Genomic DNA, 121,896 nt, shown 5'->3' on the forward strand with positions numbered 1-121,896 from the left:
TTTTGTTCAGCAATTCCTGTATCTCATGGATAAATAATGGTTTTAACTATTCCTAACTCATTGACACTGTAGTCTATGCAAACGTGAAACTTTGTGACACTGATGGGGTCAATACAATTTGTGACTTTTATGTTTATTACTGCTGGAAATGTCAGTTGTTTCATTTCACTCTGAAGACTTAAATTATAACATGGTGAGGTTCTGATACTCTGCAAATCCATTAGGACTATATTATGAATAAAAACAATCAAAGTAAGGTTGAAGAGAACAAAGTGAAGGTGGTGTGTTTAATACAACAAAGATCAAAGATGTTTTGGAAGGCATTTCTGTGCAATATGTCATGTATAAAATTCAGCCAGCCTCACAAGAAATTAATTGAAACCAAGGGTTACAACACTGACTTCCCTTTTAATAAGGAAAGGCTCTTGACATGTTTCACTTCAATATAATTTTGCCACTTACAATTAAACTATAGGAACTATTCTGACTAAAAGAACATATTTCACCTGTTTCAGTACATAGGATAGAAGAACTAGGAGTAGGACCTGGCAATTCAGCCCCTCAAGCCTATTCAGCCTTTTGATGCAATCATGACTGATCTCATCACAGCCACAACTCCACATTCCTACCTGCTCTCCATAACCCGTTGACACATTACCAGTTTAAAACCTGTCAACTTTCTCCTTAAATTTACTCAATGCCCCAGCAGTTGCCACAATCTGGGGTATAAAATTCCACAAATACATGATCCTCTTAAGAGAAGTAATTTCTCCTTATCTCTGTTTTAAATCTACTACCCCTTATCTTCAAAATTTATCCTTTTGTTCTGGATTGCCCCACATGAGGAAACATCCTTTCTATGTGCCTTTTGTCAATCCCCTTTGCCATCTTATTGACTCCAATTAGATTTCCTCTCATTCTTCTAAACTCCTGGCAGTATAGGCCTAAATTGCTCAATCTCTCTTCACAAGATCAACACGTCATCTCTGGAATCAATCTAGTGAACCTCCTCTGAACTTCTACCAATGTTCAGTATTCCAATTCAGTAACATCATTATTGGCAGTCCCTTGCAAATGAGGATGACTCTTTTCCACTCTCAGGGTGAGTCTATGGGTGACTGTACAGCCCAATACAGCTACTGCAGGCCTTGTCACACTTGGCACACATGGTGGTCATGAGAAGCAGTGGTTGGGGCATCAGTGTGTGAGTGCGGTCCTTTTGCTGTTTACACCTGGCTTCCAATTTTTCCAAATGGCAAAACTCGAGATGCTCGACACTTTCCCAGATGCTCCTCCTCCACTTTGGGCTAATCATTCCTCGGTGTCTGTGGGACTGTTGCACTTTGCTAGTGAGGCCTTGAGAGTGTAACAAAAGTATTTCCTCTGTTCACCTGGGGTTTGCCTGCCATTTCGAAGCTGGGAGTATAGCACCTGCTTGGGAAGTCTCGTGTCAGTCATGTGGCTGATGTGCCTAGCCCATTGCAGCCGATCAAGGATGGTCACTGCCTTGATGTTGGGGATGTTGGCCTGGTTGAAGACGCCTTGTGATGATGCATCTTTCTTCCCAGCAGATTTGCAGGGCCTTGCACAGGTAGTATTGGTGATACTGCTCCAGTGCCTTGAGCTGTCTGCTGTAGATGCTCCACATCTCAGAGCCGTATAGGAGGGCTGGAACCACAACAGCTCTGTAACCGATGATCTTGGTGTCAGATCTGATGTTGTTGTTCTTGCACACTCTTTTCCTCAAAAGGCCTAAAATTGCGCTAGCACTTTGGATGCTGCGTTGGATCTCTTCATCAATAGCTTCTTTGGCCAACAGGAAACTTCTGAAGTATTGTAAATCGTTAACATTCTCTAAGGCCTCCCCAAGGACTTTGATGATCAGGAGTTAGCTCCACAACGCCAGACCAGGCTGATGAAAAATCTTTGTCTTGCTGATGTTCAGGATGACACCGGTGCTCTCATATGCCTCTGTAAAGGTATTGATGATGGTCTGGAATACATCCTCGGAGATTCCATATACACCAGCATCATCTGCGTACTGCAGCTCAATGATTCTGGTTAGGGTGACTTTGGTCTTGGCTTGAGGGTGACAGAGGGTAAATTATTTCCCACAGATTCTGTAAGTTAGCTCCACTTCAGTGGGAAACTTGTCGGCAGTGAGGTGAAGCATTGCAGAGAGGTAGATCGAGAGCTGTGTTGGGGCGTTGACACAGCCCTGCTTGACACCGATCTGAACAGGGAAATAGGTCAGTGGCAGAACCATTTGTTATTACTACAGCTTCCATGTGCTTGTGGAGCAGGTGAAGAATGGTGACAAACTCCATACTGCAAAACTATATATTGTGACAGCTAGGGAAACGTAACTGACAGGATGACTAATGATGTGCTTCAAATTGCATCAAAGAATCATTCTTTAAGCTTCTTGTCAGTTCTCTGTGATTTTGTTAAATGCGATAACATTTACAATAGCTTTGGATCATGCTGCACATCTTTGTTAAATGAATAAATTGTCTCTCTTCTATAAATTATTCCCACACTTCCTAAGACAGATCAACAGTACCCTGGCTTCCATTTATATATGGATGTTACTGCACATTATATAATATTTTTAAATGGTTAATTCATTTGAAGAAATGGTTCATTCATTCCCAATTTTCCGAGCGGAGAACTCAGACCAGGAAGTGACAACTTGCCATTTAAGGCTTATCGCCTGACCTTACAATCTTCCCAACATCCAAGCTGAGGGCTGAGTTTCAAAAAAAGACCAGGAATTGCAAACAAACCTGAAACCTCTGTTCTGAACTACAGAATGCATGTACACTTCAGCTCATGGTCATACATGCTGAAGACTCATCTCAGGAACTGTACCCTATAAAGACCATAATCTTGGAGCTATACAGTACATTTCAAGGACAACTGTTTCCTGAATTGTGTCTTTTATTCTGCTAATGTCTCAGTAAAGCCAATGATGTGAGGTTTTGTTTTCTATATGCGGTTATGTGCTGTTGGTTTCAAATGCACAATGCCATGAAAACTGTCCAAGATGCTGACCAGAAAGAAATTTCAGTCCCACGACTTTTAGTTCTCTCTTCCCATGGACATTATGTCTGATAATCATTCAATTTTCTGCTTTATGGGAACAAACCCACAATATAAAAATAATATAAATATCTCTGCACTTCTAATCAACTACCCAGATTCCTATTTTGTTGCTGTGAAATGACAGTTAATATTCACTGTCATTACCTCTCTGAAACTGACAGTGGATTCTGGAGACTGCACATGTGCAGTTATTCCCGAAATTCCAGAAGCTACTGTCAGTTATTTTATACTTCTCCATGAGTTCAGCTAATAAAGGTCCTCAGTCTATAAACAAGTAATAATTGCTGAGCAGACAAACAAAAACTGCCTTTTTTCATTTTCAGGAATAAATATTGTGGAGGCACTGGGAGTAGGATCCGAACTGTGAGCTAGACAGCCAGTGAGATAGCTCTGTTAGCTCATTTGGGAAGGACTTCTGCTCTTCTGCCTCAAAGGCACTTGTCAAGCCAGTGGCAAGTCTTCCACTGGGTTCAAGAAGCCCTGGGGCAGATATCCCACTCGCTGAGATTCCAACCATTCAGAGGCTTAGTCGCAAGAGCTTAAAGACACTGCACCTCCTATTTCCATTAATGTGTCCCTTATTTGGATACTTACTGCTTTTAAACAAGGGAGTCACTTGGGAGTCTGTAAGCCAGCATGCCAGAGTTTCCTTGCAATTCTTTCCACATGGAGACCCCTCATTGACCCCTGGGTTATAACCAGCAGCAACAAAATAGGCCCTTGGCGGGCCAACAAATTCACTGTGGGGGTGGACTCTAGACCCCGCCCCTTTCCTCGCTGTAAAATCCTAGAAGATGTTACACTTTGTTGAAAGAGGTGTAACTAGATTTTTAATGCGCACATCATCTATGCAAAAAACATTTATTGTCCCTGAAAATCTAATTTTATATTTATGGATTGTCAAATTTCTCCATTGTGATTAAAATAAAAGTGTGCATTCTTTAATAATATATTTAACACTTTATTTACAAAGTATCAACTTTTACCATATTACTGTATGTATAATCCAATCATTTATTTCCCTCTTAGTAAAATTTTAATCAGAGTGAAAAATTCAGTGCATTTTGCTTCTGGGTTTGCTATCTCTGAGAATACTTTAAAATAATTGATTGCTTACCCTACTGTTGTCACTACTATTGCTGGATACCTACCAGCCTATTTTATTTTGTGGCAGATTCAAACAAATGTTGGGAAAGGTGACATCCATGCCAATAAGATCATTAGATCTTTGTAGATAACCTCTTTGAATCTGCAGCAAGTACCACTGCTGTGCCACTGACTATGAAATCAGAAACAGACTCTCAACACATAATGACAGCCATCAGTTCGATTGGGATGAAGTGACCATACTAGGACAAGTGAACACCAGACATGCAAGGGAATTTCTGGAAGCCTAGTTCTCAACACAGGACTCCATTAACAAGCATATAGAAATAGACCCTGTACACAGACCGCTGCTAAAACAACAGAATCAGAAGCAACAAGGCCATCGCACCAGAGGATCATATAAATCCAGAAGGAAGCAGAATACCAACACTTCAATTGAAGGTCGCACTGAGGACGTTGCCTGGAAGAGTAATGAAACATCTGTACACTACAGAACAACCGGCTCGGCAAGCTAACAAACAACTGCAGAAACTGACTTACATTTTTCACTTCAAAGACACTTTTCGCTGCAAATGCAGAGGATGCTGGAGAAACTTAGCAGGTCAGGCAGCATAGGCAGCATCTGCTTAGCGAAAATAATGAGTTAAAGCTTTGAGTCTGGAGGAACATAACAGGCCTGGCAGCATCAGAGGAGCAGAAAAGTTAACACTTCTGGTTGGGACCCTTTTTCAGAATCTTCAGCATCAACAGTTCTAACTATTTCAACGCTTTGAGTCTGCTATGACTTGACTTCTGGTCTGCTGAGTTTCATCAGCATGTTCTGGTGTATTCCAAATTTCCAGCATCTGCAGTGTTTTGCTTTTACCTTTTGTTACTATTTGATCAAAGTCAAATTTATGTATCTGCAAGCAGGGACCATGAAAATTGTTGGACAAATATTCAGTAATTTGTGCATTGTTTAAACTGTATGTCTACAGATGATTTCGGAATGAGTTAAAATCTTAACCATTGTCACATTTTATGCAGAGCATGAGTATTAAGTTTGAATGATATCCAATCATAATAGCATGAAAATGATTTTAGAAAGTCTTCCCCTTTTACATTTAATTGTATGAAAAGTAGAGGTACTGTGCACAAAGAAATCATATGCAGATAGATAATGAATTCAGTCCACTAGCTTATTATCATGCTTTAGATCATGATAGACACTAACAAAATACTAAACAAACTATGATCATTTTTAGCAGATGAGCTTCTCAAAATTCTCATTTAATTGCCCTTGGAGGAAAGCTAGTGTTAGATGAATAAATTTCACATGGGGAGAGGACCATTACATAACTTCTTGAATTATTTGGCTCATGTCCATTGTCACTGAAGAGGCAGATGCAAAGTGCCTCTTTCACTTCTGCTTGATTAACTTTTGAATCGAGATGTCACGTCACTGTCAGTGGCAGGTTTGTGTGCAATTACTGTGCAGTTTGACAAGAAAGTGATGTGCTGTGCAACTGTTTTGCACTGCTCAGACTTGAAACTCTATGGAGTATTGTTGCATTGTGAGTCTACCTACAGTAGATGGACTGCCATGGTTCAAGAAGGCAGCTCACCACCACCTTCTCAATGGCAACTAGGGATGGGCAATATGCTGGCCAGCCAGTGATACCCATGTCCCATCAGTAAGTAAAAACAAATTATGCAGTGCGATGTGAAATCATGCCTAAAATGTTGTCAGTCTGAGCTTTGTCAGACTTAAACTTCCTTGAGAACATTTCTAATGTTATGAGAAAGTAAATATTGTCACCTTGTATCATACATATTAACATGTATACTGGATGAGAAATGGAACTATGCTAATATAACTAAACACGGCTCATGGTAGTGATAATAAAGTGTGAAGCTGGATGAACACAGCAGGCCAAGCAGCATCTCAGGAGCACAACATGGTAGTGATGCGCAGCTCATCATATAGCATAGTGTGGTGATCACGTGCCATGCTCTACAATTACTACAATGTCATTACAGTGTCAGATTCTACTTATTTGCATTCATAGCAAGACTGGTGAGGTGAGGCCTGCGAATTAGAGGGTTAAGGGCATTGTATAACTATCTAATATATTGCATTCTTATAGATGCTATTATTGTGATGAAACATAAAATGTTGTTTCTGATAGTTCAAGTCTATATCACAGGGTACCTTTCAAAGCAACCAGGGAGTTCCCCAAATATCCATGCAAGCCAACACAATAAACATGGATTTACTCGCTAGCCTGTTTGCCTGAGTACTTTCATCCTGGTATCACAAATTTATTTTAACCGTCTCTTCAGAGGATCCAAACAAGATGCCATTTCAGTGCGGTACAGAAGGAGTGCTGCACGGTTGGAACTGCTGCCATTCGGCTGAGATTCTCTGGTGTCCGGACTAATACTTCTCTATCCACCAGAAAACAAATTACCTGACTTTCATCAAGTTGTTGTTTGTGGGATCATATCACATGTAGCTAACACTGCTGTGCTAACCTCATCACATCTGTGAAGTGTTCCAGAGACATTTTTGTCTTTGCCTTTAGCAGCATATTACATATTGACAATAACTGCAGTTCAAAGGAATTAATTTTATTTGATGTACACCACTTCAGTTTATCTCTAAGACACTCGTGGATGTACAACGCATTCCCTCTCTTTAAAAAAAAACTCCAGGTAAGAAAATCACCCAATTTCCTCAGTCGAGTTGGAAAAATCCACAGTTTAAACTAATTAGCCAAAATGTTCAGTGTGGAGTGCAGACATAAAGTTGCCAGGCAGTTCCGGGTAAGATGCAAGAAATGTATCAAGCGTATTGTGTAAAATTGTACAAACCGAGTCGTTCTTCAGTCAAGATTGAGGCACCCTGCAATTTTCCCGCATTTGCTTTTAGCAACTAACTATCTGAACAGACATTTCATTTTAATGGCTGAGGTGCCCAGATGATTACTCCCACACCGTTAACAAACATGTGTGGCGGTGCGGGGATTCAGCGTTTACATCCGTTCGATAGTGTATCTGACCATAAAACCAAAAGCATAAAAGGAAGACATCCTGGTGCCAAAACAGAAGCTGCTTAAGGTTCTGTTCCCCCACGGTGCCCCCTCATGGTGTAGTAGTAGGTATTGATTGAAGGGAGCAGTGTTATTGACACTACACAACCCAGCACCCAGTGTTTGCATCGAAAGCTCTTCATCAACAGCGGCATTTTTTTTGCAACATTGCAGCCTGGTTAAGAATCCAACAACATGTAGCGGGGCGGGGAAGCAGCAGGCGGGCTGGAGACAATGCCAGCTCTGAAAGACTAGAGGGGAACCTCTACCACCTGAACACAGAGGTGCAAGTTCTTGAGCGGGTCTGTGCCTGAAATCGGAGCATCTGCAGCAAAGTCGCCCCCCCTACTGACTGACTGTGTGTTGTGGATTTCTCACACCCGGTGTGGGTTGCTCGCGGCTTAAACTGAGATCCGCCGGCTCAACATAATTCAGGTAAGCATAACTATTTTATTTCGGATCGCTGATCGAATCACTATTTCTACCTCAAGTAACTTCTAAAAGAAAATCCATCCATTTGGTTTTAAGCACCAATACATCCAAATAAGAGGCAGCGTTCAAAGATGTTCCAGCTTACCTTGCGGCGTTGGCTTTCGCACTCGCCTATCTCTAGCTTCTTGAATTTGTGTTGTCATCGCTGCAAGTCCAAAGATCGCCAGCGCCCATGACCTGATTCACCATTATTTTCGAAAGAAAGTACTGTGCTTTTATTCGCTTTGTGAAGGTGTCAGTCCATGTAACGAAGCAGAAAAAGATTGGAAGAATTTCGGGATGTTGAGGTCAGAGATGTTCCGCAGTAAGCTGCAGTGAGGATTGGAAAGTATCAGTCTCCCTTCCCCTGGTGTTTCTGCACCTGTTTGTAGTTTGGCCAGAGTTCATTCAGTCAACTTCTGATATTGGCGAGGAATTATCTAGTATCCCTGTATAATTGATGTCACTTACGTGCCAATGGGGAAGGAATTCCATATCTTAAGCTCTCCCAAGGAGGTAGAATTACTTTATTTTGCTTCAGTTATGGTCCCTTCAGAATAGTTTGTTTTACGTGTCAGTATTCTTTCAGACAGGAACACACAGTGTACAACCTCTCCCCGAAATCTCAGTTGTGCAGGCAACAAAGTCCCAATTTTTTAAAAATGAGAGTTAGCTGGGTATATTACCGCAAACCAGCCTCTTAAACCTGCCTGGTTTTAAAAACCTCACTGGCTTTAAAAGCTTTTCCAGCTCTACCCTTCGTACATCGAAAGCTTGGGTTCAAGCGGCAAATCGATCAGAACATTGGCTCTAATGTAACTGATGTAACACCAGTTTTTGCGCGATCATTAGACAGTTGGGTTAGAAATGCCTTAATACTTGATGAGCTGCATGTTATAGCTGCTGGCGACATTGATAGTTAATGGAGCAGAAGCTGAAGAGATTATGAAAAAAAACTATGCGCGAAAAAAAGAAACAAAAATTTAGAAACGCCATATCGGTCAGTCAGCGTCCGCAGTGGAATAAGGTTGGTAATGCTCCATCTGACTGACTGGTTTGGACTGCTGTGGTACTCTGTTTCTGAAGTTGGTTCAGATAAGCTGACAACCCAAAGTAACAATAATCAGTCCTAGGGCAATACATACCTTCTAAGCAACCCGTTGAGAGATGTTACACTCTTATGAGACAGGTGGGACTTGAACCCAGGCTTTCTAAATTAGAGGTAGGTTCATAATCACCACAGCAGAGAGCCCTTAGCTGCAGGCTGTAGATATTCTCCAGTCAACCAGTTCAGGCGTGTTAGGGCACAGCTCTGGAGCAGGTGGGACTTGAACCTGGCTCTTCTGGCCTAGAGGTAGGGACACTACCACTACACCACAGGAGACCCTTTGGCGGGGCCATAAATGAAGTAGCCCCAGCTGTGGCCTGCTTAGATCTTTCAGCTCATCCATTACTTTCTAGAGAAGGACAAAGGCATATCAAGTAGAAAATTGCACTTCTGCTAAATAGGGAATTAAGGAAGGTCCCAATCATCAATTCACAAAGCAAAGGTGGAAAAGTAAGAATAACCTATGAGTGTAAAACTCAATGGGATTCGGGGAAAGCAAGACATGCCTGTTTGTCAGTATGGGGAAACATATGTAAAGGACCAGCAGGATAGGAATTTGGTAGTACAGAAATTAAAGAAAGAAAAACTGTGTCCAAGATTTTCATCTGGCACTCACCAGAACAATTCTCAAGAGAAAAGACCATTTAGACTAATGACGGAAATACAGGGGAATCTCAGCAGGTTTGGCAGCATCTATGGACAGAAATAGAGTTAAAATTTCAAGCCTGGTATGACCCTTCATCAGAAAGTTTATTCCATATGAGGTGAATTGGTTGCCAAGATTGTTAGAGGCATTTGCATGGAGAATGTCCTACTTGATGAAGACTGACAGTTAACTGTCATTGTTTAAATGTGGTTTGGAATTGAATCAAATACAAAACTGTCCAGAATTGAAGACATCTATTGAAGGGTCATATTTGACTTGAAGACTTAATTCTGTTTCTCTCTTCACAGACGCTACTTGACCTGCTGAGTATTTCCAGGACTTTCTGTTATTATTCTCATATATTGTATTGCAAAACATCTCAGATGTGTTTCCTTTCTGCCATTTCTTGCTTGGGTCAGTTGCCAATCTTTGACTATGTGTGAACAAAAGCAAAGACTCCAAGTTTAGTTGTCAATCACTAATGGAAAGATGAGGAAAAGAGACAGAGGCAGAGAGAGGAGCACCATGACAGAAAGACAAACATCAATGGGCACAATTACAGGAAGACACTTATGTTTGAGAAATATATAAATAAAATAATACAACTTTCTTCTGGCGTGATATAGAGTAAGCTACTTTTGCACGAAAATGATTGGTTGTTCTTTGTACCATCTGTGAAAATGACAATCCTGCTGTTGCTGCTATTTCTAACAATAATCAAAATGGAATGAAAATGACTCGCATCTGATGTACACAAAACCAAACTTTCTTTCTCTCAATTTTTGAATAGCTTTAATTTCTGAAAGACACAATAATGCAGAATTCTCCGCAATGACAAACTCAACACATTGCATAAGTCTCTGTGAGGTCCCCCCTTATTTGTCTGAACTCTAACCTAGTCAATCTCTCCTCATACATCAGACTCACCATCCCAGGAATCAGCCTGGTAAAACTTTGTTTCACTCTCTCGAGAGCAAGAGCATCCTTCCTCAGAAAAGGAGTCCAAAACTGCACACAATATACTCGGTATGGTTTCACCAAGGCCCTGTATAACGGCCCTGTCCTCGAAACCTCTTGCAATATACCAATTGCCTTCTTTACTGCTTGCTTACCTTCAGCAACCGATGCAAAAGGACACCCAGGTCCTGCTGCACATTCCCCTCTCCCAATTTACAGCCATTCAGGTAGTAATCTGCTTTCTTGTTTTTGCTTCCAAAGTGAATAGCTTCACATTTATTCAAATTACACCGCATCTGCCATTGTTTTGCCCACTCACTCAACCCGTCAAGATCATGCTGAAGGATCCCTGCATTCTTGTCACAGTTCACCCTCCCACCCGATTTAGTATCATTTGCAAACTTTGATATGTTACATTTTGTTACCTCATCCAAATCATTAATATATGTAGTAAAAAGTTGGGATCCCAGCACTGATCCCTGTGTCCCGGCACTAGTTACTGCCTGCCAATTTGAAAAGGTACCATTAATTCCTGCTCTTTGTTTCCTATGGACTGAGTGGCCTGCTGCTATATTTGCATTTTACAGAATCGAATCCTCACAGCATGGAAATGGGCTAATTGGCCTAATAAGTCCACAATAACCCTCTGAAAACCATCCCACCTAGACCCATTCCCCTACCCTATCCCTGCCTTCCGCATGGCTAACACACCTAACCTACACATCCCTGAACATGATGGGTAATTTAACGTGGCCAATCCACCGAACTGAAACACCCAGCAGACGCCCACACAGACACAGGGAGAATGTGCAAAGTCCATACAGACAGTCACCAGAGGCTGGGATTGAACCCAGCTGCTGTGAGGCAGCAGTGCTAACCGTTGAGCCACTGTGCCACCCAACAGAACACAATGCAGAGCTAACTGGCCTGTAGATTCCCGCTTTCTGTCGCCATCCCTTTTCAAGTTTTTTTTTCCAATTTGACAGAATCTGCTGCGAATCTAGGAAATTTTGCAAAATTAAAACCAATACTTAGTTATCTCACTAGCTACTTCTTTCAAGATGCTGGTATAATGTCCATCAGGACTTGAAGACTTGTCAGCCCGAAACTCCAAAAATTCACAAAGTACAACTTTCCTAGCGATTGTAATTTTATTAAGTTCCTCCTCAGTTTCCACTTCCTCATTACAGCTAATTCTGTGCTGCTGCTTCCATCCTCTAAAGTGAAAACTGATACAAAACACTAGTTTAATTCTTCAGTCATTTCTGTATTTTTATTACTAATTCCTCAGGCTCACTTTCTATGAGGCCTACACTCACTTTGTTAATATAATTTTAAAAAACCAAAGAAATTCATCATCTGTTTTCATATTGTCACATGATTTTCTCTCATGATCTTAATTTTTCCATTATTATTAATCTATCCATTGCTCTTTGTTTTACTCTAACAATCTTCTCACATGTCACCCATTGCTGTGTAACTAAAAGCTTTTTTCTTTTCGTGTGATAATACCTTTAGCTTCTTTAGTTAACTCCGGATAGTAGATTCTCCTCTTGGAATTATTCTTTTTTTTTGGAAATTCATGATTAACATTTTTTTAGAAAATCACACAGCATGAGTTTTTTTTCAATGATATTCAAGTTCTGTAATACCAACAACTACTTGATTCACAATTATTACTGTCACATACTTTACTGTATGACTCATCCAGTGGATGTTACTTTGACTGTTATTTGGTTCATCATCTCAAGCTAACATTTCAAAAAATAGTTCAAATCCATCCTTTCAACGTTTATATCAATCTAGTTCAGGGCATGAAATTTAAATGCTGCTGATTTTGCTACTGGACTTAAATGGCCATGCTTCAAAGCAAAACTTAAAAAAACACTAGAACTAAACTTTAAAAAAAGCGAAAGAAAATTTCTTCAATCAAGAAATTGAAGTTTAGTACAATTCTATATACTCTCCGCTGCCTCTTCATGGAAGACCCACATTCATCCTCATTTCAGAACAGTCCTAATACAAACAGGTTTTACATAACAGTTGTTTCTCATACATTTACATGGCTTAGTGAACTAAAACTCACTACACTGGTCATCAGCGAAACATTGTCATAAATTTTATTATTTCAAGTCTACCGATTCACTCACTGGCATGGAAATGGCCCAGAGTTTCCTGGCAACTTGCACTATTTAACTCCTCATGGCAGCATACGTTTTACAGAATGAAAGAGGCAGTTATAACTTAAGTGACTTGCTCTATAACCCAACGCTAAAGTTCACTGTAACTTTACCATTAACACCAGTGAGTCACTGTAATGACTCTAGTAGTATTGTTGCTGGGCTAGTTAGTAATCTAGAGCCCCAGGTAATGTTCTGGGGACCGGGGTTTGAATGGTAGGTAGGGAAATTTGAATTAAATAACACAAAATTCTGGAACTGAAAGACCAATGATGACCATGATACCATTGTTGTTTGTCATAAAAATGCGTTAGGTTCACTAATGTCCTTTAGGGAATGAAACTTCTTTCCTTACTTGGTCTGGCCTACATGTGACTCCAGACCCACAGCAATGTGGTTTTCTCTTCACTGCCCTGTGAAAGGGCCCTTGTAAGCCATTCAGTTGTATCAACTGCTGAAAAGGAGAAAAGAAATGACGCAAGATGGACCACTGCATTAACCTAAGCACCGGAAACAATAGCAGCACACACAACGTTGCTAACACTGCTGAGTCCTCCATACCTTCATCTGGGGGCGAGTACCAAAATAGGGAGAGCAACAGCCTGACACAGACATATTCACAGAATTGTACCTTACAATGTTCCAGTCAAAACAATCGCCCCACTGGGCATGTCCTGTCCTAAGGGCAAGAGTGGTGCAGAAGGTCTGATGGAAGTGGGGTGTATAGTTGGGAGGGAGGTGCTTTGGAAGTCCTCAACATTGACACCATACACTAGGAAGCCTGATGATCCACCTCACCTTCCAACAGTGGTCCCCAGCATCACAGATGTAAGTCTTCAGCCAATTTGAGTTACTCCACATGATATCAAGAAATGGCTGGAGGCACAGGCCTTGACAACATTCCGGCAATAGTACTGAAGACTTGTACTGCAGACCTTGCATGTCCCTAGCCAAGTTGCTCCAGTAAAGCTACAAAATTAGCACCTGCCCAACCGATGGAATAATTGCACCAGTATATCCTGTCAAAAGGCAGGACAAATCTAACACAGCTAATTACTGCTCCTTCAGTTTACTCTAAGTCATTAGCAAAGTGATGGGAAGATGGCATCAACAGTGCTATGACCCATCATTTGTTTAGTAATTATATGCTCGGTTTGAGTTCCTCCAGGGCTGCCCATCTCCTGGTCTCATTATAGCCTTGGGTCAGACATGGATAAAAGAACTGAATTTCAGAGGTGAGGTGAGAGTAATGACCCTTGACATCAAGGCCATATGCAATCAAGTGTAACATCAAGTAACTCTAATAAAATGGAACTAACGGAATCAGGCAAAAATAACCACCAGTTACAGTCATACCTGGCACAAAGGAAGATGATTGTGGTTGTTAGAGGTCAATCATCTCAGCTCCAGGAAGTTTCTTCAGGAGTTCCTCAACATAGTGGCCTTGGTCCAACAACCTTCAGTTGTTATATCACTGTCTTTCCCTCTATCATAAGGTCAGAAGTGGGGATATTAACTGATGACTGCAAATGATCAGTGCCACTTGCAACTCCTTAGAAACTGAAGTGATCCATACCCAAATACAACAAGACCTGGACAATATCCAACTGGCAAGTAACAGTCATGTCACACAAGTGCCAGGCAATGACCATCTCTAACAAGAGAATCTAATCATCACTCCTTGGCATTCAAGAGCATTGCCATCACTGAATCCCCCACTATCAATATCCCCTTTATTCCTCCACAATATGAGGGCATTGCTGGCCTGACAGCATTTATTGCTCATCCCTAATTGCCCAGAGGGCAGTTAAGAGTCAGCCACATCACTGTAGGTCTAGAGTCACATGTAGGCCATACCGGGTAAGGACAGAAGATTTCTTTCCCTAAAGAACGTTAGTGACATGTTTTTCAACAATCAACAAATGGATTAATGATCATCTTTAGCCTCTTAGGTCCAGATATTTATTGAATTCAAATTCCACCATCTACTGTGGTGGGATTAAAACTGGATCCCCAGGACATTGTTAGGTTTCTGGGTTAACAGTTCAGCAATAATACAATGATAAAACACCCTGTATCAACATCCAGGGTTTACCTCTGACCAGAAATTCAACTTGGTTAACCACATAAATAGCCTGGCTACAAGGGCAAGTCAGAGGCTAGGAATCTTGCAGTGAGTTACTCAACTCTTAACTCCCCTAAAGCCTGTCCACCATCTACAAGACACAAGTCAGGATTGTGATGGAATAATCCCCACTCTCCTGGAAGATTGCAGCTCCAACAACACTCATGGAGCTTGGCACCATCCAGGGCAAAGCAGTTCACATGACTGGCAGCACATTCACAAATGCTCACTTCATGCACCACTGACATTCAGTAACAACAGTATACAGAATTTATAAAATCCACTCCAGAAATTCACCAACACTCTTTAGAAAGTACCTTCCAAACCCACAACCATTCCCATCTGAAGGACAAGAGTAGCAGGACACCAAGTTCCCCTTCCAAGCCACTCAACATTCTGACTTGGAAATATATGACTGTTCCTTCCGTGTCATTGGATCAAAATCCTGGAACTCCCTCTAATGGTATTGTCAGTCGACCTACAGCAAATGGACTGCAGTGATTCAAAAAGGTAGCTCACTATCTTCTCAAAGGCAACTAGGGACAGCTAATAAATCTGTGTGTGATTTTCTAAAAAAATGTTAATCATGAATTTCCAAAAAGAAAGAATAATTCCAAGAGGAGAATCTTTTCCACTTGCAAGAATGGCACCTTTTTATGGAAACAATAATGTATACTGCATGAGAAAAGAGTGCTGTTTGGTTGGTAAAGTTAGACAAAGGAGACCCAGTGGACATGATCTACTTAGATTTCCAGAAGGCCTTTGACAAGGTGCCACACAGGAAGCTACAAATAAAATAAGAGCCCAGGGTGTTAGGGGCAGGTACTGGCATGGATTGAGGATTGGCCGACTGGCAGATGGTAGAGAGTAGGGATAAAGTGGTCTTTTTCAGAATGGCAGCTGGTGACCAGTGACTAGGGTTCAGTGTTGGGACTACAACTACTCACATTATATATTAATGATCTGGACAAAGGAACTGAGGACATTGTTGTAGATGAGTTTGCAGATGACATAAAGATGGAGGGATGGGTAGTGTTGAGGAGGCAGGAGGACTTGGACAGTCTAGGAGAGTGGGCAAAGAAGTGGCAGATAGAATAAGTGTTTGAACATGTGAGGTCACGCACTTTGGTAAGAAGAATAGAAGGTTGGAATATTTTCTAAATGAAGAAAAATTTTGGCAATCTGAGGCACAAAGGGACTTAGGAGGCCTGGTTCAAACTCCTCAAAAGGTTAACATTCAGGGTTCAGATGGCAGTTAGGAAGGCAAACACTATGTTCATTTCAAGAAGATTAGAATACTAAAGCAGGGGTGTACTGCTGAGGCTGTCTGAGTCTCTAGTCCGACTGCATCTGGAATGTTATGGGCAGTTTTGGGGCCCATATCTAAGGAAGGATGTGCTGGCATTGGAGGAGGTCCGCAAGAACTTCACAAGATTGATTCGGTGGATAAAGGGCTTGTCATATGAGGATCGGTTGAGGAGGCTGGATCTGTACTCATTGGAGTTTAGAAGAGCGAGGGGGGATATGTTTGAAACTTACAAAATACTGAGACACATGGATAAAGTGGATATGGAGAAAATGCTTCCATTTGTAGGATGGACTGGGATACAAGGGCACAGCCTCGGAGTGAAGGGAATGACTCTTAAGGGGTTAAAGAGAGAAGGCATTGAGAGACACATCAACCATGATCGAAGGATAGAGCATACTCCATGGGCCAAATTGCCTAATTCAACTCTATACCTTAAGGTCTTTTGTTTTATGGCAAATTGACCGTGATTGATCAAGATATAACCATGGAGAATGCGTAGGAGTTACTGCCGAACTTCCTCCAACCCCTCCACTCCCTCTTCCCAGATCCTCCCACCTTTTAACCTGTACAGCACTGATCCCAAGCCCAGTCCCAATCTCTTCATCACACCCAGTCCTGATCTCCCCCCCTCTCCCACACCACCACCACCCTTCACCCTGGCTGCCATTCCCTACAGTCTGCGCATGCATGGCTAAAGCAGCACATAGCACGCATGTGTTGGTCTCAGCAAATGCATCCATTGCTTAATTCCAAAAGTTCAGTGCCTCAAATATGTTCCCTTTTCCCTGCAGAGGATTGGTCCCTGCTTTGGAATATGTGTAACATATGTGTAGCGATTTGATTCATTTCCAAAAGCTACACTGACACTATATATATATAATATATTATAAATATATGAAATCCAGTATTAGTAAATGTGCTAATTTAATTGTTATTTATTTGCTTATTTTACCTTTGTTTAGTCAAATTCACTTCATAGTTGAATCTAAAATGGACATCAGATTGTGATGCTCCCTTGCTTGTCAATGTTGGTGGCAAAAGTTTGTGTAGAAAACATGTAAGTAGTCGAGTTTTCTGGGACAGAAAGAGGTTCTCAGGCCCATCTTGTCTGAACTGGTCGTGCATGGACGTACATGGAATAGTGTAGGTTAGATGGGCTTCAGATCGGTATGACAGGTCGGCACCACATCGAGGGCCGAAGGGCCTGTACTGTGCTATAATGTTCTATGTTCTATGTTCTATGGTCATCAAGTATCTACCTACTGGAATCCCATTTCATAGCACTTCAGTTGGAGGCCAATGCTAACAGGATCTGCTGCTGAATCCTCTCCCTCCCCACGCCTCTCACCCCCATTCCATCAGGAGGATGGCAGCACCTTGGGGCAGGCGGGAAAGCTGCCCAGATGTTCAAGTATCAACCAGATTTCAAAGGGCCCTTGTGCTCCCCTACCTGCCTCAGCAAATTCCAGCAGTGCTTCTACCTCACTGATGTTGTGGAGTCTCCTTTAAGGCCTGCGGCCTTGGGGATGCGTAATACGTGGTGAATGCCGAGACCACTTTCTGGAAGATTCTGACTGTGTGGTTCATTCCAACCCTTGTGGGCTTGGGGCCCAGAAATGCCCGGATATTTTCAACGGGCTTGACATTCCACTGGTGATCCCTGGTTCTCCCTTGATGGATGCCAAATGACCCGCTGAGTATTCCCAGCATTTTACATTTTTATTCTAGATTTCTAGAATCTCCGTTATTTTAGATTTGCCATTGGTGGAAGGTTTTTCTTTGTCCGATATACTGCAAAGCATAAACTGGTGATGTAACCCTTATAGTTATGGAGAGTTAAGAAGTTTCTCCTGAAGATAACAAAATATGGAAGCCATAAATTTCTGAATAAAATTGGTAGAGAAAGATCAACAAAAGTAACCCTCAACATTGATTCAGATGCAAGAATACTATCATTTATTAAAAGCTTTTAATCTAACATTTTGATGCATTAATTTGAAATCTGCACTAGCTACAATGTTAACCAAAATTCTTAAATTGTTTCCAATTCAGAGGTGGCCTGGGCAAGAGAAAGATTGAAATAATGTCTGCTGGTGTGGAAAAAGCTTGCCATCGATGTATTTCAAAAATTGCCAGCAATGGTGAGCAACAAGGCTTACTTTAAATGATTAATTTTATCATTCTGTTCATTGCACTAACTGAAGAAAGCCTCTTACTGATAATCACAGTACTTTACATTTCTTAAAGTTATCAAACCTAAAATCAGGGCTATCTGGCATTTAGACAGTCCACTGTTATAGTGTTGCTCACATTGGAGTGCTGAACAAAAATGATCATATTTAAACGCAGGAGCCCAGTACACAGAACTAATTACACTGTTTGAAGACACTATTATGATCCTTTAAAACTCCTAATAGACTTGCAAGTGGATGATCAAGCATTGGTTCATTTAGATTCAGCTGTAATTTCCTCTGTGAAAGGCAGTGTTAATTTTCATCTGAATATATGGGCGCTGGGATTAATTTTGAGTCCATGCTGGCAGTGGGCACAACTCTGCACTGAGAGTAAAGCTTTAAATTACTGCTTTCTGCACAATATGCTTTCAGTTGAGGGGTATTGTCCTGTGAGCCCCTTGAAAGTTGATTAGGGGAAGGAAGATCCACACAGATATTTACATTAATGTTTCTATAACGGGCGATTTTAGCATGACTACCTGGACAAAACTGGGTGGACAGATAGTAGTATTGGAAAGGTGATACACTCACCAATGCCTTAGACTAACTCTTCTGTCTTCTATTTTAACCTGTTCTGTTGAGTAGGTGGCTAAGAACCCTCCAGAGCTGATGCGATCTTTCTTTAAATACACAGACACCACATTTCCATCATTAATCCATCAAGCCTGCATATCCAGGGACACAATGAGCAATTTAGCACGGCCAATCCACCCAACCTGCACATCTTTGGACTGTGGGAGGAAACCGGAGCCCCTGGGTGAAACACACACAGACATAGGGAGAATGTACAAACTCCACACAGTCGCCCAAGACTGGAAACAAACCCAGGTCCCTGGGCTGTGAGGCAGCAGTGCTAACCACAGAACCATGCATTTGGAAGTTTAATACTGGATGATCGATGTCTGACTGATGCACAAGGATGTCAGCATATGAAGATCCATGCAGGTCCGATCCTTGAGGTGATCAATAATTTTAAAAATGGAGATGAATTCATCAATAAACAATAGCAATAAGTAAAGTGCAAGATTTTAATGTAACAAACAAACTCAAATCAATGTAGATTAAACACTCTTAACTGTAACCACGACTCCAAATTAAAGCTAATTCCACATCAACCAAACAACCAATACTATCAAAATACTTTATGGCATGGTTTACCTTTGCTGTGCTTTCAACAGAAAGATGATCTTGAAGCTTAAACTCCATGCTCCTTCCACAGGGTCTCTTCTGCTGCCCACACCCAGGTGGGTCTTCCATCGTCTTTAGAAAATCATTTTAAACAGTTTTCAGGGTTTCGCTAAATCAAATGCTAGCAGCAAGTCTATTCTGATGACTCCATATCCTTGGAATCTCCCAAGTCCCATCACATCACATAGAGAAGTGATTCTCACCAGTAAGCTGCTTAATTACTAGCACAAACCAGTCTTCATGTCTGCTTTTCACAGCACAGCTGTTTCTGATCCCTCTCCATGTTCCTGTGTCTCTGTGCCTCTCTTTTATATCAAACTGTGAAAGCAGTCATTCATTTTCAAAAGGCTTTGGTTTGGATCACATTGGCTTGTCTCCTTGCAGTTTTACTACAATAACCATTCTCCCCTCAAGGATATTCTCTTTTACGCAAAAGGAGACAGTTTATAACATAACTGTCTTATAAAGTCTCTTAATTATAGCAATACCACGCTGGTTGCCTTTCACAAATGTGGACCATTGCTTCCAGCACACATGAGAAAAGATAAAGTTAAAAAAATGATACTTCACAATAACTGCAGTTCCCATTATCACTTCACAATAACAGTCCTTGTATGCATAGCAATTGGATAGCTGAGAGATATTTTCATTGGAGAACAGTTTGTTTTTTTCCAGAAATTTATCACATATTGAAGACTTCTGGTCACCATGCAATTTTCAAATATTTTAGTTGTAGATTTGATGAGACATGCTTGGAAAACTCAGGCATTCCTTGAAAACAAATGGAAATTTTGGAATTTCCTGGCTTGCCGAAATGGTTTTTGTGATCAGAAACATGTCTGACAATGCATCCTGTTTTACATGAAGGTTACGCATGGTTGGAGTATGTGAGCTTTTTGTATTTTGCCCTTGTGGGGCCCAGTCAAGCCCGACTGTGATTGCAGTCCATTGGTATTCACAGTGGATATTAAAGAGTTAACACCTGACCTGTATGCAGCTCTATTCGGGATAAAGTGTGACATATTTACTGACACCAGGCAATGGTAATGCACAACATAAGGGATGGAATCACCTGCAATAAAACAGTGGATACATTAAAAAGGTTGTTTTGTGTCTGGTGGCATGTGGTTAAAGTATTTGTTTTGTCTAATTTTCATTGAAATATGTTCAAAAGTGAACTAAAATCAACTGCGATAGCAAGAACTGCAGATGCTGGAGTCAGAGAGAGCAAAGTGTGGAGCTGGAGGAACAGGGCTAGGTGTAGATCTGGGTTGGAGCTTGGAGCTGGGTGTGGGGGCTGAGCTAGTGACATCATCAGCGTCAGCAACATCAGCAGTGGGTGGGACAACATTGATGTTGGTTCTGCCATTGGCAAAAGTGTCCAGATCTACAGCCAACCCCAGGCCCGAGGCCTGCAGGTATTCACCATTCCCGCCAGAGCTCCCCCTCACTGAGGACAAATGGTCAGTCCTCAGTAAAGGACTCACCTTTATTCCCCTCTGCCCACGCAGCAATAAATTCCTTTCACGTTTGGATGTCGAACACATGTTGCATCTCCGCACCTATTTCTTTAACTGGGCGTCTCACCCACCATCTACGGACCCTTTCTCCTGCCTCTAACAAATCTCATCCTGCTGGACACCACCCCACAGCCTCTTACCCTCCCTTGACCTCATCATCTCCAACTGCCATCGTGTCATCGATCGCCTCAATCTCTCCACCCCTCTCACTCATTCCAAACTCTCCGCCACAGAATGTGCAGCCCTCTGCTCCCTCTGTTCCAACCCTAACCCCACCAAACCCGCAGATAAGGGAGGCGCAGTCGTGGTATGGCACCAAGGTCAGGTGCCAACTCTGTGACACCTCCTCCTACTGCCTCCTTGATTATGACCCCACCCCTGGTCACCAAACCATCATCTCTCAAATCATTCACAACCTCATCACCTCAGGTGACCTTCCACCCACAGTCTCCAGCCTCATGGTTCCCAACCCCACACCGCCCGTTTCTATCACCTTCCCAAAATCCACAAACCTGACTGTCCCAGCTGACCCATTGTCTCTGCCTGCTCCTGCCCCAATGAACTAATCTCCACTTACCTTGATTCTGTCTTTTCCCTCCAGTCCAGAAACTCCCCACTTACATCCGAGACAGCGCCCACACCCTCTGCTTCATCCAGCACTTCCGGTTCCCTGGTCCCCAGCACCTTGTCTTCACTATGGCCATCCAATCCCTGTACACTTGCATTCCCCATGCAGATGACCTAAAAGCCCTCCACTTCCTCCTGTCCCGCAGGCCCAACGAGTACCCCTCAACTGATACCCTCATGAGCTTAACAGAGCTTATTCTTACCCATGAAAAACTTCTCCTTTAACTCCTCCCACTTCCTACAAACTAAGGGAATGGCCCTGGACACCCAAATGGGCCCAAGCTATGCCTGCCTCTTCGTAGGATATATGGAACAGTCCCTTTTCCGCAATTACCCTACCCCTAGCCCCCACTTCTTCCTCTGCGACATTGATGACTGTATCGGCACTGCCTTGTGCTCACACGAGGAGCTTGAACAGTTCATCAACCTTACTAGCACCTTTTACGCCAACCTCAAATTCACCCAGACCACCTCTGATACCTCCTTCTCCTTCCTGGACCTCTCTGTCTCCATCTCTGGTGACCGCCTTGAAACCAACATCTATTTCAAGCCCACTGACTCCCACATCTACCTGGACTACACCTCCTCTCGCCTACCCTCCTGCAAGGATGCGATCCCCTACTCCCAATTTCTCCGCCTTTGTTGCGTCTGCTCCCAAGATAAAGTGTTCCATTCTTGCACATCCCAGATATCCTCTTACTTCAAGGACCACAACTTCGCTCCTCCGGTGATCAAAAATGCCTTCAAGTGAATCTCTTGCATTTCCCACACCTCTGCCCTCACACCTCCTCTCCCCAACAAAAACAAAAATAGAGGCAGAATCTCCATTGACCTCACATATCACCCCACCAACCTCCGCATCCAACGTATCATTCTCTGCCACTTCCGCCACTTGCAATCTGACTCCACAACCAAGGGTATATTTCTGTCCACACCCCTATCTGCCTTCTGTAGTAACTGCTCCCTCTGTGACTCCCTCGTCCACTCCACACTCCCCACAAACCCCACCAACCCCCAGCCTCTTTCCCTGCAACCGCAGAACTGCTACACCTGCCTCTACACCTCCCCCTTCACCTCCATCCAAGGCAAAAAATGAACCTTTGATATCAGACATGGATCACCTGTACAACCGTCAACTTGGTCTATTGCATCCGCTGCTTGCCGAAGTCGCCTCCTCTACATCAGTGAGATCAAGCGGAAGCTCGGAGACTGATTTGTAAAGCATCTGCACTCTATTCATGACAAACAACCACACTTTCCAGTTGCTAACCATTCTCTGGGTGGCATGTTCATCCTGGGCCTCCTCCAGAGTCACAATGACGCCACCTGTAAACTGGAGGAGCAGCACCTCATATTCTTTCTTGGGAACCTATAGCCCAATGGCCTAAACGTGGATTTTACCAGTTTCCAAACCTCCCCACCCCTGGCTTCATCCCATGACCAAACCACCCTCTCATCCCCGCCTCCTTGACCTGACACAACCTGTCCATCTTCTCTCGCACCTATCTGCTCCTCCCACCTCACTGACCAATCCCCACCACTCCCTACCTGCATTCACCTATCACCATCCCACTGACCTTCCCCACCCCCCCTCCTCTCACTCTTAATTTCTGAGCCCCCTTTCCCCTCTCTATTTCTGAAGAAGGGCCCTGACCTGAAAGGTCAGCTTTCCTGCCCCTGTGATGCTGCCTGGCCTGCTGTGTTCCTCCAGCTCCACACTTAGTTAACGAAAATCAACTGATTTGATTATGTTATTCAAAATTTCTAGTCTTCTGTGGGAATACAGCGGGGGATGACATACCTTGGAAGACTGTACATATAATTAAATTTGCTACCTTTGCCTCTTCTGATCAGCGACCGTTACTTCCTCAGTTCTGGTTAATAAAACATCTCACACTCACAATCTGTGGGCAGGTTTCACCCAAATGACATATTATAATTTTCGATTAATGTTTATTAGAATTATAAGCAATTCCAAGCTGCTGTATTTCTTTAAAGAGCATGCGTGTTCATCAAAGGTAGTGCAGAGTTTATTGCTCTGCCTATTCTGCTAATTTTATTTACCACATGGTGAAAACAATGCAAAATGACATCTTTACCTTTTGTTTTGCACAGCTTGTTTAATCTTTGGGCTCCTTGCCTTCCTTGCAGTGCCACTGTCAATGGCGTTTGTGGGTGAGAGTTTTAATTATCATTAAATATTGTGTTAGAATGAATATATATACATGTATAATATTTGTCAATGGTATATGTTAGGTGTATGTTTTGCTTTTAAACTGTTATGCTCCTGGCTGATGTTATCATTCTTTTTAATATTTAACAAGGTGATCTTTCTCTGAATCACAAGCATGCACTGCTGCAGATTTAATTTTTAATAATAAAACATACATTTATTATGCAAAGGAAAAAATGAAATAAAATAAGCCAAGCTACATATATCTTGAAAGATTTAGAAAAACAGTAAAAATCCCATCTATCTCAAAATGAACAGCTTGCAGGATTCAAACACCAGAGCTTACTTCTCGATCACATCTATTGGTTTAGCTTACTTACTGGTTTTGAGAGCTTTGTCGCCTCTTCCTTGATTAGCCACACAACTGACTTTAGACTTTCTCGACTTTGAATAACCCCTTCAAGGTTATAACCAGCTAGTTCTGGTCTGAAACTTTCAAACTAAAATGCTTACACTGAATCTCACCTGTATTCCAACTTTTCTGAATCAACCTCTTTCTCTAGGAAAAACAATTTCATATCTTCAACTTCAAACAAGACATCTGTCAACAGAAAAACAAAATCTTTCAAGCTGTTGATTTTTCTCCCAAACAAAAGAAAAATCTCTCATCCCTCCAAACAAAAAGCAAGCTAACACTCCTTATTTTTCATCTATCTGTTAAAAATCTCCCTATGGAAACAAATTCCTATTATTACACCAGGGATTACCTCTTCCATATTGGTTTTAAACAGAAATCATGGCTCCAGAAATTCTGACAAGTTAGCCATTAAACTTCCTCATAAACACAGACCAAAAACCCACATGCTTCTAGTTCAAAAGCCAAACATTAAACTAATTGATAAATCACACACCTTACATCACAAAGTAAGCATAATACTTTAAAGTAATTAATATATTAGTACTTTACTACTATTTGATTGGTGCAAAGTGCTAGTAACTCTAAAGTGTTCTTAGCTTGTTTTAATTTATCCTCTGATTAATACACAAACTTATTGAATTTGCTATTTATTGATTTAAATGATTTGAATGTCTCTCTAGATATATTTCTTTGTTGCAGAACTAACTCTCAGGCTGAGCAGATTTCAGGCTGGAATCAGCAATAACATCAGCCAGGAGCATAACAGCTTTAAAGTTTAGTGGTTAACTTGTCAGAATTTCTGGAGCCATGATGTTTTTTTAAACCGATATGGGACAGGGGATCCCTGGTGTGATGATAGGAATCTGTTTCCATTGGGAGAGTTTAACAGATTGATAAAAAGTAAGGAGTGTTAGCTTGCTTTCTGTTCAGAAGGATGAGAGATTTTTTCTTTTGCTTGGTAGAAAGCTTGAAAGACTTTGTTTTTCAGTTCACAGAAGTCTTGGTTGAAGTTGAAGGTATAAAATTGTTCTTGTGACATACAAATGCCTGGCACCTCCTCCCAGGGCAACATTTGTATTGGCAGTGTAGAATTACTGCAGTTTTCGGAGGTGTTAGTAGGAAGCACTTCTTTAGAAAGATGTTTAGCCTTTGGAACCAGCAGTATCACCTCACTTAAGTGTAAAGTATTATTGTAAAATTTGTGATTATTGCTGAGGACAGCAATTTAGCTCGACAGTCCCTGGAAATTTAACCCTTAAATTTTAAGAATTCAACATGAGTAAAGCAGAATAGTTGCTTACACTGAATCTTACTGGATAACAAAGAAATGTTATTTATGGACCTAGAAATATAAAGACTACATTTGCTGCACCGACTTTGAATGGAGTAAGGGTGATCTATGAAGTGAGTTGAAGACATCTTCAGGTCTCTGGACCACAAATATACCAGAGGATTTTCCTCATGCTCCACTTGGGTGAACACATTCACTCCTGCTGCATGTAATAATGTCAAGAGGCTGTGATTTTCTGCTTAACTACATTTCTTGTACTGAGTATCTTATAGGCAGACTACCCCTGGGAGGAAGAGGCATCGAGGCTCACTCATAGCAACTTAGACAATGGTACCTGAAAGAGATTGGAATCTATTGATCTATTTAACATTGGTTTGAATCATTTTTAATGGTTATAAATTTTAAAGTCTTTTTAATATTTCTGTTAAAGTTTATAAATTTTGCTCAAGTTTTCTTTACAATTTGCAGTTTTCTTTATGTATTTTTTACTGTAACTTTTAAATTTTAAATTTTAAAGATCTGGACAGAACCCAGTAACCAATGGGCTTTTCCTTAGGATCCTTAATTTCCCAGTGATGGGGAGGGTGTAGAGGAGGATCAGAAGATGCATTGTAGGGATGTGAAGTTGAATAACATAAAATTACTTAAACTCTACAACACAAAAAGATGCTGTTCATTCCAGTTGCTATATGCTGATGTTAAATACAGGTCTATTTACCTTCTATGTCCTAATGGTCTCTTTCCACCCTATCCCCATATTGCTGTATACCCTGTAAGCACTGCATGTAACAACAGGTTCCAGATGATCCCGTCTGCCTTTGCAAAGTTAAAAACTCCTAAATGCCGTGATTTACTTGTTAGTAAAAATCTTATGTTTATTTGTACAATCAGCATACCTACTGATAACTTCTGAAAAACTGCCATTCCCAGGGACTGACTGAGAGGATCACACAAGATTTCATGTTTTACAAATGCAACTGTAACAGACTAAGATCAGCATTGACTAGACCTTAGTTTGCAGGTATCTACACTGAAGTACAGACAAGATATACCCCTGCCTTCACTTCCTTACACGATTGAAAGCCCTACACCGCAGATAGATGTAACACTGTACTGTCTGCTGAATTGGAAAGTTGGGAGTAACTTTGCACAAAGTTTGCTTTTCCTCATTTGACTCAGACATGATGTCAAATGTTGTTCTTCAGTCTAGTGAGAACCTCCATCCTGACTTACAGCAGCAAGACCTGCTCCAGTGACAACTTCTCCTGGTCTTGCCTAGGTAAATCTTATGGTATCCTTAAATCTCCAGGGGTTCCACCTCTCCACCCTCCCAAGTGAGGGGCAGAAGACCCACTTTCAACCTGTTATTGCTGCTTTTCCACTTCTTTTTACAGCAGAGCAAAATTGTTCATTGCTGGTTGATCTTTGACCTTTTTAAATCTGTTTTCTAGCAGGATACCCACTATCCACCTAACTGTAATTTACAGCCAGGTAAATCTGCACAAGAATTCCCTATCTGTCCCAGTTTCATATCTAGCACAAGGGTCTTAATAGGATCAGGGCCCCCTGTTCCTAAAGCAACCAGTCACATCACCTTGTTGACTGGCAAACTGATAGGAAATGACTTATTCTATTTTATCTTGAACTAAAATAGTTTAAGATGTAACCACCATATGCAAAATCATTCTCATAAAATTATGCCCCTGAATTATAGACTCACCAACACTTGGAACCAATTTTCCATTTTCAATATTTCAAGCCTCTTCAAAATGTCAATGACCTCTACCAAGTCTGTTCACAGTCTTTGGTTTTCCAGGAAAAACAATTTGCTTGATCTTTCTAGATTACTGCACTGCCTCAATTCTTGCAACATTCTTAATTCTTTCTGCACCCATTCCAGTTACCTCTTCTTTAATAATCTCCTCCCACCAATTTTTGACCAACTTCAAGCTCATGGTTGTTCATTTTGTTTCTTAATTAAGAGTTTACATTTTAATACTTAATACCATAACACCAGAAGAAATAGGAACATGGGTAGTGCTGCTTGGCTCCTCTAGACTGCTCTTCCATTCAATAGGATCATGGCTGATCCGACATTCATCATGTGCACTTTCCTGCCCTTTCCCTGTAACTCTTGATTCTCCTACTGATCAAGAATCTATCAATCTCAGCCTCAAATTTGCAAAGGACTCTGTCCCCATAGCTCTCTGTGGCAAGGAATTCCAAAGACTCACAATCGTCTGAAAGTAGAAATTTCTCCTTGTCGCAGTCTCAAACTTATTGTGGGACTATGCCTCCTGATCCTAGATGTCCCCATAAGGGAAAGCATCCACTCAGCACTTACCCTATCAGGCCCCTTAAGAATCCTACATGTCTCAGTGAGATCACCGCTCAGTCTTCTAAACACCAGTGAGTTAAGTCCTCACCTGTTTAGTTTTCACTTGTAAGACAATCCCACCATACCAGCGATCACTCAGTGAAACTTCTCTGAACTGCATCCAAAGAAATGATATCTTACCTGAAATAAAGGGACTAAAATGGCTCACAGTACTTCAGATGAGGTCTCACCAGTGCCTTGTACAGTTGTAGTAAGACTTCTGTACACTTAAATTCCAAACTCCTTGAAATAAGGGCCAACATTCCGAGGAAGGGTCACCCAACCCGAAACGTTAACTCTGTTTTTAACTTCATAAATGCTGCCAGACCTGCTGAGCTTTTCCAGCAACTTTGTTTTTGTTCCTGATTTACAGCATCCACAGTTCTATAGGTTCTTATTTCATTAACCTTCCTGATTACATGTGGATCACAGTTTACGATTTCAGCATATTGTACATGATGAGCCAAAATGTCACTGTTCACTGCAGGCTATCACATTTCAATACTGTTCTGAATTTTTTCAATCGTTCAGAATAAATTGAAGATTTGGACAAAGAAGAGCATTGTATTTTATTTACAAATTTGTATTGTTGTCACATATAGTGACCAGGAAAATCCTTAATTTGTGGTTTGGACCTGTTGGTTCGTGTACAAATCTATGTTCATATCTTCTGTCCCAATTGCCTGTTTTAGGGATGAAGTTCCTGGACAGTTGCCCTATTCAGCCATTGATTCCTTTGTATTTGCTGGTTGGAGGAATCATCGGCAGTTTGAAGGTAGAGTATCATTAAAAAGCGCAATGCATTTCAACATTTGTCAGCACTTTTGTGTCACTAGCTGGTCTTGAAGTAAACAACTTTGTGCTGATTTGGGATTGATAATGATTTCCATACAGATCTTCCATATTCAGACGGAATGAGACTCTGAATGCTTTGGTTCAGAGTTAGTAGGAGCTGCAGATGCTGTAGAATCTGAGATAACAAGGTGTAGAGCTGGATGAACACAAGCAGCATCAGAGGAGCAGGAAAGCCGAAGTTTTGGGCCTAGATCCTTCTTCAGAAATGGGGGAGGGGAAGAGATTTCTGAAATAAATAGGGAGAGAAGGGGAGGCGGATAGAAGATGGATAAAGGAGATGATAGATGGAGAGGAGACAGACAGTTCAGAGAGATAGGGGTGGAGCCAGTAAAGGTGAGTGTGGTTGGGGAGTTGGGGAGGGGATAGGTCAGTCCAGGGAGGACGGACGGGTCAAGAGGGCGGAATGAGGCTAGTAGGTAGGAGATGGGGGTGGGGGCTTGATGTGGGAGGAGGGCATAGGTGGGAGGAAGGACAGGTTAGGGAGGTGGGGACAAGCTGGGCTGGTTTGGGATGCATTGGGGGAGGAGGGATTTTGAAGATTGTGAAGTCTACATTGATACCATTGGGCTGCAGGGTTCCCAAGCGGAATATGAGGTGCTGTTCCTGCAACCTTCGGATGGCATCATTGTGATACTGCAGGCGGCCTAGGATGGACATGTCATCTAAAGAATGGGAGGGGGAGTTAAAATGTTTCGCAACTGGGAGGTGCAGTTGTTTGTTACGAACTGAGCGGAGGTGTTCTTGAGTACTGAGGGGCGCAAGTTGCGGTCCAAGAAAAACAAGGACATCTGAGATGTTTGGGAGTGGAATGTTCCTCTGATGCTGCTTGGCCTGCTGTGTTCATCCAGCTGTACACCTTGCAATCGCTGAAAACTTTGCTTTGTATTGTTAAAAAGCAGTGTGAGCGACAGCGCAATATTTGTCAGCTTAACCCTATTGAATTACCTGAGAATCTTAAGTAGATGTAGTTGATGAGTGGATGGGCAAAATTTTCCAGGCCTATCCAGGGCTTCCAGGGGACAAGGGAAGATAATTGAGTAGATGGCAAAATTTCAGTTTCCTAACAGTGAGTTAAAATTTTGGTACTAACTTCAGATGGGTTGGCTTTCCCAACTTTGATGTCAACTCAGAAGTCTCTTTGACATTCATTAGTTTATCATGAATACTCAATAGCACTCCAGCCTGCTGGAATTACCTTCTTTAATACAATCTCGTTAAAGAAAAATGCAGAAAACACGTGTTCAGAAATCTGACCATATATCGGAGGTGTGTACCTGGAGCAGTAGATTTCTTCCTGCAAGTTCCACTGATTACAAACTTTTTCTCTACGTTGGCTCCTTCATTACCAAGGCACTTCTTTGCTCGAGAGCTTACAGCGCAAGACCATCCTGATTAACCAGCTCATGAGAAGTCTTGTTCACAAATTGTCTTATTTGTCATCGTTAAATGTTTATATCGAAGGGATAATTGTCAATGGATACTGAAAGTGTGTTGAGGGAGGAAGCTATGAAGCAAAGGAGAGAATGCAGTGATAGAACAAGGAGGACAAGGAAGGCTGGAACTGCATATTTACGGTTGGGAATACAATGATTAATTATATTTGCTGAGGAGGGAGAAAGATTAGATGCACTGAATTGGAAGCAATGTAAAGGCATAGGGATCTGGATGGGAATGGGATGGGGATGGGAAAGCAGGAATATCAAAGGTGTTAGTGAAAGGTAAATAGTCATAGAGGAGATAAAAGCAGGACATAATCAATGACAGAGAAAAGGAGTAGGCCATTTACAATGATGGGGCAAAACTGTCATTGAAGGGAGAGGGAAGAGGTAGAAGGTTTTGAATGAGAAATTAACAAGCACCTTCATTCTCTCAGATCAGGTCATAAAAGAAGGCCTTGCAGAGAAAGCAGTACAAGTGGGAAAGGCCCAACACATATTTGCATTTGTTCCTGCACATTGCAAATGCACCCAACTGAGGGAATCAAAAGAGAAATTGCAAATATTATTTCATGAGTGTTCACTTAAGGACTTTTCACTGAAGGGAAGTACTCTCTGCAAAATGAAGGTGTTTAAGCTTTGTTGAGCAGTGCACCTCAGACTCACCTACACTGATGATAGTCCTGAGGGCTGGAGGGTTATTCCACATGCAGCCCTGCAGGAGAATTCACAGGCTCATGTTTCTGAAGTTAAAGATGAAACTGTTACACAGGCTGTAGATTTCAAAGTTGCAGGCTGTATTATAGCTGAATATGCAGAGTCAAATTGAATTAATTGCCGTATGGAAGGCAATGTAAAGATCAAGCTACAAAGATCTTGCACATGTCCAAATAAGGAAGAGGAAAACCAGACAGGGGATAGACACTGGCCCTCACCATGTAGAAGTGGCACAAGGGCAAGTCTTCACCCAACACACGTGCAGCTAGATAAGGGCCAAAAGGGTGTCTTGATTATGTCAAAATCTAAATGGAAAGTAAACATCTCATCTCCAATATTCCTTCACACTTCAGTACTGCCATGGCAGAGGTTTGACCAACTTAACATGTGTAGCATTCAGACAGAATCAACTGTGCCAGATTCCTGATCCGCAGGGGGTTTCACTCCCTTGATATCCAGCTGATTTGTCACCACAGGCAACAATTCCTGCAGGTATGCTCCTGCTATCCAGAGAGCTGTCACAAAACTCATGATCTGTACAGGTCACGGGCTCTTCAAATATTTGCTGTGCCGCCCTCGCCAACACTGGCTCATGAGCAACAGCAAAAAAAGGCTGATAACTACAAGTGTGCAATTTCCAGATTGATGCTGAACAGTGCTGAAATGTACATCCATCCGGGTCAACATTGAACTGACAGTCAGTCTCCTGAGTATGTACTACCATTGCCTGGGATGGTCAGGAGAGGCAATCAGTACTTGCCAAATAGGGTCTTCAAAATAGTGCTTGTACAATGGAAGCTCCATCACCTCTTGAGGGAATGGGGCACCCGGAGGGAGGTCACTATCCCTCAGCCTGTTGTGTCGAGCCAGTGAATGAATGATTCATGACTCAATAATTAGAGTGAGGTCTGCCTGCTCCTATCCAGCAGATACTGACTACTTTGTTGGGCCAGTCTCTCCTGAGCAGCCCCCACCCAGTCCATGGAGACAGCCCCCACCCAGATCATGGAGACAGCCTTGCAGTCTCATGCTGGAGCCACCACATCAGACAGAACCTGGGAAGATTCCTCTGTCCTTTGCTCGAGTCTGTGCACAATCACTAACTCCCCAGGATTTCCGCCAGCTCATTAACGAACATCCATGTCCAGAGGCTGATCTTCAGCACTGAGGTCAGCAGGAGCCGAGTCTACAGCAGCCACCTGAGTGTCAGTGAACTTAGCTGTTTGAGCCATGGGATCATCTACCAGTGCTGTCCCCAGAGTGTGACCCGGTCTGACTGTAGACAGATAACCCACAGTGGTGAGTATATCTGCGTTGGTACAGGATGGGGAAGAACGTCTGAATGAGGATCACCTGAGTCCTACAGCTGTCCCTCCTCAGAGGTGTGGTTTGAGGGGCTGGTAGAGATGGTCGTGGGGGCTGCAACTGTTATATATTCTCCTGGATCTAGGGGCTGTATATAAGACTATAAAGATTTGTTAGTGTTACAAGTTGACTCTCTTCCCCAAGTTTTTAGTAAGACATTGTTGCTTAATGTGTAGGGGGATTAGCTGCTTGGAGGCTTTCTTACTGGATGACTGTAAATATCCAACCTCCTCTTCAGCACAAACACTCTGTCCTGCCAGCTCAGTGACCGCCTCCTCAAAGTGGGTGAGGACACTTATGTTAGACAGTCCTCACCCCTCCATCCGAGTACTCTTGTGCTGCTTGTTCAAGATCTTCTCCTGCAGAAGGGAAGGAGCATAAAGGGACATTAATATGGATACCTGAACACCGTGCCTGCATTGTTAGCTACAAATAGAGATGTCAGTCCCCTCAGCTGTGACTGTCCATGTGCATTATTTGTTGAATACCTGTGGTGTGGCAAAAGTTTGAACTAAAGGGCTCTAAATGAAAAATGGCTCAGTGCGGTCAAAGAGCTAAAGTTGATGCAAGACACTAAAGCATGAGATGATGTGTGCACCTGAGTCAAGTGTGGGGTGTTCACCTCAGAACCGCCTTTTGCAGTTGTCGCCTTGTCCCTGTGCAAGGCTTTTGTCAAAAACTATCAGATGTGGACTTTTCCCCAGTTGTGAATAAAGTTCAGTGAGCTGATGGTGCTTGAGGTTCTGCGTGTCATAGTTCCTTTTAAGTTTTAAGTGTGAACTCTCACAGATGAGTGAGAGACAGTAACACAGTGGTGCTGATGGTGTTTCAATATTAGCCATAATGAAGTAACAGACACATTGGTTTCACATGAGGCATCTGATGGAGATCCCAGGTACCCAATCCTAAGTGTGGCAGTTTTGTGCACTGGCAACTTTACAATGCTGACTCACACTCATGGGGGCATGTAGCTCTGTGCAGGTGGTGTTGGTATTGGCCCTGGCACAGTGCAGCAGGTTTTACAGCCCTGTCATCAGGTTTTCTTGAAGTACCCAAGCGCGCTAACCTCCACAGCCATCTCTGGCCAGGCTGCGTCTGGTCAGTTATGATGGCATCTCATTGCCATCCCGAGGGAAAAAACTCTTCCCTTGTCTCTTGGGCAGCCTTCAGGACTAATTCTGAACAGTTTTTTTTTGCTTGGTCTCTGACATCTTCAGCGGTTTATGGGAATGATGAGCAGAGGGAATTGTGAGATACTTACGTTTTGCAGAGAGTGCAGTGTTGTCCAAGTGCCTTTTATAAATGGTATGTGGAAGTTAGAGCCTGTAAGGCCGTGGCAGGAGTCAAAACTCACTGTCCCCCCTTCCCCTCACCCCACTCCTTGCCCAGAAAATATCATGATACCTGCACAAGAAGATGCAGTGAGCTGTGATACATATAATTGCAAAACAAAACCCGCCCCCATCTACATCCTGCTTTAAGGCTCAACTCCATCGTTATTCTGAAAGAAAACAAGATTCTGCCTGCTCAGGTTCACAGTTTCACAATAAATAGCTCGGGAATTTAGGACTGAGCTAAGGAGAATTTTCTTCACTCATAAGTTTGTGAATTTTTAAAGTTTTCTATCCCAGAGAGCTATGGATTTTCAGTGTTTTGAAAATTCACAAAGATCAGCAGATATTTGGATATTAAAGGAATGAAAGAATAAGGGGCTTGTCAGTACGAGTAGAGTTAATATTGAAGACCGTGAACTCACTGAATGGAGAAGCAGGATTTAGGGGCTGAACAGTACTCTCCTGCTCATATTTCTTTTGTTCTATTATCTTATATTGATACTTTTTTGCTTCATCGATCACACAGGTTACCCTCCTGCTCTATGATTCTGCAAAAATGAGACAACTTCTTTCCAAATCTGTTATGATTGGCGACGATGATGATGATGAATATCCTTGGCGACAAAATCTTCACCGATATTACATCCATGTTACCCTCAGTCTGTTCCTGTTTGTGTGGTTTATATTGGGAAACTACTGGGTATTCTCTGCATATCTGCCCAATTTTATTCCCCCTTTTCACCAGCCTCAAGATTACTGTGATAAAACTGTGTACATCTTCTCAGTGGTTGTCCTGGTCATAAGTCACACAGTTCTAGGCCTTTTGGTTCTGTGCAGTTGCTGCTTATTCTCTTTCTCAGAGCAAAGTGATGATTCAGAAGAAGAATGAAAATCAGGCTGAACATTAAGTACATGAAAATATGATTAAAATACAAATGTCTGATAAAACTGCACAGTTTCATGAAGGTCAGAACTGGATGGGCTATTCCTCTTATTTTCAGGGCTGTTTATAAGTAACTGTCTTCTCTGCTGTGCCCTATGTCATATTCTGTCCATGTAGACCTTATTGAAAATGCAGGCTAGATTTAGGCATGTGCAGCCTTGCAACAATTATAGAACATAGAACATAGAACATAGAACAGTACAGCACAGAACAGGCCCTTCAGCCTACAATGTTGTGCCGACCATTGATCCTCATGGATGCACCCTCAAATTTCTGTGACCATATGCATGTCCAGCAGTCTCTTAAATGACCCCAATGACCTTGCTTCCACAACTGCTGCTGGCAACGCATTCCATGCTCTCACAACTCTCTGCGTAAAGAACCTGCCTCTGACATCCCCTCTATACTTTCCACCAACCAGCTTAAAACTATGACCCCTCGTGCTAGCCATTTCTGCCCTGGGAAATAGTCTCTGGCTATCAACTCTATCTATGCCTCTCATTATCTTGTATACCTCAATTAGGTCCCCTCTCCTCCTCCTTTTCTCCAATGAAAAGAGACCGAGCTCAGTCAACCTCTCTTCATAAGATAAGCCCTCCAGTCCAGGCAGCATCCTGGTAAACCTCCTCTGAACCCTCTCCAAAGCATCCACATCTTTCCTATAATAGGGCGCCCAGAACTGGACGCAGTATTCCAAGTGCGGTCTAACCAAAGTTTTATAGAGCTGCAACAAGATCTCACGACTCTTAAACTCAATCCCCCTGTTAATGAAAGCCAAAACACCATATGCTTTCTTAACAACCCTGTCCACTTGGGTGGCCATTTTAAGGGATCTATGTATCTGCACACCAAGATCCCTCTGTTCCTCCACGCTGCCAAGAATCCTATCCTTAATCCTGTACTCAGCTTTCAAATTCGACCTTCCAAAATGCATCACCTCGCATTTATCCAGGTTGAACTCCATCTGCCACCTCTCAGCCCATCTCTGCATCCTGTCAATGTCCCGCTGCAGCCTACAACAGCCCTCTACACTGTCAACGACACCTCCGACCTTTGTGTCGTCTGCAAACTTGCTGACCCATCCTTCAATTCCCTCGTCCAAGTCATTAATAAAAATTACAAACAGTAGAGGCCCAAGGACAGAGCCCTGTGGAACCCCACTCACCACTGACTTCCAGGCAGAATATTTTCCTTCTACTACCACTCGCTGTCTTCTGTTGGCCAGCCAATTCTGTATCCAAGCAGCTAAGTTCCCCTGTATCCCATTCCTCCTGACCTTCTGAATGAGCCTTCCATGGGGAACCTTATCAAATGCCTTACTGAAGTCCATATACACCACATCCACAGCTTGACCCTCATCAACCTTACTAGTCACATCCTCAAAAAACTCGATAAGGTTTGTAAGGCATGACCTACCCCTCACAAAGCCGTGTTGACTGTATTTGATCAAGCCATGCTCTTCCAGATGGTCATAAATCTTATCCCTCTTGATTATCTTTGTACATTTTCCACAACTGAATTCCCTCAGTGAATGCACTCGCATGCTATTTTATTATCTTCACTGATAGTTTAAGCCAAGTTATATAAATGGCATCAAGACACACTGGGGAACTGAGCTAAAAATACTTCATGTTTCAGTGTTTTAGAAGTAAATAAAAATTGAAATTCTGATTTGTATCATCTGGCTTCTGGTAAGAGAAATACATATTGGATTTAGAAGTTAGCAATTCATAGTACTTAGGCCTTCTGATGCATTATTAAATCCCTTCACCCTATAACTGGAACCAGAAGGGCTCTGAATTCCCTCTCTAAATCTTTCCACCTTAATATTTTCTCTTTTGAGATTCTCTTAAAGACATTGTTTGTAGTCACTCTGCTAATAACACTCCTGGTTTCAGTGTTCATTTTATAATGTCATGGAATGTCTTGAGTGGTGCAATGATTAGCACTGCTGCCTCAAAGCACCAGGGACCCAGGTTTGATTCCAGCCTTGGGTGACTATCTGTGTGGAGTTTGCACATTCTCCCTGTGTCTGTGCGGATTTCTACTGGGTGTTTCAGTTTCTTCCCACAATCCAAAGATGAGCAGCTTAAATGAATTGGCCATGCTAAATTGCCCCATGGTGTCCATGGGTGTGCAGGCTAGGTGGATTAGCCATGGGAAATGCAAGTTTCTGGGGCTAGGGTGGGGGTTGGGGCTAGGTCTGAGTGGAATGCTCTTCAGAGGGTTGGTGCAGACTCATTTGGCTGAATGGCCTCTATCTGTACTGCAAGGATTCTATTCTTTGTTGAAGGCATGATACATGTACAATTTGTTGTTGTTGAGATGTATGCATGAGTACTTCAACTGGGCTGCCATCATGCTACTGGTTGCATGCAGTTGGTTCCTGACACTTTGCTAAACAAGTATTTCTTCAACAGTCAACCAGGTTTGAAAACATATTGTTGTGCAGTATGGAAACAGACCCTCTGACCTATCACATCCATGCCAACCAGATATCCTAAAGCAATCTAGTCCCATTTGCCAGCATTTGGCCCAGATCCCTCTAAACTCTTCCTATTCATATACCCAACCAGATGCCTATTAAATGTTGTAATTGTACCAGCCTCCACCATTTTCTCCGGCACCTCATTCTATACAAGCACCACCCTCTGCATGAAAAGATTGCCCCTTAGGCTGCTTTTATGGCTTTCCACTCTTATCTTAAACCTATGCCCTCTAGCTTTGAACTCCGCTACCTGATAATAAAGACTTTGGCTATTCACCCTAACCATGCCCGTCATGATTTTATAAACCTCTAAGATCACCCCTCAGCCTCCAATGCCCCAGGGAAAAATAGCCCCAGCCTATTCAGTCTCTCCCTTTAGCTGAACCCTCCCACACCAGCAACATCCCTGTAAATCTTTTCTGCGCCCTTTCAAGTTTAACCACTTTCCTATAGCAGGCAGACCAAAATTGAACACAGAATTCCAAAAGTGGCCAAACCAATGTTGTGTACAGCTGCAACAGGACATCCCAGCTCCTAAACACTATGCACTGACCAATAAAGGCAAGTGTGCTGAATGGCTTCTTCACTACCCTGTCAACCTGTGACTCCACCTTCAAGGAACTATGATCCTGCATCCTAAGGTCTCTTTGATTGGCAACACTCCCCAGGACCATTAAGTGTATGGGGCCTGCCCTGATTTGCCTTTCCAAAATGCAGCACCACCAAAATTACACACCATCTACCACTCTTTGGCCCATTGGCCCATTTGATCAACGTCCCACTGTACTCCTTACAGTCCACTGTATCCAATTTTGGTGTCATCTGCAAACTTACTAACCATACCTCCTGTATTCACATCCAAATGATTTATATAAATGACAAAAAGCAGTGGATCCTGCACTGATCCCTGTGGCACACTGCTGGTGACAGGCCTCCAGTCCAAAATTAACCCTGTACCACCACCCTCTCTGTCACCTACCTTCAAGCCAATTTTGTACCCAAAGCAGTTGTAAATGAATAATATGGCTAGAAGCATAAATCAAGTGCATGGATGAAGTTTCAGTGCTTGAGTATGTTCAACTAACACTTGTGTAAAGTGTGAAGCTGGATGAACACAGCAGGCCAAGCAGCATCTCAGGAGCACAAAAGCTGACGTTTCGGGCCTAGACCCTTCATCAGATGAAGGGTCTAGGTCCGAAACGTCAGCTTTTGTGCTCCTGAGATGTTGCTTGGCCTGCTGTGTTCATCCAGCTTCACACTTTATTATCTTGGATTCTCCAGCATCTGCAGTTCCCATTATCTCTAACACTTGTGTAACATTGATTTGCCTTTGGGGGTGTACAGTCCAAGGTGGCCTTGCAGAATTTATACAACAACAGGGACAGAGGTAGGTTGCCTTTCAGCCTAGGTATGCCTTCTTTCCCAAAAATGTGTGTGGTTAGGTTTTTGCAGTGTGTGTGTGTGCATGTGGAGCTAACTCCTGATCTCAGGATTCATACTCACTCACACTTCATCACTCTATCTTTTCTTTGGCAGTCACTCAGGACTAAGGACAATGTTCTTCCACTCTGGCTCTGGAACTCTCACAGATGCCCCTCTCCTCCTCCCACCCTCACTCCCTTGCACACTCCCCATCTCTGTCACACACACACTTTATATCTCTCACAGAATTATTAACATAAGAAGGCAATTTGATGCCTGGTATCTGCACCGACTGTCTGAGCATTTCGGATTTTTACCAAGCTTTTGCTTTTTCCCTCCAACCCTGCAAATCATTTCTATTTAAATAATTGCCTAATGCCCTCTTGAATGCTTCAATTAGACCACCTTCCACCACAATTCGAGGCAGTGCGCTCCATACCCTAACTACTCGCTGTGTGAAAAAGGTTTTCCTTATCTCGTCTTAGCGCCTTTTGCAAAACACTTCAAACCTGTGCCATCAGGTTCTGGAACCGCTCATAACTTTGAAAACTTCTATCAAATCTCCCCTCAGCCTTCCCACGTCCAAGGAAAACAATCTCTAATTTATCCTCAAAACTGAAGTATCTCATCCCTGGAAACATTCCTGTAAAGCTTATCTGCACTCCAGTGTATTCACATCCTTCCTTTGGTGTAGCACTAGAACTGCACACAATACTCCAGCGAAGGCCTAATCAGTGTCCTATATCAGTTCAGCATGATATCTGTACTCTAAGAACTTGGGTAAACTGGACCTAAATTCAACCTTTGCAGGTGACACAAAGTTTAAAATTGTAATTAACAATGAGATTGTAACACACATCAGGAAGATATAAACAGTCAAGCAAAGTGATTAAATTTGAATCTGTCAAATATTTGCTGTAGAGACGTGTGAATTCATTTTGGTGGGAAGAATGAGGCGTGGCAATACGAATGAAAAGCCACAATTTTAAAGAGAGCACGGGAACAGAGGGAAGTAAATAAGGCAGAGGTAATTTTGCCTTAGTCCTCCGAAGTAGGGCTGCTCTCTCATTAGAGAGAGACAACAAATGGTGGTTTAACATGAGGGTCACTGTACCTCAGGTGAGGAGAGTAGTTTCTTTACTCAGAGAGTAGTTTCTTTACTGAAAGATATAGGACAGATGTCAGAGGTGGTTTCTTTACTCAGAGAGTAGTAAGGGAATGGAACGTTTTGCCTGCAACAGTAGTAGATTTGCCAACTTTAGGTACATTTAAGTCATCATTAGATAAGCATATGAACATACATGGAATAGTGTGGGTTGGATGGGCTTGAGATCGGTATGACAGGTTGGAACAACATCGAGGGCCGAAGGGCCTGTACTGTGCTGTAATGTTCTATGTTCTAGATAGAGCCCTTATGGTAACTTCAGCCAGTGCAGGAATTAAACCCATGATGTTGGCATCATTTTGGATTAGAAACCAGCTGTTTAGCCAACTGAGCTAACCAGCTCCCTCCAGAAAGAATGGGGCTGCAGCTAAACATTTTTGAAGAAGGCATGTTGAAGACTGTTTAAAAAAATAAGTCTTATGGAAATTCTTGGCTTTTTAAATGTAGGCATAAAGTACTAAAAGAAGAAAGTCATGCTGAAGCCTTATAAAATGTAGGTTTGTTCACAGCTGGAACATTGTGGCCACATCTGGGAACCAGATGTCAAGTCGTTATTGCAGGATGTAGCAGAGATTTGCAGAAGTAGTGCCAGAGATGAAACATTTTGGTTATTTGGAGAGACTAGAGAAACTGGGTTTGCTGTCCTTAGAGCAGGAGAGGTTAAATAGTGATTTAGGAGATTGATCCAAAGTCAAGAAGTGTTTTGATAGAGTAAATAAGGAGAAACTGTTTCCAATGGCTGAAAAGTTATTTAAAAAGGACATTATTCTAAGTGATGTGTCTGAAGAACCAAGAATGACGTAAGGAAAAATATCCTGTCCTGAATAGAAGTGCACTGCCTAATTGGTGGTGGAAGCAAACATGGCAAAAAATAATTGCAATGAATTGCACAGCTCTTTCAATGTATTGGTATGGGTCTAATGGGCAGAATGGCCTTCTCCTGTGCTCTATCATTCTATGAGCCTACATTTGAGTGGTCACAAGTTTATACAATCTATCCGTATAATTTAACACTCCAAGATTGATGTTGATTAATCAACTGAAACATCCTGGTTATGTAAGTAATAAATTATTTTTACTATAGATGCAAGTTAACGGCCTAAGGATCATTACACGACTGCTGAGTAGTTAAATTATTTGCAATTTGTGGGGCCTTGAATGTGCAATAGCTGCCTATATATCAATAGCCACTGTCTATCAGGGGATATTCAGTGGCAGTGTCTTGGCTTGTTCTGTCTATGATAACTTTGCTGGAGTTTAGAAGAATGAGATGTGATCTCATTGAGATATATAGGATTCTCAAGGAGCTTGACAGGATAAATGCTGAGAGGATGTTTCCCCTCATGGTTGAGTCAAGGAGCAGACAGCATAGTCTCAGAATAAAGGAGCCCAATATAAGACAGAGATGAGAAGGAATTTCTTCCCTTAGAGGATTGTAAGTCTTTGAAATTCCTTGCCACAGAGAGGTGTGGGAGAAGACTCCTTGTGTACATTTAAGGCTGAGGTAGATGGATAATTGATCAGTACAGGAATCTGGGGTTATGGGGAAAAGGCAGGGAAGTGGATATTAGGAGTGTCAGATCAGCCATGATCCTATTGAATGGCATAGCAGGCTTGAAGGGCCAAATCGTGATTCCAGTTCCTATTTCTTATGGTCTTATCATTTTTCTTCGTAATGCATTTTAATGTGATAAGTACAATGATTTTCTACATCCCAAGCTTCTGCTTCTTTTGCTGGTTCCCAAATTCCTAGTCATTCAAACTCTTATTCCTTTCCTTGTTCCCATATTTCCCTTATACTACCAAATATTAAACATAATTCAGTGAAATAAAAATCAAAAGTATGTATTTTTCTACTGGATTCTTTAATTTTATTGAAGATTACAAAGGCAATGAGATCTTTTTCATACCAAACAGACATACCAGCCAATATTAAATTTTCACATGAATTTGTTTTATTGGATTTCGGGATGAGGGTAGTTCCAGATTTATTACACCTCAGTTGCCTTGAGAATTTGCTGGGAGCGACCCCTTAAAATGTTAAAGTTATTGTGTTGATGCTCTTCTAGAATGATGTTAGGCACTGAATTCCAGAATTTTGATCCAGTTATAATGAAGTAACAGTGATACTTGTAAAATAACTTATGAGTGATGGTGTTCTTACAACATTGTTGCTGCTGTTTTTAAACTTAGATATCACATGGGAAGGAGGTGCTTTTGAAGTAAGCTCAGTGAGTTTTAGCAGACTGTGTGAAGTAAAGGTAAAGTCACCAACATCGCAGAGAACTGCAAGTCGGCTTTCTCTTCAGAAGGTAACTGGTGGTGGTTTAACTGAGGGTCATCACACCTCAGGTGAGGAGAAGAGGTTAAGAAGGAGAATCCTCCAGTGGAAACCTCAGCCAGTCAGGGAATGGAACCCACTCTGATGGCTTCAGTCTGCATTGCAAACCAACTGTCCAACCAACTGAGCTATGCTCTATGGTTACAGAGCATTACTTAGTATTTACAGCAGAGAAACAGGCCATTTGACTCAATTAGCTTGTGCTGATATTTATGTTCCATAGGCTACTTACCATTACATCTACTTTATCTTAGCCTTTCAGCATATCTTTCTGTTTATCTTTCCCTTGAGTATTTGTCCTATTTCCTTTCGAAAGAATCTAACCTGTTTGCCTCATGTAACCCCTAAGGTAGTAAGTCCCACATTCCAATCAGTGTTTCACTAAAAAGATTTTTCCTGACTTCTCTATTCAACCTCCTAATAACTATCTTGGATTGAATGCCTTAGATTTTGTTTCTCTCTAAAGTGGAAACATTAACTTAAGATAGAAAAATAGGAGGAACAGTGGTCCATTTGGCCCTTCAAGCCTGCTCTGCTGTTAAAACTATGATGGCTGATCATCCAACCCAGTACACTGCTCCCCTTTCTTTAAATAACTATTTTGTTAAACTCATTGATAATTTTAAAAAACCTCACTCTGATTCTCTCTAAGACTTCCATTTTTCTCCAGTCTGAATGACTGCATCCTACTCTCTGATCTCACTTGTGATAGAAGGCATGGATATTGATTGCTGCAGCAGAGGGCTGATCAAATGAATTGATCTAATCTGTATGGCATCGAGATCCTTAATAAGCTTGAGGGTAGATGGAAATATAGAATTCGCAGTACAAATAGATTAACCATGACCGTATTGAATGGTGGAATGGACCTGAAGGGCTGAATGGCCAGTGTCTCCTAATCTGTATCGTTGTATGTCCTTGCGTTATTGTCATGGCTGGACCCATCCAGATGAGTGGTTCAGTCCCATGCATAACTTCAGATCTTTAAATGGTGGAGTGGGTCTGTTTCCATGCTCTACAACTCTATGACAGAATTATACTCGAAACTTATTTTTCAAGTTTGGGTTATTTAATCAAACATTATTGAAATTTAAAATGAAAGCATAACAATTCAACTGATTAAATGCAATTGCAGCCATTGTAGACAGACTCAATTGTGTGTTAATGTCTCAGATGTAAAATTCATTTGGATAATACTCCTATTTTGTTGCATGATAAAACAGTTTGTATGTGCTACAGAATGATTCTCCTGCTCATGACTGTTTAAATGATATTGTGCTCCTAGCAGCACCCAGTGATCAATAAATATAACATTCTCCTGATTCCACTAACACTACTGTTTTATTCCTTGGGAGTTGACTATAACTGACACCAGCACAATGGACGGAGAAATGGAAACATGGAGGGGATTGGGAGGATGGTGTTGGAAGATGGACTACAGATGGCCAGAGAATATCAAATGATACCAAATGATGGTAAATGTAAAACACTATCTGAAGTCTTATGATGTTCTGGTCAAGTGCAATAAAATGTTGAAACATTTGCGACATGAAATACCACTTGGGACTTTAAGAAATCTTGTTCAGTCATTTAGTTTGACATTTCTATTTGTTGCGTCAATAGGCTTATGGTTTCCTTCAACAAGACAATGAAATAAATATCAATATTACTGAATTTTGAAAGTTTTTTTGATTTCTGCCTACAAGGGAGCCGATCTAGACCGCTTACAACTAGTGTGTGATTTAAGGTGTTTGAAAATTGTCCCAGTGCTCTAATTTATAATGCACTACGGTGTTCTACTAAGCAATACAAAAGAAGAACAATAGCATGGTGAAATAAATGCTAAAATGAAACAAGGAACTGTGGATGCTGGAAATCTGAAACAGAAATTCCTGGAGTAACTCTGCAGGTCTGGCAGTATCTATGGAGAGAAAACAGAGTTAAAATTTTGAGTCCAGAGACCCTTCTTCAGAGCTTGAAGAAGTTTCACATGACTTGAAATGTTAACTCTGGTTTCCTTCCACGGATATTGTAAGATCTGCTGAGATTCTCCAGCAATTTCTTCATAGTTATAGTTGCATAGTGGTTGCATTATTGAATCAGTAATCCAGAGGCCTGGGTTCTAAGTTGAAAGTTCAAATCTGGGGAATTTTAACTCAATTAATTAATAAATGTGCAATGAAAAGCTGGTATCAGTAATGATGATCATGAAACTACTAGCTTGACATAAAAAGCCATCTGGGTTACCATATCCCTCGGGATAAGAACTATGACCCAGGTCCAGCTTACACGGCACCACAAAACCGCAGATGTCTGAAATGGCTCAGCAAGTCACTCAGTTGTCTTAAACTACTAAGGAAACGCTGAATAAGAATGAAAATCAGATTGACAGACCATTCTCATAGATCAAAGCACTGAACATGAGTTCACAGCAAATCTTGCAAACCCCTTTAAATTTTATTTGAGGAATTGTGTCAAAATTAGGAGAGCTGTCCCACGGATGTGCAAAGCAACCAGCTGATATAGTCATACTCAGCTAATCAGATCTTGGGGCCAATGTATCAGGCTCCATCATCACCATCCCTGGAACAAACCCAGCAGAGGTTGCAGTTCAGTGGTATACAGCCAGGAAGGAGTTGCCCTGGGTGACCTCATCATTGACTGCAGACACTGTGAAGTCTCTTGGCATCAGTTTGATCATGGTGAAGGATCTCCCTGCTGATTACCAATGACCGTTTGCAGCTGCACCCCGGGCTCCTCAGTTGATGACTCATCCGCATTGAATACATACATGGAAGAACCACTAAGGGTAGCAAGGGCACAGAATGTACTCCAGTGTCCATAAGAGTGGTGCAATAGCATAACCTGTTACTGAGCTGACCATGCCAGAGGGAAGTAGTTGACCGTGCCCTGAACAATTTGCCTATTACAGATGCATTTATCAGTAGATGTATTTGTATGGGGGAGAATACTACACAAACCTCATGGTGTTGAGGTCACATTTTCAGTGAGATACCTTCCTGGTGTGTGACACTACCACCATGTTTAGGAGGATAGATTCAGAATAGATATAGCAGCTCAAACCGAGCCATCATGAGGTGCTATTGGTCAGAAGCAGCAGACAAATTACATTCAACCACAATCTGTAGCCTCATGGCCCAGCATGTTCCTTATTCCACCATCACCATCAAGTAAGGGGCTAATGCGTCAATGAGTAGCGTAAATTCACATACTAAGTACAGCACCAGGCACATCTTACAATGAGATACCAATGTGGTAAAGCTACAATAAACCCATGCTAACCAGTGGAAAGACCATATTAGAGACAGAGTTCTGTATTCCCACAACCAATAAATTAAATCAGAAGTGTGTTTTGTGAATAGTGATGGACATTTAAATTACGAATGGGAGAAGGATTGTCTTCAAACATTTCTTTCCTTAATGATGATGAAGTCCTGAACATCAGTGTAAAAGCAGTGTTGAAGAATGTGAAACAGTTTTCAGCCAGAAGTAATAAATGGACAATCCATCTCAGCCTCGTCCCGAAGTCTCCAGGTGATGCCAGTCTGCAGTCAATATGATTAATTCCAATGTAATATCAATAAATCATGAAGACAGTGAGTATTGCAAAAGTATGGGCCTTCGTAACATCCTGGCTGTGGTGACTTGCGCTCCAGAAGTAACTGCACCCAACTCAATTTGTTTTGGGGCCGGCAATGTGGAAAATTGTCCAAGTAATATAAATCCACAGAAAGCAGAACAAATCCATCTTCAGCAAAGTGACAGAAGATTTGATGGAAAAGCTATGAAACTGCAGCTGACCACCAATGTTCAGTCTGGGTTCTGCCAGGCCCACCCAACTTCAGATTTCAGTGCAGCCTTACTCCAATCAAGAATGAAAGTTTTGAATTCTAGAAGCAAGGTGATAGTGACTGTCCTTAGTATCAAGGCCACATTTGACACAGTGTGACAGGTGCCACAGCAAAACTGAAGTCTTTGGGAACTGGCTGCAAGGAGATTTAGAGATCTAATGTGTAAGTTAAGAAAACAAAACAGTGTAGTTACATGGGTTCAGACAGGCAAAATCAGACAGGAAAGTTTACAAAGTTTGTGGATAATTAACGAATAATTACAAATAATAACAGTAAAAAAATTAAAAGCATTTTATTATAATGCAGGACACATTTGAATGAGGTAAAAACCGAAAGAATCGTGGACGCTGTAAATCAGGAACATAAACAAATTTGCTGGAAAAGCTCAGCAGGTCTGGCAGCATCTGTGAAGGAAAAAACAGAGTTAATGTTTCAGGTCCGGTGACTGTTCTGAGGAAGGTCATCGGACCCGAAACGCTAACTCTGATTTTCTCTTCACAGATGCGGCCAGGCCATTTGAATGAGATAGATCAACAAGCGACACAAATACAGAAAAATGGGTTTGACATAATCATCATTACAAATATCGTTAAGGCAGGTTGGGAACTTGGAAAACAAACACTCTAAGGCACACAACATTTTGAAAATGTAGGAAGATATAATATGATATATAAAATCTATAATAAAGGAAGAACAAGGATCAGAAAGAAAGCTGCTTGGCCTGCTGTGTTCATCCAGCCTCACATTTTATTATCAAGGATCAGAAAGTGAGTGGGTTATAGGTTCCTTAACAGTGATTATCCTGTTGGGTCAAGCAACAAGCAATGGGGCGATAAAAGAGAACGCTGAAGAAACTCAGCACTTCAGGCATGATCAGTGAAGAGTAAAACAAAGCTAATATTTCAAGCCCAGTATGGCGTTTCTGCAGAACTAGGGAATTTAAATTCACTTAATAAATAAATGTGTAATAAAAAGCCGCTATCAGCCATGATGATCATGAAACTACTAGCTTGACATAACAACCTATCTAGGTTACTATATCCTTCAGGGGAGGAAGTGTGACCCAGATCTGGACTACATGTGACCACATAACCACAGCAATGCATTATCTGAATGACGGGTATGCCTTGCCCATGCTGAGTCAGTTTGTTTGACTGAGGTTGCAGATTGGGTAATCTGATTGATACAGTGCCTGAGGATTAGGGAAATGCATTTTTTTCTCATGATTATTATCATACTGTTGTAGGGTAACTCAAGAGCATTTGAAGGCTTCACAAGCAAAAATGAATAGATAAACATTCAAAGACTACAATATTTCTATTGATAGATTAAGTATTGGTACTTAAACCGTTGCCTTTGCAAGGTAAACCTTTGAAACTGAAATTCAATAGTTCATAAGATAGTTACGAGGTTTAGTAAAGTGACCTATCTGATAAATACTCCTGATGGTAGGAAGACAAATCAGTTACATCACACAAACATGCTGAAACAATTTTATTAGGAGGAATAACTATGTAAAGGATAAGACTAGCAGAGGGTAACAGAGGCAATAAGAGTGAGGTGGGCGAGGAATACAGTTCTTGAACTGAGATCCGGTGATTTGATTAGCCAACATGGAAATACTAGGACAGTTTTGCTTTTATTCACTGGCGAGGCAGCATTTATTGCTCATCAGCAAATCAGAGTCAACCACATTGCTATGGGTCTGGAGTCACATGTAGGCCAGATCAGGTAAGGATGGCAGTTTCCTTCCCTAAAGGACATTAATGAACCAGATGGGTTCTTCCTGACAATTGACAATGGATTCATGGTCATCATTAGATTCTTAATTCCAGATATTTTAAATTCAAATTCTACGAACTGCCGTGGCAGGAATAAAACCCGCGGCCCCAGAATGTTATCTGGATTAACAGACTGGCAATAATACCACTAGGCCCATCAGCTCCCCATCAGTTAGACACAATGGTGTCATAGTTAGAAAAAGGACAATGGGAGGGTTTTGTAAAACTACTTAAAAGGAAGTATAAGGTAATCTGTAGATGTATGCCTGGATGTACTATGTCAGCTACATATCATGTGGATGTTGCACAGTCATTTCCAATTAAACAGCACCATAGCAAATTCAAGTAGAGTTAGAGATTCAGTACATGTGTAAATCCACTACCTCTTAATCTCTGTGCGGGGTCCACTACCCCTTAATCTCTGTCCCACTACAGCCAGACCAGTGCATTTTTCGGGCTGGACTTGGACTGTAGACAGTGAAGGGTCGAGTCTACCACTATCTGAATGAGAGGGAAACCAGATGGAGAAAATACTCACGTCTGGCCGGCCGATTCCTCTACACTCAATAGTGGAGGACTCAAGGCTCTTACGCCATTGTCCACAATCTGTCCATACCGAATCCGATTCACGGCACCAGATGTAAATCTCGACCCCCGGTGGGGTCTCTCGATTCCGTGCTCAGTCAATGAACATTCACAGTCGGTCTGGCTGTTTAAGACTTGACTCTTTACTTCTTCAATCGGCTGGGTACAGATCATCCGGAAAACACAGAAGTTGAGCATTTCCGTATTCCTTGGAGGAGCTGCACACCACAGGTTAATACAAAGACATTTTATACTTTTCTTAAAGCAGAATACATGGTGTGATCGCATAGTGTATTCAAACAATTACCAATCAATAGATGATATTGCTTCATTGACAGTTACATAATCCAATAGTATTAACTGGTAAACAACTTATGTCACAATGCTTAGGTTACTTTTTGTCTCGCCATACAGCGCCATAACATTTGCTACTGAAGCTCAGCTAGAATGGTTAGTACTGCATTATCTTATCATTACTGCTTTATTTATGCAGCTCTAGCAAAACTCAAGTTCCCAGGCTAAAAGAGCATCTCTAGCAGAATTTACAGTTCCTGGGCTGGAAGCCATTTTGTTGCTAACTTGCACTGAGAAGCCATCTCGTGCCTGTATCCAAGTTTCAGCTTCTCAAATGCTGGAGAACAACTTGAATGCACCTACTCAAAATGGTTGGAGTTCACTGATAGTATTAGCTCCTAAACCGGATGGATTAACTCAAGTTCGTATAGACTGCAGAAAGGTAAATGCAGTCAAAAAAACAAATTCATACCCAATTCCACACTTTAAAAAACTATACCAGGAGGCTTGGCAGTGCCTCAATCCTTTAAGATTGATCAGTTGAAGGAGTGCAAGCAGATGCTATAAACATCAAAGGCTAAGGAAATATCCACTTTTGTCACACCTAACAGGTGATAGCAATGTCACATTGTGTCTTTTCGGTTAAAGAACACCCCAAGGACTGTGTAGTTTAGTTAAACAATTATAAACACACATACACACACACAGGGCTAATTGAACCAAAAATAAATTCAGGAAGAAGAGTAATTTACTCAGAACATGTCATAGAACTAGGTCAACTGAAGTTTTCAGTCTACTGAAAGGGCAGCTCTTGAAACTTTCCAATACTCAAAGCTAGAAGAAAGCCAGTTTATTTTCTCCAACCAGTTGCTGTACACTGTTGCTTTTAAACAATAGCTCAGAGACAGTATAATTTGTAAACCAGTTGTTCTGTGCCTCCTGTGAAGATGTGAGAGAAACTGAAGGACAGGATCAGGACTGAAGGACATGGGAAACCAAAGGAATACCTCATTAGATACTGAGGACTAGCACCAATGAACTGCTTCCCCAGTACTTTTCCCTCCATCCACAACACAAAAAAATTTTGTCTGTCTGCATGTGTGTGTAGAAGCGTTTTAGAAAGAGGTCAAAGTTTTAACTATGATAATAAAATGTGAGGCTGGATGAACACAGCAGGCCCAGCAGCTGGATCCAGCCTCACATTTTATTATCTTGGATTCTCCATCATCTGCAGTTCCCATTATCACTGATACAAAGTTTTAACTATTATAGTTGTAAGTCAACAGTTTGTTTACATGTGATTAGAATCTATTTATTTGTAAGAAATAGTCATTCTTGTTAAATACAGAAATCTGGTCCATATTTTACGTTAACCTGATTCTATCAGACACGTAAACTGGAGACATGGCATTCTCAGATAACATAAACTTTGTAATAATTCCTGGAAGAGTGGGTTTGATTTCAAGCCCACACCCCATTGAGGCATGATACAGAATTTAGAAGACACAGAAAAACATTGAAAGTAGGAGCACAAATAGGCCATTCAGCCCAAGGAGTCCACTCAGCCATTCAATGTGACCATGGCTGATCCTCTATCTCAAAGGCATACATTCACTCTCTCCCTATTCCCCTTGGCTGGCTGACAGAAAACAAAGAATTGAAATAAACAAGTTATTTTCTAAGTGTCAGCCAATGACTAGTGGGGCATACAGCTATCAATGCTCTGACCTCAGCTATTCATAATATGCAATAATGTTTTAGATAGGGAACTAAATGTAATTTGCTAAGGTATAATTTAATTGGAGGCAGTTCAGAGAAGGTTCTCTGGGATGTTGCACGGTATAGAGGGATTGACATATGAGCAAAGGTTAGGACTGTATTCACTAGAGTTTAGAAAAATGAGAGGTGATCTCATTGAATCATTTAGGATTTTAAGACGCTTGACAGGGTAAATGCTGAGGGGATGTTTCACCTCATGGATGAGTCTAGCTCCAGTGGGCATAGTCTCAGAATAAAAGGATGCCCATTTAAGACTGATTTGAGGAGGAATTTTTTTCTCTCCGATGATTGAGAGTCTTTGAAGTCTTTGAATTGTGTATATTTAAGGCTGAGATAGATTCTTGATCAGTAGGGGAATCACGGGTTACAGAGAAAGGGCAGGAAAATGGACGTGAAGAACACTAGCCATGATCCCATTGAATAGTTGAACAGGCTTGAGGGGCCAAATGGCCCATTCATATTCTTACTTCTTATGATAATGTCTCCAAGTTGGAGATGATACAAACTGTGCGGGAGGGTGAACTTTGTGGAAGTTCCAGAGATGCTCTGGTGCTCCATGGACAAGTTGAGTGAATAGTCAAGCACATGGCAATGAAGTATAATGTGGGTAAATGTGAGGTTATCCACTTTGAGCACAGAAAAAGGAAGGCAGATTATTATGACCATCGCAATATGTCAACGACAGAGGCCATTTCCCTGGCCCTACATCCATTTCTGGAACATCTTGATATCAAAAACACTTACGAGTATCCTATTTATTGACTTTTATTCTGCCTTTAACATAATAATTCCGATAAAATTCAGCTCTAAACTCTGAGACCAAGGATTCTGCTCCTCACTCAGTGACTGAATCCTCAAGTACCTGACTTGCAGATCGCAATCAGTAAGGATAGGCAACAACACCATCTCTATGATAATCCTTTACACCAGTGCCCTGCAAGGCTGCATACTCAGTCCCTTACTATACTCCTTATATACTCATAACTGTGTGGCCAAATTCAGCTCTTTAATTCCATTTACGAATTTACTCATCTCACCACAATAGTGGGTTGGATTCAAACAACGACAAGACGGTAGGGGAGAGAGATAGACAGTTTAATGGCACGGTATACAGACAACACTCTCTCCCTCAATGTCAGCAAAATGATGCAGCTGATCATCAACTTCAGGAAGCAGAGTGGAGGACATGTCCTTTCTATATCAATAGTGCTGAGGTAGAGGTGGTCAAGAGCTTTGAAGTTCCTAGGAATAAGTATCACCAACAATCTATCTGTCCATATCAATGCTATAGTCAAGAAAGTACACCAACACCTCAACTTCCTCAAAAGGCTAAGGAAATTCAGGGTGTCCACAATAACTCTTACTAATTTATATAGATGCACTGTAGAAAGCATCCTATCTGGATGCATCACAGCTGGGTATGACAACTGCTCTGCCCAAGACCACACAGTGTTATCCATCACAAAAACTAGCCTTCCTTCCATTGACTCTGTCGACACTTTCTGCTGTCTCAGGAAACCAACCTGATAATCAAGACACCTCCCATTCTGGTTACAATTTCTTCCATCCTCTTCCATCAGGCAGAAGGTACAAAAATTTGAAACCGCATACCAACAGCCTTAAGAATAGCTTCTTCCCTGCTGTAATCAGACTTTTGAATGAACCTCTCATATTTATTCCATCTGATCTTTCTGCATACCTTCTCTGTTGCTGTAACACTATATTCTGCACTCTGTTTTAACACTTTGGTGTACTAATGCAAGGCATGATTTGCCTGGTTTGTACACAAAAACAATATTTTCATTGTATCTTGGTACATGTGACAATAATAAATCAAATCAAATTTGAATAGTAATAGATTGGGAAAGACTGAGTTTGATGAGACCTGGGTTTCCTCGTACACCAGTCACTGAAAGTAAGCAAGAAGGTGCAGCAGGTCATAGAGTCAAGCAGCATAGAAAGACGCCCTTCGGCTCACCATATCTATACTTACCTACAAGTACCAAACTAAACTAATCCGATTTACCGGCACTTGATCCATAGCGTGCTAGGCCCTGGCATTTTAAGTGCTTTTTCAGGTGGTTCTTAAAAGTTATGAAAATACCTGTCTTCACGATGCTCTCAGGCAGCACATTTCATATTTCTAGTTCCATGTGGGTGAAAAATATTTTTCTCAGATGAAATTAGAAAATGGTAAGTTGGTCTTCATAGTGGAAGGATTCAAATAAAGCGGCAGTTGTACAGGGCCTTACTGAGACCACACCTGTTGTATTGTGTGCAGTTTTGGTCTTATCTGAGGAAGGATGTTCTTTATACGGAGGGACTGCAACTAAGGTTTACCAGACTGATAATGGGAACTGCAGATGCTAGAAAATCCAAGATAACAAAGTGTGGAGCTGGATGAACACAGCAGGCCAAGCAGCATCTCAGGAGCACAAAAGCTGACGTTTCGGGCCTAGACCCTTCATCAGAGAGGGGGATGGGGAGAGGGAACTGGAATAAATAGGGAGAGAGGGGGAGGCGGACCGAAGATGGAGAGAAATCAAGATAGGTAGAGAGGAGAGTATAGGTGAGGAGGTAGGGAGGGGATAGGTCAGTCCAGGGAAGGTGGGCAGGTCAAGGAGACGGGATGAGGTGGTAGGTAGGAAATGGAGGTGCGGCTTGGGGCGGGAGGAAGGGATGGGTGAGAGGAAGAACAGGTTAGGGAAGCAGAGACAGGCTGAGCTGGTTTTGGGATGCAGTGGGGGGAGGGGAAGAACTGGGCTGGTTTTGGGATGCAGTGGGGGAAGGGGAGATTTTGAAGCTGGTGAAGTCCACACTGATACCATTGGGCTGCAGGGTTCCCAAGCGCAATATGAGTTGCTGTTTTTGCAACCTTCGGGTGGCATCATTGTGGCACTGCAGGAAGCCCATGATGGACATGTCGTCTGAGGAATGGGAGGGGGAGTTGAAATGGTTCGCAACTGGGAGGTGCAGTTGTTTGTTGCGAACCAAGCGGAGGTGTTCTGCAAAGCAGTCCCCAAGCCTCCGCTTGGTTTCCCCAATGTAGAGGAAGCCACACCGGGTGCAATGGATACAATATACCACATTGGCAGATGTGCAGGTGAACATCTGCTTGATATGGAAGGTCATCTTAGGGCCGGGAATAGGGGTGAGGGAGGAGGTGTGGGGGCAAGTGTAGCACTTCCTGCGGTTGCAGGGTAAGGTGCCGGGTGTGGTGGGGTTGGACTCCCCCTCCCATTCCTCAGACGACATGTCCATCATGGGCTTCCTGCAGTGCCACAATGATGCCACTCGAAGGTTGCAAGAACAGCAACTCATATTCCGCTGGGGAACCCTGCAGCCCAAAGTATCAAGGTGGACTTCACAAGCTTCAAAATCTCCCCTTCCCCCACTGCATCTCAAAACCAGCCGAGTTCTTCTCCTCCCCCCACTGCATCACAAAAACAGCCCAGCTCGTCTCCTCCCCCCACTGCATCCCAAAACCAGCCCAGCCTGTCTCTGCCTCCCTAACCTGTTCTTCCTCTCACCCATCCCTCCCTCACTTCAAGCCGCACCTCCATTTCCTACCTACCACCTCATCCCGCCTCCTTGACCTGTCCGTCTTCCCTGGACTGACTAATCCCCTCCCTACCTCCTCACCTATACTCTCCTCTCTACCTATCTTGTTTTCTCTCCATCTTCAGTTCGCCTCCCCCTCTCTCCCTATTTATTCCAGTTCCCTCTTCCCATCCCCCTCTCTGATGAAGGGTCTAGGCCCGAAACGTCAGCTTTTGTGCTCCTGAGATGCTGCTTGGCCTGCTGTGTTCATCCAGCTCCACACTTTGTTATCTTTACCAGACTGATTCCTGGGAATGGCAGGACTGGCATGTGAAGAGAGAATGGATTGGTTAAGGCTATATTCACTGAAGTTGAGAAGAATGAGGGGACACCTCATAGAAACCTATGAAATACTAGCAGGAAAAACAGGGAAATTCTAGGAAGGATTTTCCCAACAAACAGGGAGTCCATACAGTTTAATGATACAGGGTAGGCCATTTAGGCCTGAGAGGAGGAGAAATTTCTTTACCCAGACTGGTGAGCCTGTATAATTCTCTGCTACCAATGTTTCCAAAGAGTTAGAAATAACTCTTAGGGCTAAAGAGTATGGGGAGAAAAGCATGAACAAGGTACTGAATCAGTTGATCAGCCATGATCATAGTGAATAACAGAGCACGTTCAAAAAGCTGAATGACGAACTCCTATTCCAGCTATGTCTGTGTAGCCTTGAGAGAATTTTATACATTTCAGTGAGATTCCCCTCGTTATTTTAAACTCCAGTGAATAACCCTCGTGGACCTAGTCTCTCCTCATATGACAATCCTGCCGTTCCAGAATCAGTTTGTGTCTACTTGGATGACAAGTGACAAAGCAATTGGACTTGAATAGTCATGCCTGAAGAGTCTTGGTTCACAGAAGAATAATCATTCGAGGGTTGCCTTGGTAATGCCAGTGAGAGAAGAGGGAAAGTAGATAACCTACAATTATCAATCAATTTATAACAGCAAGCCCTAAATAGTTAAAAAAAAGAAAAACAGAGTAAATCATGTCTAACAGATAATATTATCTATTGGTATAATGGCATCTTTTTCATATTGAACAATGAATTCAAAATATTTTGGTGCATATAGTCTCCCTGTTCAAGTTAAGACAAACTGAAAATTTATGAATTGACCCATGAAGCATAAACTATGCTCAATTTTTCATTACAATAATGAATTCTGAATATAACTGACTTCTTACTTTATTTATCACTTAGGGATATTTGGATATACTCTATATACAATGTATATATGTTGAGCATTTAGTTCCGAGGAAGGTCACTGTACCTGAAATGTTAACACTGTTTTTTCCTTCACAGATGCTGCCAGACCTGCTGAGCTTTTCCAGCAACTTTGCTTTTATTCCTGATTTACAGTATCCACGGTTCTTTCAGTTTTTAGTTCGGTCATTGTAATCTGATAAGCCAATTAGTGTATCCTGGCCATTTTCCATAGGTGTACTCTGCAGATGTTGATACATTATAATTCATAGAATCATAGAGTACAGAAGAGGTCCTTAGCCCATCAAGTTTGCACTGCCAAAGCTACGCTAAATCTCATCCCACATTGCAGTACAAGGCCCATAGCATTGATGATTGTCCAAGGAAAGGATTCCTGAGTTGCTCACATGTTCTCTGATGCCCATCAGGCATTCTGCTTCACAACTTAAAATCTCAAAAATCTTCCTGTTCCAATTGCCAATGTGAATTTGTAGTGCTTGCCAAACTATTCACTATGGAAATAATCCAGATTTGCAGAAGAATCTTTTTCATTTTATGAATGCACCACTATATCAGCAATGCATTCTTGTAAGTGTGTTCGTCACACAAACTGGTGAGAAAGATCCAGAGCCATTCATTGTGTTATTCAGTGATGTGCATTTCATTGAAATACTTCACTGTTGAAATAACTCCACAGAAGCTAGTATACCATCACCAAGTCACCCTATATTTACACAAACAGCCCTTCATTTTAGTACTGCCTCTTAAAAGTCAACTCCAAGAGCATCAATATCTCTGACATTCCCTTTTCAGCTGTTAACCAGGGGTCCCTGATCGGACCAGAGTAACAACCCCACTGAGGGAGCTCATATTCTATGAGTTTCAGCTGGCTAACCTCATTACAGTCACGACAACTTAACTTTTGAATTAACCAGGGGGGATAATTGAAGATATTGAGAGGATTTTATCTTCCACATAATCCCTCACAATGGGTAGGGTAACGTTTGAATGAGTATTTTTTTAAGAAACACGATGGAAACAGTGCTCCTTACCGTAGGTGTGCTCAGGGGTGGCTAACTAACTTGGTCTTCAAAAAGACAATGACGTGGATTTCAATATTGTAGTCAGGCCATATGCCACAGCTTTTGCGTCGATTTTACAATTTAAACTCTTTGGCTGTGTTCACTACACCCTTGGCAATTGGAGGGCGGCGCAAACAACAGAACAAAAAAACCAATAAATGCACTTTCAGCCTGTGGGCCATGAGGATCGGGAGCTATGTCCTGATGTTTGCTTGCATCTCTGATATTTAGAAACCTTCCCTGTTGCTCACCCTCCCCTCGACACACTGTTAGAAAGTGCATGGTTGTTGGGACAAGGGATACGTTTAGACTTGGTGAGGATCGGTGACCTACAAACAGTCACATTCCAATCTCAACACGAGGAAGGACTGCAAAATGTGAGGCTGGATGAACACAGCAGGCCAAGCAGCATCTCAGGAGCACAAAAGCTGACATTTCGGGCCTAGACCCTAGGCTGCGCAGGATGGGTGACCATAATCAAGACTTTTTTTTTCAATTTACACAATGAATACGTCGATGTAGTCAGAACATGTTCCTTGGGATTGACAACGATATAAGTACCATGTGGTATGAGGTAGTCCTCCGCTTATCATATGCTCTTCCGTAATTAGCAAATATTGCTTTTGCTCCCATCCAACATTCCATTATTTGTAACTCAATCATTGACAATGATGAAAGGATTAAATGCCAACATTTCCAGTCACAAGTTTTGTGAGCAAAGCCTGATGCTTGGCACAAGCGGTATCATTAAAGTTTGCATTTTCTGGTTAACAAAGTTCCAGGGTTTAGTCTCTTCCCTGGACACAGTTACAAAGGCATTCCCCATTTCATAGTGATGCAATCTTAATTGGTAGCTTGGGGTGACAAAGCTTGTGATAGGCACAAGACCTTTGTTAACCTTTGGCTTTGGTAAAAGACTCATTGTCTGTCTGTCTTGTCTCTCATTAATTATTTTCTGGGAAAATTCCAGCTTTGAACATTCCCCACTGCTTCCGCGCAGATTTTCTCCACGCTTTAGTTTAAAGGGGAATTCGTTCCTTTGCTCATTTACTTCAAGATTATTATTAATATCTTGCTGAAACGGAAAGGGATTTATTTCTTTAAAAAAATGAGAAGTGCTCATAATGCAGAACAGAGATCTAACATTTTCTGCAGTGGCGAACTTTCGAAAGGTAAATTTCAGACGGGAATACAGTACTGTGATCAGCACTTATGCTTCATGACCGCTGGGGCCTCGTGTGTTGTTTTGCCTGTTGCCACCGGTCTTTGCGAAGTGAAAAGGACGCTTGAGAGGGCGACTGAAGACGTTGCTGAGGTTTGAGTGAACGCGCATGATCTTCATCCCGTGATCCCTCTATCTCTCTTTTGTTGGTTATTACCGCCTGTCTGCTCATAGTCTTCAGCTATGGCTTCCCCCCGCTTGGAAACTTTTTGCTGCCCCACTCGGGATGCGGCTACGGATTTTGTGCTGGGCTTCCAGCCCGTCTTCTTTAACGCCATCTGCGTTGCAAGTGCCAGCTTCAGTCTGATTGGCACCCTTGCCCAGGTCCTGCCAAAACGGACGCTTGGCTATCGCAGGTCCAGTCAGTACCCACTGCAGAAACCTTCCGCCTCCTCCAGGATCCTGCTGATTATCAGTATCTGTGACATCCTAGGCTGTATAGGTGGGTGAGATGAAACTTATTAATTGTTGTCTAAAGTCAACAGAGAATGTGACTTTCGTGTGGTTGATCTCGGTAATACTAAATTGGAGACATGTGTTGCTGTTTATTTAGTCATGGTCGGGCAGTCTGTTATATTTTGGACAGAGATAATGGGAACTGTAGATGCTGGAGAATCCAAGATAACAAAGTGTGCAGCTGGATGAACACAACAGGCCAAGCAGCATCTCGGGAGCACGAAAGCCTGACTGCCAACTCTGATCCCCACTCTGCACAGATGCCATCAGACAAGATGGGATTGATTTTTAACCTAGAAATGGTTAGGACAGGGTGTAGGAATAGGCAGAATACAGAATGGGAAGGAATTTGAATTTTCACCCATTCAAACTCGCTCGGCATTCCCTGTTTTCCAAGCCGCCCGAATGTGAAACCACACCAGTGTAACTTCTCGTTCTCATTCTTATCCGGCAAGGATGTGTCTACTCAACTGGCAGATAGGAATGGGAATTTGGAAGGAATTTTGACTATGGACGAAGGAAATAGTCTCTGGAATAACGTTAGTGTTGTCTGGGTGACTGGTGACCATTCCTTCTACTCCTAACTCAGAGGGATTCAAAAGAAGAGTTGAGTAAGAATTTGAATCCTGCCAAAAAGAGAGAGAGCTTCCTGAATCTTTTCATTTATCAGGACAAACTCGGATGTGTCACATTTCATCTCCTATAGTGTTCATTTTTGTAAAGGGGAAGCTCAGTTGGCAAGTTGATTCTGATTGGCTGAGATGTTGTCATGGTGAATGCAAAGTTCCCCAGCTCCTGGGTAATTCAAGAACATTATCTCTGAACATATTCCTTATTGTTTGCAGGGAATAGTCACCTTTGTCAATGCTAACAAGCCAAATTGAGCTATGTTGCAAGCTGAACTGATTTGAGTGTGTACTCTAGTATTGGTCAATCTGCTGTAAAAGTCCACTACCTGCCTTTAAAAACTCTAACTCTTTCTACTTAACATCCACTCAAGTTAAATTCTCCCTGCTGTGAATCCACTTGCTGCTTGAATACATATCATGGAACCATACAATTGTGCAGCATGAAAACAGATTCTTTGGTCCAACTTGTCCATACCAACCAGATATCCTAAAACCTTCTAGTCCCATTTGCCAGCATTTGGCCCATATCTCTCTAAATTCTTTCTATTCATGTACCAAACAGATGCATTTAAAATATTGTATTTGTACCAAACCCCACCATTTCCATTGGCGGCTCATTCCATGCATGCACCACCCTGTGTGAAAACGTTGCCCCTCGGGTCCCTTTTTAAATCTTTCACCTTAAACCTATGTCCTCTAGTTTTGGACTCCCTGGCCCTGGGGGGGGGGGGGGGGGGGGGGGGAGTCTTAGCTATCCGCCCTATCCATACCCTTCTTGATTTTCGAAACTTCTATAAGGTCACCTCTCAACCTCTGTCACTGCAGGGAAAATAGCCCCAACCTATTCAGCCTCTCCCTATAGCTCACACCCTCCAACCCTGGCAACATCCTTTAAATCTTTTTTTTTGAACCCTTCAGGTTTCACAACATCATTTGTATAGCACGAGGACTGGAATTGCATGCAGGATTCCAAAAGTAGCCTAGCCAATGTCCTGTACAATGCCGCAACATGACCTCCAAACCCCTATACTCAATGCACTGACCAACAAAGGCAAGTATATCAAACAAGCTCTTCACTACCCTGTCTATTTGTGACTCCACTTTCAAGGAACTATGAACCTGCACCCCAAGGTCTCTTTGTTTGGGACCATTTCCCAGGGCCCTACCATGAGTCCTGTCCTGATTTGCCTTACCAAAACGTTGAGGGCAGCTGCTCACTTCTCATGTCTGAGGTCACTGACACTAAAGGTGAGATTTTGTCTATACAGCTTTTGTTTTTTAATGTGGTTAATGACCATTTCCATATAGGTTTTGCATCTAAAGTTTTCTTAAGTATTCTTTGTTCACTTATTGAGTTACTTTTGGAGGTGGGGTTGGAGGACTAGTCTCTGACCTAGCAAAGGGAGATGCAAGAGGGTGGATTTTAATTTTTTTCCCAGATGTTGCTCCTGTCTTAGAAACTCTACTTTTACATGACTTGATATGGTAGTTTAAACTGATTGTTAGTGTAGCAATTTGCACAATTTGGGCAGCACAGTCTGAGCAGTCTTATTTGGGAATCACATTTAAGTTGTGTGATCATACAGATCTTCAGCATTGCTGTCAAAGCTTTTTAGTCTTGAACTCAACTGGACAATCCAGAGGGAAAATACCAAGGTAAAAGCAAAGTAGCATTTACGCAGTAGGAGGAGGAAGTGCTGACTGGTTACCAAATGGACTCTGCTTAAGGCATTGCTGTAGAGGAGTTATCAGTTAATGATGAGTGACGGTTAACTGTCAAACTTTGCTTACCGTCTAAACAAGGAAGGTTTGATAGGTGAAGGTATTCTCGTTCTGAGAAATGAACTAGAGAATGCCCATCATCAATTTTGTTGTGTTGAAACAGTGACTGTGTGTGTGTGTGTTCTTTTATTTGCAAAGAACAAGGACCTGTGTATAAAATGTGTAGCTTTGTACGCAATGCAAGTGAGCCATGCTACAAGCCAGACTGATAATTGGGTGTCAGCATAATTCTTCACACACTTAGATGATGTTTGCTACATATTTCAATTGTAGGATCACGGTGAACACCACTCATGTGAATAGGCCTAAAGCTGTCATATTTGGTGCTTATGAAGTGTTCATTGTGTCTTTTGAAGATAGTGCTTCAGGGCAGCAAGGTTGCACGGTGATTAGCACTGTTGCCTCAGTGCCAAGGACCCAGGTTCAAGTCCAGCCTCAGTGACTGTCTGTGTGGAGTTTGTACATTCTCCCCATGCCTACGAGGGCTCCCTTTGGGTACTCTGGTTTTCTCCCATAATCCAAAGATGTGCGGTTAGGTGGATTGGCCACGCTAAATTGCCCATAGTGTCCGGGGATTACATAGGTTAGGTGGATTGGCCATGGGAAGTGCAGTGTTACAGGGATAGGGTAGTTGAGGGTGGGGGATGAGTCTGGGTGGCATGCTCTTTGGAGAGTCGGTGTGCACTAGGTGGGCCAAATGGCCTGTTTCCACACTCTAGGGATTCTAGAAAATAAAAAATAAAATGTGCACTACTTTTCAATGTGAGGATGGAAATGTGGGAGTTATCTAAGCTGGATCAAACTAATGGTCTCTCATGCTCCTTAACTGCTACAGAGAATTGATGAATTGAATTATTTTGTCACTTTCTGTAAGTAGAAGTGATTTTAAAAAATGATATCCTTCTGTTCCTTTTCCAGGGGAAGGAGTCTGTCCTTACTTGCTCTATCAAAACCTACTTTTTTAAAAAACTTAAGACAGCTGTTTTGGCCTCACCTTTCCACTAAAGAGAGCAATGGCAACTTTACTAATCTCTCTGCATAAGGTCATGTAACTCTTTATCGTCCCATAAGAGCAGTCCTGGAACTTATCTAAAGTATCCAGCATTGTACACAAACCTTCAACTAAAGTCTAATCACAGAGTTCTGAGGAAGGGTCACCTGACCTGAAATGTTAACTCTGATTTTTCTTCACAGACCTGCTGAGATTTTCTAACAACTTCTGTTTTTCCTTCTGATTTACAGCATCCACAGTTCTTTTGGTTTTTATTAAGTCTGATATGTGAATATTGAGCAGGTCTTCCTAATTGTTGCATTTCATGCTTTTATTTAAGAAGTCAAATATTTCATGCTCTCTTCGTCATCTAATCAATTTACCCTGTCACCTTTTTGAACATCAATAAATATCCATTCTTGGCTCTGTCTACTTTTGCGCCCATCCCCTTGGGCTCCAATTAAAGTAGACAAATTCTGCAGGAATACTTGGAGATCAAACTGAGATAAGCTGAATTTTATAATACTTGAATTTCCAATTGTGCAAAACAGTCCCATCTGCTTTTTTTCTTCCCCTTTCACTATCTGCTACAACAGTTAATCTAGCACTCAGTTCAGATTGCTTTGTTGAAAGTCTTTTCTCTTTGCTGGTATTGAATCTTTGAGATGAGTTTCGGATAGATTCAGTCCAAATCCTTATAGTTTTGCATCACAAAACTGCCTGTAATATAGCACTTGGCAAGGAGTGTGAGAATCTGAGAAATGACAGGAAGTGGTTGTTGTGACATTTGAAGGCCAGCCATCCCATCTCCAGAACATCACTATTCCTTCGAATAATATCAGAGATTCAACCAGTTTTGGGCTCCATTTCATCAGCAAACAACATTTGCACAATCCATGTGTCAGACAACGGCCCTCTCAAAAGGAGAGTTTTATTATCTCCACTTGACATTTGAATGCATTACTTCAACAAATTCTCCTACCATCAACACCCTTGAAATTGCCAATGACTAGAAAGCTAACTAGGTCAACTTATGTAAGTACATTTATTAGAAGAGTCTGTCAGAGCCTGGGCATTCTGCAGTGAGTCTGTAGGTGGTGTGCACATACTTCTACCATTTTATTCTAGGTGATAGAGTTCATAGAGGACCAATAGGGAATTGTTGCCATGTACTTGTGTAAATGGTTGTCACTCTGTGTCAATGGTGGGGTGAATGTTCAAGATGGTGTCTGGGGCCAGCCAACAAGCTGCTTCGTCCTGAATGTCAGTGAGAATGACTTTTGTTAGAACCACAGTCACCCTGGCAAGTGGGGAGTACTCCTTTACACTCCCAATTTATACATTGATGACCTGCCTTTGACCTGTTCACGTAGCCACAACCTTCTTAATGACCGGTTCAGTTTAGTTTCTGATAAATAGTCATCCCCAGGATGGCGACAATGGGGGTATTAAACATGTTCATACTGCTGAATCTCAAAGGCAAATAGTTGCAATTTGCTCTTGTTGGGTTTGTTGCTTCACTCTTGTTTGGCACAAATGTTACCTACCTGTCAAAGCCTGAATCTTGTCTGGGTCTCGCAAATGGACACAGACTTCTTCAGTATCTGAGAATATGCAATAATGCTGAGCCTTGTGCATTCATCAGTGAACATCCCCCTCTGATGTGATGACTGAAGTGATGTCATTGAAGCAGCTGAAGCTGCCTATGCCTAGGGCACTCCGTCGAAGAACTCCTGCAGAGGCATCCTGGAGCTAAGCTGACTGATCTCCAGAACCACAACTGTCTTTATCTGCATTAGGTTAATGACTCTAAACAGTGGAGAATTGTCCTCCTGATTCCCATTGACTTCAATTTTGTAAGGGCTCTTTACCACAGCCTGTTTGGTTTCTGCCTTAATGTCATGATTACCTCATTTCTTAAATTCAGCTCCCTCAGCCCATATTTGGTCAAGGCAGTGATGAAGTCTCTAGCCATGTGGCCTGACTGAATCCAAGCTAAGCAGTGGTAAGCAGATTCATGTGAGTTAGTACCGCTTGATAGCACTGCTAACATCTTTTTCCATTGCCTAATGATTGCAACTAGATTGTTAAGCTGATAATTAGATTAGCTCGAGTTCGTCCTGATACTTGTGTGAAGGACATTTAATGGCACTTCCATGTTGTTGGGTAGATATCAGTGTTATAGCTATACCAGAACCACTTGTACAGGAACATAGCTGATCAATATTTATCCCTAAATCAATATTGCTAAAACAGATCATCTACCCATGATTACATTGCTTGTGAATCCTGGCTGTGTGCATTATTGGCTGCCATATTTCCTATATTACAACAATACAGCTGTTATCTGTAAAATGCTTTGGAACACTGTACAACCATGAGCAACACAATGCAAGTGCGTTTGGAGGATTTGAATGATGTAGCATTAGCTAAATATTATCTTTGGTGGCACAACAAATCTGTCATAAACCGCAAAGTTCTCGCAATTTAATTTTTTAGATGTCAAGACTTAAGTGAAGTGCACTTCAAACTAATTCCTCAGTGGAAATAATTTGAAGAGTTACCGTCAAAGACCCTTGAACAGTGGTTTAAAATGCAGAAAAGATCTTTTTCCCCTTAATGGGACAGAATGAAATACTCTGAATTGTGCCTTTGTAACTTAATATTACTGTGTGGAAAATAAATACATTTTTATCATGATATTAAATAAGAAGTCTATGCTAGTCACTATAAATGGTGCCATGTGTTAGCAAGAATCTCAGATATGCTACGGTGGAGAATTAGGCTGTTTGGCCCATCGTGCCTGTACTAGCTATCTTAGTGGTTTGACTTTTTTTCCATTATTTGTTCATGGGATGAGGGCATCACAGGCTAGGCAGCATTTATTGCCCATCTCTAATTGTCCAGAGGGCATTTGAGTCAACCACATTGTGGTCTGGAGTCACATGTAGGCCAGACGGGGTAAGGATGGCAGTTTCTTTCCTGAAAGAATATTCGTGAACCAAATGGGTTTTCCCCCAACAATCAACAATGGATTCATGATCATCATTTGGTTCTTATCCCACCATGGCAGATGGTGGAATTTCGAACCTGAGTCTCCAGAACATTATCTCGGTCTGTGGATTAACATTCCAACAATAATACCACTAGACGATTGACACTGCAGGGGAAGCAATCTCCTGCCTTTACCACGTGACTCTGCGCATTGCCTTTGTTTTAAATGATCATCTAAATGTCCTCTTGAATGCCTGAATTGAACCAGCCACTGCCACACTTTGAGCAGTGCATTCCTCCCACTGTGAGAGAGTTTGGTTTTTCTCACCTCATATTTGTTTCTTTTGCAAAAAGCTTTGAAACTGTGGCTTAGGTCCTTGATCCTTTTACATGAGGAGACATTTTGTTCCTATCTGCTTTGTCCAAACCCCTTGTGGTTTCAAAAACTACCACCAAACCTGCCACTGGTCTTCTCTCCAGGGGAAACTGTCCCATCTTCTCCAACCTATTCTGAAAACCGAAGCCTGGAATAATTCTCATAAACCTCTTCTGCATTCACATCTTTCGTATAGTACGGGGCCTAGAACTGTACTAAATAGTCCGACTGAAGTCTAACTAGTGTCCTGTTTAAGTTTAGCATAACCTCCCTGCGTGCACGCTCTGCACTTGCTAATGAAGACCTAAATTCTGTATGCTTTATTAATAGCACTCACTACCTTTTGTTGTCACTTTTCGTAACTTCTGTACGAATGGCTTCTATGCTCCTGAACACCCTTTAGAACAGCACCATTTGTTTTATACAGTCTTTCTGTGTACCTCGTTTACTTTGGTACAAGGAACCTGGGTTTATTTCTAAGAGAGAATTGTAAAGTAAACAGGCTCTTCTAGTTAGAGGTACAGATCTGTGACTGGCATATTATAAAAGCATCAAAGAGGGAAGTCCAGAGGCTGTGGAGCAGATTTACAATGATGATACCAGGTAGGTACGTATTTCAGGGAAAGTAATTACAAGCTGGGGTCCAATGCTCTTCCCTTGGTCGGGGTGTACGCATGTGTCTTTCCTCCCACCCCAGGGTCCTTGAACTCGATTTGATTGTTCAATGTATTGTTGTCATATGTACCAAGATACGGTGTGAAGTGCTGTGTGCTGTTTAGGTGTCAATGGAACGCTGGTTTGTGTGATAGACTTGGCTGTGTTCGCGGTTCTCTGTTGTTTTTTGTGGTCATGGAAAGAGCAGTTGCCATGCCATGCTGCGATGCATCCAGATAAATGTTTTCTGTAGTGAATCTATAAAAATTGGTAAGTTTTTGTGGACATCCCAAATTTCCTTAGCCTCCTTAGGAAGTAGAGACTTTAGTGCTTTCTTGACCAGGGCAGATTGTTGGTGATCATCTGTCCCAGGAACTTGACACTGTCAATCATCTCTAATGATGCAGACAGGGGCATGCCCTCCACTTCACTTCCTGATGTCAGTGACCAGTTCCATCGTTTTGCTGACATTGATGGAGAGATTGTTGTCTTTACATCATGCCACTAAGCACTTAGTCTCATCGCTGTTTGAGATCTGACCTACAATGATCATGTCATCAGCAAACGTGTAAATGGAGTTGAGTAGAATTTGGCCACACTGTTGTGAGTGCATAAGGGGTTTGGTAGGGGGCTAAGTATCCTGCTTAGTGGGTCATCGGTTATGGTGGGGGAGGTGTTTTCACCTATTCTTACTGATTTGTGGTCTATGGGTAAGGAAGTCGAGGAACCAGTTACAGAGACTTGGGTTGCGGAGTTTAGAGATGAGTTTGTTTGGTATTATGGCGTTGAAGGCAGACTTGTAGTCAATAAATAGGAGCCTGATGTAGGTATCCTTGTTATTCAAATGTTCCAGGGATAAGTGTAAGGCCAGGTGATGGCATCTGGTGGGGATCTGTCGCACCAGTAAGCAAATTGCAAAGGATCAAGGCAATCTGGGAGGTTGGACTTAATGTGAGCCACGTCGAACCTCTTGAAGCTTTCCATAAATATGGAGGTCAGAGCCACCAGATGTAGTCATTGAGGTATGCTGCATGATTTTTCTTTGGCACCGAGATGGTGGTGGCCTCCTTGAAGGAGTTAGGGACTTTGGATTTGAGTAAGGAGAGGTTAAAGATGTCTGCGAATAATCCTGCCAGCTGGTCCACACAGGATCTAACAAGGGAGGGGAGAAGAAGGGAAGGAGATGATGGAAATGGCAGTTAATGACTCTCTGGGTGTGTGTGCTGTGGGATGGTAGGTGAGGACAAAGAGTTCCTTTTGCTGCTGTAGGAAGAGAGGGGCTGAAGGCTGAACTGTGGGAGATGGGTCGGGCTCTGTTGAGTGCTTTGATAACTACAATGCTGGGGAATCTTCGGTGAAGAAAGCTGGACATTTCAGATGCCCCTTGTTGTAGTTGGCATCATCAAAATAGATATGATGGAGATATAGGGACTTGGAATGAAATAGCCTTTACAGGAAGCAGGGTGTGAGAATGTCTCGCCAAGATGGGAGGCGGTTAGTTTGTAGTGGATATTGGTGGCCAGCCTATCTGCAGAAATGGAAACAGATGTCAAAGAAGGGAGGAGTCAGAAATGCACCAGGTGAAGGGAGGACCGGTATGGAAATTGGAAGAGAAATTGATACTTTTCCAATTTTTTTTCTTTTTATTCATTCATGGGATGAGGGGGTCACTGGCTAGGCCAGCGTTTATTGCCCAGCGGGCAGTTAAGAGTCAACCGCATTGCTATGGGTCTGGAGTCACATGTAGGCCAGACCAGGTAAGGATGGCAGTTTCCTTCCCTAAAAGACATTAGTGAACCAGATCGGTGATAATGGGAACTGCAGATGCTGGAGAATCCAAGATAATAAAATGTGAGGCTGGATGAGCACAGCAGGCCCAGCAGCATCTCGGGAGCACAAAAGCTGACGTTTCGGGCCTAGACCGTTCAAACCAGATCGGTTTTCTTGACAGTTGACATTGGATTCATGGCCCTCAGTAGATTCTTAATTCCAGATGTTTGTCGAATTCAAATTCCACCATCTGCCATGGGATTTGAACCCGGTCTCTAGATTAACAGTCCTGCAATAATACCACTAGGACATCGCTTCCCCTACATCATTGGTGTCACAACTCCAGATGGCAGAAGAAAGTGGCACCAATGATATCATCAATATACTGGAGAAAGAGTTATGGTTGGGGGCCGGAATAGGACTGGAACAAGGAATGTCCCATGTATCCCACAAAGAGACAGGCATTAACTGGGGCCCATACAAACATCATCCAGCTGCATTATCATGGACTTCAAAGAAATTTGCAAAACCCTGTCTTCAGGCAACTAGTTACTAACTTTTCGAATTCTGATGATAACATGCATTATTATCCTTATCTTGTGTGTGGGTATGTGTGTTTGCTTGTGTGTGAGTGAGAGAGATGGGGATAAAGACAAAGACAATGAGCCCCTTGGCTTGAATATCTGAATAAACGGTGCTTCTAATTTAATCTTGGGCAGACACACTAGTAAAGCTTAATCATGCATGTGAGAAGGAAATGATGTGTGACGGGGGAGCTTTTGTATGTAGACTGGACGGTGTTGGTTCAAGTCCCACTTGCCCTAGAGATGTCGTAACATGTCCAAATGGATTGTTTAAAAAAAACCCAATGTCAGTCAAGCTGTTTACATGAAGGAGGCCAGAAGTGTCAGAAAATTAAGAGTAAGATCTAAAGTATTTGACCAATTGGGATGATGTTATCTACTCGAATACTATCTGACTTGATTGGGTGTGGAGGTGCTGGGATTAGGCTGGGGTGAACGAGGTTACCAGGTTATAGTCCAACAGGTTTACTTTGAAACCACAAGCTTTTGGAGCGCTGCCCCTTCAGGTGAAGTGAAGAGAAGCATACAGGCACAGAATTCACAGGCAGAGAGATCAAAAGAGCATACAAATATTGTGAGTGGAGTTTTGACAGGCTGAATAGAAAGCCTCTGCAGGTGATCAAAAGTGTAAGATGGTGTGAGTCAAGTGTCACCAGCTTAATAACAAGTCAAGGGAAGACCTATAATCTGATTAATTGAGACTGAGGTAATTACAAAAAATTAAAAATAAGTTGGCGCTGGAGACATTCCAAATGGCTGGAATAACATCATAGATATGAGTATTCATATGTGTATATATATGCTGAGGGTCTAGCCAGAGTAACAGTAATCCAAAACTGTACAAACTAAATAAGGTAGAGAGCTCATAACAAGTTACCAAGGTAATGGTGTGAAAACAGGACAGTAAGAAAGATTTTACAGATACAGAAGTGTGGTGGGGTTACATATTGTATGCTTGGTGCCCATTTGTCTGTTGTTGTTGAGCCTGCATGGTCTTGCCAATGTACCATGCCTGGGGTCATCTTTGCCTGCAGTGTATGCAGTAGACAATATTGGCTTAATCACATGAATATCTGCCATTCATGTGGTGGATGATGTTCCCACTTGTGATGGTAGTGCCCATGTCAGTGAGCTGGCATGTCTTGCAGAGGCCACTGTGGCAGGCTTGTGTGGAGTTGTGGTTGCTGTTCTCCTGAAGGCTGGGTAGTTTGCTATGAATGATGGACTGCTTTGGATAGTCACATTTATACTGGTATAACAAGGTGTAGAGCTGGGTGAACACAGCAGGCCAAATAGCATCAGAGGAGCAGGAATGCTGACGTTTTGGGTTTAGACCCTTCTTCAGAAATGATATCAAGTGATGAATTGATATCAGAAATGAAGAAGGGTCTAGGCCCAAAATGTCAGCTTTCCTGCTCCTCTGATGCTGCTTGGTCTGCTGTGTTCACCCAGCTCTACACCTTGTTATATCAGATTCTCCAGCATCTGCAGTTCTGACTATCTCTGAAACATTTATACTGGTGTTGTTTTAGTGAACCCCAGGTATCTACACGCACAGACTGACCAAAAATAAATTGATTTTTTTTAGTTCACTCATGGGATGTGAGCATCTTTAGCTGGGCCAGCATTTATTGCCATTGAGAATATGGGAGATAAGCTGCATTCTTGAACTGCTGCAGTCCATGTCATCCAGCACCAGAAGTTTATAATCTAAGGATCTTGAGGCAGACCATTTAGAACTAGGATGAGGAGAAATCTCTTCACCCAGAGACTGATGAGCTTGTGGAATTCTCTGCCACTGAAAGTGGTTGAGGCCAATGCATGAATATTTTCAAGAAGGGATTAGATATATTTCCTAGGGCTAAAAGGATTGTGGGGAATGGGGAGGAAATGGGGACAGGGTACTGATTTGGATGATCATCCAAGATCATATTGAATAGCAGAGCAAGCTCAAAAGGCTGAATGGACTACTTCTCCTGTTTTTCTGTGTGCTGTAGGTAGACCCACAACGCCATTAGGGAGGGAATTCCAGGATTTTGACCCAGTGATGGTGAAGGAATGGTGATATATTTCCAAGTCAGGATGGTAAGTGCCTTGGAGCGGAATTTGTAGGTGGTTGTGTTCCCATGTATCTGCTGCCCTTGTCCGTCTAGTTGGAAGTGGTTGCGGGTTTGGAAGGTGGTCAGAGATAATGGGAACTGCAGATGCTGGAGAATTCGAAATAACAAAGTGTGGGGCTGGATGAACACAGCAGGCCAAGCAGCATCTCAGGAGCACCAAAGCTGACGTTTCGGGCCTAGGCCCTTCATCAGAGCAGGCTCTGAAGGGTCTAGGCCCGAAACGTCAGCTTTTGTGCTCCTGAGATACGGCTTGGCCTGCTGTGTTCATCCAGCCCCACATTTTGTTATCGTGGGTTTGGAAGGTGTTGTCTAAGGATCTTTTTAATGAATCTGTGCAGTGTATCTTGGTGGTGGTGGTGGTAGCAATAGTGTGTACTGAGCATTGGCAAATATCCACCCTCTCCCCTGCCAATGTGGTGTCAACTAAATAAGCTGCTTTGACCTGAATGGTGTCAAGTTTCTGGAGTGTTGTTGGAGCTGCATTCAACTAAGCAAGTGGGGAGTGTTTCATCACACTCCTGACTTGTGCCTTGGACTAAGAAATCTGTTTTGTTCAGTATGTAAGTATGGTAAACACCATAAGATGTATGAGCAGATTTGGCAATTCAGTCTTTGCTCTGCCATTCAATTAAATCATGCCTGATCTGATAATCTTTACCTCCACTTTCCTGCCTTCCCCCATATCACTTGATTCCCTTGCTCATTAAAAATTCTACGTCCGTCTCAAGCGTATGTTATGACTCGACCTCAACATGTCTCTGTGGTAAAGAATTCAACAGATTCACTGCCCCCTGAGAGAAGAGTCAGAGAGTCCCACAGCATGGACACAGTCCCTTCGGCGCAAACAGGTCCATGCTGAACAAAATGTCCATCCATGCTAACCCCATTTCCCTGCACTTGGCCTTTACCCTTCTAAACCTTTCCTATCCATGCATTCATCTGAATGCCTTTTAAGTGTTCTTGTTAATGTAGCTGTTTCAACTGCTTCCGCTGGCAGCTTACCTTCTGTTTTTTAAAAAAAAACAGGTTGCTTCTCAGGTTCCCAAGTATTCTTTCCCCTCTTATCTTAAACTGATGCTCTCCAGTCCTCAATTCCCCAATCCTGGGGAAAGTCCTGAGTGCATTCACCCTATCCATGCCTCTCATGACCTTATACGCTTCTGTAAGATTCCGCTCTCAATCTTCTATGCTCTAAAGAAAAATGTCCTAAATTGTGCAATGTCTCCCAATATCTCAGTCCCTTTTCATTCTGGCAACATCCTTGGAAATTTCCTCTGCACTCTTTCTCAGTTTAATAACATCCTTCCTATGGCAAGGTGACTAAGACAGCACAATATCCCAAGTGTGGCCTCACCAACATCCTGTACAGCTACAATATAACTTCCCAACTTCTGTACTCAAGTGTCCTGACTGATGAAGGCATGTGTGCCAAATATCTTCACTGCTCTGTCTACCTGTGACTGTACTTTCAGAGAAGTGTGTACCTGAGCTCCAAGGTCCCTCTGTTTCACTGCATTCCTTAAGGCCCTACCATTCACCATGGAACTCCTACCTTGATTTGACTTTCAAAAATCCAACACCTCACACTTATCTATAGTAAACCCCATTTGTCATTTCTTGACTTAGTTCCTCAGCTGCAATTTCTGATAACCTTCCGCACTGTTCACAACACTGCCTATTTTAGTGTCATGTGCAAACTTACTAATCATGTCTTGTACATTCTCATCCAAATCATTGATATAGATAACAACAGCAATGGGCTCACTACTGACCCCTGAGGCAAACCACTATTTACAGGCCTCCAGTCTGACGAGCATTCTTACTGTGTTACTCTCCTCTTCCTACCATTAAGCTAATTGTGTATCCAATTTGCTAGCTGTCCCTAGATTCCATACAATCTAACCTTCCAGTGCAGCCTACCATGTGGAACCTTAGCAAAGACCTTACTAATTTCCATGTAGACAAATCTACTGCCCTGCCCTCATCAACCTTCCTGGTCGCTTCTTCATCAAAGAGCTCTGAGAAATTTGTGAGGCATGACCTCCCTTGCATGAAGCCATGCTGACTACTCCTAATCAAACCCTGTCTTTCTGAATGCATGTATATCTTATCCCTCAGAATCTTCTCAAGTAGCTGATCTACCACAAATGTTAAGCTCACTGGTCCATAATTCCCATGTTTTTCTTTCCAGCCCTTCCTGAATAAGGGCACAACATTCGCTACCCTCCAGTCTTCCAGGACTTCACTCCTGGCTAATGATGATGCGAATATCAGCCAGGGCCCCTGCAATTTCTTCTCTAGCCTCTTGAAGCACTCTCGGATATATCTGATTAGGAGATTTATCCACCTTCTTACTTTCTTATACTTCCAACACCACCTCTACTGTGATATGGACTGTCTCCAAGATACCGCCACTAACTTCCCCCAAGTTACCAAGCTGAATTTCTCCACGGTGAACACAGAGGAGAAATATTCATTGAAGACTTCGTCCATTTCCTGTGATTCCACACATACATCACTTTGGCCCTTGAGGGGTCCTATTCTCTCTGTGGTTATTTTTTTTCCTTTTAATATGCTTAAAGAATCTCTTTGGGTTCACCTTAATCTTCTCAGATAAAGCTATCTTGTGCCCCTTTTCACCCTCCTGCATCCCCTATTTACTGCCTGGGATTTCCTTAATCCCAGCTATCTGTACCTGAGCTATGTCTCCTTTTTTTTCCTGGTCAAAGAGTCAATATCTCTTGTCATCCAGGGTTCTCTACTCCTGCCAACCTTTCCCTTCACCCTCACAGGAACATGTAGACTTTGAGCTAAGGCTACCACACTTTAAAAGGCTTCCCACTTGGCAGAGGTTCCTTTGCTTGCAAACAAACTACTCCAATCAATCCCTGCAAGCTCCTGTCTAATTCCATCAAAATTTGCCTTGCCCCGGTTTAGAACTCCAACCTGTGGACCAGTTTTGTTCTTCTCTATAACTATTTCAAAATTAATAGAGCTATGGCCACTTGTCCCAAAGTGCTTGTCCACTGTCACCCCAGTAATCTATCCGTCCCTATTTCCCAAGAGTATGTTGAGTTTTGCCCCTTTGCGAGTAGGACCCTCTGCATTCTGCTTGAGGAAACTTTTTCCTGGATACATTTAACAAATTCCATCCCATCTAAGCCCTTAGCACAGTAGCGGTCCTAGTCTATGTTAAGAAAATTAAAATCTCCCCACTATGACAACCCTATTTTTCTTACAAGTCTCTGCAATCCCCCTGTATATTTGTTCCTCTAATTCCTGTTGACTATTTGGAGGCTTACAGTACAACCCTAACAATGTCACCATCCCGTTCTTATTTCTTAGCTTTGCCCACAAAGCCTCACTGGATGATCCCTCAGTTATTTCATCCTGACTATGGCTTGATACTCCCCTTAATCAAAAATATAACTCCCTTCCTCTCTTTCCTCCACATCTGTCCTGCCTAAAACACCTATACCCTGGCACATTAAGCCACCAGGCCTGCTTGCCCACCCAACTCTGACCACCCACCCAGCCATGTTTCTGTAATGGCTATAATATCCCAGGCTCACATCCCTATCCACGCCCTGAGTTCATCAGCCTTACCTGTCAGCCCTCTTGCTTTGAAATAGATGCAGTTTATTCCAACAGGCATTCCTCGCTCCCTGCCCTGAAAAATCTCTCCAACTTGCTGCTTCTGATTATTGTATCTCTTTCTAGCCTCTCACTTGCCTCCCTGCTGTTGAGGATCCCATCTCCTGCCAATCTAGTTTCAACCCTCCGTTAGAACACTAACAAATTTGCCTGCCAGGACATTGGCCCCCACTTCATTTCAGGTGCAATCTGCCCCTCTTGAACAGGTTACCCTGCCTCAGAAAAGGTCGCAGTGATCTTGGAATATGAATCCCTGCCCCATGCACCAATTCTTTCACCACACATTCATCTGTCATCTCCTCCTGTTCTTAATCTCACTAGCACATGGCACTGGAAATAATCTGGGGATTACCACCATCGAGGTCCTGGTTTTTAATTTTTCTGGCTCTCTATATAATCACTAGAATCAAGTCTATTTCCTTTAGCATACTTCTATACCTCAATTAGGTTTACTCTCATTTTAAACTCAAGAATATAGGTTTAAACTAGTCAATCTTTGTTTATAAAACAAACCCCTCATTTTTGGAATAATACCAGTGAACCACCTCTGAAATGCAACTATATCCCTATTCAAGTAAGTAAGCTTGTATTTGCAGCACTTTATTAAAACACCTTTTGGAAATTCAAATATATTACATCTACTGGCTTCCTTTTATCTATTCTGCTTCTTACCACCTCAAAGAGCTCTGATGGAATTCTCAGCCATAATTTCCCCTTATTTAAGTCTTTAGCACAGTTAATTTCAACTCCAGAATCTCACTCCAGAAAGTGACACTCAGTTTCAATTATTGTTATGGTCACTGTTTCCTAAGGGATCTTTTACCCTGAGATCACTTATTAAATGTGCTTCATTACACATTGTCAGACTCAAAGTAGCCTGATCCCTGGTTGTATCCACAACACACATATTGTGAATATACTATAAATTCTTTCTCCTAGCTACCTTTGCGATTTAAATTTAATCTAAATGAAGATTAAAGTTACCCATGATTAATGTACAGCCTTTTTACAATCTATTATTATCTCCTGACTTATTCATTTTGGCTCTGACGTTTTGGCTACTGATCTAGGGGCCAGTAGACTACACCCAACAGTGTCAGCTTCCCGTTGTTATGGCTTACCTCCACTCATAATGATGCTGCATCTTCTGATCAAGATCATTTGTTGCGGTTGTACTAATGCCAACTTGCACTAACAAAGCTACACCACCATCTGAAGGGTTTCGGCCAAAAGCGTTCACTTACCTGCTTCTCAGATGCTGTCTGACCTGCTGTGCACTTCCAGCCTCACAACTATAAACACTGGATTCCAGCATCTGCAGCCCTTTTTGACTTGAGCATCCTATCCTTCCTGCCTACACTTTTGAAAACTCTCATACCTGTGCATTTTTAGTTCCCAGCTTTGATCTCCTTGGGATGATGGTTCTGTAATGGATATTAAATCATATCCACAAGTCTCTTGGTTTTTGCTGTTAATTCACTAATTTAGTACTGAATATTAGGCGCACTTAATTAAAGAGCCATGAGTTTTGCCTTTGTGCCTTCTGACCCCTGTTAACCCAATTTGCTGCTAATTTTAACTGTGTACAGCTAAATCCTGAAGTCTTAAATATAGCTGAAATAACTTTAGGTAGCATTGTTGTATCTATCAATACAATGGATTAAATGGTTTGTTCTGATTGCATTTAAGTAGATAACATTTTAAAAATGGGTTTGGGCATCACTGGTAAGGCTGGCATTTATTGACTATCTCTGGCGATGTTTTAGAATCAACAATCTTGGTTATTGGTCTGGAGTGTCATGTGGGACGGACAAGGTAGGGATGCCAGATTTTGTTACCCACCATTATTTAGTCAATCAGATGGGTTAAACACCAACTAGATAATTTCATAACACAGTCGTGTTTGGTGTTCCCAGTGTCCATCACTGGCACTGCAGAAATGACAGACATGCATCATCCTGTCAACTGTGCAGCAGTTTCATGGTCTCCGTTGCCAATGCTAGTTTTTATTCTGTATTTATTTACTTGCCTGAGTGTAATTTCATCAACTATATGTTTCCAGATAATATAAGCACTATGCTGCAGTGCTTCATAAAGCTCCTGGGATCAAATACTCATCATGATCCGAGGATTTTGATTCCAGTTTGTGTAGTTGTACAGTGTGATTATATCTATGAATTTGTAATACTTGTCATACAGAAACAGGAGAAGTAGAATAAATTCAGAAAATTTACAAGAATGGTTCTAGGTGTGGAAAAACTTGAGTTACAAGGATTGGATGAAGAAGTGGGAGAAAAGAAGGCTGAGAGGGGTCTTGATGGAGGTTCTCAAAATCATGAGTGGACTGGACTGAAAAAAAGATTTAGGGTGATGTGGGAAAATATTTTCGCACAGCGAGTAGCTGGGGTATGAAATGCTCAGAAATGGTGGAGGCAGGTTCAATTATAGCATTTAAGAGGGCATTGGATGATTATTTGGATAGAAATGATGTGCAGGGATATTTGGGGGAAGCAAGAGCTTGGAACGACGTAATAGACCACAGATACACTGGGTCGAATGGCCACCTCCTGTTCTGTAACAATTCTGTGAACCACAATAAGGAAAGATGTATCTGCATTTAAAATGAAGGTCCATTTTTCAAAGTGGAGTAAATGCTGCTCTGTTATAAAGTGATATCTATGTGAGCCTGCTCCTGGCACCCAATCTGGGCAGGGATAGATTACCATGCGTTCTTTTGGACATTGCTGCTGGAAACTTTCTGTGAAATCTGTGAGTATCACACTCATATCCTGGTTTTCAGAATGTAGGAAGCATTCTGGATGGGTCTAGAAGAGCTACAGATAGCCGAATCCTTACCAGCACCCTTCATCTGAACAGACTAAGCTGTGGTTACAAGTTGCAATGGAATTCCATGAATTCCTAAGAGATTTTCACTCTGTTTCTCTCTCCACAAATGTTGTGTGACTGGTTCAATATTTTCAGTGTTTTATTTTAATTTTTTTCAGCTGAAATTACTGCATAGAGCTGGTGTCCTATCACCAAGTCACCTTTTTATTTACATGTGTGCAGTATGCTAGCTGTGACCAGCTAACTCAGAGTCAGTCCCTGAAGTAAAGAGACTCTCTGAATCCAAGATGACAAAGTGTGAAGCTGGATGAACACAGCAGGCCAACCAGCATCTCAGGAGCACAAAAGCTGAAGTTTCTGGCCTAGACCCTTCTTCAACATCTGCAGTTCCCATTATCACAGACTCTCTGAATCTCCTGTTTATATCTGTTTCCCAGGGCTCCCTCATTGACTGGGGCTATTAACATGGGCCAATGAGATCCACCTGGCTCCAATCACTACACAGATTTACAGCAACATCAACATTTAGCTCTTGTTTAATTTTCAGTGTCATGGACACCTGATATGTATCAGTGTAGGTCTACCTACACAATGCAGACTGCTGAAATTTGAGAATAAAGTCTTGCATTTCTATAGCACCTGCCAGAAACCTTAGGGGAGAACTAAAGCAATTGATACCGAACAACATACTTTTGAAGCATGGTCACTGACCTAATGAACAAAGTGTGAGCGCCAGTTGATGCACAGCAAACGCCCACAAACAGAATTCTATAATAGACCAGATGATCTGTTTTTATGTTTTGGTTGAGGAATAAGCACTGGAGAATGCCCTGTTCTTCAAAGTAACACTTCGGTTTTTTTGCATTGACCTAAGATGGGGCCAGAGTTTAATATTTCCTTTCAAAAGAGGGCACCCCCAACGTTGCGTTACTCCTTCTATTTGCAGTAAAGTGCTTGGGTCCCTGGAGCGGAAGTGAAATCCATAAACTTCTAATTGTGGGGTTGGCTGGGGGTTGGGAGAGGTGGTATAGATAAGGTGAATGGCAGATGTCTTTTCCCTAGAGGGGGGAGTTCCAAACTGGCTCCTATGTCTTATGGTCTTATGGCAGGCATATTTTTAAGTTGAGAGGAAAACGATTTTAAAAAGACATGGGGGGGGAGGACAACATTTTTTAAGTGTGTTAACAAGTGTGGAGTGAACTTCCAGAGGAAGTGTTGAATGTGGGTACAGTTACAATGTTTAAAAGACACGTGGATAAGTACATAGAGCTGTACAGCACAGAAATAGACCCATTGGTCCAACTAAGAAACAGGTAGTTCTTTGAGAAGGTGACCGTACAGGTAGATGAGAGTAAACCGGTTGATGTGGTGTATATGGATTTCAGCAAGGCGTTCGATAAGGTTCCCCGCAGTAGGCTATTGTACAAAATGCGGAGAAATGGGATTGTGGGAGATATAGCAGTTTGGATCGGAAATTGGCTTGCTGAAAGAAGACAGAGGGTGGTAGTTGATGGGAAATGTTCATCCTGGAGACCAGTTACTAGTGGTGTACCGCAAGGGTCGGTGTTGGGTCCACTGCTGTTTGTCATTTTTATAAATGACCTGGATGAGGGCATAGAAGGATGGGATAGTAAATTTGCAGACGACACTAAGGTCGGTGGAGTTGTGGATAGTGACGAAGGATGCTGTAGGTTGCAGAGAGACATAGATAAGCTGCAGAGCTGGGCTGAGAGGTGGCAAATGGAGTTTAATGCAGACAAGTGTGAGGTGATGCACTTTGGTAGGAGTAACTGGAAGGCAAAGTACAGGGCTAATGGTAAGATTCTTAGCAGTGTAGATGAGCAGAGAGATCTCGGTGTCCATGTACACAGATCCTTGAAAGTTGCCATCCAGGTTGACAGGGCTGTTAAGAAGGCATACAGTGTTTTAGCTTTTATTAATAGAGGGATCGAGTTCCGGAACCAAGAGGTTATGGTGAAGCTGTACAAAACTCTGGTGCGGCCGCACTTGGAGTATTGTGTACAGTTCTAGTCACCACATTATAAGAAGGATGTGGAAGCTTTGGAAAGGGTGCAGAGGAGATTTACTAGGATGTTGCCTGGTATGGAGGGAAGGTCCTACGAGGAAAGGCTGAGGGACTTGAGGCTGTTTTCGTTAGAGAGAAGAAGGTTGAGAGGTGACTTAATTGAAACATATAAAATAATCAGAGGGTTAGATAGGGTGGATAGGGAGAGCCTTTTTCCTAGGATGGTGACGGCGAGCACGAGGGGGCATAGCTTTAAATTGAGGGGTGAAAGATATAGGACAGATGTCAGAGGTAGTTTCTTTACTCAGAGAGTAGTAAGGGAATGGAACGCTTTGCCTGCAACGGTAGTAGAATCGCCAACTTTAAGTACATTTAAGTCGTCATTGGATAAGCGTATGGACGTACATGGAATAGTGTAGGTTAGATGGGCTTGAGATCGGTGTGACAGGTCGGCACAACATCGAGGGCCGAAGGGCCTGTACTGTGCTCTAATGTTCTATGTTCTACGTTCGGAGAGATATGGGCCCAGCACAGGCAGGTGCTACTAGTTTAGTTTGGGATTACAGTCTGCATGGACTGAAGGTTCCATTTCTGTGTGTATGACTGCGGTGATTGGGCTATCACTGACTTGAACTGAATGATTTGTTATCACTTGTATTGAACAAATAAAAACTGTGATAAGAGTAACATGTCACCATTTAGTTACAGAAGTTACTGAAATATAACTAAACAGAGTTCTGCCTCCCTCCTTGTGGTCTGCTCGAAATCAGGTTGGGGTGGTGTCTTCATAACGGGATCTGCGCCCATCTATGCTCCAACAGAGATAACAAAGTGTGGGGCTGGATGAACACAGCAGGCCAAGCAGCATCTCAGGAGCACAAAAGCTGACATTTCGGGCCCAACAGACACTTCTTCACAGAAAAAGGGCCCACACCACCTATGGATAGATGAGAAATGCTGCCTTTGGTTAAACCCAATAATTTGCAATTTATTATGCCAGTAAACTGGCTGTTAACTTTTACACTGAGAAGCTGCAGTTGCTGATTTAAACTGTGGTAAGGTAAATGTGGAGAGGCAAGCCACAAATATAAATGCATAAAATGATGTCTTTCTTCACTCCTGGGTGACGGTAACAAAATGTGAACTACTGTTAATTAATAAAAGCTGCTTTCCAGTTCTACAGAAGAGTCATATTGGACTCCAAACCTTAACTCTGTTTCTCCCTCCACAGATACTTCCAGATCTGCTGAGTTTTGCCTGGGAGCCCTGCAGCCCAAGGGTATCAATGTGACTGTCCTGTAGGCCCGACCAATCCCCCTCCACTGACACCCTCATCCGTTTATCGGAACTCGTCCTCACCTTCAACAGCTTCTCCTTCAATTCCTCCTACTTCCTACAGACAAAGGGAGTGGCCATTGGCACCCGCATGGGGCCAAGCTATGCCTGCCTCTTTGTAGGGTACGTAGAACAATCCCTCTTCCAAAGCTACACTGGCCCTATTCCCCACCTCTTCCTCCATTATATTGACTGTTTCGGCGCTGCCTTGTGCTCCCATGAGGAACTCGAATGGTTCATCCACTTCACCAACACCTTGCACCCCAAACTTAAGTTTACCTGGACAATTTCCGATACTTCTCTCTCCTTCCTGGACCCCTCTGTCTCCATCTCTGGCATCCACCTGGAAACCAATATCCATTTTAAGCCTACCGACTCCCACAACTACCTAGAATATTCCTCCTCTCTCCCACTTTCCTGTAAAAAGGCCATCCCCTATTCCCAATTCCTTCGCCTCCACCGCATCTGCTCCCGAGATGAGGCATTCCATTCCCGAACATCCCAGATGTCCTCTTTTTGTTTTCAAGAACCACAACTTCCCCTCCACAGTGATTGAAAATGCCCTCGACCAAGTCTCCCACATTTCCCACAACTCATCCCTCACACCCCCATTTGCAATAATAACCAAAACAGAATCCCCCTCGTCCTCACGTACCACCCCACCAACCTCCAAATTCAACGCATCATCCTCCGACACTTCCGCCATCTGCAATCTGACCCCACCACCCAAGACATTTTTCCCTCCCCACCCTTATGTGCTTTCCAGAGGGACCACTCTCTCCGTGACTCCCTTTGTCCACTCCACACTCCCCTCCAGCCCCACTATCCCCAGCACTTTTCCCTGCAATCGAAGCGAGTGCTACTTCTACCCCCATCCCAGGCCCTAAGAAGACTTTTTACATCAAACAGATGTTCACCTGAACATCTGTTAGTGTGATATACTGCATCCGCTGTTCTCGTTGTGGCCTCCTCTACATCAGGGAAACCAAGCGGAGGATTGAGGGCTGCTTTGCAGAACACGTATGCTCAGTTTGCAACAAACAACTACCCTCCTAGTTGCGAACCTTTTCAACCACACCCTCGTGCCCCCAATCTCCTCGGACGACATGTCTATCCTGGACCTCCTGCATTGCCACGATGACGCCACCCGAAAGATGCAGGAACAGCATCTCATATTTCACTTTGATTTCCTTGGGCTGCAAGGTTCCCATGTGGACCCCACAAGCTTCAAAATCTCCCCCCACCCCGACCACATCCCAAAACCAGCCCAGCTAGTGCCCGCCTTCCTAACCATTCCTCCCACCTCAAGCCCCACCCCATCTCCTACCCACTAAACTCATCCCGCCTCCTTGACCTGTCCATCCTCCCTGGACCGACCTATTCCGCACGCACCCCACCCCCCAACTCCCCACCTACATTCACCTTCACTGGCTCTAAACCCGCCTCTTTGACCTGTCTGTCTCCTCTCACCCTATCTTCTCTTTTATTCATCTTCTAGCCACCTCCCCCTCTCCCTATTTATTTCAGAATCCCCATCCCCTCTTCCCTTTCTGAAGAAGGGTCTCGGCCCGAAATGCCAGACTTTCCTGTTCCCTGATGCTGTTTGGCCTGCTGTGTTCATCCAATTTCACACCGTGTTATCTGAGTTTCTGCAGCACTTTGTTTTTATTTCTTGCCTGACTTCCTGCTGTACGGAATTTAATCTTTAAACTATGATCTCTTTTCTGTCTGTGATTCTTGATCTTCCTTCTTCTTGGTTGATTGAAGACCAATTCCTGCAAAGAGGTTATACGGGCTGATTAATGGTTTTTTACTGCATGCAGCATTCCGAGAATGACCAGGAACATCTCCGCATGAAACATCCCTAAATCTCCTGTAATCATTAAGCCACAGGATGAAATCTGGTTCAATAAAAAGAGTTGCAAGACAGTATATTGGGAGCAGCACCAGGCATTTCTAACCAATGTCACCCTGGTGAAGCTGCAAACCAGGTCTGCTTGTATACCGACAAGTGGAAGCAGTATGTCATATGCTTAACAAAGTGATCCCACAAGCAATAGACCACATCTAAACTTTGCAGTATAGCCACATTCAGGCATCAGTGGCAGCAGGCAGAATATCATCATAAACAGTGCACAAGATCTGAATCGTTTGCAGACCTCTTTGGTACACCTTTCTAAGATCCACAGTATCGTAATGCCATTTGTCAGCCAATTTGATTCGCTCTATGCAATTAAGAAATGACAGAAGGCACTGCAAAAGCTGTGGGACCCTGACAACTTTTTGGAGGCAGTACTGAAGACTTTTGCTTCACATTAGAAACAAGTATACATGTGTGGACTATGAAAAACTTGAAGATAGAAGTTTGGACAATTTTAAGTTCGAGGGTTTACCATGTGACATTACTGGGAAAAGATAGGGCATTGGGAAATAGTATCCCACAATGTTATTAAAGAGTTAAGAGAAAAATTTCAATATAAAGATCTAGGTCTAACTCTCCTTCTACCTGAGTATTCTATTCTGTCAGTTCGCGATTTTGAGCCTCAAGGCTGTTGTGGTTTTCGTCCCCTGAACGTTTTTCCCCCTAAACTGATAATATCTCTGTAGAGATATGTGGGGATGTGGAGGGGTCAAAAGTAATATTTAACATTTTATGTCTGCATAGTAGCTTTAATCATTCATTTTGCCACTTTTTAAAGAATAATTTTGTTTTTAATGACCAAGTTGTTATTTCTCAGTATATTTAAAAACCATTGAAAGTCTGTTGTTCTGGGGAACAGTAATGAAGAGAAACAAGTCGATTATTTTGGTGATAAAATGAAATGTTTACACTTCTTGTGTGGTATTGTGAAGCAGTGACACTCCATGTACTCAGGACCTAACACTAACATCCAGAATTAGCTATGTGTACAGATACACTGTTACGGTGGAGCTATGACACTTCCAAAACTACTGAAGCATGTGCTGTCCACAAAAAAAAACAGATCAAATCCAACCAGTTCCTCAGTTTACCTTTAATCATCAGCACAGTGTTGGTAAGGGGTCATTTGAAGTGCTTTCAAACAGCACTTGCACAACAAAAACCTGCTCACTGACCCCCAGTCTGCTCTGGTGGAACACAACAGACTTCATTACAGCCTTAATCTCAGCAAGGACAAAGGAGTTGGAGTCTTCGAAAGGTGAGAGTGATTGCCGTTGACATCAAGACAGCATTCACCACAGTATGGCATCAAGAAACTGTAGCAAAACTGAAATTGACAGGGAGTGACACAAAAGCTGTATTGTAGATTGGACTGAGCCCAATACCAAGAAAGATGTTTGTGTTTGTTGGAGGTTAATCATCCCTTTGCCAGGATATCATTGCAAGGGTTCGTCTGTGCATTGTCTTATAACCAGCACTCATCACCTTTTGGATCAGATCAGAGGTGAGGATGTTCACTGATAGTGCTAAACATTGCACAGACTCCATAGAAATGTGAGCAACCTGCGCCCAGATGGGGAAAAACATAGATAATATCCAGGCATGCGCTGACAAGTTGCAAGTAACGTTTGTTACACACAAATAGCTGGCATTTGCTAACTCCAACAACATATTCCCTTGACATCAGTGACATTACAGTTGCTGAATCTCCAATTGCCAATCCCCAGAACATTGACATTGACTAGAAACTGAACTGAACCAGCCATATAATTACAGTGGCTACAAGAGTAGGTCAGAAGCTGAGGTTCTGTCACTTCCTGACACCCCAAAGCCTTTCTGCCATCTCCAGTGTACAAATCAGGAATATGATGGGTCTGGATGAGTTCAGCAACATCTCTCCAGAAACTCCATACCTTCTGGGTCAAAGCAACCCATTTGACTGGCAAGCTCCCTTTAACCACTCACTGGCACCCATTGTGTGCCATCTACAAGATGTACTGCAGTCATTAACAAAGGTTCCTTTGGCAACATCTTCCAAACCTGTGACTTCTGTCACCTAGATGAAGAAGGGCAATTGATGGATAGGAACTTCATTGCCTGAAGTTACCCTACATGACACACCCCGTACTGACCTGGAACCACATTGCAGTTTCCTCTTTACCACTTTAAGTATCCTGGAACTGGAGTGTGCAATGTCGATCTCATGGAGTGCAGTAGTTGAAGAAGGTAGCTCATGACCACTTCCTTGAGGGCAACATCCCCAAAAGGGAATTATGGGAAAAAATTCTATGCAGTCCCAATACGTTGGGGTACATGGGATTTTCCTTAAGTTTCATTTGGTGCCTTTAAGCAACACCACCCACTTGTCCACTACTGAATGTAATGTTTTGTTCTATGTTCAACAATGTCTAAAATAATGCCTCTGTCTTTTAAGGAATAATGACGAGGGCATCCGTGTGGCTTAGCTTCCCAGATTTAGTTGGAAGAATCTCACTTAATGGAACTGAAATATGGCCGACAGCTTTCTGTGTCAGCAGCGCTGTGAGTGGGGTTTGCTCTGAAGCTTTTGTATTGAATATTTACTTGTTTCCTTGTTCCAGTTAAGCAACTAAAACAAGTTTGTGCATTGTCACTGTTGCCCAGCAGATTTGGATTCAGCTGTTCTACAGTGCCACCTTCTGGTGGTTGTTCTACTATGCTGTGGATGCTTATCTTGTCGTGAAACGATCTTCTGGGCTGAGGTAACTTTATAGAATATAACTATTAACAAAAGGTTTACAGGAGCTGGGTATATTCCAGTTTAAAATGATCACAGATTTACAAGTAATAGCATTAAGTGTTTTATACTCTTTTTGCTCCTAAAATGTTTCAGTACTTAAACGTGTTTCAGCACTCTACATTTGTAACATGTTTGAGGTATCAGTAGGAAATGTCATCTTCCAGTAATTCAAAGCGTTCAACTTGTCTAAAGAGCATTAATGAAACAGGGTTATACACATTGAAACCTTCATCATAAATGAACAAATTCCAGGGACACGATTCGGTGAAAAGTTGGAATTGGGCATGGAAGTAATGTGGACCTTTTTATAAGTGCTGAGCAGCAGGTTTATTGAGAAATTGCTGAAGTATGAAACAGAAATTGGTAGTGTCAGTTATCCTAAAGAGAGAAGGGACAAAGGATCTTACAAAGAGATGAGATTGACATTAATTGGAAAAGGATCAACTTAATGTCATTTTCCCAATAACCTTGTTTCTACATCAGGTTACAGTCACTCGAATTGTTTTTTTGAAATTTCTGGGAAGGTAATATTAAACTTTCTGAAAAGGATTATCAGTTGTGATTCACTTGTGATTTCTCTCAATTACAGTCTTCGTTTTTTTGTGCTTATGATTCATGTGGGAAATTTAAGCATGCAAAGCAACTTACAATTTATCATCAAATTCAAAATAAAACTTTAAAAATAGTAAATGTCTGGAAATTGTTATCTTGAGTATTTCACTGCAGCATTCTGTAGTGCACAATGTTGAAATAATTAGCATTGCCTTCTAGATATTTGGAAAGGGAACAAAAGGGGAATATATTGCATCATTAAAACCTTTAACTCACCACTAAATACATTTTTTAAAAAAATATGACTAGTCCCCAGTGGTGAGTTGTTCTCTCTCACTTGAGTGTAAATTATAACTCCTAAAAGAAGCTGCAGTCCCAGAATTATATTAAGTGTTGTTAGGCTTTATTCTGAAGTCTGTTTTGCTTAAGGCCATTAAATAGACCAGTCTTCAAGATCAGAGATAATGGGAACTGCAGATACTGGAGTATCCGAGATATCAAAGCGTGGAGCTGGATGAACACAGCAGGCCAAGCAACATCTTAGGAGCACAAAAACTGGAGGCGGACGGAAGATGGATAGCCTCCCCCTATCCCCATCCCCCTTTTCTGATGAAGGGTCTAGGCCCGAAACATCAGCTTTTGTGCTCCTAAGATGCTGCTTGGCCTGCTGTGTTCATCCGGCCCCACACTTTGTTATCTCAGTCTTCAAGATCACTTTAATTTGGGCTTAACAGGACTTGCGAGAGACTAGCATTGACTGTCAGCCTATGGCTGCTAATGTGGGTATCCATGACTGATGACTACTGGACCTACCACTGACTAATCCATGTTGCCATCTCCATCAACCTGGCCCCAAACCAGTAGAGGCAGAGAAAACTCTGCTGCAGGAGATTCAGTGTTGATGGAGTCAAAGACTCTGAGAAGAAAGTCCGATTCAGGCAGTGACTCTCTGCCACTTGGCAAAGTCCAACATGCCAGAGCTGTAGTGTCCTCAGCACCTGGCCCACCCTAATTCTCTCTTAACTTGTGGGATGTGGGCATCACTGGCTGACCAGCATTTCTTGCCCACCCCTGGTTGCCATTGAAGGTGGTGGTGAGCTGCCTTCTTGAACCACTACATTCCTCCTGCTGTAAGTTGACCCACAATGCCATTAGGGAAGGAATTCCAGGATTTTTGACCCAGCAACAATGAAGGAATGGCGATATATTTCCAAGTCAGGATCGTGAATGGCTTGGAGGGAAACTTGGAAGTGGTGGTGTTCCCATATATCTACTGCCCTTGTCCTTCTAGATAGAAGTGGTTGTGGGTTTGGAAGGTGCTGTTTGAGGATCGTTGGTGAATTTCTGCAGTGCACCTTGCATATAGTGCATGCTGCGACTGAGCGTCAGTGGTGGAGCGAGCAAATGTTTGTGGATGTGGTGCCAATCAAGTGGACTGTTTTGTCATGGATAGTCCCAAGCTTCTTGAGTGTTGTTGGAGCTGCACTCATCCAAGCAAGTGGGGAATATTCCATCACACTTCTGACTTGTGCCTTGTAGATGGTGGACAGGCTTTGAGGAGTCAGGTGAGTTACTCGCTACAGTGTTCCTAGCTTCTGGCCTGCTCTTGTAGCTACTGTGTTAATGTGGTGAGTCCAGTTGTGATTCTGGTCAATGATAACCCCCAGGATGTTGATAGTGGGGCATTCAGTGATGGTAACGCCATTGAATATCAAAGGGTGCTGGTTGGATAGTCTCTTATTGGTGGTGGTCATAGCCTTGGCATTTGTGTGGCACGAATGTCTCTTATCACTTGTCAGCCCAAGCCTGGATGTTGTCCAGATCTTGATGCATTTGAACACGAACTGCTTCAGTATCTAGGGAGTCAGGAATGGTGCTGAACATTGTGTAATTATTGGTGTACATCCCTATATCTGACCTTTTATGATGGAGGGAAGGTCATTTATGAAGCAACTGAAGATGTTTGGGCTGAAGATACCACCGTGAGGAACTCTCTTGCAGAGATGTCCTGGAGTTGAGATGATTGACCTCCAACAACCAAGGCCATCTTCCTATGTGTCAGGTATGACTCCAACCACTGGAGAGTTTGCCTGTTGATACCCATTGATTCTAGTTTCTCTAGGGCTCCTTGATGCCACACTCAATCAAACACAGCCTTGATATCAAGGCCTGTCACTCTCTCCTCACCTCTAGAACTCAGCTGTTCTGTCCATGTTTGATCCAAGGTTGTCATGTGGCCAGAGGCTGTGTGGCCCTGGCGGAACCCAAACTGGGTGTCACTGTGTGTGTTATTGCTGAGCAGGTGCTGTTTGATAGCACTGTTAATGTCACCTTCTATCACTTTACTGATGATTAAGAGTAGACTGGGGCAGTTGTTGGCTGGGTTGGATCTGTCCTGTTTTATTTCTGTGTACAGGGCATACTTGGGCAATTTTCAACATACATGGGTAGATACCAGTGTTGTAACTGTACTGGAACAGCTCGGCTAAGGGAGCAGCAAGTTCTGGAGCACAGGTCTTCAGTACTATTGTTGTCAATGTTGTCAGGGTCTGTAGCCATTGCAGATCCCAATGTCTCCCACTGTTTCTTTGTCGTGGAGTGAATCGAATCAAATTGAATTGGCTGAAGATTGTAATGTCTACCGCTATAGACAGCACCTGTGTGAAGATGCTCAGCCTCTGAATCAGGAAACACCAAGACTGTTTCAGCAAGAATGATCAGGAGATGTGGGAAATCCTAGATCGCACATGCAAGGCATTCCTGAACTAGCAGATCTACCAAACGTGCCTAGAGAGAACTGAAAGGTGAAATACAACAAAAAAAAAGTGATCTGAAGAGCAGCTGGTGAATGGAAAGAGAACAGGAGCCTCAGTAAGTCACTGACAAACATGATGAGTGCAACTTCTTCAGCGCAATCAAAGCTGTCTACAATCAGAGTACCCAGGGACCTGCTCCACTGAGAGTCAAAAATGGAGAGTCTCTCTTCAAAGACTGAAAGTCAATGCCTGCAGGAGAATGCATTCAAGGACCGCCTCAACCAAGACATAGGCTGCGGGTGGTCTCGACACCGTCCCGCGGCGCATTACTTGCTGCCATTTCCATGCACTCTGAGCCTGCCATGAGGTCAACGCCATCCAACAGCTGATAGACAACATGGTCTCCAGCATGGTTGGAATCCTTGCTAAAGGATCAAAATATGAAACTTGAAAGGGCTCAAAAGATTTACAAGAATGTTGCTGCGGTTGGAGGGTTTGAGCTATGGGGAGAGGCTGGATAGACTGGGGCTGTTTTCCCTGGAACATCAGAGGCTGAGGGGTGACCTCAGAGGTTTATAAAATCAGGAGGGGCATGGATAGGGTAAATAGGCAAGGTCTTTTCCCTGGGGTGGGTCGGGGTATCCAAAACTAGAGAGCATAGGATTAAGGTGGGAGGGGAAAGATTTAAAAGGGACCTACTGGGGACACTTTTTCACAGAGGGTGGTGCATGTATGGAATAAACTGCCAGAAGAAGGAATGGATGGGCACACAAATAGGAAGGGCTTAGAGGGATTTGAGCCGAATGCTGGCAACAGAAGCTAGATTTATTTAGGCTACCTGGTCAGCATGGATGAGTTGGACCAAAGGGTCTGTTTCTGTGCTGTCCATTTCTATGATTCTAATAGCAGAAAAGCACTTCTGTCACAAATCCACAACCTTTATTGCCCATACCTGGAAGGAAAGGAACATGCTGGGAGATCTCTGATGCTGTAATTGTGAGCAGTTCAATGGTGGAAATTACAGAGGGATCTCCCTACTGTTGGCCGCAAGAAATGTCAATATGTGAATCCTCCTCAACTACCTCTTCCCAGTGGTTGAAGTAAACCTCCCTGAGTCTGTGTTGCTTCTGCCCATCAAGAGGCACAGTGGGCCTGTTTTTCAGTGTGTGATTAAATCCAAGAAAAGTATAGGCTTCTTTAATCTCAAAGGCCTTCAATTCTGAAAACTGTGGGATTGTGGGATATTCTCACCGTTCTCAATCACCTACAAGCTATGATCTTCCACAGATCCACCATAGACACAATTCAAGTGTGAACTGGGGTCAAGGCAGGGCTGCGCCATCACACCCAACATTCTTTTCCATCTTACTGCAGCTGTCCCCTCACCACCCCCACCCCCCCTCCCCTCCCTATCCGTGAACCACCCTGCTGGATGAATGGAAAATGGTTCAACCTTAACCTTCACCTTCACCTCCACATCAGAACCAAGACCACCCCAAATTCTGCCATCAAGCTTCAATCTGTAGACAATACCTGCCTGTACGTGTGCACACTCAGTGGCCAAGCTACAGCCCGCCATCGACTCATTCACTGAGGGCTGTGTGAGAGAATGGGCCTCAGAATAAACATCTAGAAAACGAAGGTTCTCTACCAGTCTGCTCCTGTTATGTGATACTGCTCCTCACGCCCCTCCCCCCCACCGATCATCAAAATCCACAGTGAACCAATGGACAATATTGATCATTTCCCATACCTCAGCCTCCACTCAGTGTGATCAAACGTTGATGATGAAATCCAGCATTGACTCCAATGTGTCAGGCCATCCTTCAGACACTTGAGAAACGGAAGATTCAAAGTTCATTCCCTGAAAACCAGCACTAAGCTCATGATCTATGGAGTAGCTGTGGTTCCCATCGTCCTGTGTGTTTCAGAACCATGGCCCATGTACAGTAGACACCTCAAATCCCGGAGAGTTATCACCAGCATTGCCTTACCAAAATCTTGCAAATCTCCTGGCAGGATAGGTATGCCATGGTGAGGTTTGTTAGTTCAGTAGCACTCCCAGGACCTTACCATGTACCATGGTGAGCACCTTCTCCTGGCACAGTATCCCCATATCCCCAGCACAGGTTAACCATATGCAACTGTGATGGGTGGCCACATTGTCTATGTGCTTGATATAAGTCTCCGGTAAACGAGTGCTCTACTCTGAGCTCTGCAATGGTAAGTGGTCACGAGGAAGAAAGAGGAAATACACCCTTGCAGCCTCCCTACAGACACTTAAGAATTGCTTGTCCTAAAACCACTAGAGCAGAAGAATTCACGAAGGCAGCAAACGCTTGGCATTGTCACTGAATGGAGCACGTAGAGGCCAAGTTCAAGCAATGGAAAGAGTGCTCAGAATCCAGAGAGTCCCACTTATCCATCACATCAAACAGCACCTCCCCTATCTGTGGCAGAGTCTGCAGCTCCCAGATTAGATCGTTCAGCCACTGTAGAATAAAACCCTCCTACCACCCCAAAAACGATGACTAAATCCTGAAAAAACATTATTATTTTAGAGGCAGAGGCATGGTGCGGGGTGGGGGGGTGGTGGAATGAACTGAACAGTATACGCAAGTTTTGAGAAGATTTGTAGCTCAGGTTGAGGTTCTGGATGTGAGTTTGCTCGCTGAGCTGGAAGGTTAGTTTTCAGATGTTTCGTCACCCTTCTAGGTAACATCATCAGTGAGCCTCCGACGAAGCGCTGGTGTTATGTCCTGCTTTCTATTTATACACCAGCGCTTCGTCGGAGGCTCACTGATGATGTTACCTAGAAGGGTGACGAAACGTCTGAAAACTAACCTTCCAGCTCAGCAAGCAAACTCACATCCAGAGTATACGCAAGCTACATTCGAGACTGCACAATACTTTTACTAATCTGATTTTAGAACATAGAACGTAGAACATTATAGCACAGTACAGGCCTTTCGGCCCTCGATGTTGTGCCGACCTGTCATGTCGATCTCAAGCCCATCTAACCTACACTATTCCATGTACGTCCATATGCTTATCCAATGACGACTTAAATGTACCTAAAGTTGGCGAATATACTACTGTTGCAGGCAAAGCGTTCCATTCCCTTACTACTCTCTGAGTAAAGAAACTACTCTGAGATCTGTCCTATATCTTTCACCCCTCAATTTAAAGCTATGCCCCCTCGTGCTCGCTGTCACCATCCCAGGAAAAAGGCTCTCCCTATCCACCCTATCTAACCCTCTGAATATTTTATATGTTTCAATTAAGTCACCTCTCAACCTTCTTCTCTCTAATGAAAACAGCCTCAAGTCCCTCAGCCTTTCCTCGTAAGACCTTCCATCCATACCAGGCAACATCCTAGTAAATCTCCTCTGCACCCTTTCCAAAGCTTCCACATCCTTCTTATAATGCGGTGACCAGAACTGTACACAATACCCCAAAAGTGCGGCCGCACGAGAGTTTTGTACAGCTGCAGCATAACCTCTTGGTTCCGGAACTCGATCTCTCTATTAATAAAAGCTAAAACACTGTATGCCTTCTTAACAGCCCTGTCAACCTGGGTGGCAACTTTCAAGAATCTGTGTACATGGACACCGAGATCTCTCTGCTCATCTACACTGCTAAGAATCTTACCATTAGCCGTGTATTTTGCCTTCTCGTTACTCCTACCAAAGTGCATCACCTCACACTTGTCTACGTTAAACTCCATTTGCCACCTCTTAGCCCAGCTCTGCAGCTTATCTATGTCTCTCTGCAACCCATAGCATCCTTCGTCACTATCCACAACTCCACCGACCTTAGTGTCATCTGCAAATTTACTAACCCATCCTTCTACGCCCTCACCCAGGTCATTTATAAAAATGACAAACAGCAGTGGACCCAACACCGACCCCTGCAGTACACCACTAGTAACTGGTCTCCAGGATGAACATTTCCCATCAACTACCACCCTCTGTCTTCTTTCATCAAGCCAATTTCCAATCCAAACTGCTATATCTCCCACAATTCCATTCCTCCGCATTTTGTACAATAGCCTATTGTGGGGAACCTTATCGAACGCCTTGCTGAAATCCATATACACCACATCAACTGGTTTACTCTCATCTACCTGTTTGGTCACCTTCTCAAAGAACTCAATAAGGTTTGTGAGGCAAGACCTTCCCTTCACAAAACCGTGCTGACTATCCCTAATCAGTTTATTCTTTTCTAGATGATTATAAATCCTATCCCTTATAACCTTTTCCAACACTTTACCAACAACTGAGGTAAGGCTCACTGATCTATAATTACCAGGGTTGTCTCTACTCCCCTTCTTGAACAGGGGAACCACATTTGCTATCCTCCAGTCGTCTGGCACTATTCCTGTAGACAATGATGAGTTAAAGATCAATGCCAAAGGCTCGGCAATCTCCTCCCTGGCTTCCCAGAGGATCCAAGGATAAATCCCATCCGGTCCAGGCCACTTATCTATCTTCACCCTCTGAAGGATTTCTAATATCTCTTCCTTGTGAACCTCAATCCCACCTAGTCTAGTAGCCTGTATCTTAGTATTCTCCTCGACAACATTGTCGTTTTCTAGAGTGAATACTGTTGAAAAATATTCATTTAGTGCTTTCCCTATCTCATCTGACTCCACACACAACTTACCACTACTATCCTTGATTGGGCCTAATCTTTCTTTCGTCATTCTTTTATTCCTTAAATACCTATAGAAAGCCTTAGGGTTTACCCTGATCCTATCCGCCAACAACTTCTCATGTCTCCTCCTGGCTCTTCTGAGCTCTCTCTTTAGGTCTTTCCTGGCTACTTCGTAGCCCTCAAGTGCCCTAACTGAGCCTTCACATCTCATCCTAACATAAGCCTTCTTCTTCCTCTTGAGCAGAGATTCCACCTCCTTCGTAAACCACGGCTCCCACACTCTACAGCTTCCTCCCTGCCTGACAGGTACATACTTATCTAGGACACACAGGAGCTTTTCCTTGAATAGGCTCCACATTTCTAATGTGCCCATCCCCTGCAGTTTCCTTCCCCATCCTCTGCTCCCTAAATCTTGCCTAATCTCAACGTAATTGCCTTTCCCCCAGCTTTAACTCTTGCCCAGTGGTATACACCTATCCCTTTCCATCACTAAAGTAAACATAACAGAATTGTGATCGCTATCACCAAAGTGCTCACCTCCTTCCAAATCTAACACCTGGCCGGGCTCATTACCCAGTACCAAATCTAATGTGGCTTCGCCCCTTGTTGGCCTATCTACATACTGTGTCAGGAAGCCCTCCTGCACACACTGGACAAAAACTGACCTACCTATAGTACTCAAAGATTTAGTTCCATTTAAACATTTTGTTCCTGTGTGGAAATCAAATCTTATAGACAAAGGAGATTGCAGGCTAGATCCTGAATGCTGCTATCAATTGAGCTGAGAGTAAATGGTACAGCAAGCAGCCTCTGGCTATATAATTGGAAGAACCTGCCAGAGCTGCATTTGTTGACTGTCATTATGGGAGTGTGACTGTGTGAATAGGGTCGGATTCTGCTGTTGTGCCTTGTAGTTTGCTGCGATTATAAAATCTTCCCTGATGGATGAGGAAGTGGAACAGCAAACTCAGCTGCAATGTCAGTACCTTCAGGAGAGGAAGGAAACATTTCCAGGGAATTATTCAGACAGTGCATTCCTTTTTTGAAAGAGCTATGTCCATAAGAGGAGCCGTAAGGAGAGGGAAGTGATACACATGTGCTGGTGTGTACAACGCTTTTCCAAATATTAAGGAACAAACTGGGACATGGGACATCTGCCCAAGTATGGCATAGTTCCATTAAATTTGGCTGGCTGATTACTCTGAAGTTAAGATACAGACAATACATGACCAGAGAGAAAGAAGTTTCATCATGGGATTAACAAGAAAAAGCACATTTACAAGGAACTGTGTTATGTATTTGGAAAGTGACAGCTGAAAAATGAGGTAAAAGGAATTGATAAAGGAGTCTTGGGGAAGTCTTTTGCATCAAGCCCATCATGAAGCTTGCTAGGGATGTTCTCGAGGAGTGTGCCAAATGAATGTGTGCCAGATGAGTGTGCTGCATTTCCTGCAACTCATCCCTCAGACCCCGTCCCCGCAATAACTGCCAAAAGAGAATCCTCCTCGTCCTCACATACCACCCCACCAACCTTCGGATACAACGCATCGTCCTCCGACACTTCCGCCATCTACAATCCGACCCCACCACCAAAGACATTTTTCCATCCCCACCCTTGTCTGCTTTCTGGAGAGACAACTCTCTTGGTGACTCCCTTGTTTGCTCCACACTTCCCTCCAACCCCGCCACACCGGGCACTTTCCCCTGCAACCGCAGGAAGTGCTACACTTGCCCCCAAACCTTCTCCCTCACCCACATCCCAGGCCCCAAGAAGACGTTCCACATTAAGCAGAGGTTCACCTGCACATCTGCCAACGTGGTATACTGCATCCGCTGTACCCGGTGTGGCTACCTCTACATCAGGGAAACCAAACGGAGGCTTGGGGACCGCTTTGCAGGACACCTACACTCCGTTCACAATAAACAATTCATCTCCCAGTCACAAACCATTTCAATCCCGCCTCCCATTTCTCAGATGACATGGCGATCCTGTGCCTCCTGCAGTGCTACAATGATTCCACCCAAAGGTTGCAAGAATAGCAACTTGTATTCCGCTTGGGAACCCTGCAGCCCAATGGTATCAATGTGGATTTCACAGGCTTCAAAATCTCCCCTTTCCCCCCCCCCCCCCACCCATTGCATCCCCAAACCAGCCCAGCTCGTCCCCGCTTCCCTAACCTGTTCTTCTTCTTGCCTATCCCCTCCTCCCACCTCAAGCTGCACCTCCATTTCCTACCTGCTAACCTCATCCCACCTCCTTGACCTGTCCGTCGTCCCCGGACTGACCTATCCCCTCCCTACCTCCCCACCTACCCTCACCTCTACTGGCTCCATCCCCGTCTCTTTAGCTTGTCTGTCTCTTCTCCACCTATCTTCACCTCTATCCATCGTCGATCCGTCTCCCCCTCTCTCCCTATTTATTCCAGAACTCTCTCCCCATTCCCTTTTTCCGATGAAGGGTCTAGGCCCGAAACGTCAGCTTTTGTGCTCCTGAGATGCTGCTTGGCCTGCTGTGTTCATCCAGCTTCACACTTTGTTATCTTGGATTCTCCAGCATCTGCAGTTCCCATTATCTCTGTCAAATGAATAACTTGTCTATGTGGAAGTCTGACAGCGTGGAACTGCTGGTGCAGGTGTCTTGAGGACAAAATTCATCTCGAAACTTGCGAAATTCAAGTTGGGATGTGCGGCTGAATGAAAAGACTGTGGCCCAAATATTCCAGTGAATGTTGGATACCTGCTTTCTGAGGATGACCAGACAATAAAGAAACCTACTGGCTTCCTCCTGATTTTTCTGACCCAATCTCCAATGGAGAATCTGGCCCCGTTCCACAAACATAAGAATTGTGGAGAGAGTCTGGACAGAAACCATGCTCCCTTTTTACAACACTAATTATCATATTCTAATTCTATTTCTAATTCCAACATTTAACATTTTATATGTCCCAAAGCTTTTGTTAATTGTGCTAGTTCTGGCTCTGTTTCACTACAGGAAGTGATTTTTCAGAAATAGTATCTGCAGTTATTTATTTGTTTTTATCAATTGATGGACTGAGGGTGATACCGGCTGCACCAGCATTTATTGCCCATTCCTCATTACTCTTGAGAAGGTGGTGGTGAGCTTCCTTCTTGAACTGGTGCAGTCCATGTACTGTAGGTGGACTCTCAATGCCCTTAGGAAGGGAATTCCAGGACGCTGACACTGAAGAAACGGGTGAAGGGGTGAGCACTGATCTGTGTGCTGGCTGATATGAGCACTGTCAGTGATAAGGTGCTGCAGTGCTTTGCACTTCAATGGAATTCTGAGATTTTTTTTACTGGATTTACACCTGTTATGAGAAGTAAGTCTAAGTAAAACAGTATAAAAGCCAGAAGATGCGTCAAACAGACAGCCCAAGCATTCATTGTTCTGATCATCTGTTCTCAATGCCCCCATTGTAATCACAAAGGATTAAGCCAGCAATCTGAAGTCTTAACTTTCTGTTTAAGCATTGCAGTGTATAAAATCATGAGAGACGTAGACAAGGTGGATAGCCAACAACTCTTCCCAATGGTAGGGGAATCAAAAACTAGAGGGTATTGGTTTAAGATGAGAGGGGAGAGACACAAGAGATAGAGTCATAGAAATATACAGCATTGAAGCAGACCTTTTGGTCCAACTCTCCATACTGACAAGATAGCCTATGTAAATCTAGTCACATTCACCCCATATCCACTAAACCCCCTTCCTATTTGTATACCCATGCAGATGCCTTTTAAATATTGTAATCATACCAGCCTCCACCACTTCCTGTGACAGCTCATTCCATACATGCACCACCCTCTGCGTGGAAAAAGTTGCCCCCAGGTCTCGTTTATATCTTTTCCCCTCTTACCTTAAACCGAAAACCCTCTAGTTTTAGACTCCCCCACCCTAGGAAAAAGATCTTGCTTACGTACCCTATCCATGCCCCTCATGACCTTATACACGTCTATAAGGTCATCCTTCGGCCTTCGATGTGCCAGTGAAAACAGCCCCAGTCTATTCAGCCCGTCTCTATAGCTCAAATACTCCAACTCTGGAAACATCCCTGTAAATCTTCTCTGACCCCTTTCTAGTTTCACAACATCCTTCCTATAGCTGGGAGACCAGAACTACAAACAGTATTCCAAATAGTAGCCAAACCAATGTTCTGAGCCTCAATGTGACCTCCCAATTCCTATGCTCAATGTACTTATCAATAAAGGCAACCATACCAAATGTCTTTTTCACAATCTTATCTACCTGTGACTCCACTTCCAAGGAGCTATGAACCTTCACTCCAAGTTCTGTTCAGCAGCACTCACCAGGACTTTACCATTAAGTCTATAAGTCCTGTCCTGCTTTGTTTTTCCAAAATGCAGTGCCTGCCATTTATCTAAATTTAAACTCCATCTGCCACTCCTTGACCCATTGGTCCATTTGATCAAGAGCCTGTTGTACTCGGATAATCTGCTTCGCTATCCACTACACGTCCAATTTTGGTGTCATCTGCAAACTTACTAACAATGGCTCTTATATTCACCTCCTATATTCACATCCACAGGGGCATTTTTTTTTCACATGGAGGTTAGGTGAGTGTCTGGAAAAGGCTGCCAAAGGTAGTAGTGGAGGCAAGCACAATTTCATCATTTTAAGGAACATTTGGACAGGTTCATGGATGGGATGGGTATGGAGGGATATGGACCAAATGCCGGCAAATGGGACTAGTTTGATTGTGAAGACTGGGTGATACGTATAAGTTGGGCTGAAGGACCTGTCTCCATGCTGTAACCTCTATGCACAGTTAGAGTCATACACAGGCACTTTCTCAGGAACCCAAGGTGTATCAATAACGTTAGTTGAGCCAGGGGTCCCTTCCCCATATCAGAAGATTTGTCCTGCGAGATTGTGCCTGTTGCTGTACTTGTGTAAGAATGATACAAATGCCTGTAATCTTGTCAGATAGTCATTATATTTGCATTGAGTAATTTATAGTTCATACAAAGTTGCCATAAAATTCATGTTTATGTTGATTCTGAGGCATTTTAAAATAAAAGTTATAACATATGAAACCTTGTCGGTAATTTCTTCGTCTGCGGGTTGTTTAGTAGATGTGATTATTTTTGTTTTACGGTAAGAGAAGCCCTGTTGATAAAGGCAGCTGTGGAAAATATTTAGGTTGTCACTGGAATAGTCCATAAACTGGTACTACTGCTGTCAACTTCTTTATAGTTCAAGGTTTTAGTTGTTAGTAAAGCCCATTCAGTATTGTCAAGAAGTAATTTTATGTTGTCAACTATTTGTTCTAGGCTTTGTGGCCTCCTCCATGTTGTGCTGGTTTGGATGTGAAATCTCTTCATGGGTTAGACACTAGGTAGAGGAAACGATGCCACCACTGGGGGACTGGAAATGAGCTATCAGTGATATACTGATGGTTGTGTGGCAATCTTATTTTTGATTTTAATCACGAGACTTAGAGCAAAGTTTTTGCCAGAATCAAATCCATTACTTATCCATCGTTATTACTTATTGCATCTGTCTGCAACAAAATGTCTGACCCATATTTACACTTGTCTATTTCCTGTTTCTTTTGTATGTTCACGGGATGAGGGGTTGCTGGCTAGGTCAGCATTTACCACCCACCCCCCCCCAATCCCTAACTTTGGAGAAGGTGATGATGAACTGTCACCCTGGATCATTGCAGTGTATTTGATAGAGCTACACCCAAAATGTTGTTATGGAAGGAGTTCCAGGACATTGACCCAGTGACATGGAAGGACAGTGATATATTTCCAAGCCAGGATGGTGAGGCAGAAATTGGATTTGAGAGACACCATGGGGTAACTTAGGAAATTAATGTGGTGTGTTTGGTAGGATGTGGCAAGAGAACTCACTAGGCCTTGTGGCCAAATAAAACACTCCTGAAAACAATTCAACTCGGACTTATCCAATAAAACATAAAAGTTGGATATCTGTTTCCATGATATAGTCATGACTTAGCAACAATAAGGTTGGGGCCAGGGCGCAATCTTGACACACATATTGCTAAACTCCCTCCTTTGGATCTCAGCTGGTAGAAAGGGTTCTGGAAGCTACCATCAAAAGTTATGCAAATTAGTTTGAACCTGGTTATATCTTGAAAGGTTGACAATTGACACTTTTTTAAAAAAACAAATTGCTTGTTTTGAAAAGTTTAGTGATTAAATTAAGCTGTGGGGATTTTGTTCCCCGAATAAATGCTCCCTTTAATATGAATTGTGGCCCAACAATGAAAGGAGATTTTCAGATTTGCTCCCTGGTTGACTGATCTCAGTTGAGATAACAACAGGCATGGGCACTGAAATCGCAAGGCAATGAAGGGTTATGGGGAAACGGCAGTGGGTTGAGGATTATTTTCATATCAGTCATCTCATTGAATAGTGGAGTGCCTTTGATAAGCTGAGTGGCCTGCTAGCCTCCCTGTCTAGCCAAAGAGAGAGAAATTGAGCAGGGCTCCAGTCCCTGACCTTTATCCAGTGCACTTGCAGTAAACACAATCTGCATTTGGCTGATTCCATTGACTATGATCAAATTTCCCACGAGCATTGATTTTTTTTTCTTGCATTTACAAACAAGAGAAAGAGCGTGAAATTTTACCCTTGCACAGGTGTCTGAAATCTCAATAGCTAGAACTTTGTCAAATGTGATGCTAAAGCTACTCATTCTTTTTTTTCAATGTAGTATTCTAGTGTTGTACCACATGCTGACCTGGGGCTTGGCGATCCTGCTTTTGGTTGAAGGTGTAGCCATGCTCTACTATCCATCCATTTCCAGGTTAGTAACTTCAGGAATTAGAAACAATTGCTCACTTCTGACTCTTGACTTTCAAAAATATGATGCAGTTGCAGAATGTGCTTTTTTTTCCAACATTGTCTAATACCAGTATATACTCAGCAGCTCACGTATTCTCCAAAAAAAGGCAATAGCAGAATTTTACCCCCTTTCTTTTAAAAATTATTAGTGGAAGGGATGGCTTTCAAGATTTTTAACTGCTTAGAAATAGTCTTCATGTGAAGTAAAATGAAATAAATAGAGGGACGACCTCATCCTGTGCAACCAATGTAAAATCTTGAACTGGGTTTATTTTTGAAGTGCAACGCCATGGTAACCCTTCTCCATAACACACCATCATTGCCACATGATATTTATGGGTAGACAAAAAAGTACCTGTATTGAATTTCAGATGATTAATATAAACTTGAATCTTTTCCAGCTGTCAGAATGGACTGGAACATGCAATCCCTCACTACATTACAACCTACATACCTCTGTTGCTAGTTCTGCTTGTTAACCCCATACTGTTTGGGAAAACTGCTTCTGCAGGTATGACTTCCACAAATATTGCTTAATGTTAGTTTCATTTATTTACTGCAGCATGCTTAAAAAGTGAACCACCACGATTCCTGCAGCTATGCATGTACAAAGTTCTTCCAAGTTGCTGGTTTGTACTCCTTGTTGACTTCCAGTGAGGTATAGGTAACAGCACTACAATGGACTCTGTGTCCTGACTGAAAGGCAAGGAAGCAGCCTGGTGATAGCCAGTCTATCTCTTCATAAAACCATAAGATGTGGGAGCAGAAGTAGGCTGCTCGGCCCATTCACTCAGATCCACAATCAGTGAGATTGAGTCTGACCTGACAATCCTCAACTCCACTTTCCTGCCTTATCCCCACAACCCCTGATTCCCTTCCTGTCCAGCTGAAAATGTTTGCCTGGATGTAGAGCTAGCTGCAATGCACCTCGTTGTTGATTTCATACGACAGCACTTGTTTGCAAGCCCCTTGCATGAATAATGTCTAAATGCATGATATGGCTTTCCCCTGTGAAGGGGCAATCCAGCAAAAAGGCAGCATTATCAGAGATACCAGGCTCAACTCTCCAATCGCGCACACAAACACAGTCAGAAGCATTTTCTATTTTCACATTCACACTGTAGCAAAAAGTGACTTATTTAATATTATCTTTCTCGGCCATTCAGCAGCACAAAACCAAGTTTTAAAAGCCCTGGAGTGTTTCTCCCTTCTTTTCTAAATGATCTTTTCACACTTGAATATGAGTTGTCATCTTGTAATCTGGTGCGTAGGAACCATGTGACCCATGACAACCCATTTGCTTGCAATTTTATGGATGAATGAGAATGGAAATCATGTGATTCATAACCTCCATTGCTAGTGATTAGTCCGGGGAATCAGTGCCTCAAAATCAAAATGCCAATAGTGTGAATGCATTGAGCATCTTACTGTGATCAGCCCTTACCGACAGCTAATACTTTGCATTTGGCTGGATTGCATAAGAGTCTTTAAATGTTTGAGGTGAATGTTTTTATTCAAGTATCTGGAGTGGGTGATGGGCACAGATTTATCTGTGCAACTGGGTGAGTAAATGTAACAAAGTTAGTTCTGCATTAGTTTGGATGAGTGTCTATTGACGGTTCGTGAACAGCGTGAATCTATTTAAGGATTCAGTCATCCTCCTTTTAATTTAATTCATAAGCACCATCATGTGAGATCCATTCATTCACTAAAGAAACCTTGTGATGACATTGCCATTTGCAGTACTTTCAACACTCTTCTGTTTGAATGCCAGCAACAGTGATAAGTCTGCATTTCACCAATCGGACTATTGAAAAGTCATTTCAATTCCAATGGTTGGAAACTTCATCTGTTTGTGATAGAATTGACATTTTTAAGTATACCATTGCATCAGGTTCAAAGGAAATACATTTTATTTTTCAGTTGCCTCACTATTGAAGGGAAGACAAGGCATATATACAGAAAATGAAAGGCGTTTGGGGAGTCAGATTAAGTTAAGATTTTTCAAGATTCTGCTAGTATGTTTTATTTGGTAAGGCACAGCTATGTATTTATGGGAATTGTTGATTATCACATGCTGAAGTTAAATTACCTGCCGATTTATTTTTCTCCAAATATGAACTAGTGATAAGCATGTAAAAAGTGTTTTTGGAGACTAGCATCTTAAACCTTGATCAAGGCTGTGAATTGGATGATAGTGCATTCATTTCTTCAATCCTGCTCTCCTAATGAGTGCCTGACTGATTTATTACCTAACTCCATATACTTCGATAGCTTTGCCACATATAAAACCTACATTAAACACATCTTTTGAAATTTTCAATTGAGCTGTATTGGTTCACAAATCAGGAACTTCAGCTGATTACAAAGCTCATAGAGTCATACAGCATGAAAACAGATCCTTTCGTCCAACCCGCTCATGCTGAACAAGTTTCCCAAATGAAACTAGTCCCCCTTGCCTATGATTGGCTCATAACCCTCTAAACGTTTTCTTTCAATGTACCTGTTCAAAGGTCTTTTAGATGTTGTAATTGTACTCATCTCTACTACATCTTCTGGCAGTTCATTCTACGTACAAACCACCCTCAGTGTGAAAATGTTTCCTGCCAGGTCCCTTCTAAATCTTTCTCCTTTTACCTTAAAAATATGCCTCCTATCTTTGAACTCACCCACCCGAGAGAAAGGACCTTTGGTACTCACCTTATTTATACCCCTCGTGACTTGAAACTCCAAAAAGTCACGCTTCTATCTCCTACGCTCCAATGAAAGACGTCCCAGTCTATCCAGCCTCTCCTTGTATCTCAAACCCTTTAATCCAGCACAGAAGCCAGTATTCTAGTGTAATCTGGGTTCTGCCAAACAGTGCCGTCCACATTCCCAATAAAGTAATGATGGCTAAGGGAGCAAACTCCCTATAAAATCTGAAATGGAGGGCCATTTGGCAGTTGGTGTTTCCTTCAAGTTAGACTCTTCCAGCAACTCTGCAATTGACCAGACCGTAGATGGTTTGGTTTTCCTCTTTTGCCTGCAGAGCAATTTACAAGGTCAAAGGTGAAGGGGTTTGGGGTGTAAGATGCAGGTGCTAGGCAAGTCTGCAGTTCCTACAAACATGCCTAGGCTTTTTATTTTTAATTCATGGGATGTGGGTATCGCTGACTGGGCCAACATTTATTGCCCGTCCCCAGTTACACTTAAGAAGGTGGTGGTGAGCTGGCTTCTTAAACTGTTGCAGTCCACCAGCTGTAGGTTGACCCACAATGTTGTTAGCGAGGGAATTCCAGGATTTTGATTCAGCAACCGTGAAGGAACAGCGATTATATTTCCAAATGAGGATGGTGAGTGGCTTGGATGCAACTTTGCAGGTAGTGGTATTCACATGTACCTGCTACCCTTGCCCCTGTAGAGGAAGTTGGTCGTGGGTTTGGAAGGTGCTGTCTGAGGGACTTTGGTGAATTTCCACTGCGTATCATGTAGGTAGTATGCATTGTTGCTGCTACTGAGCGTCGGTGGTGGAGGGAGTGAATGTTTGTAGATGTGGTGTCAGTCAAGCAGGCTGCTTTGTCCTGGATGGTGTCAAGCTTCTTGAGTGTTGATTTAAGAAGCACTCAGCCAGGCAAGTGGGGAATATTCCACCACACTCCAGGTTTGTGCCCTGTAGATGGATTTTTAAGAGTCAGGAGGAGCATTTCTCATTGCAAGATTCCTGCCCTCTGACCGGAATACTTATAAGGCCAATAGAGTAATATGATAGTTCAGCTTTTAGTCAATGGTAACCCAAAGGATGTTGATAGTGGGAGATTCAGCGATGGTGATGCCAGTGAATGCCAATAGTTCCTGATTAGATTCTGTCTCGTTGAGGATGGCCATTGCTTGGTACTTGTGTGCTCGGCAGCCTAAGCCTGGGTATTGTCCAAGTCTTGCTGCGTTTGCTGCTTCTGCATCTGAGGATTTGTGATGGGGTTGAGCATTCTGCAGTGATCAGTGGACATTCTACCTCTGACCTTTTTATGATAGAGGGAACTGGTGAAACTGCTGAAGGTTGTTGGGCCTAGGATGCTATCTTGCAGTGATTCTGGAGCTGGGAAGACTGATTTCCAACAACTGTAACCTCCCTTCATGCAAGGTATGACTTTAACCAATGGAAATTCCCATTGACTCCAGTTTTGCTGGAGCTCCTTGATACCAGACTCAGTCAAATTCAGCCTCGCTGTCAAGAACAGCTTATCTCTCTTCTGCTCTAGAATGCAGCATCTTTGTTCACGTTTGCACCAAGGCTGCAGTGAGGTCAAGAGCTGAGAGGCCCTGATGGAACCCAATCATAGCAGCAGCTAGCAGCTTATTGCTGAACAGGTGCTGCTTAATAGCACTGTTGACAAAACCATGCATCACTTTTACTGATGAGCGAGGTGAAACTGCAAAATTGCCCAGGTATGGCCTAGCCACCAAAAACAGGACAAATCCAACCCAGACAAATATTGTTTCATCAGCCTACTCTTGATTTTAATCAAGTTGAAAATGTTGTTACGCAGCACTTCCAGCTCTACACCTTATTATCCTCCAGGTGAAATTCCTTTGCCTCAAATTCCCTCTAAATCTCCTGCCTTTTGTTTTAAACATCTGCCCCTATGATCTTGACCATTTTGGCTAGGGGGAACAGCTGCTTTCTATTTATTCTGCCCGTACCCTTCACAATCTTATCTGGTTTTATCAGGTGCCCCGTTCTTCCATCAGCCTTCTCTGCTTGAAAGACAATGACCCAAGCTTATCCAGCCTCCCCTCTTGGCTGTAAAGCTCCATCTCAAGCATCATTCTGGTGAATCTGCTCTGCACCCCTTACCAGGGCACTCAGTTACCCCAAGGCCAATGACCTGGTCCCTCTGCCTCCTTCAATCAATACTGTTGAAAAATAAATTTACTGACCCTCCATCTCTTTACTGTTTGCATCTTGTGAACCCATTGCCAGAGACATGATTTCAGAGTTTGCTCACAATCAGCATGGAGGTTTTTATATCTTACGGTTTTTTATTTTGTAAGGACTTGGGCAGCCAGAGTCATGAAAGGCCCCCTGAGTCAGGAGCCTGTTTAGAATATGCTCAGTCATGGTAATTCAATTCCAATAGAATAATTACAGTTTAATTTTTTTTTATATAGAGCTCTGGCTATTAAATAAGCCAGTAATAAGATTTGTAAAGCAACTGTAAATCTACATTGGTTTATGTTTGGGGAAAACAATCGTGATTTTTACACCAAAACATTTAATTTGGAGTATTTGTTCACCACTTTGAGATGGTAGATTTTGTTTTACTGTTGTAGGATCCTTCTAAGAGCAAAATGATGGTCATACTATGCAATGACTAATGCATTTAAGTAAGTAACTTAGTGCGTGTTATAAAATTGGAGACAGTAACCAGGCACTATGTAAATGGAGATAATGGGAACTGCAGATGCTGGAGAATTCCAAGATAATAAAATGTGAGGCTGGATGAACACAGCAGGCCAAGCAACATCTCAGGAGCACAAAAGCTGACGTTTCGGGCCTAGACCCTTCCCCTGAAGGATCTAGGCCCGAAACGTCAGCTTTTGTGCTCCTGAGATGCTGCTTGGCCTGCTGTGTTCATCCAGCCTCACATTTTATTACTATGTAAATGGAAGCAGTTTCCTTTTTGCTTTCTTGCCATTGTTTTACTCAAAATTTTCACATGCCTTTCCCTTTCTTCACAGCTGGCTTCCAAATCTCATCAATGAGGGTCTTTTATTCTACCTTGAGTTGCAGCCAGACATGAACCGAGAGCTGCTAAAGAATGTCAAGAATGCAGCTTTGATCACATGGTTTACAATGGTAAAGTAAGACTGTGCAGATAGCTTCGGTCTCGTAGAACTGAAACACACATTAGTGGACCCAGCATGATGTTCATAAGCATAAGACTTGATTAATTTTGTCCCATTCTTCTGCTTTTTGATTTTATCTTGGATAAGCTGTGTTAATAAAAAAAATACAATAAACTAAGTAAGCTTGCAATCCAGAGATAATAGGAACTGCAGATGCTGGAGAATCTGAGATAACAAGATAATAAGCTTCATCCAGCTCTACACCTTGTTATCTCTTAAGCTTGGAATCCACTCTGCTAATTATATCACTGTGCATCATGACACAAAACTTCCTTCAAAGCCTACCTTTCAGTTTTCAGGGGTTCCCACATCATTCTTATTCATCAGTTGATGATGTCGCATTGTGATAATCCGTCTTGTAATTGTGTAGACAAATGACATGCACACACCCCAAAAACCCTGACACACGCACTCACATGCACACATATGACACGAATACACACACCGCACATGCACACGCGCACACTCCAAAACGCCCACCCATACAGGTGAGCACGGGACACCTTTTGTTCCCAACCGCCCACATCTCCACTTTCCGATTCTTCTTGTCTTTTTCTCCACCCCAGGATGGTCTCCTTCTTGTTGTCTTCCCACCCCCAACGAGGGCTCTTAACTGACTACTCCACTCTACCTTGTGGTCTGTTTCTTCTCCTCCTCCCCATTCCTTCATGTGGCCTCCCCACCACCTCCCCTTGCAAGCCTGTAGTCCCTGACCAGCCCCTCACCTTTTAATGGTTTTGTTTTCCTGCCTGATCTACACTGCCCCAAAGATCCTGCACAACAGTCTCTCCAACGCACCCCCCCCCCCCCCCAGAAACTGACAGATGGAATTCCCACTGGCTCACCATTCCCCAGAAAAAGTGCTTGGCCTAGATGACTTCCTGGATTGGCCATTCCCTGGTGTTTTGGGGATTTCTGCAGGGAGTTTGCCCATTGACCCTTGTCCTCCTTGTATCCTGAGTACTGCCACTAATGAGAACAGCTTTGCCCTTTTTTGGGCTGAACTCAGTGGCTCCATTCAAATAGTGAATTGTTGTGGGGAGCCTTTTAGCAGCCCCTGGCCTAGGACCTACACAAGCATCTTGACCAGTATGTTCTCCAGATTTTTTTTTAAAAGTGAATCTTCTGAGCACAGACTAATTATCCTGCCATGAGCTAATAATTTGTACTCGATTAGAAAGAGCTGATTAGAAGTACAATGAATCAAATGCACTGCAAAAGTCTAATTAATCAACTGGTTAAATACTGCGTAATATCTTTGGCAAAGCAAACCAAGCTTCTATTGAATCTGTTGGGGGCCTTTTTGCCAAGTATATCTGATGTAATTATGATGTTACAATCACATGTCCTTTAACAGGCAATGATTTTAAGATGCCATTTTACTACCAATGGGAATTGACAAAATCCAGAAAATCTACTGTGGATCATTTTTATTGAGGACATATTAGCAGGACAGGAATGGTTAGTGCTCAGTGGTCTGAGGCTTGGGCATGACATGAATGCCTCTGAGCTACAGAAAGAGGAAAGCAGTGGAGGTAGACATTGGGTGAAGGCTGTCTGTGGATCATTGCCATCGCAAAGGATTAGGTTCTCTAGGTTCATGTAGTGGTGTCACTTTGTAACGTTAAAAAAGATTTGTTTGTTTCCATGACAGGGGACTGAAATGTTGTTGGTACTTGGGAAACACATGACATCTCTAATCAACTTCAACTTCAAACCCAACAATGAGGTTCAGGTCTGGTGTACCAGGATCCCAGTGTGAATTAGCCAGTGACAAGACAAAACTCTTGCATGTTGCAGACCACTGTATCTGTAGTAACTGCATTTCATTGTGCAAATGGTTTCTCCTCTGACTCTGTGTTAATCAAAATGGAGACTGTTATCCACAGATAAATGAGAATTCAGTAAAGTGACACTGTCCTGTAAATGGGTTTCCTTCCCAACAGGGTGGGCATGGAATTGAAAGCCCGCAGGAACAGTAGTCTGGCAGGCTGAGTGAACAGTACCCTGCATATCCCTCTGTCCATTTCTCCAGCACAGAACATAATCATGGGCTACAATGCAACGCTGCTGGTCTACAGGCACAGTGATTATAATGTGCAAAGGCCCTGCCCTTGCTCGAGGTGATCCAGGGAGTGTTCAGCTGTCATGCTGTGTGATTCAATCCAGGACTGGGATGTGCAGTGCAATGATAAAGTTGTTGCTGACTAAACCACCATACTCAGCAGTGGCCCAGGGTCTCTCTAAACCTAACACTAATTGCAAAGAGAGAGACTATGTTTCACAGGTGCCTCTAAGCATATGGAGGAATTGGATACACGTGGTATTAGATGTACAATGTCAGAGTGTGAGCCTGCAAAAAACTGTCTGCAGTGCCTCAGAAAGCACAATGACCTCTCTCAAATGGTAATAGTCATGGAATGTATCTTCAAGTTCTGTCATCAACCTGCTATACCATCACCCAACTCCACTCAATGGGTTCCTATTACTCACCTACTTGGGATTTGTTTCTAACATTCTTATTTTCCCCCACCACCTCACGGTTACACCTGATACAACCTCGCAACATGTCTCAGCTTCCACACAATTCCAGCAATTTAACTCTGAAAGGTGCATCCCTTAAATATATTTCAACCTTTTCACTGACACACACTGCTACCACACCACCTCCCCTCTTTCAGCACAGGAGGTTAGAGAAGAGAGTTGGTGGAGGATAGGAATGCTGGCATGTCCTCAGCGCCTTTGGGACGCGCCACTGTGAATGATGATGTAGCAGTGACTGAGGCCATCACATCACTGAAACCTTCTCTAACTGCACGTACAACCTGCAGTTACTTATGAAATTGCAGTTGGTGTGACCATGGACCTCCTGCTTTCCACCCATCTCTTTCTGCCCATCTCTCACCCCACCGTCTCCTTCTACATTTATGCTTTCAGATACTCAAGAACTGTTGTCTGATCAGCTAGAGGAGTGTGGTAATGAAGAGCAAGAACAAGTTTGATGAAGGAGCATTGTCATTTGATCTAACAGTGGCAGCTACCAGTTCAGATACTGGCACTGTTGTACCCAAGATGGTGGCATAGAGGTCAAATCAGCATGGAATGAGCTATGCAGCATGAATATACAGCAGCAAGGCCAGTGGAAAAGAATAACATCTATTCTTGCTTCCTGGATAGCAAGGCCACTGATGTACTGCTTCAGAGTACTCACATGAGGACTTTAATAGGTGACATTCAGAGTACTGTCATGACTTGGGTTTTATAAGTTGGTTATGCTTTGAATTGTCTATTTGAAGTTAAATGGAATATTTTTGAAGACAGGACTTTGACCTCCTACAAATTCTGCTTGGAGGCAAGTCAAGTGACCTGGTTGCCAAGGACTCAGTATCCTTCCTATTCACGTACCCGTCCGTGGCAGAGATAGATATGTTACAGTCCCTTTTTTTACATTGTTCGTTTGAGTTGGGACAGCTTTGTGAGGAAGCGTGGCTCATGGCATCTCAGAGATACAATAAAAAAAAGCTCTATAGTGACAATATTAAGTGCCAAAAAGGTCATTTGTTCATTTATGTTATTTACACTATATTGTAAGGGCTTGCTAACTGATTCTGCTGTAGGAGCTGTTTCCCATGATGGTTGCTGCCACTATTGTCTTTATGTATAGAAAATCAGAAAGCCTGCACGGTCGACATACTAGAGGAAACTCTATTTCTAGTCGAACCATGAGTCACTTGTAATGAGCAAGTCTAGCTATTGCATGTTAGCAACTAATTACAGTTCAAAGAGCAGTACAGCACAGGAACATTGACTATTCCCAATTCCTTCACCTCTGCCATATCCGCTCCCAGGATGAGGCATTCCATGCCCATACATCTCAGATGTCCTCGTTTCTCAAGGACCGCAACTCCCACCCCCCCAGTGGTCAAGAACACCCTCGACCGTGTCTCCCACATTTCACGCAACTCATCCCTCACACCCCTCCCTGCAATAACAACCGAAACAGAATCCTCCTCGTCCTCATGAACCACCCCACCAACCTCCAGGTCCAAACCATCATCCTCCGACACTTCTGCCATCTACAATCCAACCTCCCTACCCTTACCTGCTTTCTGGAGGGACCACTCTCTCCGCGACTCCCTTGTCCGCTCCACACTCCCCTCCAGCCCCACCATACCCGGCACTTTTCCCTGCAACCGTAGGAAGTGCTGCACCTGCCCCCACACCTTCCCCCTCATCTCCATCCCAGGCCCAAGAAGACTTTCCACCTCAAGCAGAGGTTCACCTGCACATCTGCCAATGTGGTATACTGCATCCACTATTCCCATTTGTGGCCTCCTCCTCGGGGAAACCAAGCGGAGGCTTGGGGACCGCTTTGCAGAGCACCTCCGCTCGGTTTGCACTAAACAACTGCCCCTCCCAGTCGCGAACCATTTTAACTCCCCCTCCCATTCCTTAGACAACATGTCCATCATGGGCCTCCTGCAGTGCCACAGCGATGCCACCCGAAGGTTGCAGGAACAGCAACTCATATTCCACTTGGGAACCCTGCAGCCCAATGGTATCAATGTGGACTTCACGAGCTTCAAAATCTCCCCTTCCCCCACTGCATCCCTAAACCAGCCCAGCTTGTCTCCGCCTCCCTAACCTGTCCTTCCACACACCTATCCCCTCCTCCCACCTCAAGCCGCACCCTCATTTCCTACCTACTAACCTCATCCCACCCCCTTGACCTGTCCATCCTCCCTGGGCTGACCTATCCCCTCCCTACCTCCCCACCTACACTCACCTTTACTGGCTCCATCCCCGCCTCTTTAACTTGTCTGTCTCCTCTCCATCTATCTTCTCCTTTATCCATCTTCTATCCACCTCCCCCTCTCTCCCTACTTATTTCAGAACCCCCTTCCCCTCCCTTATTTCTGAAGAAGGGTCTAGGCCCAAAACATCAGCTTCCCTGCGCCTAAGATGCTGCTTGGCCTGCTGTGTTCATCCAGCTCTACACCTTGTTTTCTCCAGCACAGGAACAGGTTCTTCGACCTGCCAGACTGTGTGCCTACACATGAAGCCTTTCTAAACTAAAAACCTTTTGCCTCTATACTGTCCATATCCTTTTATTCTCTGCCTACTCATTTATCTGTTAAAATGCCTCTTAAACGTGCTATTGGATCTGCCTCCTCAATCTCCTCTGGCAACGCATTCCAGGCACTTTCCACCATATTTAAAAAAAACTTGTCTCCCACATCTCCTCTAAAGTTTCCTGTTTTACCTTAAACCCATGTGCCCTGGTAATTGATCATTCTACCCTGGGTAAAAGACTCTGATCCGTTCTATCCATGGCTCTCATAATTTGGTACACTTCTATTGGGTCTCTCCTCATCTTTCATTCAAATGAATACAAGTTTATCCAATCTCTCTTCAGAGCTAATACCCTCCAAACCAACGACACATCCTGTTAAATTGTTTCTGTACCCCCTCTAAAATCTCCCCATCCTTCTGTTAGTGTGACAACCAGAATTGTACAGGAATATTGCAAATGTGGCCTAACTAAAGCTCCACACAATTGCAATGTGACTCAACAATTTTTATGCTCAATGCCCTGAACAATAGCAGCAAATATGCTGTGTATCTTCTTTCCACCTTATCCACTAGTATTGCCACTTTCACGGAAGTGTGCACCTTTATGCCTAGATTCTAAGGGTTTTGCCATTTGCTGAATGATCGCTGCACGAATCCCACTTGTCGCAGCTTTAATAAATGATTCTCACGTAATTTCCTGGATTTACTGAGATTCCTGCTCCTGACTTAAAATGCATTCATTCCTCCCTTTTATTGTGGCTTTTATGAAGGATCACTTGCCATTTTCAGGCTGCGCGAAGTCTTCCAAACTCTGTCCACATTGTTGCTTTAATTACTGGCCTCTTGAAGTCCTCCTGGGTCTGTAACTTCGGATCAATGGTTCTTTTGGGGCCCTTCTAATTCCTTTCTGTAGCCATGCCTTGTGGCGTCCACTCACTATCGCAGCAACAAGTACATTTTTTAAATTCTTGCCTTTCCAGCATGGATACTGAATCACTTTAAAATTACCCTGCCAGTGATTTTAAGCTTTGCTCGTGGAATCTCCAGTGTCTCTTCTCTCACCGCAATTCAAGACAGCTCCCACAGATCACTGCCTGGCACTGTGGCCTTGTCGGTGCTTTGGAGCTGCGAACTCTCCATTCCCAGGAAATACCAACTCTCCTGTTGCAATGCGTCTGTTACTAGGTCTGAAAGCTTTTACCATTCACTGAAGGGCTCCTCCTTGATAACCCTTGCACTGATGTAAAGCTAGGTCTAAAGATTTCGCACCATGTGTTGTGTAAGCAGTCAAATCAAATCTACTCCACTGTCTCAGAGACAGTAGGAACTGCAGATGCTGGAGAATTCGTGATAAAAAGGTGTCGAGCTGGATGAACACAGCAGGCCAAGCAGTGTCAAAGGAGCAGGAAGGCTGATGTTTCGGGCCTAGACCCTCCACTGCCTACCATGTTACTAGGTAGTCGCCATAGTCCCAGATGACAGTAAGTTGTGCTCTCGTTTGAGAGAGACAGTTGGTGATGGTTTTAACTTCAGGGTCACCATGCGTCAGACTAGGGGCAAGGCCAAGAAGCTGGACTTATTGTGGTGACCACAGTCAGTGTGGGGATTCAACCTGCACTGTTGGCATCACTCTGTTTCACCAACCAGCTGTCCAGCCAACTGAGCCCCATGTCATATGGCCATACCGGCTCACTGTGTTGTATGAATTACTGCCAATGATGAAGTTGCTGCCACTATCCTCAAATTGCTCCTGTGGTGCTGCTTGGCCTGCTGTGTTCATCCAGCTCCACACCTTGTTATCTCAAACTGCAAAGCCTGCTTGGTCTAATGTGGTAGACAAACTGGTCAAACTAGGAAAGTCTCTTAAATTGAATAAATGATTTATTGTCACATTTATATCGTGAAGATACAATGAAAAGTGTTTTGTCACCACAATCTGGGGCCATTTTGAGCTATAAGAAGAGATTACTTAAATAAGAGTTCATCTTCTGTTCAAACTGAGCTCTGGAGCACAGCTTCAGGGCTTCTGCAAGGTGTTGCAGTTCTCAAGGTGTCCCATTCCGGAACAGCAGTGACGACACCAATTCCCAGGAGATCCTGGCTCTGCTGCCATCTGACATCACCAGGAGTCCACGCTGCGCACACTGCAGGCACTGCCGCCAGGAGGCCAGATCCACAGTGTCCATGCTGCAGCCACCATCCCACTGACACCACTCCAGCCTCAAAGATAAAGGAAGAACAGAAAAGGCAGTGGACGAAAAGTACTTGGGAAGAGGATGCTGCCAGCCTGGAGCAGATGGGCTCTGACCAGCTTACCTATCATGCAGGCCCCACCATCATTTTGTTTATTAACAAGGCTTGTAAATTATATTTATAGAAACTAGTTACAGGTTATATTTAATGTTGTCATAGAGATTTTGAGGAGGAGCAGATATTAGGTTTCAATCCTTTTGCGAACTGGAGGTGTTCTCTCAAGCAGGTGGTGCTTATAGGCACTATTCAGTATTAACCCTCTCAGGCACATGTCCCTTCCATTTTGGACAAACTCATTTTACTACAAGACAATAAAAGTGTCAGTCATCCTAAAGCTTTAAAGTATCAATAGCAGAAATTGCAATACTTGAATCCACTTTAACGCTTGTGTAAATAAACACCAGGCTAAAGACCTTCTGGCACAGGGATAGTGTCCCAACACCTGAACCAAGAGACTTGGGTTCAAGGCTCCCCTGCTCCAGAGGTGTCTACTAACAACTATGAACAGGCTGATTGGGTAAATTCTAGGCTAGAAGGTATTGGTAGCAGACTGTTTGGTGCAACGGGTTGCCTCCAGGGAGCTAGAGTCTCTACAGTCAGTATTTGCTGCAATTAAAGCATAAATAGAGCAGTATATTGAATAGAGTGAAAAATATCTTGAGTGAAAACCAAGTTACTTACTATTCAGTCTTTGCATCACAGGAAAGAAACAGACGATTCAACACTTTGAGCTCATGGCATTAAGGTAGATCATCATTCTTGTACAATCCCCATATCTGACTTGTCATTTACTGTACAGAAATGTATTTGTCTCTGCCTTGAACATGATCAATGACTAAACTCCCACAGCCGTCTGGGTGGAGAATTCCACATATTCGCTACAGCCTGAGTGAAGGATAGCCTCTCCTTTCAATTCTAACTATCTTGACCCGTATTCCGAGACTGCCCCAGTTCTAGTCACCTGCTGCGCTCCCTGTATTGGAACAGACATTTTTCCCTTCAGTAAGGGGCACCAAAAATGCACTTTAATACTCCCGTTGTGGTCCCACTGAGTTTCTACACAACTGAAGCAAAACATTTTGCTGTTGCACGCAAGCCCTGTTGTGATAAAAGCCAACGTACCACTTAGCTCCCTAGTTACTTGCTGCACCTGCATGTTAGCTGTTAGGTGAAAAATAAGGGGTCATCATTTGAAACCAAGATCTTTAATTCTGACAGTCTCATAACTCTCTGGAATTTCTCTTCCCAGGTAGTAGTGGAGGCAGGGAAATGGAATGTTTTAAGGCAGAGTAGACACATTATTGAATAACAAAGAGGCCAGAGAGTTAAGAAGATAATCAGAGAGGAATTGTCTTGAAACTGCAATCAAATTAGCCATGAGCTTAGCAAACTGTGGAAGGATCAAGTGGTTCACTGCTGATCCTAAAACTAATGTTCTTAAAAATGTAATATTTAATCTTTTAAAATTTTTACCTTTTCAGTTTTTCTTAATGTAAAGCTTAAGAGGAGAGCATTATCTAGCGGCATTATATATAAATGGAGCAAACAGCAACTTTTCACTGAAATTGCTAATAAGCTGCCGTCGTTGGTTTTCAAGATAATAAAATGTTGGTTTTCTACTGGTGTATTTACGTACAGCAGACACCAGGGGGCGGACTTGAGCCATCTTTGGCTGCATTCGTGAACAAGGCTGACTGCAACTTTGCCACTGTTTGATGCAGTAGCAGCTTTTTTAAAAAATAAATATCCGGTGCTTGACACTGACATTTCAGCAGGATTTCCCAAACCTGCACTTGCAATTATAGTGAAAGATTGGAGCAATATTCAGAGGAATAGGGTAAATGATGTCACACACAATGTCCTGACGCATGTGCTCAGCTTCTTTGCGAGAACTGCTACATTTCTCCAGACGCTGTTACAGGAGTGAATTACAATACGTCCTTTTTCTCATTTTGAGGGGTACCCTAAACAATCCCGTCTTTCAAAACCTTGAGTTACTTAATTCTGAACACTAATGAAAGATGACGTGTCTGCAAGTTGTCAGCGAAAGTAATTATTGTTCCTTAGCTCAGCTCATTTGCATTTCCACCAGGGTAGTGCTCAGTGTGAATCGTGTGCGACATGTAACAAGCTAACAAAGTGTGGAGCTGGATGAACACAGCAGGCCAAGCACCACCTCATCCCGCCTCCTTGACCTGTCCATCTTCCCTACTGACCTATCCCCTCCCTACCTCCTCACCTGTACTCTCCTCTCCACCTATCTTGTTTTCTCTCCATCTTTGGTCCGCCTCCCCCTCCCTATTTATTCCAGAACCTTCACCCCAGACCCCTCTTTGATGAAGGGTCTAGGCCCGAAACGTCAGCTTTTGTGGTCCTGAGATGCTGCTTGGCCTGCTGTGTTCATCCAGCTGCACACTTTGTTATCTTGGATTCTCCAGCATCTGCAGTTCCCATTATCACATGTAACAAGCTGTCTGCTGGATTGTTTGGAAATCAATGCCGTAATTTAAGAAGACAGTTCTTAACAGCTGTAAACCAAGGACAAAGCAGCTAAGGAAAATTCAATGTTTGGCTCACTCAGTTAACTTCAGGAGAAGAGTTACCGGATCTGAAAAGTTAACTCTGATTCTGTTTTCTTCATAAGATGCTGCCAAACCTGCTGAGCTTTTCCAGCAACTTCTGTTTTTGTTCCTGATTTACAGCTCTCTTGACTTTGATCAATTAACTTCACTATTTTTCTCATAAATCCATTTTTTATAACTTTCTCAATGTCTACTGCAGCAATCTCTGGACCAAGCAGCCCACACGGCGCAGAGAAATGCTGTACTTTTACAGATTCGGACATCCTGGTAGAAGGAGAAGCTGATGAAAATGATCAATTATTATTGACCAAAAATAATTGATCATTTGGTCACTTGGTCGGAAAGTTCTCAGTTGTGGGAACTGCCCTGATGGTTCAGTACCACTGGATTTGAATGATGGATTAGGCTATTCAGCCCCTCAAGTCTACTTCCCCAATCAGCCATTTCAGCCCCTAGGTGTACTATGGTAGGAAGGCCTTCTTTCCCCCTTGAGCCTTTGTGACAGATGCAACAAGCTGTAGCCCATCATTCAGCATATAATCCTGGATTTGGAAATGTGTCAGCCTGCCTGGATACGGAGCTCTGGTTGCACTGGAAGACTGGTTTGGGAGGACCAAAGAGTGTCTTGCTGAGTTGATTATTCTCTAGCAGAAGTTGATGCTTCTGTTGGTGTTTGCACCTAGGAACATCTCATTGAGGCAGTGAGTCATCCAGAACTGCTGCACGCAGTGTGGAGGCAGTGCTCTAGTAGTATTATTGCTGGACTGTTAATCCAGAGACCCAGATAATGTTCTGGGGTCCTGGGTTTGAATCGCAGATGGTGGAATTTGAATTCAATAAATATCTAGAATTAAGGATCTAATGGTAACCGTGAATCCACTGTCGATTATTGGAAAACCCCATCTGGTTCCACTAATGACCTCTGGGGAAAGAAACTGCCATCCTTACCTGGTCTGGCCTACATGTGACTCCTGACCCACAGTGATATGGTTGACTCTTAACTGCCCTCTGGGCAATTAGGGATGGGCAATAACTACTGCCTGACCAGCAACACCCTCATCCTGTGAATGAATGAAGAAAACTACAGAGTGTCTTTGTAGACTGTCTTTGCAAAAGCACATTGCACCAGGAAGAGGTGGAAAATACTTTTTACCACTGCAGCCAGCTGAGGGCAGTGTGTGATGGTACTGAGGCTGTCGTGAAGAATCTGGTAGGAAGGGTGGAAGAGCCTTTCTCACCACCAGGAAAGCCGCATCTCGGAGCTGGTTTGAATGTTCTGGCGATGAGGCGATCTACCCAGATGGGTTTGATGGCCTGCTGAGGGAACTGTCCAACAGAAATCAGCATGTGGTTTTCCTACCGGGCCTTGAGGAGGCCTACTCCCTTGTGAACTTGTAAAAAGAAGCCTTTGTGCAAAAACTTTACCATGGTGGACAGGTGTTATGCCACGGTCCTGCAGGAAAGAATGTTTTGTCACAATGTGGTCACAGCCAGCCTCCACAACATTGGGGACAGGTAGAAGCTCAGCATGTACGAGAAATAGGTAAACTAGGTGCAGATGTAGGCCATTTGGCTCTTCAACTCTGCTCTGCCATTCAATGAGATCATGCTGATCTGCGTGTTCTGAATTTCACATTCTCATCAATCCACAATTACCCATGATCCCCCAGCCTAACAAGATTCTATCTACCTGTACCTCCTCTACCTTTCTGAGGCAGACAGTTCCAAAGTTGGACAACCCTCAGACAGAATTTCCTGTTATCTCTGCCCTAAAAGAAAGCCCCTGAATTTTGAAAGTATTCCTAGTTCAGGACATTCACCTCATTTAGACTATTCGGAATCTTATAGACTTCAATCTAATCACACATGATGCATGGTGTTTGCATATTGAGGGTCTTTGCAAAGCTTGATGCAACTGTGCGCACACACATGCACACGCTGTCGGATTGCGTGACATGTTGGGTTCATTTCCTTTATTGAAATATATGTAAGATGTTTCACTGTGGCCGTGGTCTCACATGTTTGGTGTGCACTGCCATGGGTTCAGTCTACTTCCTGCGAGAAGGAAAATTAAAATTGTTTGTGTGGAAGACCACTTTTTGAAGGTTATGGTGATAGAGATATGTGCCATTTATGCTGAATGGATTGCATCGTCAATTCATAAGATCTTGCTTGCATTCATTATTTGCTGCGTAGTTTATTAGTTTAGAGTCTGCCACAAAGTGCGTATTTAATTTTTGTTGAATTTTGAGTTGTTCAGTACAGATGATTATTCTGGGATGGTATCTGGTATTTGCTCTGTTTGATTCTTGGATAGTAAATACTCATCTGTTATAACTGGAGAAATTTATGGTTTTATTCTTTCAGTAAAGGACTGTGATTTCAGATTTCTTGCCATTTTTAAACGAAAAAAGTCTTTACCAAGATTGTAGTACTGTATTTATATATTTAAATGATGATATTCAGGATTGTAAGATGTTTACAGAGAGCCACAAAGAGAGGGAATTTAGAGGAATTGGGAATTTGGACTTCTACAGTGTGGTTTGATGCCACAACAGGAAGCATTCATTGAGTGTTGGAGAAGTGGCAGAAATTACTTCAGTATAACAGTCCCTGTGACAAATATGTAGTTGCCCTAATTAAGCACTTGAAAAACACAATGATTAATAACCAATCCCTTTCTGTACATTTGCAAAAGAAAATTGCTCTGCCCCTTCCTTGAGGTGGATTTGTTTGTTATTTGACATGAAGGTTCATGTGAGCTTTAGTTTTGACACAAAGGGGCCAATTCGATTTCTTCATTGTCAGCAACTGCGCTTGAAGGAAAGTGGTGTTGAACTCCAATTGGAGACCACCTGGTCTGGGACAGGTTGATTGTGTAGGCCCAGCAGAATGGACGAGGCTGGGATTGTGTTCCATCTACTACTTTGCAATTTTTTAAAAAAGTTTGAGATTGTGTGTCTTTCTGATTGATTGCTGATTTACTGTTGTCATGTGCTGAGATACAGTGAAAAGTGGTGTTTTGTGTGCAATAAAGGCAGATCATACAAAGTGCATGAAGACTGCAGAACAGAGTGGACGATACAGTGTTTCAGCTGCAGAGAAGGCGCAGAAAGAGAGAGATCAACATTTAATTTGAGAGCTGTATTCAAAAGTCTGATAACAATGGGGAAGAGCTGTTCTTGAATCTATTCATACATGTATTCAAACTTTTATATTCTCTGCCTGATAGAAGAGGGTGGAAATGAGTGTAACCAGGTGGGAGGGGTCTGATAATGTTCTTTGCTTTTCTGAAGCAGCAGGAAATGTAGATGGAGTCAAAGGATGGAAGGCTGGTTTGCAGGGCTTATCCTGATCAGCCATTGTAATTTCAGAAGATCCACATGGATGAAGCTAAACTTACAGTGGCCAATTTCAATTCCCAGGAAATGAATTTAAAGCTGGGTTAATATTATCATCTTCCTTGCTGGCAAGAATCACATCATTGGGAAAGTGAATCCTTTCAAATGTTACTTTGATTCATATTAGAGGCTATAGTTGTTGGAATGGTACTTCAGTATTTTACATGATAGTCCTGTTGTGCTCACTATATCTGTAAACATAGTCCTGTTTGTCATAGAAAATAAGAGTCTGCTGCACAATTTATAAATTTATTATTCAACCCCATACCCTATTCCCTCTTTCTGCCCATATCCTTTGATCCCTTTCATCCTAAGAACTATATCTAACTCTTTGTTGCAAACACTCAATGTTTTGGCCTCAATTTTGTTTTATGGCAAGAGCATTCCACAGTCTCATCACTGTCTGGGCGAAAAGTTTTCTCCTTTCAGTCCTAAATGGCCTACCTTGTATTCTTGTATACTCTAGCCCCTGGATCTGGATACTCTAGTCATTGGAAACATCCTTCCTGCATTTACCCTGTTAGAATTTTATAGGTTTCTATGAGGTTCCCCATATCCTTCTAAACTCCAGTGACTAACTGACCCATCCTCTCTTTATACATCCGTCCTATCATCCCAGAAATCAGTCTGGTAAATCCTTGTTGCACTCCCTCCATATCCTCAGATAAGGAGATCCGACCTCCATACAATACTCCAGGTGAGGTCTCACCAAAGCCCTGTGTAATTGCAGGAAGACAGCCCTGCTCTGTACTCAAATTCTCTCGGAATGAAGTCCAGCACACTATTTCTTCCTTCACCACCTTCTGTATCAGTGACTGGTGAACCAGGTCTTGTTGCTTTTCCCCTTTCCCAATCTATCTTGTTCAGGTCATAATCCTGCCTTTCTGTCTTTTTTTCATGTGTAGAGTATCCTGAATCCAATGCAAGGCTTTCTCAGCACATTAGCCTTTTATGGCTGGACTGGATGGGACTTTGATTTCCGTTTTCAAAAGAACGAGATTCAGTGGGAATTTCCGACGACCTCCACTACAGCTGAAAATGAGTGTGACAATCCTGTGGCAGCTTCACTCAATTACCACGATAATCTACAAGAGCGTGAAAAGGTGATGACTGAAAATAGTCACGACAGTAATGATGAGCTTTGTGCTCTCTCTGAAGATAATGGGAAAGCAAATGGTTTCTTTGCATCGAGCTCCCCCATCTATCAGGGGCTGTAACTGGTTTTCTCAAAGTACCCGATACCACACCATAACTTCTGCTGCTAACCATTCCTCTTAATCACTTTGAAGGTTCCGTGCTATTAAAGAATGGGAAAATTCCCAATCAATATTGGTCTGTGGTCAACCAGCAGATGGTCTGCTGAAAGTGAAAATCTCTGCCTGACCCTCCTCCACAATAGGATTGATTATTGAGATGTTTTGCACAGTCTTCCCTTTAAACCCATTGATTGCCAGCATTTTTTCAAGACCACAGAACTTCTCACATACCGCAATTTTTCTTTTCTCCTGCTATCCCTGCATTTTTAATTCCAATCTCCACCTACCTAGAACTACGTCATGACTTATGGGATCCGTTCTGGCAATCCTTTAATCTGTGTCTTGCAAGGGAGTTACCCTGGATGTCCTGACCAATATTACATCCCTCAGTCCACATCAGAACAACAGCTTACCTTACTATTCTCACATTGCTGTACTTGCTTCTCCTCATTTTCTTTTGTTTGTACATTTTTTTTTCATTCATTCTTTTGGTTCATTTGTCCCTCCCTTTCTTCCGAGATGGGGCTTGGTTGTTCCTTCCAGATCCCTGAACTGGTCCCACTTGAAACGTACAGATCTCTTCCAATTCTACTTCTTGAGACCTTTAATTTGAATTGTTCCACATTGGAGGTCATGGTTTCAGCCCTGGGATAGTTTTCACAAACCTCACTTCCCTCCGTTTTAAGATGCTTCTTAAAACATACCCAGAATTGTAAACAACTTAGTGTGGAAGCAGGCCATTCAGCCCATCGAGTCCACACTGACCCTCCAAAGACTATCCTGCAGCTAATCCACCCAGCCTGCACATCCCTGAACACCAAGGGCATTTAACACAGCCAGTCCACCTAACCTGCATATCTTCGGACTGCGGGAGGAAACCAGAGCACCTGGAGGAAATCTGCTCGGACATGGGGAGAATGTGCCAGCTCCACACAGGCAGTTGCCTGAGGCCAGAAGCAAATCCAGGTCCCAAATGTTGTGAGGCAACAGTGCTAACCACTGAACCACCATTTCACCCCACTTGACCTCTTTGACAAAGCTCTGGGTCATCTGCCCTACCATCTCCTTACATGACTTGGTGTCAATTTTGATTTTAAAAAAACTGCATTGAAGTGCTTTGAGACATTTTACTACGTTAAAGGTGCTATAAGAATGCAAGTTGTTGTTTCTCATTTTTATTACATATTTGATGCTGCATATTGTAGAGAGACATTAACTCAGATGTCAGGAATTGCCTGAGTTCAAACTTGAGACTCCTTTGCTGTAAATCAGGTGATGGTCAGTAACTTGGACCAGGTCAGGTGGTACCCTGATTACTTTAAATACACTTTCCAAATCAAAGCAGAAATAATGATCATCAGTAACATGACAACACTGTTTTATATGATGCATTTTGAATGAAGCAATATTCCTTTTATTTTAAAGAGATATAAATGGATCAATCTCAAACAGTATTGTGCATTCCCTTAAAAATGTATTTTCTGTGGATGGTGGTAATCTAAAAACAGAAACTACTGTTGTAACCCTTCCACAGCTCTGTAGAGTGAGAGAAGAACAAAGTTGATGTTTCAGGTCAATGGCCCTTCATCAAAATTGAAATTAATGTTAACCTCCTTCTCTCCTCAGTATGTAAGACAATATCTGTGATGACCTCATTTTTCCAATTCCAAAGATTATGTTTTTGCATACACTGTCCATATCAATAAAGTCCCCTTTGCAGCCACAAAACGCTAGACTCGCTTTAGTCTCTGTTTCAACTAATAGCTGTAACACTGATCGCCTGTGTAATTCCTCATTGCACACTTATAAAAGTATGTGGGAGTTTAAGACACTGAGCATCGAATGCCAATGGGTTATCAAAATGGAAGAAAACAGCCCCAAACTCTTCAATCTGTCGTCATAACTGAAGTTCCTCATCCCTGGAATGAGTTCTGCATTCATGTCTTTCCTATAATGTGGTGCCCACAACTGTACACAGTACTCTAGGTGAAACTTAATAAGTGTTTTATTTAAGATCAGCATCACTTGCTCTCATATTGTCTGCCGCTGTTAATGAAGCCGAACATACCAAATGCTTTACTTTACCTGTCCTCCTATTTTCAGTGATCTGTGTGCATATTCATCGTGGTTCCTCAGTTCCTCTTTCTCCTTAGAATTGTAGCCCTTATTTTCTGTTGTCTTCACCATTCTTTCTCATACTTCTCTGCATTGAAACTCATTTGCCACCGATCCACCCATTCCATCAACTTGTTAATGTCCTTCTGGATTTCTACACTATCCTCCTCCTCTGTTCACAATTCTCCTAAGTTTTGTGTCATC

General features: G+C 42.8%; 2 protein-coding genes across 2 annotated transcripts; both read left to right on the forward strand.

The window, feature by feature from the left end:
• The first annotated feature begins 7,031 nt into the window (after window positions 1-7,031).
• LOC125453415 (transmembrane protein 272-like) lies at window positions 7,032-34,829 on the forward strand. Its single transcript, XM_048532973.2, has 5 exons — window positions 7,032-7,718; window positions 18,132-18,220; window positions 23,764-23,823; window positions 28,600-28,682; window positions 34,141-34,829. The coding sequence occupies exons 2-5, from the start codon at window positions 18,163-18,165 to the stop codon at window positions 34,501-34,503; spliced, it is 564 nt and encodes a 187-aa protein (XP_048388930.1). The 5' UTR covers window positions 7,032-7,718; window positions 18,132-18,162; the 3' UTR covers window positions 34,504-34,829.
• Window positions 34,830-57,190: 22,361 nt separating this feature from the next.
• Window positions 57,191-121,344, forward strand: gpr143 (G protein-coupled receptor 143). The gene is made up of 8 exons (XM_048533202.2): window positions 57,191-57,831; window positions 83,963-84,069; window positions 84,175-84,269; window positions 98,993-99,085; window positions 99,525-99,634; window positions 101,047-101,155; window positions 104,845-104,962; window positions 119,227-121,344. The coding sequence occupies exons 1-8, from the start codon at window positions 57,573-57,575 to the stop codon at window positions 119,536-119,538; spliced, it is 1,203 nt and encodes a 400-aa protein (XP_048389159.1). The 5' UTR covers window positions 57,191-57,572; the 3' UTR covers window positions 119,539-121,344.
• The last annotated feature ends 552 nt before the right edge of the window (window positions 121,345-121,896 follow it).

The sequence above is a fragment of the Stegostoma tigrinum genome, chromosome 6, assembly GCF_030684315.1.
Source record: "Stegostoma tigrinum isolate sSteTig4 chromosome 6, sSteTig4.hap1, whole genome shotgun sequence".
Lineage (NCBI taxonomy): Eukaryota > Metazoa > Chordata > Chondrichthyes > Orectolobiformes > Stegostomatidae > Stegostoma > Stegostoma tigrinum.

What these genes read in the sequence shown, in the direction of transcription:
- LOC125453415 (XM_048532973.2), top strand. Translation starts at nt 18,163, where the DNA reads ATGTCTGCTGGTGTGGAAAAAGCTTGCCATCGATGTATTTCAAAAATT. An exon ending in ACTGTCAATGGCGTTTGTGG is followed by an intron (nt 23,824 to 28,599) that starts GTGAGAGTTTTA and finishes TGCCTGTTTTAG; the next exon opens with GGATGAAGTTCCTGGACAGT. An exon ending in GAATCATCGGCAGTTTGAAG is followed by an intron (nt 28,683 to 34,140) that starts GTAGAGTATCAT and finishes TCGATCACACAG; the next exon opens with GTTACCCTCCTGCTCTATGA.
- gpr143 (XM_048533202.2), top strand. Translation starts at nt 57,573, where the DNA reads ATGGCTTCCCCCCGCTTGGAAACTTTTTGCTGCCCCACTCGGGATGCG. An exon ending in CTTTCTGTGTCAGCAGCGCT is followed by an intron (nt 84,070 to 84,174) that starts GTGAGTGGGGTT and finishes GTTGCCCAGCAG; the next exon opens with ATTTGGATTCAGCTGTTCTA. An exon ending in CTGCTAGTATGTTTTATTTG is followed by an intron (nt 101,156 to 104,844) that starts GTAAGGCACAGC and finishes CTTTCTTCACAG; the next exon opens with CTGGCTTCCAAATCTCATCA.